This window comes from Electrophorus electricus, chromosome 14 (genome assembly GCF_041902795.1).
Source record: "Electrophorus electricus isolate QZ-2024a chromosome 14, ASM4190279v1, whole genome shotgun sequence".
NCBI lineage: Eukaryota > Metazoa > Chordata > Actinopteri > Gymnotiformes > Gymnotidae > Electrophorus > Electrophorus electricus.
The window spans coordinates 15,352,948-15,480,000 of record NC_137510.1 but is presented as its reverse complement, the minus strand read 5'-3'; the positions used below and the strand labels follow the sequence as shown (position 1 = coordinate 15,480,000).

The following is a 127,053-nucleotide window of genomic DNA, read 5'->3' as shown; positions in this document are numbered from 1 at the left end:
ACACTCGCACACACACAAACATGCACAGATAAACATATGCACACACACTCGCAGCTTACCACAGAGGGGCACTTTTCAAATTGTGAGTGTGTATCTGTCACATAAAAGGGAATGTGGGCCATCAGTGACATTTAAATGATGATTTTTTAGAGACATTTTGCAAACTGGTAGAGAGATGATATATTCACATTAAATTAAATACATTTGAGCACACTGTTTTCTTTTCAGTAAAGAAATGTATTTAGTGACTTTAAGAAACATACATGCAGGGGTATGCTGATGGTTATGAGCATTTAATGAGAAGTAATGCCAGCAATGTCTCTTACGGACTCCATCTTTACCATCTATACCTTGGTTATGGCTCTTCCTCAGTCACTGTGTAGTATGGCAGGCTGTCTGTAGTACCGAGTAAACCACAATAATGTTCCATGCCTGGAACCTGGCCTGGGCCATGATTCTGTGTCGTTCCTGGCTGTACTCCTGTAGTGGGCCAGACTGTAGCAAGGTCAGGGTATGGTGTCATCAGAGACAGCAGGCAGGGGTCCCCTCAGTTTCCAAGAAGAAAACCATCTGTTTTAATCACATGGGAGGGAACATGTGATTATAGTTAAGACAATGCTTTGGGCACATTTGTTTTAGCCTGCACTATAGCATCACATATACTGTTGTCATAAGGCTAATGATGACTATTATTATTATTATTATTATTATTATTATTATTATTATTGTTGTTGTTGTTGTTATTGTTGTTATTATTATTATTATTATTATTATTATTATTATTATTATTATTATTGATATTGGAGAAAAGCAAGTATATTGTGAAATAAAGTCTTGAATTGGAAGAAAAATGTGTCATTACCTGACCATTCATGAGAACTGTATTATAGCTGAAAAACCAGTAATAGTAATGCGGGTTTATGCAACTGGCCCTCCCGAACATGCCTGATTATGAGCGATAGAAACAGGGAGCGCATCTTGTAGTGTGACTTAATCAAAGTTAAATGTCAGAATGTCAAAAATGTGTTGCAGAAATCCGATTTTTGTGATTTCAGATGTTTGTGAATGATATAATACGATCTAATTTTCCTAAATGAGTCCCACGCCGGAAAATGCGCCTCTGCTCTGTTCATTATCTTGATCTCCTGTCCAGTTGTGCAACTTACTGAATTAAACCTGCGACACTCAGTGATCATCTTTAGGGATTTCACTAACCCTCCCACACTTGACAGGTTGTGGCGAAACGTACAAAATGTAAAAATTATTTTAAAATATAACGGAGTGAAAGTACATTTTGACTTCGCAAATGCACTCGAGTAAGAGTACAAAGCACCCTCTTTTAAAACAACTCTTAAAAGTACAATTTGTTTTTGATGTGCTTAAATAAATGTAACGGAGTAAATATAGCCATGTTTCTACCTACCTCTGCACATTCTTCCTCCTGAAACAAGGAACGGGTCCGCTTTGTTTTCCTTTTCAATTTTTTTTTTTTCACTTTTACTTTTCCGAGCACAAAAACTTCAACATCAGACATGGAGCCATGATCAACTATTTCCCGACCCTCCTCCCCGTCGACCTACAAACCATCGTGAAAGACAAAAAATATCATTTAGTTTGATTCTGGCATAGTTTGGCGGTAAATACAAATTCCGAGGCTTCTGTGAATTTAATAGTATAAATTAATACCGTTCTGATTGTTTTGGTGGTTTGCCAGTCAGGTAAGCAGTTTGTCATTGCCGGTCAACGTTGTTATAGCCTATAGAAAAAAAGGAATAAATAGGGGTTCATGTATGCGTGTCCATTTAGTCAGCCTCCATCAAAGTGAACGAACAATCCAACTCAGTTACTAGAGGTGACATATCTTGACATACGGTCTTAGCTAGCTTAACCTTTTGTTACGGGCTGTCATTACTTTGGGATTTCCTTGTTTTTTCAGTGTGTTCCATTTACTACCAGTGCAGCATGAACTACTTTGACATGTTAACTGCTAACTAAGTAATTAAGTTAGTTAAGTAATGAACTTACTTGTGACGAACTGTTAGCCTGTTGCCTGGCCCTGTCCCACAGTAACTTTATAGTTACTTTCATCTTTTCTGAGGATAGCCTGAAGCCACAGATCTCTTTGTTTACTGTCCTATGCTTTTTTGGGGAAGTAAATAAAATTGTAAACTTTTTTTTTTTTTTTAATGTTGAATGTACAAAATGTGATACAGCAACTCTTAGCCAACCTTTAGTGTTAATTTGGTACTTGTACTTTTACAATGTTTGCTTTCACTCCAAATAGGGGTGGTTGTTCTGATGTCAGGGAAATGACTTGTGCCTGTTCTCATGGGTGGTAAACTTTATAATGGTGTTTTTTTCTACAGGTGTGGAGCAGGCCTCTTCTAAAGAGCTAACAGCAACAAAATTCCATTGTCATGTACTACTGTGTGATAAGAAACATATCAGCTCTTGGTCCAAGCCCAGCCGTCACATATATGAGCTCACTAACCTTTTCCTTCATGAAATATTGGTGTTTGTCTGGTTTAGAAGTTTTGAGTATGCTCTTGCTCGGGAATTATCCGTTTTGCTCCCCAGAGAACACATCTTTTTCTCACGCTCAGTTCCATTCTCCTCTTGTAGTAGGGCTTAAACTGCGGGTCTATCTTCTGTGGCCACCCTCACAGAACAGTCATACATTTCCGTTAGCACCACATCATAAGACTTCCAGCCTCTAAGTTAGGACTTTGTCAGCTTCAGTCTTCCTGAACCCTTTCAGTCACTGGCAAATGCTTGAAGCATCTGCATTTGAATTTTGTTCACCTGGTCTTTTTAAACGATAATGTACTCATATGTATTCATCAGCACTGCTCTTGTCTTCTGTCTCTGTGATCTGATGTGTGCAGCTGGTTTGTTTTCATTAAAAAGGTAAATGAGCAGTTTACAGTTCGAGCAAATTGCAAAGTAACGACCATATCTATACTTGTGAGACCTCTGTATGCCAAAGATCACAGCCAAGCCTTCTTTATCCAGCTGCGAGTACCGTTTCTCCACTAGAGAGGATATGAGGCACATATTCTCTCATTCCATATGACAGCACCACACTCCCACCATAAGGGGAGGACTTCCTTATCCGCTGAATAGTACTGAATTGTACTATTAGTACTGAATAGTACACTTTTGCAGAGTGCACCAGTCTCTTGGAATTCTGAAAGGCCTCTTCCTGCACTTTTTGTCCATTCCCAGTGAGCATCTTTTTCAAGAGCTTATGTAGTGGAGCTAGGAAGATCAACATGTTTGGCAGGAATTTCCCATAATAGCTCAACAGACCTAAAAAGGCTTTTATGTCAGAAATACTGCAGGGGGCAACAGCTTACGCTAGGGCCTTTACTTTTGTTTCCATAGGATGTAGCCCTTGTGCATCTACTTTGTGGCCTAAATATTTCTTGTATGAATACACACTTGCTCCATTTTAAATACAACCCTGCATCTGCTAGCCTCCTCTAAACCTTCCAGGTTTCTAAGTTGATCTCTCTTTGGTAGGGAGGAGACGTTTGCCCAGTCAAACACTGGAGGCTGGTCTTAATCTTCAGTGTCAACCCCAAAGAATGTCATCTAAATACACTATCCTTAAAAATACCTGCAAAAGCCCTTTCCGTCTTTGAGATATTGCAGGTGCAGATGCGACCCTGAACAGAAGTCACTGATGGGTATACAGGCCTTTATAAGCATTTACAGTCCGATACTTTTGGAACTCCTCATCCACCAATACTGATGATACTCATGTCTTGTGTCCGGCTTTGAGAATTTCGCACCTCTGGCCAGCACACAGGTACTGTAGTCGTGGAATAAGGTAGTGTTCAAGGTAGCTGATCTGTTTATGGTGAGTTTAGAGTCACCACAGAGCCTCATGCAGCCATCTGGCTTGAGAATGTGGAGGACAGGATCTGCCCAGTCTTGAATACTTTAATGCTTTGATTATTGCCCTCCTTTGCCAGTCTCCTTATTCCCTCATCCACCTCTGCCCGCATGGCATATGGCACTGATCATGGGCGGAAAGTCTGGGCAATCTGAGAAAAATCTCACTTCTTTTGTTTCATGTACTCGATTTGCCAGGTTTATTTTGCCCCAGCCTGACTTTAGTTCCTCTTCCTAGTAGCTTAGGTCCTTGACACTTCACTGCAGTGACTTTCACATGAGCAATTATTACCCCTATTGCATGTATAAGTCTCAGTCTTAATTTCTGTGGTCTTTAAGACTGGGCTTTCCGTTTTCTTCCATGTCTTTTGCAATGTTCTTTTTAAATTTATAACTGCAATTTGACAGTGTCAATTTCAAAATTTCCCATTTGTCCAACGAAGCTGTATACACCTCCACTTCTGGTGGTTTTCCTCTTCATGCATTTGTGCTGTCTGAGTCCAGTGTGAACACTTCTTCTGATCCCTCACTGTTATTGTCTTTTTCATTTACCTAATGGGAGTGAAAGTTTGACCTTTGACCCATTTCAGATTTGTTTTTATATTTTTCCTTCCTACTTGTACACTGCTTTTTGCTTCTACTAGCTCTTGCTGTGTGTCTGATTTAGCCACACCCACAACACTTCTTGTTTTGTTTTTTTATCATCTCATGCTGTGTGTTTTGTTCCTCTGCATCTGTAACACTCTTTGTGATTTTTGCACTTTGTGACATAGCGCCGATGCACTTTTTTTTTTTTTTTTCCTGAACCTTGAACACTCATACTGGCTACTTCCATTGATAATGCAATTTTCAATGTTGCAGTTTTAAATGCATTTACAATGTTAAATTAATCTCCCACAGCAGCTGCCATTCTGTCATTGTTCATTCCACAGATGAGCATCTGCAGAAAGAGTTCCTGCCACATAGTCACTGTTTCTGTTGGCCTGTGAGAATATGAATCAAACATGTATCTTTGAACTATCTCAATAAGCTTTGGTCAAAGTAATTTTTCAGGAGGTCTACCAGCTACCTTTTATCTTTAGGATTCTCAGGGCCTCAGTGGTAACGCATCAGGCTGTACGTTGTTGGACCCACTGCACTGATCAGTACGCTATAGCTCTCTGTCCGTTTCCATCAGAAATAGCATTAACTTCAAAAAACTGCTTCAGGATTTCTGTCTACCCTTCCCATCTCTGATTTTTTTTCAAATGCTGAAAGTGCACCAATAGTCACCATTAATCAATGTTCTTTTCTTTTCGCTTAATACTGATCCTTTCTAGCCAGAGCTAATCCCCAACAGACTGGCTGTAGCCTCAAGCAACTCCCGACTACAATCAACACTTCCAACTTGACCTCGTCACCAAAAAATATGTCGTAACTGAGGAACACACAGACTTTGGTTATAATTGACTTTTTAATGACGTTTTTCAATGTGCAGAGAGCAAACCAGTTCCAGAAGACTAATAGCAACAAAATTCCATTCTCACATACATTCCACTGTGTGACTAACAGAAACTTCTGTTTTACTGCTGAGAGAACAGGGACCCCCTGCTGGTCAAAGGCTACAGCAATACCAAACCTATTTATCATATTACTAAACGAATACCACTGAACCAGGATACTACATTCATTTATCAATCAAATTACACATTTTAAAGGGTTGTAGCCTAAGCATGCTACATGTTAAACAAATATTAATTACATAACAAAATATATAAGGAAATAACAAAAAAGTAATAATGAATGAATGAATGTGCATGCTCTGGTACATGCAAAAGCTGACACAAACTTCACTTTGAATTCATATTTACTTTGTGTCTACTGAAGCAGTTGCACTTAATTTATACAAAGTCAAACATTACTAAACAGTTTTCATACTTTAAATGTAATTTTTGGCATTTTGTTCAGATAGAGATAGCAAGTGACGAGATAGCAAGAGACACAGAAGCAGCAGAACAATCACATAATCAGTGTCGTGTAAACCAAGCAAGGCCAAGTCAAACACCAACTTTATCCCTCTATTTCAGCTGCATTCTCAAGCTGTTCTGATGAAGAGCGGCGAAGAAACACAACACAACCTTCTGAATCGGGGCGGCTGATGTGCGGAATGCCAATGTGCCATTCTTATCCTGCTGCTACCAATTTATATTTTCCATACGAGTCCTTAAATTGCAAGAAGAAGTCATGATGTGCCCTCCCCTACTGAGCTGGCTCTCCCCTGGAGACGGGGCTGGTCAAAAGTCAAGGCAATTCTAATTCCTCTCCTCTCTGCCTCGCCAGCACTGCAGTGGTGCCCAGCCAGCCTCCAGTGTTTGACTGGGCAAACTTCTCCTCCCTACCAAAGAGAGATCCCTTAGTATTTTAAATGGTAATTACCATCGCTTTTTGGAATGTGTGAAGCTTGTCACAATGCAGGCAGAGAGAGAAAGCGAGAGAGAGAGAGAGAGAGAGAGAGAGAGCATAAAAATGAAAAAGTGGCAACTATGTAAATGAAATTTGAGTAAAGAGGGGATGAGTGTGTGCGTGTGTGTAAGTGGGTGGGTGGGTATGTGGTAGGGGTGTATAATATGGTGAGTTGACCTGCAGGTCGTGTGTTGGGGGATAAAGGCAGCGAATGGTGAGGTGAGAGAGGCTCAGTGTCAGCGCAGTGGTCATGATTATTTACGGGGAGGTCACTCTCCCAGAGAGAGCAGAGGTGAGGAGTGGAGTGATGTATAGGGTGGAGGGCAGAGAAGGGTGGAGAAAGGGTCTGAGGAGTGGGAACCGTATTGTTAATGATGTGTCTCTTTCACACACTATGAGCTATTTAAAAATAAATTGATAATAATTTGGGAAATCATTTCAATAATTTGAAGTATATAACTTCCCTCAAGATAAAGGAAACCTCGATGAATATGATGCAGTGTAAGATACAGACTCTACTAAAGTGGCAAACTTTTCAGAGGCTGTTCAGAACCTCTGCTGCTGTATGTAGGGTGCCTTTTAGTATTTAAAGTCTTTGGTTACTGAACAGTGATATGCTACAGCGGGCATGCGCAATAAAAGGTAAAGACAGAAACCGACACCATCTTCCTCAGATTCCTGACAGGATGAAGCTTGTCGCAACCCCTGAAACAGCGATTAGACAGCATTTCACCTAACAAAGGCCCTACTGCTCAATGGGAGTCATTTTCCCGTAAGAGGCGAGCAGGCGTCTTGGACCTCCACTCCTTTTACTGCCCAGCTTTCCCATTCTCCTCCAACAACGCGTCTCTTTTTTACCCCACCAACGGATTTATCACGGGCCCAACTATCCGCTCCACCCGCAACTCTTTCCACAGGCAAGCTAATTAGTTCTAAAGAGAGAACGCTGAGGAGGGGGCGTGGAGAGAGAGAGAGACGGAGAGAGAGAGGGAGAACGATCGTGTCCGTCTGTGGGCTTGTAATTGTGATTGTGTGTTTATCCTTTCCTTTTTGCCCCATTCTTCTCTTTTTCCACTGAAAGAAAGCCTTCAAAGGGGCGATTGTGCGGCGCTGGCCTGAAGTGGGCCGTTGGGAAGGAGTGAAAGCGGACAGCACAACACAACAAACATGGCTGCATCTAATCAGGGGCCTTGGTTAATGTAAACAATGTCATTTTTTGCCCTTAATGAGCCAATTTTCCCTGGATACGAGAGGCTAACAATTGGGGCAGCGCCTTTGATGTGCTTCATTTGAAGGTTTGTTTGTGATCGCTGGCACTTTTGTCGGAAGCCCCGTGCCGGGCCCCTTTCATCTCCCCGAAAAAGGAGAGCTACATCTCACTTGGCTGCAAAAAATGAGAAAAAAAAGAGAAAGATTTTAACATTTTTTTAAAATAAACAAGTTCTCATCAGCTGACCTGCAAACTCCCAACAACCCCCCCCCCCCCCCCGCTCCAGGTGTCTTGCTACTCCTCAGAACACAGACATAAGCAGGCGCATCCAGGAACGATACAAGGGCACAGGGCTGGTGTCTATGGCGTTCAAATGGCAGGCTCATTAAAAGGCACCCCAGAGTGTGTGTTTGTGTTTGTGTGTGTGTTTGTGTGTGTGTGTGTGTGTGTGTGAACATGTGTGTTGCTGACAGGGCTTAATTAACATGGGCTTGACAAAAGGTGACGCAGACCAAAGAGGCAGCCGGCAGCCAGGTGTGTGCACAGAGCTTTTCAACATCACGTAGACCCAGCTTCCGCACCAGTCATGTTCCGCCAGTGTGTATGTGTGTGCGCATGTGTGTGTATATGTGGTTACTGAGAGAGAATATAGGTTGGTAGAGACCTAGACAGATACCTAGATAACTATTGAGACTTTTAGAAGTTTTCAGAGAACTAAAATAACTAAAGAACTCAAGGCAACTGTATAGTGAGGGAAGGGAGACTGTGCTTTGTCGGAGAAGCGTGAAAGTCAAGTCAAACTCATGTGTCCAGAATGACATCAGTTAATTCAGTGGAGGTAAGGGGCCCCAGAGCATCTCTCTCCCTGGCCTTGACACAGCACCTGCTGGGCCCTGCGGAGGCCAGCTGTCAGCTCACATGTGCTCTCTCCTGCATGCCTGGGTGTGGGTCTGGCTGTCTATAACCATGTGTGTGTGTGTGTGTGTGTGTGTATTATCCTGAAAGCTTTTTGCTGGTGCTGTTGTTGCAGGAAATCTAGGCATGCAGTCCATCAGGCCTTTCCAACTCTAGCCCCCTAAACAGCCTCAGCTCCCCCAGCAGCATGGTGGCAGTGTGACAGGTGAGCCCAAAGCATGCTACTCACACCAGCCCTGAGAGAGCTCTTTATCCCCACGCTACCTCACCTCCAACTAACAGAGATAGCACGCTTCACTTCACACAATCTCCTCTTAACCATTGCTAAATTACAAGATAATAGTAAGTAGCAATTTCCTCATATCTAATTTGAAGAATAAATATAGCGATTATCATATACTGTACATGTACTATGTTCTCACAATTGAACAAATGATGAATTGTTCACTGGTTAATATTTATATAAAGAAAAATAAAGTACCTTACAATGGACAGGATGAGACTATGGACAGGTACTCTCAATATGTAACACCAAACAAAAGGGGGAAAGCAAAAAGTGGATACATCTCCTGCTGGAGGAGAAGGATAAGAACATAGAAAGAGACATAACAGTAGTCAAACAGGCTGTTTTGGAATCAATAATGTCTTTTGATATGATTCATTTCCCAGCAGCGCTCTGTCTACTGTGCAACCCTGTTTTCTACCCCTGAGGTCAAGAGTGTGTGTGTGTGTGTGTGTGTGTGTAAGCGTGTGTGTAAGCCTCTGAGACCCATGTCCGGGCTAAAGTTGTGCTGGAGGGTATTAGTGCAGCCCATGTCAAAGCAGACTGAAATGCATCTGGCATGGGAGGAAATCCACTGGGCTGTTCACCAAATATTCACTACCGTAATCCACTGGGCTGTTCGCCCAGTATTCACTACCGTAATCTACTGGTCTGTTCTCTCAGTGTTCACTGCCATAATCCACTGGTTTGTCCTCTTTGTGTCCACTACTGTAATATTCTGGGCTGTATAATGCCATATACACATTCACATAACTACAATTATTTCTTTTCCGTTTTGACAAAAACTGTTCTTTGACTTCTCCAAGCTTCTTGAAGACATTATTTTCATAGCATTATAAGAGGTCAGTCTAGTTAGATTAACACAAATGGACAACAGTATTTTACAATAAGAGATGAATAAGATCAAAAAAGAAAGAAAGACTTTATAAAACAGAAAGAAAGAAAGAAATCTGTAAAACATGGACCTATGAAGTGTGACTGAATGGTTTGAAGTGCATTATGGTGATCACTTGTTTCCACAGTAACTAGAATAACTGATCCTAAAACAATCATATTGTTTTTGTTTGAAATGTGATTGTAAATAATAACAATAAAAGTAAATAACAGTAAAAGGAATAAATGTTGGTATTTTCTAGAATGTTTTACCAGTATTGTAAAATTACTGAAATTATGTTTGCACATGAGAGTTTTTGTCCACATTAAATCCAGTAATGAAAATTAGAAGGAATTCAGGAGTAAGAGAAAGGCCGGTAATGTGGACAAAAACATCTATAAGTGAAGATCATAAAATTAGACGCCTGATGCATTTTCTCAGACTATTCAATTTCCCACTATGAAAATCAGCGAATCCTCCTTTTCTCTCCCTCCCTGGTGAGAGCATGTTTGCTTTGCATAATGGCTGTGTTGCGTTGGGCTGGGAGACGACCGAGGACAGGCTGGCGCAAAGGCACGGCTGCTTCCTCCACCCTGACCGGCCCCCCTTACCCCCCCGCCCTCCACCCCTTCCCCTGGCCTGCTCGCCAACCTTCCTCCTCCTCCTCCTCCTCCTCCTCTCTCCCTCTCTGCATCACCCCGCCACACTCACTGTCCCCATCTCTCCAGGAGGCAGTTGTCAATCACCGCCGTCTCCCAGAATCCCGCTGGAGCTCATTGTGCCCGCGGTCGCCGGCGGAGGCAAGCGCTCGGAGGCAACGGTGGGCCGCAGATGGAGAGCGCGCTGTCAATCATTGTCACTAATTATTAATTTCTGTCACTCAGCCCCCGTGGCAACCACGCTCTCTGGCTTCCCCCCGCCCCCCTCCACCCTACCTCTCTCTCTCCCTCTCTCTCTCTCCCTCTCTCTCTCTCCCTCTCTCTGACTCTGTGGCTGTGTCTTTTCCAGGGTGAGTTGATTTGGTATGCCACCTCGGCAAGAGAGAGTTCAACCTTTCATTATGTGTGTCGCACGCACATGCACCACTCTCCCAGGTCAGTGTCCTTGACTCACTCCTTGGTTTTAATTGTATTTTACCCTTCACCTACCCTAAACCCTTAGCCCCTCCCCACCCTCCTCATCCTCTGGTCTGGCACCCCACCTGTGTTTTAACTGACAACAGAAGATAAACTGTGCTTCATGTAACATTAGATCAGCTCTCAATAACTTGTGATCATTACAAAATCCTCTTAATTTGATGGGTGTTAATAATGGAACACAATCTGCTGTGTTTAACTTCATAGGCCAGTTACACTTCTTGCTATTTACTATCCTCTTCCCCTTGTCAACTTCTTAGAGGACTTGCTCCCTCTCCCATGGCCCCCAAACACACACAGACTAACCTCTGCTACCCCTGTAAGAGGAGAGCTGTTCCACAGTTAATCCGAGCCTGCACACACTCCTCCCCCAAGTTCGCTTTAATATTCGGCACAGGGCCTGACTCTGGCCCTAGCCTAATGAGGTGCACAGGCAAAGGCCAGCTGGACATCACAACTCCCTCCAGAACTCCCTCACCAGCCCCCTGTGGCCCCCACATCCGACTCTGCACTGCACGCATTATCATTCCACTACCCTCCAGCCCCCTTCACTCAGCCCTGCTCCATTGCCTGTCTGTCTGGCTGTAGGTCTGTCTGTCTGTCTGTCTGTCTGCCTGCCTGCCAGTCTGTCTGTCTGTCTGCGTGTCTGCATGCTTGTCTGTCTGTCTGTCTGTCTGTCTGTCAATCCTGCCTTGCCCTCTGCTAGTTTCCCCTTTCCCCTCTCGGTCCCGCACACCTGTTTCCCTTCCTCCCACGTTTCTCAGCCGATCTTCTCCTCCTTTCCTCTCACTCTTTTCAGTTTCTCCCTCGTGTGCGGTTCTCATCCCTCTATTCATGAGCTCCAACTCTCTCCTGCTCTCTCTTCACCAGACATGATTTACAGACAGATAAAATGCCCCTCCTGGATCATCCCTGCTGCCTCCTTTGAATTTGTGAGTAATGAACATGGGATCGTTTCTGGCACGGGCACACTTGCACACACGCAGATTTGACAGCTGGCCACCGAGGTCTTGTGCACATCAGTGGACAAATGGGACAGTCCTGCAAACCAAGCAACTTAGGATCAACTTCAGAAACGCAGTGAAATAGTTGCTTATATGATGATGTACAGTGGAGAGTGGCTGACATCACACAACTATGCTATTTTAGTTACCATCTTACAACAATTTCGGAAGGAGTTTCTTCGATGCAAATACAAGGGAACTGGCATCAGGCCAATCAGTGAGACGACGAGCAAAAAGGAGGGAAAGAGGCGGCACTCTTAGAAGTGCACGTATCACGTCTGCAGTCTGTTTAAAACGTCTCCTATTAAGCCTCCTTCTGTATGTCACCAATTTCTTTAGCTTTTTTCATTCCTTTTATAGGGGGGGTGGAACGGTGGTGTTCGAAACCATGAATGTATGAAGAGTTATGTGAATAAATGTAAGAGAGAAATAGAAATGCAAATAGCACGGCCAATTATACTTTCTCAAACGGGGAAAAAATCTAATCTGTAGTTTGGAGACTTCTCCATAGAGCAAGAACTCACTCATAAATCTTATGAGTAATTTGTACAAAATACAAGTCTCTCTCTGATCTGTGTCACTTGTGTCGGTTCAGTGATAAAATAATAGTATTTCTTTTATTGTTATTTGATTATTTTTAATGCTGAAAGATCTTTGAGGGTTGTTTGATTTTGTTAAAGAATTTATAATAACAAACAATGATAATTAAAACATGTCTGACAATTTCACACATGACAGGAAAAAGGGTTATTATTATGTGAGACAAAATCTTCCCCTCACCTTCTGCAAACTGTGTGTGTGCCAGTTGGTTTAATGAAGGTGGCATGACTGTTTCCCCAAATGTTCACAACAGTGTAATTATTTGATTAATGTTAATAGGTGATAATAAAGTGATACTTGCTCTCCCAGACAACAGTTATTACTGAGATGCTTTACGTTAAACAGGAAGTGGCAACGCTGGAGCACATGCTGAAACCTGTTCCTCATCCCAGCACTCACTAGACGTAGCTGTGTTCTTGTGAGGAATTGAAAAGCCAGCTGTAGCCAGCTGTAGCCAGGTATTTGAATGCACTTTCTATATAGTCTGACCCTAAAGCAAATATATTTAAGCTACTACAGGCCTATATTTGATTTTGACATTTGACCATAGTTTTTTTTTTTTTTTTTTTTTTTTACAAGTTATCAACAAGTACATGTCCTAAAAATTACAAATAATATATGATAGACAGTTTGATACAAAAAAAGTAGTAAAACAAGTCACACAAAAAAGTTTTAAAATAAGGTTTACACTGAAAAAGCACAGCTTGGCTGGCTGGCTCTAACACTTATACTGCAACAAATATAACATGAAAAAAAGAGTGATATTTGAAAAGCGTCCTTGAGTTTGAGAAAGGTGCTATATAAATGCAATTATTATTATTAATATTAATAATAATTATTATTATAATAATTATAATAATAATAATAACAAACATAAGGTGATGAGGTCATGAAGATTCAATTTTTGGTCCCTGAAAGCTCCATAGTTTAGAGCATATTTCATGTCCTGCTTTGAAGGCATTTAGTTCAATCTGAGAAGTTAACACCCTTCATTTATGGAACTTCTTTATATAAGATACTTCTTACTTAGCAAATGTAAAAAACTATTGATTTCTGACTGAGGAGCACATTTCTGTAATCGTGCCCAAAGACATTTTCCATCCTGGCCAAATTGTCTTTCCAAAACAGATTTATTTAGGTTTGAACTTACATTTTAGGTTCCTATTATACTCAACCTCACTGTGCACCATGTGTTTAAACACCATTCTGTGACTCCCAGGTCTATTGTGTCTACTTTTAAGATGTAGTCCCTGAAGAATTTGGTATTAAATTATGTTATAATCAGTGCTCTTATCTGGCAATCTCTCTGTAGCTCTTGCAGATCTTACATGTCATGACTCATGTAGAATGATTATGACAGGTGCTTAAATTTGTATATGAGTGTCACATCATCTCTGGTTAGCACACCGGCCTTATGTGTGCTCTTTGTCCTGTGTCTGAAATAGTGTGTGTGTGTGTGTGTGTGTGTGTGTGTGTGTGTGTGTGTGTTGCAACAACCTCCAGGCTGCAAGTCTTCACGGGATGACGAACGCAGAATGTGAGAAGGTGAGAAGTTGGGAGAGTGTCAGCTTGAGTCCTCCAGCTTTGTGGGAATATGCTCTCCCATGTGTTTGTGTGAGAGAGACAGAGAGAGAGAGAGAGAGAGAGAGAGAGAGAGAGAGAGAGAGAGAGAGAGAGAGAGAGAGAGTTAGGCCTAAAATTTGTGCTGGAAGAGAAGTGAAATGACAAGACGAGCTGTAACAGTTAACTGGGTGATATGAAAGAAAGAAAGAGAGGGAGAGAGAGAGAGAGAGAGAGAGAGAGAGAGAGAGAGAGAGAGAGAGAGAGAGAGAGAGGCATAGCAACAGACAGGCACAGAGTGAGCCGTAGGCAGGGGTTGAGGGCTTATAGCAGCTACACAGAGATGGAACAGGCTGTGTGCACAGTGGCTGCTGCAGCTATTATCCATAGCCCAAGCACCAAACATACTAGATCAGCCTAGCAGGCAATATTACCAAACAAATCATACTACTTGTCAAATCATACAGTACCACAGTTTCACAACTAGGTTTTGTTTTCTTTTCCCTTGAGTCATTTTCTTGCAGCTTCCTATCTGCTCTCTGCTTCATGTGCCCACACCCACTGGCAGCCACCCAAAAATGCATAGACAAAATATTGTAAAATCCAGCAGTTATTTAAATTCTGAATTCACGCCAGTAGTTTCCCGTTAAGCAGAATTCGAATTAAAATTTTAGCCTGTTTCCAAGAAGCATTAAAAAAAATTAACTCACTTTGGACATGGATAATAAAATCGAAACATTCTTAAAAGGTTTTAAGAACTGTTAACAAGTTGAGATCTTGTCTTCCTGGATTTCTGGTTTTTGAAGCCTGTGAGTTGGTCTTGTCAAAGGTGGTCAGAGAAGCTGACAAACACCTTTGGTGACTAAGGCACCTTTACAGCTGGAAAATAAGCTCAATGAACAAACAATCAGACAGGACAGATACACGGGGCTATCTCTTTTTGATCTTCCCTCTATCTGTTTCTAAAGCCACTAGTCCTTTAGTGTAAAATATCTATAATAAAGTCGGTCTTTAAACAGCAGTGGAAGATTTACTGTTAGAGGAAACATAGTTTAGCTCTTCTCCAGCTCAAAGTACACAGGTAACCTGCAGCAACAAGTAATACAGCCTAGCAAATATCTAATATTCATTACCTTGCTTGTAACTCTGTCAGAAAGCACTTTCAGCTGACTGGCATTCAAGTGATATTTTATTCATAGTTTAGTAAAAAAAAAGATAAAAAACTATGAGGTATTCACTGAGAATTATACCTTCATTCCTTCGTTAGATGTGTGCCTTGGCTTTTCTGGTCGGACTGAAAAAGATGCGGTTGCAGATTCCTACAAGCAATAAGCAATCTGTCTTCAATGCAATTTCTGGAAACTTTTAGAAACCCACTGCTCTCCAGTAGATCTTGCTAAGCTTTAAAGTGTGTTTTGTCTTGTGTGAAAGTGCATTCTGTAGCTGCATCTAGTGGTCAAAATGACTCATAACTCTAAACAACTTGCACAGGAAATAAAAGTTTTAAGCGTTGAACTGCAATGTGTCACTATATAAATGTAAAGCTTAATTTAATCTAAACATCACACCAAATGAAGGCCACTTGATACTTGAAAACCAGCATGGTTAGAACCTGTTGATTTGCAGACTCTCAGTCAGACATTAGTGCAGCCATTATGATCAACACAGACTAAAACATACTGGCTCTCTACAGTTACAGCAGTGCTAGCATTTTCTGTCCATTTCTTAACAAAAATGTTAATTCATATAGCTGCTTAGGCTCAGAACTAGTGGGAACATTACAAAACATATTTCTGAATATAAAACAATAAATATAATTCAACAGTCATTCAGAAATTCTACATTTTACATATAGCCTTGGCCTTCAGTTCAGCCAAAGGAAGGCCTAAGTGAGGATGTAAGGTCGACAGCTCTGTCCCTAAGAGAACTTCTTTTGGTGCCCCCCACATCCCAATTATCCACATACTTCTGAAACCAAATACACACACATCATCTTAACAGACTAGGAAAAATGTATTCTATATTGATTTTATAAATGAATTTATGCACTGACATTATATAAAATGCATTTCTTTTCTTGGGACTTCCCTGAAGGGCTATAGGATCATATGTCTGCCCACTGTTGGATTATTTAAAATATTTTCCATATATACAAGTGAAAACAGTGTGCCAAGTGTGAGAGATTTTGAAACTTTGTGTAAACAGGAAAGCTTTAAAATTGGACACTATTAATGAGGGCACTTTCTTTCATACCTGTCCTCTTCCATTCTGGAGAGTTGACTGTAAAGTGCACTGATAGGATTATGAATCTGTGGGTTTGATAGACAGTGGCTCAAAAACTGCACAAGCCATGGCTATACAAAGGTTTTTAACAACTCATTTACAAAAAACACACAAAAATACCAGATGCGTACATCGTACAGATAGACAAGTGTGCCTATTGCAAAATAGCATATACTGAAAAAAAAAAAGTATGAGAAACATGGCTTTCTGTGCCGTGTGTAATGTACGCGACACACTCACAAGCAGTCTCCTCCACCCCACCCCTTCTCCCCTCTGAGGGAGCTTCACGTCTGACTTGAGACTGGCAAATGACTTGAAGGGTGACAATCCACTGTCAACAGCCATCGCCGAAGTGCATATCACTGTCCCACATGGCTACACCACGTTGGACGCGCTCACATTCGTTACACCCGGAAAAAAAATGCTTCCTAACGACTCCCACTCCACCTAAGCCCTCTGCTCGCTAGCGCACAACCCCGGCGCCGCCATCGCACTCCTCCCAACGACCAGAACATCCCTAGTCAAGCGAGAACAACACATTTTCAAGACGGGCCTGATGAGAGCGGAGAGCATGCGATATGTTTTTCATGATCCCCGTGAATAGGCAATGAGCAATGGGGCGAGTGGCGCGATGGCCGCGCTCTCGCTCGGGCCGCCTCGCGAGCGGGGCTGCGTCGCGCGGACAGGTTCAGGCAAGGGGAACGGGACATCCTAGCGCTAGCCATTATCCAGTCCTTCTCCATCGTGTTCCATTAAGCTTAAACAAGCGCGCGCAGGGGCGGGGGAGGCGCGAGCACACCCAGGCGGCGTTCCCTGCGAGGCCCGGGCCCGCTGCGCCGGCCTGTGCGACTCGTCTGCGGGTGCTCGACATAATGGCATCTGTCGCTGCTCCTTTAGTCACAGGCACTGCTGTGCTGCCCATTAGCTGACTGCTGGCTGGGTGCCCCAACCTGACATGCTCTGATGGCACCCGGCAAAAATGCAGGAGACTGCTGCCCTCCCTCCCTCTGTTTATCCCTCACTTCCTACCTTCTGTCTTATTGTCACTCCGCTCTCACACATAGAAGGCGGCGTGATACTCTGCCCCAGCAGCCTACGCGTGGACTATTGACAGCGGGTACCGGATCGAGGTGGGGCTGCTGCCTGCCCAGCCAGAGCTGCAGGGAAGAGCATTGATGCTCTCCCTGAGAGGCAGGGGTCTCCTCAGGGTTAGAGGTGAATGGAAGTAGCTCCATCTCTTTATGGAATCATCTTCATTATAATATGAAAAAGTAATGCTAGATCTGAATGAATGCACATGATCCATATACACGTCAGGTCAGACTCTCCACAGACTCCCCCCAAAACACTCTGGAAAATTCATGAAGTTAAATTTCTTTACCAGTATTGAGCTTTGGATTAGTTTGCCTGGTTTTGCCATTTCACACAGATTGTCCTTTCGAAACACACATCAAGACAAAATTCAAACTCACACTGGCCATAGCTCAAACCCAATCAGTACAACAGCAGTCACAAAAACATACCTCCATATGGTATTCTTATGTTATTTTCTGTGCTATTTAAATTCAGGAAACAGAATGTTATCACAAAGTGATCACAGACTCTACCTTAACAGCCTCCTGACCTCATTTATAACACTATTGAAAATATTTATGTATATTATGTTATTAAAAAAAAAAAAATCTTGCTCAGACAAAGCTAAGAGGCAGGCAGCGGTGTGTATTTCCGTTTATTAGCCATTGGTCATTAATGTCTGTGAGTGGGGAGGCTGGGGACTCAGGCTGCAGTTTTGATAAAGCAAGGCAATTTCAAGGGCTGCTATTCTGCCAAATTACAGTTGTACATCATGCTGATCCCCCCATTGTACAACTGTGTGGTGTTAACATTTCATTTGCATGTCTGCCACCACAGAGACTGGGTAAATGAAGAACCCTGGCTTATAGATGGGCCCCAGAGTGCCAAACCACAAGCACTGGCTCCATCTAGTGAGTAGATAAATGCACTTCAGCTCGATGGTACCATGATAGTATCTTTCATTATTCATTTTGCTTGATAAAACTACATCTCTGTGTAACTCTTTATGCTCACCATGTTGCATATTCCTGTTGTCTCATTTGATAATGTTATTTCTTTGTTCTTAATGCTTGATGAATATTTAACATTCCATGTACTTAAATGTTTGTATTTATATTTAGAAATACACTGACTGCAATTAATTACTTTATATATTCAATGAAGTTATTATAAAAATCTGACAAAAAAATGCACTAAATTATACCCACCCTCTGAAATCAGCGATTTCAAAGGGAGTGTGTATCAGAAAGAACAAAAACAGCACAGCAGCCAGAGAATAGCAGAGAGTATGAAAAACCCACGTCGTATGTTTTAGTAGGACTGACGGCATTACTTACTGAGGGCATTGTGGGCTTCAGTGCTGGCTGCTGGCTGAGGCTTTGAGTCATAAATTACATTCATCAAACACACCTATTCTGCCTTACCATGTCAAGTGAAAACCACGTGAGTAAAGCCTCTTTAGTACATTAGTGGTATGCTTCCACAGTGGTATGCTTTCACAGACTTCCCCTGAGAAATCAGTTTGATTTACATGTTGAGAGGGTAATGAAGAATCACAAATTGAGACTTGATGAACCATATTAATGCAACCTGTAGACATTTCAGAATTAGGAAGTTTTATTAGAAAAGACGCCAACCATTTAAACCCAGGGAATGAACATTTAATTTGTGCAGGCCAGGATCCATGAATTTGACCAAGGACCTCACTTAAGATGTGATTTTAATAGACACAAGCTCTTTGAAAATGAACCATATGAAATAGTTCAGTAAACTTGTATAAAAACTCAGTTTTCAATTCTGCCAAGGAAACGTAAATAATACGTTTTCATGTTAGTAGTCCCACAACTATTTAACTGCTCTATGGTTAGTTCTTCATCTAAAGAAGACCAAATGTACTTAAATGTTTTTCTTTACTTTAAATGATAGTTGATTAAGCACAGCAACAAAGGTTTACAGTTAAAGTAGTAGTTACCAAGCAGCACTGCCAGGCTTTGGTAAGACAATAGTCATTCTAAACCAAACATCAATCTTGTAAGGCTAGACAATTATTGCCGAACCAGCATGCTACTCAAGGCCAGCAGGAAGCCATTTAGAGGACTATTGCAGAATATTTACCAGAAATTAGCTTAATGAAGTGGATACAGTTCTGTCATTGTGGATCTAAATTGTGCGGTAGTGTAATTTAACAGCTTTTCCTGCTTTTTATGAGTCATGAAAACATCTAGAAGGCTTTTTGGCATCCCTGACATCTTATGATCCAAATTCCACAATAAACGATGTAAACTATTGCCAGACAATACAGGATGTTCATATATGGCCTTTTAATTTTATCATTACTACTACAACAATAATTCACAAAGATTTTGTCCAATACCTGTTTCTTAAGTATTTTTTTTTTTGCATGCAGAATCCAATTACAGTGGTGTGAAAAAGTGTTTGCCCCCTTCCTGATATCTTTTTTTGCATGCTTGTCACAGATCATCAAACAAATTTAAATATTAAACAAAGATAACCCAAGTAAACACAAAATGCAGTTTTTAAATGAAGGTTTATTATTATTAAAGCGGGGGGGGGGGGGGGGGGGGGGTTGGGGGGGTAATCAAAACCTACATGGCCCTGTATGAAAAAGTGTCCCATAAACCTAATAACTGGTTGGACCACCCTTAACAGCAACAACTGCAATCAAGTGTTGGCGATAACTGGAAGTTTGGCCCACTCATCTTTGTAGAATTGTTGTAATTTAGCCACATTGGAGGGTTTTCTAGCATAAACTTCCTTTTTAAGGTCATGCCCCAGTATCTCAATCAGATTCAGGTCAGGACTTTGACTAGGCCACTCCAAAGTCTTAATTTTGTTTTTCTTAAGCCATTCAGAGGTGTACTTGCTGGTGTGTTTTGGATCATTGTCCTGCAGCAGAACCCATGTGTGCTTCGTCTTGAGGTCATGAACAGATGGCCAGACATTCTCCTTCAGGAATTTTTGGTAGACAGCAGAATTCATGGTTTCATTTACCACAGCAAGTCTTCTGGGTCCTGAAGCAGCAAAACATTCCCAGACCATCACACTACCACCACCATATTTTACTGTTGGTATGAAGTTCCTTTTCTGAAATGCTGTGTTACTTTTACACCAGATGTAATGGGACATACACCTTCCAAAAAGTTCAACTTTTGTCTCGTCAGTCCACAGAGTATTTTCCCAAAAGTTTTGGGGATCATCAAGATGTTTTCTGGCAAAACTTAGACAAGACTTTGTTCTTTTTGCTTAGCAGTGGTTTTTGTCTTGAAACTCTGCCATGCAGGCCATTTTTGCCCAGTCTCTTAATTATGGTGGAGTCATGAACTGTGACCTTAACTGAGGCAAGTGAGACCTGCAATTCTTTGGATGTTGTTGTGGGGTCTTTTGTGACCTCTTGGATGAGTTGTCGCTGCGCTCTTTTGGGGTAATTTTGGTCAGCCAACCACTCCTGGGAAGGTTCATCACTGTTCCATGTTTTCGCCATTTGTGGATAACGGCTCTCACTGTGGTTCGCTGGAGTCCCAAAGCTTTAGAAATGGCTCTATAACCTTTTCCAGACTGATAGATCTCAATTACTTTGTATCTCATTTGCACAATCACTTTTTAACACACAAGTAAACACATTTTGTGTTTACTTCTGTTATCTAATATTAGACTAATATTAGAATATTTAAATTTGTTTGATGATCTTAAGTGTGACAAACATGCAAAATAAATAAATAAATAAATATCAGGAAGATGGCAAACACTTTTTCACACCATTGTATGCTTTCAAATTCATTATCACCCATAGCTTTTTTGTTCCAGTATACTCACATTATCAAGTATGGAAAAGTGGTACCAATGAAAGTGGATCCACTCTATGTTGGTAGACTATTAATGGACACTGAAAAGATATGTTCCTGAGGCCAAATAAGTGAAAATTGTACAACCGTACATTTTAGATTTAAGTTTTTACATAGTTTATGTGTAATAACAGCTTTATCTAAAAAAAACCTGCTGTCATTTAACAACCATGCCTGATGGAAAACAGATTCAAATTTATCATAAAAGTACTATATGGACCACATATTTCAGTTTGTCAGACATAAAACTTAACATTTTGTTGCCCATTATTATTATTAGTAGTAGTAGGAGTAGGAGTAGTAGTAGTAGTAGTAGTAGTAGTAGTAGTAGTAGAAAACACAAATCAAAAGCAAGGTAATACTACCAAATAATGGAACTGCTTACTCTCTGCTTTGGCCTATGTTTCCAGCATCAGTGGGTTAACTAAAATGAAGTATCCTCAAGTCAGCAGGGCTGCGTCTTTTTTCCATCACATGACTGACAAAAGGCCAAGCTCTCTGGAGGAAGAACAGGCATCTCCCAGGTCGTCCTTTGCTGAGTCAATAAAGGAAGACATATCTCACTAAGGACGATTCCCGCTAGCTAAAGGGCACTAGTCCACGATCACCAGTAAAAGATCCTGCTACAACAAGGATGCCTAGTTCAAAGGTTTAATACATACTTCATACCCTCCTTAACATGAAGAATACGGTGTGGTACAGTATGGATTTGTTCTGACTTACATTTCTGAAGTGCAGAATCTATCTAAGGTTTACTCACAAGGAACTCATAGCAAAAAAGTCATTATTATTTCAGGTGTGTATGGTTTATTTCTTGTGAATGGCAGGAAATCTTTGGCAGAACATAAGACAGATGTAATTTTATAAGCAGTCCGCGAAGCAAGAAATCACAGGAAACCTAGACAATATAGTAGATGGTTAAGTTAGAAACTTGGTTATCTTTCTCTGATTTAATTTATATTTAGTTAGTGCATATTCCCCTAAAATTAAATACAAAATGTTATGCTGAATGCAAGACAAATTGGAAGGACTCTGTACACATGCCTGGAATGGGTAAAATATTGTGTATATGGAATACAGAACCCTATGTTTTGTGCAATTACTTTTTTATGGAAGGTTTTCTAAGCCAAGGCTAATATTGGTAATTCTGTGAAGAAAGTGAATATCAAAGTGATATAACATTTGGGCACCACATCACTGGAATGTAATTTTTCTAAAGGTAATTCTGTTTCAAACAGCCATGTGCCAAGGATGTGGTAACTAAGCATCTAAAATATATGATGCAATCACAGTGTCCTACAGTATAACCGTACAATGATTTCTTTTTGCAACACTTTTAGCACATTCTCAGTGTGAGAGTAAGGCTGCATAATTAATCAGATTCTATGGAAATTACTTCTGAAACTTGAAATTAACCTTTTTTAAAATTAAGGGGTGTGTCTGCTGTATCCCAAACACACATTTTTACTAGTAATCAATATGCTCCTAAAAAAATGTGGATTCTTTTTTTGAGTGCACTGACAATTCACAAATGTTCTCACTGAGTGTTCTGTGAACATTTTGACAAAACATACATTGTGGCAGCCTCCAAGAGTTTCTGTGGAGTGTACTACATCACTAATAACTTCACTTTTTTTCACTTCTCTGGAGTACACTGTAACACTAATAACTGTTCATTTCCATTAAGAATTCCATAATCACCATGAGGCAAAAACACTACAACTTAAATATTATTTGCTTTTGTTGGGCACTCAGGTAAGGTCACATCTTAATGAGTCCTAAACCCGAGCCAGTACTCACCTTAGTACACACACACACACACACACACACACACACACACACACACACACACACACACACACACACACACACACACACACACACACACACACACACACACACACACACAATAATTTCAGTCCTTTTCCTCCTCAGAAACCCTCAAAGCAACAACAGTTAGGGGAATAGGATTATGTGAATTTGTAAGCAGGTACTCGCATCAGTCTCATCTCCTCTACATAAGGCTTCACAAGTGTTGCAGTGTATACTTGGCCTGACTAGTCATCAAACGGGTGCACAGTACCTAGCAACCTCCCACAGTGTCTGCTACGACTGCTTGTTGAGGATTAAAGCAGGGGCCCCACTGTGTGACCAGCAGCAAAACGGTACAGTGTTTGCGCAGTTTGTGTTGTCCAGGTAAGTCTCAGAGTGAAGAGTTCCTGCAAAGAAGGCCAAGATGCTATTTCAAAGCTGCTGTTATTCCTCTCGGACAGTATTAATGCCTTTTATCGCACAAAGAGGGCAGTGATTCGTGCCTCTTTATGTGCCTCTTCCCTTCTGTCCTATTATAGCTTAGCGATGCCGCCCCCGTGAGGCCACAGCATCTGCCCCATCGCGGTGGGTTTGGTGGTCTTGGAGTCCCTTCGCTCCAATGGTATAAGGCTTTCGGGAGCAGGGAGAACAATCCGGCACAGCATGCCTCCCGCTTACTGTCTTTCCTGTGTTAGGCTGCCTCCTGCTTCCTTTCGATTCTTCACCCCCCCGCCGGGCCGTGTGGCGTCTACACTGTGCTCCTGGGTGTGCCGTTCAGGGCGAGTGCCTTCATCATGCACGGTGTTCCGGCTTGCTGCAACCCAGCCCGAGGCACCGAGACGCCCACCTCAAACACCTCGTGAATCGCTTTCCGGAAACAGTGAAAATTGTAGTCTATAAGGCCTGAAAGGCAGAAAGGAGAGTTATTTTCTTACATAATGAATAACATACATAATTTGGACCCTCGAGTAGAATTTTATAATCAAAAGAGGATAAAAAGTCTTGGAAAAAGTAGTGCATTGATCTAAATTATTAAATAAACATCCTTGATGCACTGGGGAAGTTAAATGGTATAAAGGAGTGTTAAGTGTAGTGCACCTTTGCGCTCAAAGCTCTCCTCTCGAAGAATGCAGACAAGAGCAAGGAACTTGGTGACTTCTTTCAGGTAGAGGACAGTGGTGTTGTTGAGTTTAATGATGGCCATCGACTCCTTATCATATGCACTGCCACTGCCATCTTCCTTTAATCTGTGTAGTCAAAATACTCCTGCTGTTAGAAAGCAGGAGTATAGACACCACACTCCAAAATATACAATGGACAGACTGTAATATCAGTCACACACAGATACAAAAGGTAGGATAAAGAAATATTGTATTACAAGTAAGAAAGAGTGTTAACATTTCTAGATACAAAACGCACACAGCACAGCTAGTGTTAGCATACAAACACATAAACTAATGTAAAATACAATAGTGAATAATGCATGAATCTGCATGCAGTATTCATGGAGATACAGGCCCTAACAGTGACTGTAGGCTTACCCATAGATACAGGACACGTCGATGACCACATCGATCATATCACAGCACAGCTCATAGGACTGCATGTCAACCGGTGAACTGTCTGTGGCTATATAGATCTTACTAACTACATCAAACAGAAAGGCCTTCTCAATCCCTGAATTCTGTCATGTGGAGACACAAAGAGAATAGAAGAGAATGAGGGGTGGATCACCCGGTTTGATGCAGGATAACTCAGCAAACCAAAAAAAATGAACAGACGCTCATGATTCAGAAAGGCGGGCAGGCCACCGTTTGCTTTTCCCTCTGAAACACAGGCTCCATTATTGTCCTTACAGCACAGACACTTTGCACATGCACAGTTCGATAAATATAAAAAATGAGGGTGGGGGGGACCTGAGGCAGTTATGTCAAAAGATAATAAGGCACATACAGAAATGAAGATGTTGAGCAGGTTCTCCAGGGTGGGCAGCTGGGGAATGAGTTTCTGAACCACTTTACTAAAGGCCTCGAATATAGAGTGATCATAGATACTCGTCAAATAGAAGCTGTAAAAGACAGAAAAAAACATTGTGACGAGCACAGGTAAACAGAGTGCAGCACTTTCAAACCATGAGATTGACGCAACTGACAGCAAGGTTCCTTATATCAGCACAGGGGAGCTCACAGCAATAAAAGTTAGACAGAGCATGGCGGAAGGACAGGGAGTCAGGCAGCAGAGTGCTGGCATGATGAGCACTTTACAGCACCAGACAACAGAGCAGCTCTGCAGACCACAGTGAGTCATACACTCACATATGCCCACACTAATGTGAACATGAATCTTGAGTTATGTTCATGAATAAACCACCGCCTAAAACGGACAGCGTGGCATGTGGAAATGAATGGGAGACCCGCCTTTCCATTAGAGGTGAAAACCCTGGTAAAACCACTTTGAGAACTTCGTTGGTAACACCCAGTACACAAAGCCGCAAATCGAGCATTTGGCTTAGCAAGGAAAGCAGTAGACTAATGCGCATTTCTGCTTAGCCAGGACTTCTACGGAGGGGCCTCATGGGGAATGTGGCAGTGCTAATTGGAGTATGCGGAACATGGGACGTCTGCCCCTCTCTTTCCACGAACCACACATTCTTTACTCCTTGTCATTTAGGCTGTTGAGCCCCTTTTACATGATGATGCCAAACCACAACAAGCTCTTTTTTATTCTTATGTGAGCTTAGTATGTGATAGATATTTTTACCTTTGTGTGAATTCTTCTTGGCAAGGCAGGATGCTAAAAACTAGCTATAGCATTATACTGCTTAACAGCTCAAGTTGCTACTTTTCAGGGAATTACACTAAAGTAAAAATCATAGATTTTTTTTTTAAATTTGTTTAATATGACATACTGTGCATCTCTGAAAAAGATGTCAATAAAAGAATAAAATATTTTCAGGACAGCGAATATAGAAGACACTTTAATTTTTCACCTTCAACAAAAAGCTTATAACACAAAGAAAACTCTAAAATCTATCATAACAGTGTCCATGCATAGGTGAATTAATTTATATATTAGGCTGCATCTTATAAAACAATCACAAGCTGGCAAGGCTGTGATGAAACAGTATAGTAGCCCTTTTATAGAAGGCCTTTGACTTGCTTAATATTTCACAAGTGTGCATTTGTCAGAAAGTACAGGAACACAACCGCAACACCAAACTCTGAACAATGAGCCACAAAGAGTGTGCCTCTCAGGCTCCCTGGAAGAAACCTCATTTTTGCACACCCAAGACAGAATGCAATAGTTTACCTAAGATGTAGTTTCTCCAAGCTGGCATCAGCTAGGTCATCATTGGCCCTCTGGTGAATGTCCCTCTGTGTCTCAATCTTGTGGTCATCAGACAGGCCGTCTACTTTATGGATGAACACTTCAAAGTTTATTTCAGGATTTACTCTGTACGCCCGAGATACTGTGAGATGGAGTCTGACAAGAGCCTCCACATAGTCATCCTAGAAGAGACCAAGCAGATATAGAGCAAAACCAAGTGAGCAACCATTTTTCCTGAATCAAACAGAATTAATTTTATTTGTGAGAACAAAAACAGAGACAGTGCGGAGTAGGGGAGATAGCACTAGACAACATTTCTGGCAGAGGTAAACTCTAAGGGTATAGAGGTTAGTATATTTCAGACAAAGCGGCAGCAATACAAAGCTATGAAGCTATGAACTTAAGAAGCAAAAATGCAGTCATGAAGAACGCAGTCATGAAGAATTTAGCCCATTGCCATACATTTTCAGGATAATGTAAAATTCCATAAGGCATCACTTCTGAATGGATACACATGAATATTACATATTTAAATATCATACATTAAATGATCATTTGTTATGTATATGTCTACTCTGGCCTACTGCATTCTTTGTCAACTGTGCTAAATAGCACCGTTATCACCTGAAGCTGAGAAGACATGAGATGTAAACCACTCTAATTTTTATAGAACATGAGTGGGATATCTGATGGCTTATTTGATGCATTTGTCAAGATTCACTGAATAATCAAATACTCTTTATGAAAGAGCTCAAAAAAAGAAAAATGGCACGGGAGCTATGTCACATGTCTCAGCTTTATGTATCCATGCTTGAAATGCCTCAGGCTTTGTTCGAGACAAAAACAGGTTCCTGAAGACTAGGAGAGTGAATGACTACATTTACTCAAAATCAGTCTGAGCCACAATTCAGCAATTTAAATCACAATGGTGAAGTAACCTGAAAAAGTGTCATCTTAAAAGGTGAATTGGAACTACAATATTTTTAAGATCAAGGAAAAACTGCATCACAAAAAAGTTTTAGGAGAAAGTCAAAACAACCTACACCTGAAATGGAGGGACAGTATCCTTTACTCTCTTCAGGGCTCTACAGAGTGAGCATTTTACTTGCATTTTGTGAGAAAATATGTTAATGATTTTCTCAGGCATCTGTGAACATGAACTGTTTGGTCTTGTATAAGGAAAATCAAAGCATGCCGTATTTAAGGTTTGCAGTTATATGATAGACAGCCAATATCTTTTAAAAGGAAAGAGGCAAAGGAGGCTTGTAACGTCGGAAATGACACTCCAAAGACAGTCATTGATGCAATAACAACTATTGCCAGGCCATTACCAGCCCAAGCCACAAAGTCTATCTATGGCTTAAACAGGCTTTAGCACGACACAAACAAACGTGTCTATGAGGTGGCAATTCTCACGTGGTGTTCTGAGACCTCAGCATTTCCTCATTAAGTGTCATGGATCATTTTCAAATGTTTCCAAAGTAAAATGGTGTTATGTACACATCTGAAATCTTGCAATCAGGTGCTAGCCTGGTTTGACAAACCTAATGAAGACTTGGTTGGGTCAAAATGTTGAAAAACTCTACTTTTGGAAAAGTTACAACTGTACACACACACACAAGCATCCCGTTTTCATATAGTGCAATTGGTATGTTAAAAAAAATCTATACACACCACCTTCTCTCGCAAACAAAATAAAATTGCACTTTTTTATCCATTTGTAGATGGTATATAGGCCTGAGCCTCATCTCTGATCAGATGATGAAGCTATATACCTGTAAAGTGACTGGTTTTGAGTGACTGGTTTTGCTTGCATTCCCTGTTTTACCTGTGCGTCAATAACAAATATCAAAGCTCCAGTTCCCCTGAAGATCATCTCATAATCAAAGGTTGGGTCAAAGAAGTCCACTTGACCAGGAAAATCCCAGATCTGGAAGTTCACGAAGGAGCTGCTGGAGATGTCATCTTTGTAGATTTTATTTGTGCTCTCCAGAAATAGGGTCTCATTGGGGGACATCTTATGAAACACCACCTGGTGGGAAATACAGCTCTGAAGTAACTTTCATTAGAGAGCAGTTTCATTTATGCCACTTCACCACGCTGCTTAACATGTTTTGGGCAGGTCTATGCAATATCCTATTTGTTTGATGGCTGCCCATCACTTAGTTGGGAACTCAAGCAAAAATATTCCAGTCAAATGTTTTTGGGGCATTCTTCGAGTAATATTTAAAATGAATAACAACAAATAGCTGCAGTCATGTAATTAAAAAACAATGCCACCCCAAATATTCAGTAATAATAATCATCATCATTCCAATTATAATAATCGGTATAATTGTTGTTGTTATTATTATTAACCTACAGAACATCACTTGATATCTGTGGCGAATAAATTAGCATTTGAAAGGGATGAAGGTATTCCAAGTGATATTTGTGTGTGTGCGTGTGTGTGTGACATTTCCTCTACTAAATTTGCTGTTTTCGCTTCATTCGTTAAAAACAGAAAATTAGCTAGTCTTAACTAGGGTTTTGAAAGTTGGTTCTTTAGCTACTTAGCCAGGTAGCTAACTCAATAGGTTGCTAGCTAGCTATGCTTGCAACCTTATCTAGCTAGGCTAGCTAAACCAACTTAGCAAGCTAGACTGTTATGGTGGCTCCGTCTGCAAAGGTGCAGCCAGTGAGCTTTAGAAGCTAGCCTACACTTATGAATCTAAACTCTGGTTTTCCTCCTACCTTCTGAATGGATGACTTGCCGCTCCTTCTCAGGCCCATCAGCAATATTCTTGGCTTGCTGTCAGAGGGTGCTTGAGTGTCCTCCATGTCGGCCTCCTCTTCTCCATATCCAAAATCTTTGGGGAACGAGTCCGCCACCCCATAGCTGTCTACCATCGGTTCCTCGTACTGAATCGACATCTTGACCTGATAACGCTTGCTTCAGCAAGTCCTCCCACCCCTCTACTTTATACTGACTTGATTTAACGAACAGTTATTATACATCCAGTGCACATCTATTTGAGCATGAATAAGCATAAAACGTCTATTAATAGTGGTGAGTAAAGTCGGACAGCAACACTCCCTTTTCCGTCACTAGTGTCTCCCCTGAAACGAAACCATTACTTTAGTCCCACCCGTACACGCTTATTGGAGGGGCAGCCAGTTACTCGTACAGTAATTGGGTCAAAGTGACGTCAATCATTCAGGCTACCCAGGATGCGGGGAGATTTGTTCAAGTCATGTGCTTGACAGTCACCTGACTACACTATTCTGTATGTGCACAAGGCATCTTGGCACCGTATTCGCGAGTTTCCGACTGAGAAAAGAGCGACTCCGGGAATAAACCTAAAGAGTAAAATTGTGTATAAGGTGAAAAATAGACAGAAAATAATTTCGACTTGAAAGGCAGATAATTTGAAAAGCGATTTGGAACTACAACAAAACAAATTCTAGTTAAATAACACTGTTAGAATGTGTTTTGTTTACCCAAAAGTTAGTAAACAAAAATAGTAAACATGGTTTATTTCCTTCTCTGACCAGCTTTCCCTCAAAATATAATGTGTCTTACTTTCCATATTTGCAAAAGATCTGTGCATGTCTGACCTAAGATTTTGTGGCATTTACCTATTCTCATTGTAAATCTACATATCTAGAACAAAACCTATTTCAGACTTAGTACTATGATCTCCCCTTAATCAAGAGTGCAGCCAATGGGCCTCGGGCAGACTGCAATTCTCCCTGAATCTGGGATGTCCTCATTGAAGACTCAGACAAACAGCATTCTCCAATGGATCAGTGATTCAATCTGGGTGCCCCAACATTGAGTGGAATTTCAGGCTAGTTAAATTTGAGCCTGGCTCAAGTTTAAGATGTCAAGATTTATATCTGTAAATGTGCTGGGACCCTCCTTTTTCTGAGTTTAGTTTTGTTAACTATTTTCAAAAGAAATGCAGTTGTATAGCTGCCTCTTACTGCCATACATACCGTGTCATTTAAGAATGAGCTTTGTAACTATTCTATTGGAAACAGTTATGGACTGAAATGTTTGCCCATTGGACTGACACATTCTTGCACTTTAACCCATCAGAATACAGTTAAAAATTAACTTTCAAGATTATTTTCTTTTTTCCCCTAATGTAATTACTTTTAACTCCTACAGGCCCAGAGACCAGTATGGCAATTCCTATAATCAAACAAGTCTGTTAATAAACTGGTAATTAACTGTTTAGTCAAGTGTGGCATTTTCCTAATTGTATAGCCAAGATTTTAACTTTTGTGTTATTCAAGAAGCAGCCAAAATAATTCTTGAAATCTTAAGGTGAAATAAATAATCCCTTACCCTCACCATCAGATAAGTGGATTTATGTAATTTACATATTAACCCATTATGAAATTATGAAATTGAAAGAAAACCTATAGCCAGAAAGCCATTCACCTACTTTAGCTAGCTCGTTACCTATGTGCTCCCACACACCGTTGGTATCTCTGCCTGAAGCAGGAATTAGTATAAAGAAATAAACCACAAACACAAGCCAAATTCATATCCCTAATATATTACATGAGAAACCCATGACTCTTAATTTAGATGCATTGTATGGTTTAGAATGTCAGAAGCCTTCTGTAAGTCTAACAGAACCACACTATACAAAATATCTGCATGTTTGCATCCTTATGTAATCTGGTATAAAATGTCTTGGAAGACAACTTTATAAACCCTGATTTAAACTCATAAATAAGATTAGGCTTGCAGTTCCCTTAGCATTTTAGCAAATGAATGTTTAATGAAAAATGGATCTGGATTTATTCCTTGAATAAAACATGGAAACTAATTTGTTGTACTGGCTAGGGTGCATTCTATGAGTAGATTACAAAACTATCTTGTAAATTACTCTGGAACAGTGTTGAATGGATAAATTGATTAAATGGATGAATAAAAATCTGTTTAAATGATTAGACTGTTCTGGGTGTTGAGATGGTCCAAGGTTTTAATAGTCTGAAGTCTTATCTTGTATTTGTTTCTTTGCATTTCTACTTGTAGAAAGATTATTTTAGACATGGAATAAATCTTAAAGAATTCATAGTAGCTATTTCTGCCCACAAGATGGTGCGATTTCCTTACATCATGGTCTGATGACGTGACATTTCAAATAAATGTCAATGATGAAAAGAACATGATTTTAAAATCCCCTCAACATATTGCAATTATTTGGTCTCAGATGAACTCACATAAAATTCTTAAAAGCATATCTAAGGCAAGTGCTAAATTAGTAGTTACTACTTTGCACAATTAGCTATATTTACAACCATCATGATTCTTTGCATAATACTTAAGCATTTAAATCACACCTGTGGGTATAATTAATATATTAATAATACAGTGCCCATCAGACAATATTGCTGATCTCACTGTTTATTGTGTTATGACTACAACCTGTTTTTCTTTACCTCGACTTTCTTGATTCTGTTTACTCTGTTGGCTAATAAACACATTTTATTCCTGTGTGGCTCACTGTATATGTTAGCATTCCTCTCAAGGTCTGAAATGTGTGAGATTCCAACAGCACATCTCACTGGTTTATCTAAGTAAAGTAGCGGGAGGACTTAGCAATTTAGATTTCAGCAAGAAATAAAATACAGTCAAAGCAATAAATAGACTATAGGCATGTTCAAAATAGTGTGTTAATACTCGTTTACTGGTTATTTACTTGTTATTGGGTGCCAATCAGTATGCCATATGCAGTATGCCCCCCACCCCACATCCCCCCAAAACTACGCCTATGAGTGCAACAGTCTCATAAGTAAAACTAAGTTGTGGCTGTAGACAGAAAAACAACACTTACTGTTCTCAAAGGTCCATGTCCCTAACTAAAAATTAAAATGAACCATGCAAAAGGAATGCATGTCACATGAGGACATAATAGAAGAGCACTACAAGGATCATAGTGAGTTACAGTGTGAAGGGCCCGAGCTTGGAGATGCCTGAATCTGCCTCAGTATGAGCAGCTCTATAATGATGTCACAGTTTTTGGATGAGTATTCTCCCACCTGATACTTTCCTCTGCATGCTAACTCAATAATCTTATCTGTGAATGCCTCCAGTGCCATTTCAAACTGAACTATAGTTGGGATCTTTACATTGCACCCTCCAAACGTTTACAGCAGGAGTCTGGGTTATTCCAACTCCCAGTGGGTCCAAGAGATGCCTTCCTACTACCTTCCTATTTAAGTTCCCCTCCAACACACATTCTTTGCGATGTATTGCCATTCTCATGTTGCATACAGAGCATTCCATGTACATGTTTGTCTTCCTGGTTTCCGAATCCCACCTGTGTTAGAGACCTTGTCTCCTACCTGACCCCTGGATGTCTTCTGGACTCTGCCGTGTTTTCGACCTCAGATTAACCTGACCACGGCCCGAGCGCCACAGGGCAAGGAGCAGTATGTACAGACTCCTTTGGCAAAGACAGACATTTATTGATTAACGCATGGAACAGTGGCACTCACACATAATGTAAACAGCGAACATGATCGATGTGACTGTGAACAAAGGCAACGTGAACAATGACTGACACCAATGCACACACCAACAGGGGTTTAAATACATAGACATAACGAGACTAAACCAGGTGCAGGTGTGTGTTGAACATAGGTGTGGCTGCAAACAAGACAAGTCACAGTCAACGAGAAACTCCCACTGCACGCGGTGGGTCATACCACGTGATCAGCAGGAAGGGGAGCGTTCCGTGATATCCAAAATTACCGGCATCCGCATAACTCCTCTTACCTAACCGGGAAAGCGCCAATCCCTGCTACCTCTCCCCATGGTTCCTACCTGCCCCATAAAAAAAACAACTTATTATTACCAGCGATACACCCAGTTATGCATCCAATCGACAGTTTTCTGTAGGTTAAACTGTATGTTCTAATTATAAATGAATTTTATTAGCGAACGTTTTCTATATATTTTCAAAAAATAATTTTCATTGTATCCTACATATAAAATTAAATTCTACTTTCAGTTTTCTAGTTTTCGTTTCGCGGTGCCTTATATACAGGAGCAATTTTGTGAAATCTCTAAAGATATAAATGTCTACAGCGAATTAACTCAAAAAAAATTATTATTATTATTATTATTATTATTACAAATTTATTACCAATTATTACCATTACCATTAGTAATAGTAGTAGTAGTCCTCGCTTGAATAAATAATTAGGTTATCAGGATAAAATAAAATAAAAAAAGTCACTATTAAGCATTATTAATTACATTGTTCCCCAGATGTTTCCCTCGGGAGATTCACACGCTTTCTTTATCATTATTTTATTATGAAAGACATGACCTACTATCAATCTTTCCACATAAAAACAATTATGTTAATAGGTATTGGAAATAGAATACTTGATGCAATTTCTGTTATTGTTTACTTCTGTGTCGGAATTGAACTGAGTAAGACGCGGATTTTGTGTTTGTTTGTTTTTACATTTGTGTGAACTTCCGTTGCTAGCGCAGTTTGCTGGCTATAGCTGCCGAAACGGAAAATGCATTGTTCTGATGAACCCTCACACTAGTAGGTGTTTGACCAAATGTGCTTAAACGAGTTCATTTGATGTCGGGATCTTAATTTAGCCGTTTTTGAATATACTAGAGCAATTACTGCGCAAAAGCATTACTTTAGGCCTACAGTATCAGTGCCCTTTGATGGACCGGAAAACGGTTAGTTCCCGCCTTGCGTCCTGTCATCTCGTGTTGACACATTCTACCAAGCGAAGGCGCGTTACTTTCTAGGCATGTAAATTTAAACCATGCACAAAAAGAAAGGTTATCACAACCACATCATAAACTAATACTGATATGAAGTCAAAGGCCATGTCAAGTGTGATGCACAATGCTTAGCGTAATAAAAAGTGAAGACTCAAGTGAGACCCCGTCTACACTTTTATCTTCCTGCCACCAACAGGAAAACAACAGTCAGTGCCTACAGTTGAAGAGGGAGACCTTGCAGCTAAAGCAAGGCCGCTAACAACGGGAGTCCCTGCTAACAAGGAGGAGAGTCTGCTGAAAGAAGGTATTTTAGCAGCAAGCACCTTAGGATCTTATTCAGTCGGCCAGCCAAATTGCTACACAGCCTTCCCATGTAAATCCATTAATTAAAAAACTTACGAAATGTATTTATTTGACGTATTTGTAAAGACTAAAAATTGTACAGAGGAAGTGAATGAATTACCTGAATATCAGCACCAATCTTCACTCAGGAACAAATGTCTTAGCAACATACTTGGTTTACAAAAATTACTTAAGAGTGAAATTGTTATTTAAAATGGAACGGTTTTGACGTTTTACCGGACTAAATCTTAGAACATACGTGGAATGTATTAGCGTGTGTTATGTGTTGGCATGAACTTTGAAAACTTACACCTACTGGATACTTTAAGCATTGCATAAGGTAACTTACAAATCCACAGACTCTCAAAATGTCACGTTAATGTTACTGGCAAAGTCGGAAATCTTATCTGGTACTTGTTCCTACTTCTTTCCTAGTATAAAGATTATTTTATACAAGGCATAACATGTTAAGGCAAAATGTTTGCAATTTCTGCCCAGTTGGTGCTATTTCCCTACAGCATGGTCTGATTACATACTATTTCAAATAAGTTTCAGTGACGAAAAGAGCATGATTTTAAAATCAAATACCCTGACATATTGCAGTGATTTGATCTAAGATGAACTCTGTTAAGGAATATCCAGAGCATGTTCGAATTTAATACAAAACTCAAGCCCACGGGCTATGCATGCATGTAAGCAGACAGAATGGTTTAAAAATGGACAGAAAGACATCCCTGTTGTAATTTTTCACCTAGGACTATATGAAAGTTCCCCAAAGATATCCAAAGCCAATAATATCACAGGAATGGAAGACTTTTTAATGTCAGTATGACATAACAAAGTGATGACAAACTTAAATAAGTCCCAAATGCTATACACACCACAATTAATCCCAGTGAGAGCACCAAAAATTTGAACAAATTAGTATCCATAGTTTTTCATTAGATTTGGGCCTTACACATTTTTAAACATTTGTAATACTGAGATTATGTTGCTTAGATACAACTACTGTAATCTATACTAAGTAGGTACTAGGGCTGGTGCACAGGTGGGGCAGTGAGGAATCAGGTACGGTTAAAGGATGTGGTATGGTTTTTGTCTGTAAATGAACTGCCTCTTTGTGAATTCCTAGAATTGACACTCCATCAGCTGTTTCTATCCTCAAGCTTTTTGAATAATTGCCCAAGGACCTTAAATTGGGAGAGATGGCAAAACACATTCCTCAAAATGCAAAATATTTGTGAAAAGTTTGCAATATAAGCTTATGGACATACTAGTAAGCTTGGAACTGGATGAAGTTAAATGCAAAATGACCATGACACAGCTGGGTTTTGTCACGGAACCCTCCCTTTGCCACTGGTCATGTGGTATGGCCTGCCACGTACAGTGGAATGAGACAAAGGTGAGCTGATGGTGTTGTACAAGTAGGTGTGCTGCCTGTAGGCAGGAGGAGCAGCAGTGTGAGTTGGTATTTGAAATTCATTCTGTGAAATGGGGTGACCATTTGTTAAGAAAATTATTCAAATTTCTGACAACGGAAACAGTTCAATAGTTTCAATTAAAGAGCACACAGAGTTTCGCTCATTGGTTAGAATTGGTATTTTCTGTGTAAATAGTTTCTACTAAATAGCACACTGAGTTTTGTTCATTGTATTTGCATTCTGTGTCTTTTATTTTCTGTGTAAAAGGCCTTGTGTTTTTTGTGTCGTATTCATTGAATGTTTTTGTTGTGTTAGTTTGTTGTGTTATTAAGGCTGTGAAGTAACTCAAAGTGTGTTGCGCATCTTTAGGTTGTATGTGTAAGGGATAGCATGCATACTTAAATTCATCATCTTCACACCATGAATATGTCAATAAGGGTTTATCATCGCAAACATGTAGGCAACAAGCACATGCAGCCCAGTGTTAACAATGTTCCACTTTCCAATGGCTAAAGCAGCAAAGAGCATTCCAGCTGTAGTGCTTATTGTTCCTGCCCATGAGGAGCACTGAACTGCTACAGCTGCAGCTGCCCCCAGAGACAAACCAGCTGCACCTACAGCCCCCAGTAATGCCCCTGTCACCCCACCAACCCCAAGAATCACAGATGAGGCCTCAACTATTGAAAGAATAGCTACCGTTGCCACACATCCTCCCACTATGGCTTTGTCCAAAACCTTCGGATTCAGTGGACCTCCAACAGTAGCCCCTAAGCCAACTTGACACACTTTTGACACAAAGAAGCCAGCTGCTATGGCCTCTAGCGATGATCTGTGGTCCATCTGAACCACGATGGTTTCATTACTCAGCATCTGTCCCACCTGCTGCATCCTTAAAGCCAACCCTGCAGCCTCCTGTCCCGCATGCACCGTCAGCACAGCAGTGGCAAACGTGGCAAACATTCCTACGCAGCCAGTGAACATCCAGAAGTGTAAATGCATTGACCTCATTAGCATGAAGGCCATGCAAAGCACCAGAGTTAACAGGATGACAAACACAAATCGGTACTCTCCATATCCAAAGATCCCAAAGCCAGCAGTCACAACTGCAGTCACCGTCATCGGAATCCCGGAGAAGGCCAAATATTCCACATATTTTGGCATAAGATTCGTCAGGCGCTGCTGGACCGTCCTCTGCTCGCCCGCCTCCTTCCGCAGCCTCTCCATTTCCTCTCTCTCCTGCCGGTGGGCCTCCCAGGCAGCTCTGTGCTCGGGCCCCTCCTCCCCATTCTTGGTCTCCAAAGCAATGATCCTCTGTTCGATCTCCACCGTCACTCTCTCTCTCTGCTCGGCCTCCATGGCTTCCAGTCTGCTCTGCTCCCACTCCTGGGCCCCGGTGCTGAGCTGCAGGAGACTGTGACTCTCCATCTCCCTGCATGTCAGCTGCACGGACACGTGAACCAGCATCTTCAGTATGGTGAATATCCCCAGAGCCCAGAGTAATGCCACTATTCCAGACTTGCGGGTGAGGTGCTCTATGGCGAACCCGAGTGCCGCTCCACAGGCTGTGGTGCTCAGGGCTGCAACCAGCCCAGCAGTGAGCCACTCAAACCCTCCTAGACCCGCCACCCCATTACTCTTTAACCTTATGAGCAGCAAAGCAGCTAAGGCAGCTCCACTCACACCTGCTATGGCTGTCGTCATTGCTGAAGTTATTGCAGTCGCTCCCAGTAGAGTCCCCAGCCCCAGAGGGCCCACAGTCTTCACACCATCTGTGATTGGCTTCAATAGTGACCCTGTAATGATCTCAGCCATGGCCTGGTCAGCTGGTGTCTCTGTAACTCCCAGTGCGCATCCCCCCACTGCTCCCAACATAAAGCCAACAACTCCTTCCCTCACTGGGCTCCTGGTATCTGAAAAGCAGAGAACAATATGTACTTGTCTTAAAATAAAAAATGAACAATAATAATAATTTAAAAAATAATGTAATTATATTTAAAGTCTCATTTAATAAAAGTATATTCTTTCTTTCTTTTCTGATGAAATTAGCAAGTAAAATCTATCTAGATTTGTATGAGTCACATAATAGCTTTTGCAATGTTACCCAGATATGAATCTTAATCATATACACAAAAACAAACTATCCAACAAAACATATACACAAAAAGCAAAACATAAACAATAAAACATAAACAACATTTGTTTAAAGACATTCAGGTCTTTGTGCAGTTATAAAAGGTGGTTTATAGTTGAAGTTTAAACACATTTGCAAGGGGCAAGGATATAAAGGAAGCCCTCATCTTGTTTAACCTGTCGCTGTGCAACACGCTGTGTCACGTTATTGCACACATGCAGGCAGTAATAAGGTTACTTGATATATGTTTCATTGTAAAGTGTGTTTTTAAAATCTTATTAATATATCAATTAATATGAATGGGTAATATGAGGCCCACTTCACAGTTCAGCATGTAAATGGCTGAGAATCATAGACTATATAATAAACATTACAGTCAATCAGTGAAGGTGAGGGTATAGAGTAATCACATTACATATACAGTAAGCCACAGCTGAAACTGAATTTTGTGGAACAAGCTGTCAGACTACAGTGTCCCAGGCCAATGTTTACAATATCCTGACAAAGTATTGGAAATACTTCAAACACATAAAATCATAGACTCAATCACAGTCACACGCATAACAGATATTCTCTTTAAAACCAAAATGCTCAAAAATGTGGCAACAGTTATGCCTTTAGCTAAGCTACCCTTTTTTTATAGGTCTGTAAAATATAGAAATGGTTATTGTGACTTACTCTGGTGCGATGCTGCCATGGTGATTTGGGAACTACAGCGTGTTCCAGTATGCCCTTCCACTCAAGTGTAAAACTCCTCAGTCCCTCAGAGCACATGTGTAGCTGACACAGCAACCTTCTCTTTGAGACATGGGTGAATGAGCTATCCTTGATATGAGAGCTGGTATGTACACACCTCATACCTGTTTTTCTACTCTCACCTAATGTTTGTTCTTTACCCACGACTAGGATGACTAGAGATCTATATAATTGCTCTTTCATTTGGTGTTTTTGTAGGTCTATTTGAAAATGCATGAACACAGTCTCTTAATTCACTAATGCAAGATGCTAGCAGACATGTGAACCCCACACTGGGAGGAATATCTGAGTGAGATCGCTCTATATATGTTTATAAATTCCCCACATGCCCACTCGCACCCTGGGCAAGTGGGAAATTTTATATATTATATATATATATATATATATATATATATATATATATATATATATATATATATATATAGTGTGTGTGTGTGTGTGTGTGTGTGTGTGTGTGTGTGTGTGTGTGTGTGTGTGTGGTGTTACATATTATATATGTTATGTTATATGTATTATATATTATATATTATACATATTATATGTTATATATGTTATTATATTATTATATCTTGCTGGATTGTCTCAGGGGCATCTTTGCACAGCCTGCATCTGGGGGTGTGGTAGATCCCAGCCTCTATTGATCTTGTATTCAGAGCTTGTTCCTGTGCTGCCATGATTAGTGCCTCCGTACTGTCTAGCCTTTTCCAAGTAGGATTTTTTTTAATATCATCCATTTCCACTATTTTTCAGTGGTACATACCATGCAGGGGTTTATCCTCCGATTATGGTTCCTGCTCCTCCTCATTCCCATCCTCCTTTTCTGCTGTTAAGGCATTCACTAAGCACTTCATCACTTGGGGCCATCTTCCTGCTGTAGTCCTGGATCTTGGTTATTCCATCCTGGATATTGGCTCTGACACTCACCAGTCCTCTGCCCCCCTCCTTCCGCTTAGTGTACAGTCTCTGAGTGCTGGATTTGGGTTGAAACCCTCTGTGCATTATGAGGAGTTCCCATGTCTTGACGTCAGTGGCTTCTATCTCCTCCTTTGGCCAGGTTATTATGCCAGCGAGGTATTGGATGACTGGTAGAGCATAAGTGTTAATAGCCTGGATCTTGTTCTTCCCGTTCAGCTGACTTCTCAGGATTGCCTCATTCTTTGTAGGTATTTGTAGCTGCTTTCTTTGTGACCTTCATGAGTCCCATTTGTCTGTGGGTATTTGTAGCTGCCTTCAGCATCAGTTGTGTTACGTTTGGGTAGTGTGATCCCCTCAGTTCCAGCTACCTTCCCTATCCTTGTAACCATCCCACCACACTTATCCAGTTCGAACGTAATCCAGTCCTATATAAAGAAGACTCAAGGTCAGTGACGTCAGTATAGAGATGTTCAGATATTCACGATTGTAGTGAAGTACACAAAGTTTCCAGAAGAACAGGACGTTTCGAACAGAAGTCCTTCATCAGCTCTGCAAGTAAAGTACTATTTGCAAAGAGACACGCTTACATCGACATCGCCATCGCCATCGACAAATTCGTAACCTGATATCTAACGTTAACGATTTGTCAGTAGCCTACAATGTTGCCCTGATTTTATATTGCTCTATATTGCCCCCTAGGGAAATAACAAAGACTAACGCCTTTTCCGTTTGTAATGCGTTATCGATCAATTGAATTACGGGCCACAATATAATTTTATATTTGAAACATATTTAATTCGGTTGGCGGATTTGGCTGGTCCGGCCTGTGGGTAATATGTATGACACCCCTTCCTTAAATGCATAAAATCTGAAGTGAACCAAATCATCTTTAAAATCACTTTAAATGTAACACCAAAAAAAGACGAATTTTAGTAAGTTTTAGCAAAATCTAAGTAATTTTAGCTTTGCATTATTCACTGAAACATTAAAATTTCCTTGTATTTCGGGGTGTAAAACAGGCACCGACCACCCGGAACTTTTTGCGCGAACAACTTTCCTTAGGACTATTTATCTGGTTACACCTAAGAGTCCACAAGCATGGCGTACGCAGTGGAAAAGCCACATGTTGTTGTTGAAACTGAAAGAGGTAATAATTTGCTACTTTTCTGTGCATTTAGTCAGTATCTCTATGATTAGCTTGCAATGGTTGTATGCTTTTACTTCGATGCATTGTTATGTACTCTGAAACGTTTAAGCAAACGCCATCCTTATCGTTTTGCTAGCTGCTGCAAGGCAAGTGTGGCAAAAGCCTTCTCTGAATAGCTTGTTAGCTAACTTTGGTTTGCTACCTATGCAGGTTTCGTTTGTGCCTACTCTAAACTGAATGAATACATTCTTACGTGTTGATTTTGATTCAAAGAGGACAAACTAAATAGGGGCCACACTGCGTCTTTTTGACATAGGAAAGCTAGCCAGTTAGCTAGCTACTATACCTAACTGGACGAAAGCTACCTAGGTTAGCTAACTAGCAAAGTGTCATTGGTTAAAACAAACAAACAAAAACGAAATTGACAGTAAGTGTTATACCTGTTATTGTTCCTGTCTGTCTGGATCATTGTGATGATATTTTTTCCCTTGCCTATAGTAGTTCTCAAACATAAACACCCTTTTCATCAGCTCTTGTTCATGTCCTGTAAATGCTATTTGCAAATGTTATGTATAATGGATATGTAGTTATATATTTCTATCAATATTTTTTTTGTACTGACTATTGTAAACATCTTTCAGTCCTTGAAAAGCACTATATAAATACATTTTTTTATTATTATTATTATTATTATTATTATTATTGGGCTACCTGTGCATGTAGCGTTTAAATAATTTTCAGTTGTGTATTCTTGCAAATGTTTGGTTTGCCCTCCAAAGACTCGGAGGAAAACATTACTGTGAACGAAGACCATGAAGAAGATGGATCAGACGATGACGGGAGTGAAGGACCAGAGGAGGGTCATGATGGGGAAGATGCAGAGGATGAGGAAGAGCAAAACGGAGACATGGAGGCGAACCCCAATGCCGGGTGGGCAGAAGCCATGGCGAAAATCTTGGGAAAGAAAACACCAGATAACAAGTCCTGTATCTTGCTGAAGAACAAACAGTTTGAAAAGCTCAGCGAGAAAGCAAGGAAAGAAAAGCTTGAGAGAAAGAAACAGGTAGAGATGAAAATGCAGAAGCTCAAGGTGGCACAGAAAAGTGTAGTGGGAATGAGACAGTTGTGTAGTTGTTTCTAATAAGACTTTGTCTGATCTTTTGCTACCCCATTGGTGCAGAACTCTAAAATGTTGTCATCATGCCCAACCCCAAATAACTGAGTAGTTTTCCCTAAACTTGTAAAAATAAGCTCTCGTCTGTTTTTTTACATTTAGATCAAAACAAATAAGGGACTTGGTAATGCTGGTCAGAATGTCTACCTGCATCAGTCACAAGTGTGGTGCATCTGTGTGTATCAACAGGCAGATAAAAAACGAGCATGGGAGATGATTTGTCGGGTAAAGCCGGATGTAGTACAGGACAAAGAGAAGGAGAGGACTTTGCAGAGAACTGCTACCCGGTAGGTGATGTTAACAGCTCACTGAAGTTTCCCGCACTGTCTACATATATGAAATATATTATGTTTTGTAAAGGAATTAACTTCTGTTCAATCAGGAACTGTACCCGGTTAGTTCTTAAATAAATAGTTTAAGTTGCTAAGGAGGGATGATGAAGGACATCTGTCCAAAATGTCCTGTTTCTATGGAAACCTTGTGTGCTTCACTGCAGTTTTGAACATCTTAGTACAGTGCACTCCAAATACTCCTCTGGAATCTTCTTTGGACTTGTGTTTAAGCTCAACACAAGTGAGATCATCTAGAAGCCTGACATGCTTCTTAACTAGATAGCTAGCAGACTAAAGTTACTGTTATTTGTGAGGTATAGATAGTCAGTTTTTCCTGTTAATGCTTGCAAGTCTCTGTGTGGGGTCGTTTAAATCCACACTTAACGGGGGGTTAATAAACTATCTGGTATATAGGCACCATGCAGACCAGGTCCTCAAGTGCCCTCTACAGAATTCTCAGAAGGTGGTATATTGGAGTGATGGAGAAAGATGAAACTGTTCTTAATCAAATCTTTTTCATATAAAATTTAATATGTATTTGACCTCCTACTCCTCTGATGTACTCAGAGGCGTAGTGCAGCTGTTTAATGCCGTGCGGACACACCAGAAGAAAATGAATGAGAAGATGAGGGAAGTTGGAGGCTCTGAGAGGAAGAAGGCAAAGGTCCTCTCCTCTGTGTCAAAGAAAGACTTCATTGATGTGCTGCGCGGTACAGCAGGTCGCCACTCGCCTGCCGTTAAGACGGAGAAATCCATAGTGAGTGAGATTTAATTGCATCATATTAATGATGCCAGGTTTCTTTGATTAATGGAGTTTTTGTATAGCAAAGACAACACACTTCTGATTAAACTGAGCATATTTATTCAGTGACCGGATAGTATAGGACTACAATGCTTCTATGAGATGTAGATATTTGGATCATAGATATTTATCCTTAATAGAAGTGGCTGAGAAATGTTTGAAGAGGTGATGCATAAAGCCCAGAACAAATCAGATCATTCGGAGGAAGCAGTGTTCCCTATGCATTGCTCTTTTCTCTTCATGATGATATGAGTGGGATAGAGTGATATTGGTTTAGGACATTCCGACCTATGGAAGCTAAGCACATCATAGTGTTTCCACTAAGTGTGTCGTGCGAAAGCACTCTGAAGCATGCTCAGTGCCATTAACCCCCTCTTCTGCTTGTACTATGCAGTCTATCGAGCCGAAAGAGGAGAAGCCAGCATGGAGCGTCCTGAGGGATGATTTCATGATGGGGGCATCCATGAAGGACTGGGATAAGGATAGCGATGCTGAACCAGAAGGGGAGGGGCCAGCGGACTCCACGGGGCACCTGAGCAGTGATTCTGACTGAGCATGCCATGCATCTGTGGGGGAACAACTCACATGCCCATCCAGCGTGCTGCATATGCGTGCTGTGTGTGTGTGTCGTGATGGCCCTATTGTCAAACAAGAGACTACATTGGCCAGAGGGCTCTGGGGCTCTGGGTTCAGCCCACGTACCTGAGGCTACATTGGGCTGGATTATGATGTGCTCTCCCTGGACACTGTGACTCTGACCTGTGTTACCCCTTTTCACCTTTTCCAACTCAAGTCCATAATACTGGACATAAACATCAGTGTGTTTAAGCACTGTATGGTAGTAATTTTTTTTCCCCATTCTATTTTTTTTTTTTACACCCCCATTCCAGAATGATTTAATCCTTATGGTCAGTGTCTTAAATGTTTTATCATATCAGTGGCTCAGGGATCAACTATGGCATCCGTAGAACTACGTTAACAGGTAAACGACTCTCAATTAGGCTACTTTATTGGGTACATCCCACATGTGGCCCTGACCTGTACTAACATTGTCATTCACATAGTTTGGCATCAGTGCTAGTACTCAGGTGGCATTAAACCAGCCATAACGTATTTAATATTTGTGGGGTTTTTTATTCTGCTGTGGTCATTTTGAAGAATATTCTGACCTCTAAAATGTTTAGATGTTGTATAGAAACAGCCATTTAGTGGCCAGTATTTGTTAATACCATTTAAATCACAACTACTCATAATCGTAGGCTTGGAGGTTTGACCACTGCTGATTTTCCACCTTTAAGAGGAGTAAGGTGTGCTGATAGAATGCATGAAGTTGCATTAAATGTTGTTTCCCGCTGATTAGAAAGACCAGCATGGCATCTGAAGTCCAGATTTGAATATCTCTGTGTTAAAGAACAGAGTCCAGAGATAACTAATGCAAGGATTGTGTCTGAGAAGTTTCTACATGTGCTGTTTAGACAGAGAATACTGATTTGACTCAGAAGTATAATTTTCTTCTCTCGTTGTATGATGTTACATTAAAGTTAGATGTGCGTGTGGTTTACCTTTCTGTTTCTAATATGCATGTTTATAATTTAAACATATTAAATAATTGAAATTTATAATTTTATAAAGTACTCATAACCGCATTCGAAACACCTTTTAGGTGTGCAGCTGAACACTATAGCCCATCTGCTGCTATACACAATTGGATAGCAGACCATCTTCAACCAGTTGGTGAAATTGGCATATAAAACTAGGAAACTTGGCTATATACCAATCAGCCATAATTTTAAAATCATAGCTTTAAAGTTAACATGTGATGTGAATAACATTGATTATCTCATTGAAGTGGCACCTGCCAAGGGCTAGGATATGATGGGCAGTAAATAAACAGTTCTTGGACTTGATGTGTAAGATGCAGAAAAATGGGCAAGTGTAAGGATCTGACCAACTTTGACGAGGGCCAAACTGATGGCTAGACAGTTGGGTCAGAGCATCTCTGAAACAGCTGGTCTTATGAGGTGTTCCCAGTATGTACTGAATAGTACCTGACAAATGTACAAGGAAGGACAACCGATGAACCAGCATCAGAGTAAAGAGTGCTCATTGATGTGAATGGGGAGTGAAGGTAGCCCATCTGGTTCAATCCCACAGAAGAGCTACTATAGCACAAATTGGTGAAAAAGTTCATGTTGATTCACAGAAAGGTCTTAGTACTCATAGTGCATCTCAGTCTGCTATGTATGTGACTGCAGATGGTTTAGAGTGCTCATCCTCCTGTCCACCACTGAAAGCACCTACAGTGGGCACATGAGCACCAGAACTGGATCATGGAGCAATGGGAGAAGATGACCTAGTCTAATAAATAGTTTTTGTTTACTTCATGTGGTTAGAGACAGGTACAGGTATGTTGCTTATCTGGTGAAGATATGACACACTTTGGGAAGAAAGCAATCTAGCTCTGGGCAGTCTTCTGATGGGAAACCCTGGGTTCTAGCGTTCATGTGGATGTTCCTATGATATATACGACCTAAACATTGTTGCAGACCAAGTACATCCATTCATGGCAACTGTATTCCCATACAACAGTGGCATCTTTCAGCATCATAGTGCACCCTGCCACACTGCACAAATTGTTCAGGAACGATTTCAGAAACATGACAAAGAATTCAAGGTGTTGACATGGCTTCCATATTTCTCATTCTAATCTAGAATCTGTGGTATGTGCTGGACAAACAAATCAGATCATACCTTGCAGGACTGAAAAGTACCTGCTGCTAATGTCTTGGTACCAGATGTCTCAGAAGTCTTGTTGAGTCCATGTCTCAGTGGATCAGAGCTGGTTTCGCAGCAGTGAGGGGGAACTACATAATATTAGCCACGTGGTTGTTCAGCCACTTTTAATGTTATGACTGATCAAAGAACATCTGTATGACTACTGAGGTGTTGCAGAATTAGTCCAGGTACTGAATTGTACTTAGTTTATACGTACAGAAGTGAACACAAGGTGGTGCTGTTGCCAAACTATTGCGATTTAATTTGGGTACGTATTACTAGATAGTTCACTCACTTTGAAACTTTATGACCTGTGGGAAAACCACATTTCAGTTAGTCTAAGCGCATTTAATAATCGGAAGCTCTCCAGGAATTTCAGGGTTGTGGACAGAGATATATATGGTGTTCTGTGAGTTGAGCCGAAGCCTGTGTGTGTGCATGCCTCGGTGGGACGGTTGCCGAGAAATTCATCTCTGTGTGTGCCCTTTTAGAGAGCAGCCGTGCAGGAATGGCCACTTCTTTTTCAGTCCTTTCCGCCTTTCTCATCTCCAGGCAGCCTCTGTTCACACACTGAATGGCAATATTTGCCCAGGGCCTTATCGTCCAGAGAGGGCACAGCGCTGCGTTCCGGCTGACCCGTCTCGCCACGTAAGATGGCCATCCGTCACGGCAATGGGGTTCCCTTTCACTTAGGAATGCCAGCCTTCCCCTGATCGTGTTGACATGCAGCCTCAGAATGCGTCCTCTCAGTCTTCCCAGGTTCTCTCTCCTTGGTCCTGAGCTGGTGTGTCTCCGCATTAGAGCGACTCACCCCTGTAGGTCAGCCTGGGTTCGTTTGAGATGGAGCAAGTGGCAGAGGCTCTGCAATTGTAAACCGCTTACTGGGCATCATGTTTAATATGGAAGCACCCCCCACTCCTCTAACATGCTCTGTTAAAGCCTTTCTCCTCCACACATCTGCCCATGTGGATACTGATTTAGGGACCACATCTGGTTCGCACCAGGGGACTGGGCGGTCAGTACACTTCTGACAGCCTGTCATAGCTGATGGATTGCTGTAGTCTTGGTGCTTTGGCAAATGATAAGATAAAAAAAATCAGGGCTTTGTGGAGTTTAAGTATAAATCAGACAAGGAACTGGAACATGGGACTCACTCTTTACACCTAGAGCCATGAGAGAGAAAGGCTCAGCTCCACTACCTAACACACCTGAAAGGCAACCAGAACAATTCTAAAGGTCTTTAACAGCTCATTTGCCTATACATGTCCCTCATGAGGGCCCCAATAATTATTGCAAACTTATTATAAATTATAATAATATGTAAATTATAAACCCTTTTGGCTGTGTTCATGCACTTTGTAGTTGTAAGGTTCGGCTGGGCGGCATTAGGACCCCGTAGCAGTGCGGTGAGAAGTAACCCTCTGCAATGTCTCGATGGGCACGCTGAAATATTTACAATAAATCGCTCTGTGGGTTGGAGTGGTCTCGCGTTCTAAACGTGACGGCCGCAGCCTCAATTTGAAAAAGTACGAGAGCACGTGGTGAGGCTCGCGCTTTATAAATCTCTCTCTCCGGCCGGTAGTTGGGAGATGTTGTGTACTGGCATTCGTCAGCGCAGAGGGACTGTGAATTTCGCGTTGGGTTTTTTTTCCACAAGAGGGGATGGAGACGCGCATCCACGGTCTTCCGTTGCCATAAAGGAAAATAACCGTCTCGCCTGATAACAGTTTTCGTCTCTTTCATTTAGACCGTCAGTTTTTCAGCTCAGAGCCGTTGCGTTTATTAGGTTTTATATCTCGTGGCACCTAACGTATGCCACCACGGGTGAACCCCAGCAGTCGGTGCTGTGCGCGTCGGGCAATGCACGTGTGAGAAGACCTCTCGAGGTTCAGAGTCAGATAGTGGGACGTGAAAGGCGTGCTTGCGCCGTCTGCGGAACGCTCGCGGCGCTCTGATGCGGTGGAGGTGTGCGCTAACCCGCAGGCTACACGTCTGTGCTGAACAACTGGAGATCGCGTCGCTAGTTGGCTGTGATTTGTTTTGCCCCTTTAGTTAAAGAACGTTTTCAAGACATTAGATGGCCACTTTGTTTATTGCACTGTACTCAGATTTATAACTTTTGCCGAAGATAAATGTGCACTTCGATTTGGTGCGTGGAATGAAGATAATATTTATACTGCCAGCAATTCTTTCTCTGCATAACGGATTTTTCATCATTTAACAACTTTCAAAGTTGTCACGCCGAATGGATTTACAGGTACAAAGTAAACATAGGTAATTCATGATAGGGAATGTTTAAACGTGCTTAAGCCACAAACGAACTTTAACCTTGATCGCGAAAATTTGACTATACAAAATGCATTTATCGTGTTATTTTTTCGAAATCGGTGTGTTTCGCTTAATTTAATCCAGATATCTACCGCAGCAATATTCTTTGAAAACTGTTAAGACCATTCTGGTAGCGATATATCTACCACAAAAATGAACTTCTTCATTTTAAGTCTTTTTCTGACCTTGGATTTAGTCACTGTGGCTCTCAGTTTATCTACATGTAGCACGCTGGACATGGATCAGTTTATGAAGAAGCGAATCGAGGCCATTCGTGGTCAGATTCTCAGTAAACTCAAACTGACAAATCCACCAGAGGAATACCCGGAGCCCGAAGAAGTGTCCCGGGACATCATCGCCATCTATAACAGTACACGGGACCTGTTGCAGGAAAAAGCCAACGAACGGGCGGCGACCTGCGAACGGCAGCGCAGCGAAGAGGAATATTATGCAAAGGAGGTGCACAAAATTGACATGCATCCCTTCTATCCTGCCGAAAGTAAGTTTTCATGAAGAGGTATTTGGTGCTTAGTTTGGATAGCTATTGTTTTTTGTTTGTTTGTTTTGTTTTGTTTTTAATAGTGTACAAGTCTGTGAAATTTGAGTTTTCTGAGTAGCCTTTTATCAGGCAGGTTATGAATACGCAGCATGCCTATAGCTTTGTTGCCTGATGCGAACTTCATATGAGAGGTGGAACCATTTCACCCACATGCACACGTTTTGAGAAGCTGTTGTTTGTTAGACGATGACCCATCGCAGACAGTGTGCTCAGCGCGTGTTTTCGCATTTGACATCCTCTCCTAAATGTTACTTTAAAGATGTACGTGCCCGTTCACGCATTAATCTTTTGCGAGGACAGGACATATTTATTGTGTTAACACGTTCTCTGATTGGGGCAAAGAAGAACATGCAGTTTCTAATATTTCTTTAATTCTGTATGAGCCTTTACACGAAGACTTTCTTAAGATGCTATGAACGGTGCATGGCACGCATTGTCTGATTTCTGTTAGTTCACAGAGATGGCACATAAGCTAGTTATTTTGGTTTGATAACAAAACCAAGAGTGATCTCCGCTATGACAGACCACGTTCCTGAGTTGGGTTGTCTAAACGTTTTTCATTCCCACAACATTGTTTTAGTCATACCTCTAGTATACCTGCTTATTTAAATGGACCCCCTTCCACACACACACACACACACACACACACACACACACATACACACACACACACACACACACACACACACACACAGATTGGAATAATAAGCCACTGTATACCTACACAGACCTGCTGTGGACATTAATGCATTCGTGTTTTTAAAGTCATGGCTGTGTAAGCAAAATGACACTGAATGCCCTTATTGTGCCATTAATTCTCAAATTGTTTTCCTCTCACAGATCAAATGTGGGTATATAGCATGAAGGAAAAATAAATATGTGATATTTTATATGCCCCCGCAAGGTATATTTCACATTAAATATTATCCTTGGCCCTGCCCATTGAATAAATACCCTAAACATGAATAGATTTGGCTCAGTGCCACCTTCAGGCTGGAAGGTATTTTTGGCGTATACATAATACTGTCAGCAGACGGAGAAAAGAATGAGATTATTTTAGAATTCATTCTTATTAATCCGTTTTTCTGACCTGAGTGGAAGAAGAGATGACTACGAAAGGGAGAACTGAGCTCACTTTCATGTATGGCTGTCACTTGTTCCCCCAGTCATGAACAAGTGCCTGTGTCTGGTCTTCTGTGTTAACCAGCTCCCTTACTCACTAGCTCTCTGATTCACTCACTCACTCACACAGGGTCACGGAAATGTAGAGGGTATGGGCCTTATTTGGTTGGGTGCCAGGGAGTAGTCACACACAGCACCGTGGGGCACGGCGCTGGAAGGAGTACAAAAACGCAGGGATAGAGAGAGTGAGAGAGAGAGAGAGAGAGCGAGAGAGAGAGAGAGAGAGAGAGAGAGAGAGAATAAGAGAGAGAGAGTATTGCAGAGGAATTCAGCTAAAGAGCTGTCAGGTCCACGTAACACCATTTCAACAGAAGTTCAGTGGAAGCTGTGCACATATACGCTGCACTGTGCTCCTCCACGCCACATGCGCCATGGAAAATTCCAGACAGAGAGTCACTGCTGCAGGGCTGTGGAGTGGTAGTCACCAAAGAGGCTTACCCCTTCCTCACACCCTTCTCCCTCTCCACACCTCTGCTCCCGCCCAGGCGCTACCTCCCTGCCCCGCACCAGCTCCCTGCACTCATGACACCTCCTTTCAGAAGAACATGCATTTTTATCTAGCACATACAGTCTTATCTGTATACGCGATGCAGAACAATTAGCTATATCATAAGATAATCGTTATAAAAACGGCTCTGTTTACAGCTTTAGTTTCTTTTAGGAACATTCAGCAATATCTGTTTAAGGGATTTTGAATAGGTGCCACATAAAGCACATTGTGCTACTCTGCTACAAATGCATTTCCCAACACACGGTGAAAGATGCATTATTATGCCATATATTTCAGAGGCAAAATGGGAAGTTCAGACATCCACAAAGACACCGTGGGATCCTGCAGGAGCAGCCGTTAAATGTAATGTGGCGTACACTCGGTCAGCTGTGTTTCTCCGGTGCATGTGCCGAGCTATTAAATGTCCACACATGCATAAATGCTAGCATACCATGACTCTGGCCACATGTTAGTAAATGCATGTGTCTTGTAGCCAAGTACAGAGTTCCCTTGTGGTAGCTCAATGTGCAGATGAACACAACGCTACCAGTGTGTATGCACATGCAGGACTTGCAAATGTTTTAGGTTGCAGTCATTTGATGGGGGTGGTGCAAGTCGAGTATGTTTCATTAGTATGTGCACTTGTGGAAAGCTGCTGAAGGTTGTTGCTAATATTTGAAAAGTCAGAAAGGTAGTCTGTTGGCATTATATAACATTACTTGCCTGTGATACAATTGCCCGAAAGAAGGAAGCATGAACAATCGAATGGAATGGTTTATTTTGCAGCTTAGTGTATTAAAGAGGCAAAAGTAGGCACTTAACAGCACTGACCTGTTAAGAGCACTTCCAAATGGATGATCAAATATCTGCAAAGCCATGTTGTGCTTGAACTCTTTCGAAAGCACAAAAGATGAACATATTTAAGGACATGCTACGTTGTACCCAGATTGCTCAAAACTGAGTCCTTACTAAAAGCAATGAGTCAAATTTTATAAGGCCAACAATTGCCATAATATATGTATAAACCTAAGGCTCTAAACAGATAAACACAAACAATATGGAGTAGACATTCATGAAAACAATATGGGGTAGATTTTATTCACTCAGATATAAATTTGATTCATTATTCTATTCTGAAATGCATTCCTCACTCTGCATGAAATCTAATTTCATTAAGTTATTTTCAGTGTTCACCCATCTAAATCTTTCTAAATATTGCAGGTGTTTATGGAACGCTAATAGGCAAAGTTTTATTGTAAATCTAAAAAAAAAAGGAATCAACTCAGTAATCAGCTCTTAAAATGAATGACTCATGGTAAATGGCTCTATTTATCTGCCTCCATTAATCAACATGTGGCGCCAAGCATGTACTATAACACGTCATGGTAAGACAGCATAATGGATCATTTATACAACCACAGCCATGAACATATTTCAGTATGTCAGATTAGATGAATAATATGATATCTCAGTGCCTATCTTGTAGTTGTATATCTTATTCAATGAGACCACACCAAATGTTACATTACAACCATGCAGAATTAGCAAATTTAAAAAAGTTTCATAGACACTGTTTATTGTGTTATTGTGGTCTATAAACACTGTGCGTGTGCATGGATGTAAATAAGTCGATCATGTGCATTGTGAGGTTGGTACATCACGTCGTACAGTGAGGTAGAACATGTGAGACGGGCTCCAAGCAAAAGGCTTTGTGGTAAAGGAGACATCAGCAGCTCCTCTGCAGAGTAGCGATGACCACGAGCAAGCAGGACAACTGACCTGCACTGTGGAACATGTCTGAAGCCAGAGCCATAACCTAACTGTCTGCTGATTCTCCATATTCTCCATATGACACGAGAGTATTTTCACTTGATGTTTAGTAATTTGTTAAATCTTTTGCCATGAGCCAAAGCATTTGTTATGCTTTTTTATGAATTCACACTGGTTAGTAATGCTGTCGTGGTACTATATTACAGGCATTTAGTGATATTTATACACACAGGAAAGCATAAAGACACAGCTCAGAGCTGTTTCCGTGTGTGCCTGCCTATGTGAGGCAGAGAGCTTGAAGTGTGTCCGTGTTTGTGCAGCTTAGCGAAGGCTGATGCGTGTGCATGACAGATTTGGCTTGGTGGCTGCGAGAGAACACTTGATCCCCTCTCGCCTCTCGCTGTGTAAATAAACACTGCGGTGCAGAGGGGCTTTCCCTGAAATGGCCCAGCCCGGGCCAGCCCGAGGGCCGAGGGGGTCGCGGGCCCGAGCATGGCCGCACGAGCCTGCATATGGAGTGAGCCTCCCCTGCCACGTGGGCCGCTAGCTTGACGCATCTGTGGGACATCAGTGCGTCGGTGGAAGCAAATAGAGTTTGATCTGCAGAAACCCATGAGGAAGGAAAGAGCATGTGATAACATTTTATTTACACAGGCCTGGGGAGTGTAATGGGGGACACACAGCCAACAACTGCATTTGATCTGCCACTCTGCGCTTGGGGAGCTGCTCTTCCTTGGGAGTGTTGGGTTGCGCATACTGAAATGTGCTGGCTCTGGTTCCAGTCATACAACCTCCAGTCTGCAGCTCCATGTCCATGGAGTGTGTGTGTGTGTGTGTGTGTGTGTGTGTGTTGCTGTTGTGAAGAATTATTTGTGCCAAATCTGAACAATACTCAAGTGCCAGTTTATCCTTTTGCATGCGGAAATACTGACTGCTTTATTAAGAACATCCTGGTCACAAAGCCCTGGGTTAAGTGCCGTTATTAAAATCAAAAACTACCATCTCTCTCTGTCTGTCTCTATCTCTTTGCATCTCTCTCTGTGTCTCTCTCTTTCCCTCTTTATTCCTCTCTGTAGAAGGTGAGGAAGCAGTTCATGGGCTTCAGGGGCGGTGTATGGTGGGGTTGTTGTTGAAAAGCGGGGCTCAGTAAACTTACGCAAGACCTGGACACACTGCAGTTTCTCCAATGTCCCAGCTCTGTTGCGTAACAGAGAGAGAGAGAGAGAGAGAGAGAGAGAGAGAGAGAGAGAGAGAGAGAGAGAGAGAGAGAGAGAGAGAGAGAGAGAGAGAGAGAGAGAGAGAAGAATAACAACTTTTCCTCCAACGCTTTTATTCTGTTTACAGCTTGAGCACAGGTCCCACGTAATATGATATTCTAACACAAGTGAAGCACAGTGTGGGAAACAGATCCCCAGCCCATCTCTCCCTGCAGGGTTGGAGCGGCGTGGCTGGACAGGACGGATGCTCCGGGGCCAGGACACTACGCAGGGCTCTGCCAAAGAGTCATGGAGTGGAACATAGAGGAAACTGCAGCGAGAAGGCCTTTTGAAAGAATCGGCGAATGACTAGCCTGCATTCTTGTTGACCTCTATGATGATTTCAAAGTTCTCTGTGTGAGAGCAGAGCACATTATAAGGCAGATAGCACAGAGGGACAGGGAGAGTTATCACTGTACGAATTTAAGTCCGTCTTTATCATTGTTTTTGTTACTTTACAGATTATAAGTAAGGCATGATAACCCTTGACTTTGAAATTTGACAAAGGTTTAAATCCTGTGTGTGTCAGAGTCCACTGGCTTTAACAGGGTCACTGAGAAAGTTATTCATCACGGTTCCTAGTTTTCTGGTTGCCATACAACAGTTGAAAGGAACCATGTGCAGAGTGCCAGCATGACAACAGTCTCTTCCACTTTTCCTGCTGCTCCTTCCTCCATTGCCATTGTGTTTGGGGTGTGCGTGTGTGTGTGTGTGTGTGTGTGTGTTAGACTGTTGCTGGGAAGGAATCGTGTGTAGACTGACAGGGCTTCATGGATGGCCCTTCAAAGTGTCATGTATTTTTAGTTCCTAGGGATTATGTGCGGAGTTGTTTTCAATTTGCCATTGGCAGGTGAGTGGTTAGACAGAGGCATCTGTGGGGACGCAGACGAGAGCCCTCTTCTGTCTCCCATTCAGCCTCTCTCTGTCTTCATCTGTCCCCTCTCTCCATGACCCTCTGTGCTCTCTCCAGTCCTTCCCTGCCACTGCTAGCTATCCGTCCCGACTCTCTTCCCTATTGCTCCCACTAATCCACTCGCATTCCTGCTCTCTTGGGCGGGCCTCGTTTCTTTTCCAGCTCCCTAGGCCCTGACCTTGACCCTTGGCCCTGACCTTGACCCTCCTACTCTCCACACTTGCTTCATAACTGACAGGAGAGGAGCAGGCCCCGAGGCCTACAGTGCCACACTACCTCAGCGTAGCTGCGCGCACTCCCACGCACTCCCCCGCACTCCCACGCACTCCCACGCACTCCCCCGCACTCCCACACACTCCCCCGCACTCCCACGCACTCCCACGCACTCCCCCGCACTCCCACACTTTCACCTTCTCCTCCCCCTCCGGCCCTTGCAAAAGTGTGAGGAGGCAGGAATGGAGCGTCCTTTAGTGGAGGATTCAGGGGAATCCAAGAGCGCATCTTACAGAAGTGAGAAATGTTGGAAAGTAGGTCAAATTCTTTCCCCCTACTCGTTGTCCTGGAGCTCCTAGCTTTGCACTCCCAATATTTGGTGTCAGTTTCAAGCAATAAAAATGCCTCTGAGGTAGCAAACAGTTACATCTGCTAATTTCTCCAAACCTGCAAAGGTTTCTTTTTTTTTTTATTTGTGCAAATTTTGGGATCTTTTTTTTCAGTGTTTTAATAGTCCTTTTGTCATATTTTCATTGAAGCCACATGCCATTCTCTATGTTTCTATAACTAACTAAAATGTATATCATCAAAATATTTTACACAGCAGGTTGAAATTGTGTGTTTGCCTGTATGTGTGTGTATGCATATATGCATTCATGTGTACACTTGTGAAGACCAGATGGCCCCAGAGGAGGGTGAAGGGTTCCAGACAAGTTTGAGGTCTAATTTATAGACCCAAAAACATGCTTGTGAAAAATTTTATTGTTAAAACAAATAATAATAATGTGTGTGTGTGTGTGTGTGTGTGTTTCTGTGTGTATACCTGTGTGCCTATGCACGTGCGAGTAATCTTATCTGAATGTCATCTCATCTCCCCATTAAACACCCTTGGAGCTGTGCATTTCAGGAAGACCTGCTGAGATGAAAGACCTGCTCAGCAACAGTGGTTATATATGCCTTGCCTGCTCACGGACAGACGGGCCTGTCACTGAGGAAAGCACGCCAGCCTTCCAACACACGTACTCGTGTTGAACAGGAAGCACTGGAATGAATCCATGGTACAGGAAACCAATCTGAGGTCAGGGAGGAGCAAAGGACACTGAGAGTGAACTTTTGGCACAGCTCCCTGATAAGTGAGAATCCGCACCAGCACAGATTAGGAGCTTGGCTCCAGAGGACTGGAGCAAAAGCTTGTTTAGCTTTTGTAATAACTTCAAGATATCCGGGTTAAACAGCTCTTCCATTAGGGCACATTTAACCTGCGGGAAGGCGAGAACTCAGTCAGGTCCTCGTGGACATTTGCATGCCTGCATTGGTATTTACATGTACATTTACATTTATGGCATTTAGCAGACGCTCTTATCCAGAGCGACTTACAAAAGTGCTTTGTCATTTACTCAGAATATATCCTAGTACAGTACAGTAGGTTAGAATTAAACATACCAATGAACTAGAATACTGTAGAATACAGGGATGAATGCTGATACCTAGAAGTGCAAAATACATAAGGTCTATCTTAAACAATGATAAGTGCTATAAACAATAAGTGCTAGAGTTTGTTAAATGACATAAACAATGCCCTACATATGAGCAGTGTAAAAGAGGTGTGGGCCATGTGGAGGGTGTATGGTGCGGAGAGGTGTTGGTGGAGCAGTGTGGAGTGTGGGATGAGTGATCTGGGTGTGGGTGGAGGAGCTGATGGAGTGTGGGCTGAATGATGTGTGTGCGGGTGGTTGATGGTGTGGAGAGGTGTTGGTGGAGCAGTGTGGAGTGTGGGATGAGTGATCTGGGTGTGGGTGGAGGAGCTGATGGAGTGTGGGCTGAATGATGTGTGTGCGGGTGGTTGATGGTGTGGAGAGGTGTTGGTGGAGGATCTGGTGGAGTCAGGTCCTCCACCACCACTGCCAGCTCCAAGCTCAGCAAGAAGAGGAAGGAAAGACATGTGATTCCTCTTTCTCTTCCAGGAAGGAAGTGACTGCTCAATGACTGAAAATGCAAGTCCCCCGGCCATTCATCATGAGAACTGTTCACTCAGGAAGCCATTCAGGAACAATTAGCCAAATGGTTATAATGTCCTGAGATTAAGCGGTTTACAAGGAGGAATGCTAACAGAGCTCATGTGCAAATGACAGAATGTCCTACATATGTCTGTTTGAAATAATTATTGTCACTGTTCTGACAACTTTGCAAATCTGTTTGATGGTGATTATGTTGTGTTATGGCTATACATGTCTGATATTTCCAGAGGAACATCTGGAAGGCCATGCCTTTGAGTTCTGCATGGCAGGGTCATTTTGTGTAACCTTATGAAAGGAGTGAATCGGATTTGGTGGTATTCACCATGAAGAATGATTTTTACTGCCTGTATAAACCTTTTGATCCACTAGATTCAAAAGGACTGGCTTGTATTTCCAGCATGCTCCAGATGCTAGATAGTGCTGCAAGTCTAGATGTGTTCTGAAAATTATAGGCTCACCCCTTCTATTGCAAAATCGAACAGTGGTGCAGTGGTTCGATTTTGGCAAGTTCCAGCTTCAGATTTACAAATGGAGCTACAAGGCAATGAAAACCAGTAAACCAGTGAGCCAACACTCTGTACTAGAATCTTTAAAAAAGTGTGCTAACCACTTAATCATAAAACCAGTGCTGTGAAATGCTAGGGGTTAATAAACTGGCAAGTCTAAGGACCGCAAAGGGTGCTAAATGATGAGTACTGAAAGAATCTGCTTTCTCGGCTTTCTTATAGTGCCTCTCCTCCCTGTCATATATTTTGTTTAATACCACAAGACAGTGTGAACCCCCCACCATAGTATGCGCACATCGCTTTATCTGACCTCACGGCAGCGCATCTGAATGCTACTCTAAGGAACGGCTAGCGTGTGTTCAGCGTGCATTCACACAGGCACGGCTAGAGTGTGTTCACTCTGAGGCACGGCCAGCGTGGGCTCAGACCACAGTGGTGCAACTCTTGGTGGATCATTTTCCTGTCACGTTCATATAAATCAGCAGCAGCGCGGTTTGACTCTCCCTCTTTGCTACTGAGCCTCAGTAAGTCAGCGGTTTGCTTACTGAATCAGCCCAAATTTCCCAGCGGATCGAAGTGTCACAGGAAAATCGTAATATATTAGGATTAAAGACTTCATCTTCTCAGCGCAGCAGCAGAGGCACACGTATGCGCATGTGTGATGTAATTTGTGTGTAAACAAAGAATGGCGTGTGTTCACTCTAGCGATGTGCTCAGCTCTCAGCTCAAAGCCTCCAGTGTGGAGTGGAGCACAGCAGAATCATTCATAGAGGCAGGATGCTGGAAAGAAGTTTATGGAAACTGAGCTCTTTAAGCAGGGCCACTGCAGGCTTGATGTGTGACTTTTTTTGCCTGTGATGGGAGAGAAGCTAGCGAGAGCTTCGCTAGTCTTGGCCCGTCTGTCCTCCCGGTCATACAGTGAAAAGTTAGTATTGGCTCTGTCACCATGATTGTCTGTATGAGGGAGAGAGGGGGAAGAAGAGATCAACTTGGGTTAGACTATAGTAGATCTTCAGTACTTTGCATCATGGTGGTTACATAGATTGAACTTCCATGTAATTAACAGAGTGACTAGATACCACTAAACCAGAAATCACGACCAAACTGTACACCTCAAAACACATTGTCCAACAGTCTTTGGCAGTTTGACAACCATAAGCCCCCACTGCCCCTACACACACACACACACACACACTTTGCTAAATGGTTTTCCTCAAAGGCCCTGATCATCCTCTCAGCCGTGCTGGCAGCAGGAGCTGCTGTTAAGTCCTTTTCCTCCCTGTCTCTCCTCTGGACGGATGTCCTGCTTGTGTAGGGTCTTTAAACAAACCAGCACAGCTCACTAATCCCTGGCTTCTGCTCACCCTAACTGCCATCAATTTGGGGCTCGGGGCCTGGTCCTGTAACTCTGAGCATATTCGCACTAACCCATGCCGCTGCACACGTGCCTGCTCTCTGCACTTGCACATGAGGCACACACACCGAGTGGGTTAAAGTGTGGCTAGAGGCATTCCAGGGTTCAGCCATCCTGGGAAATTGCCGTATGATCTCTCAGGCTGCTGGTGCTGCTTGCTACTTGTGCTTCCATTTTCCATAGCATTCACCATATGCCGAGGGCATGCAGTGTTGCTACACAGCGTACAGGGTCTTGTCAAAGCACGCCACACTCACACATGGTTTAGAGTAGTACGTGAGTGTTGCTGTACTACTGCACTCATACAGGCACCATATGGAGTGGGGCCCTAGCCCAGCTGCCTCTGATTTGTTTACTAAAGCATCCATTTCTCAGGGATTTATTTTTTGGGACACAGGATCATGACCTGTTCATTAGCCTCTGTCTGAGAAAAGTGCTTATCGCTATTGCTAATGTGTCATGTCAAAATATGTGTGCAACACCACATCTTGGTTCTTACTTTCGAATTCCTATGATTTATGCTCAGGTGTTATTAATCAGGCTCTCTAACATCAGGTCCAGCATCCTCCAACTAACCCTTGTTTACATATCTGATGAGATATGTACTACACGTGTAGCCCAGAAGTCTTGTGGAACACTGTGAGACATCCACCATATGGCTTTTCCTGTAACCCCAATCATTTGGCAGTAGCTTGCAATTACTAGTGAAAGCACTGCCAAGATCCTAAAAAATATGTGGTGATATTATTGGCATCTCTGCCCTGCATGCCCAGTAACGATGGCTTTGACCTGCCAGTGACAGAGTTGCCTATGCCCTGCAGATGTCATCTCTGCAACCCACTACAACCCCTACTTCCGGCGGCTCAGGTTTGACGTGAGCTCGTTGGAGAAGAACGCCTCCAACCTGGTGAAGGCCGAACTGAGGATCTTCAGACTGCAGAGTCCGAAGGCTCGTGTCTCTGAGCAGCGCATCGAGCTCTACCAGGTGAACTATCCGCATTAGGCCCACGCAGATCCCATCCTGCTCTCGGCTTCCCGGCCAGCCAGTGATGGTCCTGTACATAAACTGCACAGCTTCTTCCATCTGCAGCACCATCTGTACAGGACTAGCACCTCGCCGCCAAACCTTTCAGCCAAGACCAGACACACACACACACACACACACACACACACACACACACAAATATTCAACCAAAAATATCACCGCTCTGTCTCCCAACGTGTTTCCTGTTGGCTGTTTTATTTGCGTAGAGGGAGCAGCAGGCTGTGGCCATGAGCTGCCGCACCGCTCCGCTCTCGCTTTATGCTTGCAGAGAAACAAGAATGCATTAGAATGCGTTGTTGTGATTGAGAGGGCAGAGGGTCCGTGGCCGCCTGACGCCCTCTCGCGTCCTGCCCCTGTCCCGCACACTCCCCGCAGGACCAATTATGCCCAGCGGCAGCCGTGACAGGTGCCGTAAACCCCGGCTAAGCCTGGCTTCGCTCTCACTAACACACAGATTACAGTGATGTATGTACTACAAGAGAGCGTTTACATCAGATTTGAATTCGCTGACTGATGTTAGCCTGCACTGTGCTTATTCATCCCAAAGCCTATTTTTCTCACTATAGCACACACTTTAGGACATCTTTGCTCTGGAAAGCTTTAAGAAATAGATTAAAAAAAAGACAGTCTGTTTCAGATTAAACCAGAAGCGGTTTCCAGCTTCATAAAGAGGAATCTCCTTGGTGGGAGCTGGCAGGGTAAATCTATCTTGCATTTTGGCGCCATGATTCTTTATCCCTTCCTCCTTCGCTAGCTCATATCCGATACGAGTAGTTCTCTGCACAAATTTGTGAGGCTTTACATCTTCCCAGTGAGCTTTATGGTATCACAGCGTATGCAGTGTTCTAAGCACATTACACATCCCAAAGCACAGCTGTTCCATGGGTTTATGGGAAGGAGCTCCTCCTGGTTCCTCTTTCGGTGGCTTGTAGTGAGGCCGTGGACTCCTCCGGTCTCCAGTGAGCACGCTTTGGGCCACGGAGGCCAAACACGAGCCTCATGTCTCACGCTCACCGTGGAGATGAGGCCAGGCCAGGCGAGCCGAGTTGTGCGGCGTGTTGCAGGCCGAGCAGTGTTTTACACATTAAGGAGTGCATGGTCCAACGTAAACACACAGCCACGGAGGACAGAGCAATAACAGCGCGCTCCGGCCAGCATCTGTTTCCGCCAGTGCAGCTCCTCCAGGCTTTTTTTTTCTCTACAGACCTGGCTAATCGATCTGGGAGTCACTCACATGGGAGGGGGGAAGTGTGGGGGAGGAGTGGGGGGGAAGAGGATGTATATATACTGAGGCACAGGGAAGGTAGAATCGATCTTCAACAAAGCTGCATGGCTGAACTGTGCGTGACCAGCAAGAGCTTTAAGCGCTGGGCCTAAATTGTCCATGCACTGTGACAGTGGTAGCTCTGGGGTTACGGTACTAGTAATCGGAAGGTTGCCAGTTCAGTCCCCACAACTACTTAATTGCTACTGTGGGGCCACTGAGCAAGGCCCTTAACCCTCAATTCAGTCATAATTGTAAGTTGCTTTGGATAAAAGTGTCAGCTAAATGCCGTAAATGTAAATGTCACAGGGGTTGGAAGTGGTGAAGTGTCGGTGGTGAACTGCTGCCCATTCTTCCTGCTAGATCCTGGGCCATAAGGAGCTCACGTCCCCCACACAACGCTACATCGACAGCAAGGTTGTGCGCACGCGCACGGAAGGGGAATGGCTGTCCTTCGATGTAACTGAGGCGGTCAGCGAGTGGCTACTGCACAGAGGTAAGGGGAGAGAGAGAGAGAGAGAGAGAGAGAGAGAGAGAGAGAGAATGCATTAGATTATTTTCAAAGTAGAGAAATCAAGCGTATTTCAGGTGGTTTTGTTGAACAGTTACCCAGTACACTAATCAAATTAAAAAGCATTTGCCTGAAAATGAAAGCCCATGCAATATTCTGTGCATACACATTGCGTTTAGTAATAACAGAGGACTACCGTCAGGACTACCCAGTGCGAGAGAGAGAGCAGTGAGTGTAGATGGAGTTGGTCAGCACTATTCCCTTGGTTGTAATATGGGTGAGTTGAGGCTGGTGGCTGTGACCCAGGAAAGGAGTACACCCCGTACTCACCGTGCGGCAGCCTGCAACCAACTCACCCTGTACTCACTCCACGGCCTGCATAAACTCACCCCGAACTCAATCTGAACTCACCCCGTACTCACCCCGCGGCCTGCATAAACTCACCCCGAACTCAATCTGAACTCACCCCGTACTCACCCCGCGGCCTGCGCCAGCTCCAGACCGCGGCTCATCGATCTGCAGTAAACCAGGCAAGCTAAGCTCACTCTCTCTGCCCCCACCCCAGACAGAAACAATGGATTCAAGATCAGCCTGCACTGTCCCTGCTGCACATTTGTGCCGTCAAATAATTACATCATTCCGAACAAGAGCGAGGAACTGGAGGCCCGCTTTGCAGGTGGGTTGGGGTGTGGGAACACATGCATGGGTCAAAAGGAGGGGGCAGAGGGAAAATTGGCCATGTTTTTATGCAGAGTTCATTGGGTTTTTGCGCTGACTTTATCGGTTAGAGGTTTCCAACTCTGTAATAAGAAACTTCTGCAGATTTTCTGCATACTTGCTCATATGTCACCCCAGTGCACCTAATCTTTGAAACCTTATGATAAATCACATGACTGTTCCAATGTGCATATGTAACAACTCCGTGGCCCTGAGTTCAGTTTTGGGACCTTGGCTTCACTGACCAATTGGTCTGGGTGCCGCTCGGCAGGGATTGACGACAGCTTCATCCCCGGCGGAGAGGTGAAGATCAAAAGGCGCCGTCACAGTGGTCAGGCCCCCCATCTCCTGCTGATGCTGCTCCCCTCCTACCGCCTAGAGTCACAGCACAAGAGCCACAGACAGAAGCGTGCCCTGGACGCTGCCTTCTGCTCCAGGTGAGCCCCCCCCCACCGGCTGCCGCCACACATGCGTCCCGGACAATGTCGTAAATCAGCTCTTGCGTTCCACAGGAATGTCCAGGACAACTGCTGCCTGCGTTCACTCTACATCGACTTCAAGAAGGACCTGGGCTGGAGGTGGATCCACGAGCCAAAGGGCTACAATGCCAACTTCTGCGCAGGAGCGTGTCCCTATCTGTGGAGCGCCGACACCCAGCACAGCAAGGTGGGAAGTGCCACAGCTTCAGATCCTGACACCACTTTTTCATCCATTTATATATTTGGACAAAGCTGAGACCAAGCTCTCATTTTCAGTAGAGCCTTATAAAATAATACACAATAAAATAGTAAGTATATAGTAAGTATATGAAGTAAGTATAGTAAGTATATACTTACTTAATAGTAAGTAAGTATAATAGAAGTGGACAATGAAAGTAGAAAAATGAAAACCACATTGGCTGTAATGGACATAGTGGTAATAGCATCTCCTCTATTCTCTCCAAGGTCCTTGGGTTGTATAACACCATCAATCCTGAAGCATCTGCCTCTCCGTGCTGTGTATCTCAAGACCTGGAGCCTCTCACTATCCTTTACTTCATTGGCAAGACCCCCAAAATTGAGCAGCTTTCCAACATGATTGTCAAGTCCTGCAAATGCAGCTAGGAACTGGCTACAGCTGCAAACAAATGCACGCACACACACACATGCACATACATACACACACACACACACACACACACACGCACGCACAAAACACATACAGCACACATACAGCATACATATTGTCATTTAAGTACAATCGCAAACTCTTCTTGCTCACATAGGTAATGAATGTGCTGTGCAGGCAGGGTGTCATAGAATAGAAATACATGTTTCCTAAATCTAGCAAATACATTCAGAGTGAGCATACTCCAGCACAGATGCAGAGTTGGTGCCTTTGCACTTGTGTAAGTGTGTGTGTGTGTGTGTGTGTGTGTGTGTGTGTGTGCGCGCGCGCACGCGTGTGTGTGTGTGTGTGTGCGTGTGTGTGTGCTCATATGTATTTGCCTGTGTATGTTGTGTGTGCATGTGTGTGTGTGTGTGTGTGTGCGTGTGTGTGTGCATGCGTGTGTGCGCGCGTGTGCGTGCGTGTGTGTGCGTGTGCCCGCATGTGTGCGTGTGCCCGCGTGTGTGCGTGTGCGTGCGTGCGTGCGTGTGTGCGTGTGTGTGTGTGTGTGCGTGTGTGCGTGTGCGTGTGTGTGTGTGCGTGTGTGCGTGTGCGTGCGTGCGTGTGCGTGTGCGCGTGCGTGCGTGTGTGTGTGTGTGTGTGTGTGTGTGTGTGTGTGTGTGTGTGTGTGTGTGTGTATGTTCATGCATGTGTGTGCTGGGAAAAATGGCCCTGTCAGCACATCTCATCTCACACACTCATCACAGCAGGACATGAGTATGGCAAACACTGGAAGTTCATGATTAAGTGTCTACATGTGAAGTAGTAGAGGAGAGAATCCCATGTTTCAGTTAGCAGTTCCAGTAAACCCTGCTTTCCTTCTGTCATTTCTGTACCTATTCATCCCTCAAACCTGTACTAATGTCCTTGTTTTTGTTTTGTGTTTTGTTTTTTTTGTTCTGGGAGGTTGCCAATGAACTCACTCAGTAGGTGTTGTCAGTGGGCGGGGGAGGGGACCGGGTTCTCCCGATCAAAGAGAGGGAGGTGAAGCGATGGAAGTGAGATCTTTAAAGTGTGGAGAGACATGAAGGAACCCAGCATAGCTTATCTGAACAACGTGTCAGGGGCTGAATACGAGGCTGACCGGGCTGCTCCCACCCAGCGAGCATGCGCAGCACTCTGAGGAGCCAGCCATGTCTGTGAGGAGGGAATGCAGCAGGTGGGAGACCCGCCTCACCACGTGTCGAGTGTTTGGGATTATCCTAAAAAATGAGTTCTGGAAGTGACGGGAGCATAACAGTGATGACACTGTGAGTGACTGCTTAAATATACTTAAATACAACAGCTGCCTCTTGGTTTATGCAATTTTAATATGAATCAATCATGGATACACACTACAGAACTTACTGTATACACACCTGTCACAATTAGAAGACAGTCTCACACATGCACACACACACACACACACACACACACACACACACACACATACTAAAGGGCAAGGCTCTTTTAGTAGGGATATGAAGAGGTTGCAAGCACTTCAGCAGTTTTCCTTTGGCTGTTTTCTTTGGAGTTTTCATGAAATAACACACCGGTGTTCCAGAAAGCCCGATTGCACGGTGTGGTCAGGTACGGAGATGTCAACAATCGAATAGATGACAAAATGATGTTGATGTCATTAGAGTGGTACGGAGAGCGGGGTCACAAGTGCTGTCATTGAGAAGAGAGGGCTGGGTGTTACACGGCAATGGTCAGATTTAGGCAGGACGACAGGAGAGGGTTTTGGCTAAGTGTCTGGAGGCATGTGGAGCAGATGTCCAGCACGATGTCTGCAGCTCGCTGATGTGACCAGAGTAAGAAACTCATGCGTGCAGCTGTTCCTGGAGCAGCATTTGACATGGATGGATAGATAATCGTTACTGGAGCAGCCATGCAGGCCAGAGTGCCACTGGGCAACTTTGTGCCACACTCAAATGAAAAAATAAAGCCCTTCTTTGATTTGTGATGTTGTTTTACCTTCTGAGGAACATAAATCCTTTGATACAAAGAATTGCACTGACTGTATTTTATTTCTACCTTTTTATTTGCAACTTTTGTTGGTCCATTTGTTTTCCTTGTAGTTATTTCTACCCCGTGTGACCCTTGGGTTAATGATGTGAGTGGCGAATCAGGACTTGGCTCCCTTACATGTAACTGGGCCAGGAAACAGGAAGCAGCTGTAAGATTAGCGTCGATTTCCTCCAGTCCCATTTTTACCACCCTTTATGATGTATAGGTGACACTATCACACCCCACTCCCACCCCCCCTTCAGCAGGTGAACTTTCTTAAGACACAGGAAGTGGAAGAAGGCACCAACATTGTCACATTAGAGCAGTGGTTCTTAACCTTGTCCTCAAACTCCCCTCACCAATCTACATTTCTGCTCAATTCCAGTTGTAGTAAATCGAGTGTGGGCTGGCCAGGGGTCCTTAAGGACTAGATCAGTGACCTCTGTATTAGAGATGTTTATTGTTATTGTTGTTTATGATGATGATGATGATGATGATGATGATGATGATGATGATGATGATTATTATGATGATGATGTTCTTGACCCACTATGATGTATTGTAACACATTATTGTTGTGGTGCTCTAGTGGTAAATAAATTATTTAAGTTACGAGAAACGTGTCCACTTATTTTTTTCTTGCAACGTACATATTCCTATGTATAATAGATATTTCCATATAACCATTGTCACACATAACCCAATACATAAGGTAGAGAAATATGTGCGATTATTCCTGAGATCTAAAATGAAGAGGTAGTTGAGAAGGAGTGAGAGAGGAAGCGAGGGAGAGGAATCCACATCGGGCCAGAAGGGAATGAAGTTCACATTTATCAGTTTGCAGGATTTTTGGTATGATGCCTTCCTTGCTTCTCAGGAAGCCATTGAGTGGCCTGTGAAAGGGCTGGGTGGTGCGTCTCTGCTCAGGCATCTGCACAAATAAAGGCGGGGTGGTCCGCGCGCCGGGTCAGCCCCGAGACGCTTCAGAACCTAATATAGATTCTGGCTCTGCAACAGACCAACATCTCTGCCAAAACAAATTCTACACATTGCAAACCCATTCTTTATTTCAGCTTGGAAAAGGCAGCAGCACCGCTAATATGTAAACAGCAATTTCCAATATCACGCAGCCACCTGGGAAAGTGCAATTGATGGAGCAGCCAAAAATGCACTTCTGTTTACATACTCCTCTTTTGTTTCCCGCACACAAGCAGGCTTCTACATGCACGGCTGGTTTCTTGACCTTTGGCATATTTTGAGGGCTCCTTTGATACAGTATATTACCCAGTGCTGCCCTCCACCCTGGAGCTTGGCCAGCCTCGTTAGCTGGGAGGTTGTGCTTCTCTATTTAGGACCTCGTCTGGAGTATGCTCTGGAGACTGTCTCCCTGTTAGTGCATGCTCTTTGATTAAGCCTGAACTCTACATTCTGCAGATAAATTCACTGCAAAGCAGATGATGTCACAACTATGGGCTGTGAGAGACTTTTCTTTTTTTCTTCTTTTTTTTAATAAAGTTCCTGGAAGCACTGCCTCCATCCCATAATTTTCAGCAAAGTCATCAAGAGTTCCTCCTAATTAAACACAGCCAAGCTGCACAAGAAAATGTAAAGATGTTCTTAGTTTGTACAGTCTCTGTAAAAGATGGCATTTGAGAGAGGTAGATTTGGCTGCAATGGACAGCTCCATAACTTAATCCAACAGCAGAGCTGCTTCGATAAGAGGCTAGCATGCCATCAGCTTTGGCTTGGCTTTCACTTGGCACCCGCCTTCTGTGACTTCTTAGCAGCGTTCCCGAACACAGGCCCACACCAAAGGTCTGGGAAGATGAAGGCAAAGAGGGAGGTTTCGGGATGAGAGTTTGATGGCAGCCATTTGGGGGATTGGGTCATTCAGCTGCAGCTGCCTGAGCACAACAATCAGAAAGAGGCATTCTCAACTGTGATGTCATAATGCAACAACGCAGGGACCCCATTCGCAGCGCGAACATTTTAGAGACCAAATCTGTGAGCGTGTGTAGGGGTTTGTTTTTATGTGCGAGTATGCGTGTGTGTGCGTGTGTGTGTGTGTGTGTGTGTGTGTGTGTGTGTGTGTGTGTGTTTGAGAGTGAGAGAGAGAGTTTCTTTGAATACTTGTATGTGAATTTAACAAAATTCCTTTGATGACATTCGCGCCTAGCCAAACCTGCACTCTCTCATGTGTCTGCAGTAATTGCCCTGCAGACAGAGTCTTGTATTGCGTCTGTAATTACACAGGAAAGCCTGTTCTGTTGAGGTAAGGATTAGTAATTCTCTTTGAGAGAGCATAGAAATGAGACACAAAAGCAGGCTTGAAGTATCACAGTGCATTCAAGTACAACGTGCCCCCCCCCCCCCCCCCCCCAGTTCCCCCTTTCCTCTTGTCTTTGACAGACATTTTGGAGATATCACACGAGAGAAAGGCAGGAAGAGCTCTGGGATGTCTTAGTCATTCAATCCCTCCAGTCCAACTCTGCCTGCCTGCTCAGGGTCAGAGGCACATCAGCTACCTTGCCCCACATTTCACTTCTATGTTCCTTACTCTCTCTCTCTCTCTCTCTCTCTCTCTCTCACACACACACACACACACACACACACACTGACACACCACATACATCTCACATACACATCCTCACACCTCCCTGAGCCTCACGCATGTTTGATATACAGAACTCCCAAACACACGCACACACGCACACACATTCATCCACACATTTACTCATCCCCCAGCGTTTACACCTGGTAAACCTTCACACTAATCCTCACAAAGAAGTTCATGCAGACACATCATAGTCCTAATCCAAGCAACAGCCCCTTACTGTAGAGTTTACTGTAGACTTAACAATCTAGTCTTAGGCAATGAAACCTCAACTTGGCTACCAACCTAGCAGCAGGGCACTGGACTTCTACAGGTCGTCTAGGTCTTCTACATGGAGTAAGGTCCCAGTAGGGTTAAGGACATCACTCTGAGAGCAGTCCTGCTGTAGCTGTCTTGCTATTTTTTTATTGTACTTTGTACACACAGAGCTACATTAATGATTACTCCTTCACATTCTGACCCTTTCGAAAGCCAGTATTATATTTCCCATGCTAGTTCCCACACATATTCCTACACTGAAAACATAAACCTCCTAACTCTCCCACGTATAACCAATGTACTGAATAAACTAGGTCACCTGTGCCTTCATATTTGGTACTTGGTAAATACTCCATCTGGACAGCACTCATCTCATCTGTTTGCACAAACTATATATACATTTACCCTGCCTTGTCACAAAAATATTTACAGCCAACACACAAACGCACAATTTGACACATACATGTGTATACACACCGAGCACATAGAGCTTGAAGATGCCTGGTTGTACAGAATGTAGGAGAGTGTGAGAATAGTGTAAAAGTGTGTGAAAGCACAGACTGCCAACACAGTGGGGTTTCTATTGCACAGAAAAAAAACAGATTTCTCAATACTCTGCATAGTGCGGTTTGCAGTGCTGGAGAGTTTTCTCACATACACGCACACACACACACATCCACATACACGCACGCATACGCGTGCATGCGCGCGCACACACACACACACACACAGATGAAATGTCAGTTTTGTCTGACAATGGTCTGTCGCCCCCTTCCTCTGGTACTTGCTGCACAGGTAAAGAAGCCGTGCACAATGTGCTCTGGCCTTGTGGGAAACCCAGGCTCTCAGTTTGCACTCAGCTTTGAAGGGAAAATCTGCACCGTGTGATCCAGGCAACAGTGACCACTGCTCAGGACTGGAAGGTTTAGGATCCCTGTGGAACATTCCAGCTTCGCATATAAAAACACAACGCACCATACTAACAAATAACAATTTAAATTCAATGGCACTCTGAAAGTAAGCTGGCTTCCCATTGCAGGGTGTGAGCGGAGAAGTGTATGGGTGGGGCATGGGGGGGTGCTGGGCAACCTGGTATTGTCATTATGGGGAGATTGCCAAGGCGTACAGAGAAAGCTGTGTAAGGTTTAACTCTTACCTAGACTGAGACTGGCGCGCTGCGGGCAGGAGCTTGCTCTCACTGTACCCTTTGAGACATTCCTCATGATGGTGTGATTCACTCAGCTAGCGCAACATGTAAGCAGAGCAACTCCTCTGTGTGTGTGTGTGTGTGTGTGTCATGGAGAGTGGGCTTTGACTGTAAGTGACAGTTGGATGAAAAGAAAGAGTTGTGCTATAGGTCAGATTCTCTTATATGCTGTGCACACATGCGAGCTTAATCTTCCTCTAGTGAAGGGTCTTCCTAAATAACCAAGATCAGCTTGGGCAGCGGGAGGGATCCACCTGGTGCTTCAGCTTGGGAGAGAAAGTGCGGAAATGAGAGGGAGAGGGAGAGAGATGAAGAGAGAGAGAGGGTTATGGAAACTATGTGCTCTCCCGACTTTACCACAGCAGTTCCTGCAGCAACTTTTTGCCCTCCCCACTAATGCTTTCTCTCTCTCTCTCTCTCTCTCTCTCTCTCTCTCTCTCCCTCCTTTGCCGTCTCTCTCTCTCTCTCTCTCTCTCTCTCTCTCTCTCTCTCCCTCCTTTGCCGTCTCTCTCTCTCTCTCTCTCTCTCTCTCTCGCTTTTTCTTTTTCACTCTCTATTTCTCTCTCTCTTTCTCTCCACTTCTCTCTTTCCTTTCTTTTTTTAGGCAAACTACCTATCCAGCACTTTCAGCAAAACATGTGTTGAGACAGGAGCAGGAAGAGCCCAGCCTGGAGCAGACGGCATTGAGCTTTGACGAGAGACCCAGGACTCTGCTATGGCTCTCCAGGCAGGAGACAGGGGCTGGGGAATCCTGTGCCTTTCTGGAAGTCCTGTGTTTCCACGGGGTGCTCCAGTGTCTCGGGGGAGAAAATCTTGGGAGAGAGCCATTTTAGGGTTCTTCAGTACTATGGGGACTTTTTGGATAGAATTTTCCGACTTAACAACCATGCAGGAATAGTTGTGACTGGAAAAGCAGAGATCTCTGCAGCTGAACATAAAAGTGATTATTGCTAGCTACAACATTAAAATTGCTTTGTTGGCGATGTTCTTTAGACAGCAAAGAACTGCGTTCAATTTTCTGGTACAATTTTATAAGAACTGCTTTTCTGTTTAAGTTTAAGCCGAATCAACAATAATTTTATGAGTGCTGAATAGATGAAATTCACTGGAGAAAAAAACTGTCAGAGATGGTTGTGTTTTATTATCCCACATGCATATGTTTGCATAGCCAAGATATAGAAATATCTTTTACATCAATGCACATTTCCCACATCTTCATTCCAAAAAACTGCTGTCTCAGCTGAGGGAACGAAGCGTCGGAAGGTGACCCTCATGTCCCAGTATTTGAGACAGATTGTGTGTGGGGAGGTGAGGCTATGTCAGAAGAGGCAGCTAATGGTCGCTCTGCTAGCGCCGTGCTACCTCCACCAGGCAAGGAAGTGATTAAAATAGCACTCTGTCTTTTTTGTTGATGAATGTGGCTTTTTGGGGTGGTGGTGTGGGGCTGCAGCTGACCCCAGGACCTGCTCTGTCTTGTGGCTCCGAAGGCTGTGCAGGCCTGCTCCTAAAGATTAATGGCGCATAATGAGTCGCACCCAGTGAGCAGAGATTAATAGTGCATTATGCCTCGCGCCAGACCGGAAGATTAATGTCACGTAATGGTTTGTAATGCTGAGCATAATCGAGCTGTCATTGGCTGCTGTGAGCAACAGCAGGGCCAACGTCATTTTTCACATGTCCCTAAAAACTCGCTGACCTTCCTCCCGCTCCTCCTCCTCCTCCTCACGTTGGCATTCCAAGGCACAGCCATGTCTTCAGAGAGTGGCAGGTCTCCAGTGGAGCTCGGCTGGGTGCCCCTTGCAGAGCTGTCCCAGCAGTAAGGGCACATGCTCTGCAGCTAATGCCAACAAATCAGAGCACACACTACGCACCTAGCACCAGAGAGGGGCACACACTCTGCTGCTAGCTCCAGTGAGTCAGAGCACTCGCTGGAGTTTGGTGGGGGGACGTGTAAACCTTGCAAGAAGCCTGTGAACGTGCGTGTGTGTGTGTGTGTGTGTGTGTGTGTGTGTGTGTGTGTGTCTGTGAGCAGACATGTTGATCACTGTCTCTTTGTCTCTGTGTGGGGACACCAGTTCAAAGAACAATGCAGCCTGTTGGGTCTCATATCACTGATGCCCCAGGTTAGCACCTTCCTTTCTGCGTGAAGTGATGTAGTGTGTCTGAGTCTGTCTTGCACACTTCAGCGGAGCCGCTCACATTACTCCATGAAGCTGATAACATCGCAGTGAACACAAACCCTGGCCTATAAAAGCAAATGGAGGATGTCTTGCATTTTTTGCTATTTTGTGGAGTAGGAGGGGCATAAAATGACAGTTGTTTTCAGAAAGTTCCAGAGGACTAAAGGGTCCATGAGTCCACTCCTATCTGGCACACAGCTGCCTCGATTCTCGTTTTCTGTGGGGAGCAGAATCAGTTGGCTGACATGTTGTCACAGTGACATACGGCACTCGTGGGAGCTTCTGTTTGCGGTACATTTATAGGAATCAACTAAATGGCCTTCAGGAGTTCTCCCCATCCACGTTCCACCCTCCAGCAAACCCACAGACACACCCAAGCCCAGAGTGACACGTCCACTGTCATGAACACAACAATAGCTCCTAGGAACATCAGCTGTACGCACAGGCACAACCACATGGCGTGCACTCACATGCTGGGCCGTTCCAGCATGGCCCAGGTCGAGCGCATGAAGCAGCGCCGTACTGAAGGAAGCTCCCACGTGAGATGGGTCCTTCACTGAATAAAGAGCCTCTCAGGCAGAACGGCAGCCTGTGGCTATGGCCAGGAAAGCCAACTGTCCCTGTCCATCAGTGTGACGAGTCTAATCGAGGGTAAACTCACTGACCCGGCCAAGGACTGGGTGGGGGTGTGGGTGCGGGGGGGCAGTGTTTGTGTGGTGGTGGATGAAGTCTGCTGAAGCCTCAGTTGACTCGCATGCCTTCTGAACAGTGCATGCGGTGCCTCGAGCCAGGAAACAACTTAGACACGAAGCCCGCGCTGCTGGCTGTTTTGTACTAATGGCCTTCAAGGGGAGAAACTAACATGTGGACTGTAAGTATAACGCATACATACTCACACGTAAATGAAAACAAACACACTCATCCAGTAATATAATGTTTAGTTGCCAGTACCATTTACATATGTTGACTTGATCAGACACTGTAGCTGAACACATAGCAGGTCTTTAACAACTAAAAGCATACATACATTTTTACTTGGACACTTCTTGTCCTTTTGAAAAGGACATTTTTAGTGGGCTCAGGCATTCATCCACAAATACACATGCAAACTTATATACCCTTCCAGGGCTTTTATTACTTGCTGATTATTTTGCCTCTGGGAGGGAAGCTGTTCTTTAGCTCTCACCCCCCCCTTCCCACAGTACCTGTTCTGTGTTTCCTCCGAGGTCCTCCCTGCACCATAACTCACCCTCGCCGCGAGACTCTCTGACTCCGGCTGGGTCAGTTCCTGGGTGGTTTGCTCCAGGCGTCCTACCTGCTGGCCGCCCTCGGCTGCCTGGCCTGTCAGAGACCCTCCTGCTGGATGATGTACTGTACCTGCACTCCTCCTCCGTGGGTGGCTCAGCTGCCTCAATTCCTGCCCCTGAATCACCCCCCCCACACACACACACACACACACACACACACACACACACACACAAACGCGCACACTGGCTAGATGGCAGGCTGCTTGCGGAGTCCAGTGGCATGCAGAGATGAGGATAAAGACAGAGTAGGTGCATTTACGATAGAAGACAGGAAGAAAGAGAGAGAGAGAGAGAATCTGAGATAAAGCTTTCCCTCTGCAGCCAAGCCGAGCTAATCTGAAGATGATGACAGCTACTGTGGGGGATTTTTGTTTATCTTTGCTTGTTTGTGTGGTGGGAACATAATTGTCTGAAATGGTCAGTATCTTCTCATGATTTGGTCTCACACGGATCCGTGATTGGCCCCCGTAGTAAAGCAGGTGTGTCCTGTGTTCATCACATCACATCACAGCAGGGTCTAGCAGGTGAAGTCCCTCTCGCACCTATCTTAAACAAACACAGAGCAGAGTGTGTGTGTGTGTGTGTGTGTGTGTGTGTGTGTGTGTGTGTGTGCTCCACAGACAGCGTGGGAGTCAGGCAAGCAAGAAAGAGAGGTCATGTGATAGACCTTGTGTGTGTGGGCGTGTTTGCACAGCATTGCTGGTGTGTGTCTGCTATACTGTCAGTGAGGCCTTTCTCTTTCCTGTGTGAGGAGCCAAACAGTGCTCCCACTTCGGAATCGGTTCAAAAGTCAAGAATGGCATAAGAAATACGGAGGTGATGTGTCTGTCTCCTTTTGTCTTCCCATGTCTGTCTTGCACACACAAGTACCCTGGCACCTAGTGGTCTGCCCTGGCTGTCCATCTGCAGACAGGGCCCCTCCAGACACTTTCTTCCGGAGCTGTATTTGGCTTTGTGTGGGTTTTGGTGCGCTGATCGCCGGAAGCTGAGGATCAGAGGTTATCTGTCAACAGATGCTAGACAGAGACGCGACCTTAGTGTCGCCTGTCTCCCCACCCTTCCAGGCTTACCCTCCCCCAACTCCAAACTCTTTCCATGACCCGAGCACATTTCTTTTTTGCTTTAATGTGATGCCATTTTTCTCACGGCTGCCTGATCGCCTCTGGATGGCCTCGGCGTCTAGCCTGCACAGTGGAGTTCTACTCTTCGGTCATGACATGCCAAAGCCTTTTTTAGAATTAACGCAGCAGCCAAGTGCCATACACATAATAACCACCACACTGGATTTTTGGGGGTAATTTACAATCCGGAATAAGTGTTGCCCCATTGACAAACATACGATTGTAAGTATTTCTATGATGTGCTCATGCCCCAAGTTTAGACATTACAGCATTTCCATTTTTGGAAATGATGAGGTTCCATGCCTATTAAAGATGTGTTTCATCTTCTCATTACATCAAGAAGGAAGTAACACACTGTAAAAAGTCCAGCACTTCACCTCTCTCATTTCTTATCTGTGCATAGAAGGTTAATAGTATCATTACTTTCAGCCCCCCACACACTTGCACTCCCACACAGAGGAACGCCATCTTTCCACCACCCACTCTCTAAATCACCTTACTCTTTCCCTTACACGCACACACTCACATTCCCACATAAATTAATAGATCTCTTTGAGAGCAGACCTCCTCTGCTCTGACACACACATAAACACACATACTCACAGACACACACACACGCACACGCGCGCGCGCACACACACACACACACACACACACACACTCACACTCACTCACACACATACACACACACACACATTTTAAACTGAATACACTGAACCACTGGTGAACCCTGTAACTTCAGAGGCTGTTCCTGGCCCAGTCGAGCCAGTGGTTCCCGGATCACTTTTCCGGAGCCTTATGAAAACAGGGGGAAAGAATGTGAAAAATCCACAACGTTTCGGCAGTAGACAATAATCTCCCAGGTATGACGGGGGTGCGGGCAATGGGGAAGGCCATCCACGGTGGAAGAATCTGCACTATGCATTCACTTTAGTAGGTGCTGGTGTCATAACTCACCCAGCACACTGTCTTCGAGTTCGGAGACAGAGGGGGACTTGTTTTGATTTGAGACAATCCATGGCAATTGGCAACAACGGGAGCAAAAAGCAAGTGAAGTTCCCCTGGGCCAGGCTTACTCCAGACCGTGAGAGTGTGTGTGCGGTCCAGCTCTGAGTCATTTATGTTTCCCTCAAAACACCATTAGAGCCTAGATTCAGCTTTTACTCCGCTCTTCAGTAGATGTGAGAGTCTCCTGACAAGTTCTCAGTAGCTGCTCACTGAAGCTTCTCCAGGATGGCAAGTTCTTCTGTGTCAGGTTTGATCAGGTTTGAGTCTGGTAGGAATCCACCTGAAGGGCAAAGCTTTCCATGTTCTGCAGGACATATCGGAGAGTGGCTCTTTTTTCAGTTCCAACCTCAAAAAAATGGAAAGTGACATTATTAAATAACAAAGCTTTTTTTTCTTCTTCTTTTCAACATTATTATGTTTCCACACATGTATTAGTGAAGCAATCGAAATAAAATATCAAATTTATTTTGAATAGTTTAACTTCATTACAATGCAACAATAAAATGCGCTTGCTTAAGCATAATTTGAGCATCATAAAGTTGAGAACAGAAGTGGAGAAGTGTGCAGAGAGGTTAAATACTCTTTCAATTTTCATCAGATGTACTTATCTAGATCAATTCACATATTTATCAGAATGACAGCATGTGTGCTGCCCTTGATTCAAACCCATGACCCTGATGTTGTGAACACCTTGACCTTGACCTTGATGTTGTGAACACTGTGTTAGTACGGGCCTAGTCCTCTGGACAAGCACTTCATAGGGAGAAGCAGCTTCTAAGGCCTGATTCACAATGAGTGCAGAGGAGTTCGCGTTCCTACCACCTCTCCCCAGAGGAGACTTGTCGGAACTTTCCAAAGCTGGGCAAATGGGCAGTGCATCAAAAGAACAATGGCATGCCACTGATGTAAACTGGAGAGATTGGAGTCAGAAGTCCAGAATCCCTGAAAATCTGGTGCATGTCAGTACTGCTGTGTGTCAGAACTGATTCCATACATTGGGTAGTGACAAAACCCCAGCCACTTGGACCGGTCGGGAAGTTGTAAACAGTTTTTGAAGCTGTTCGCTTATGGAGTGTGTGGGGTCGCGGGTGAACCACTCATGCAGGCTGGTGCAGGGATGGCGGCGAACAACCGTCGGTCACTACAGTCCTCATACCCAGTATGAGTGTACGTCTGCAGGCAAAAGGTGCTCACCAGTAGTGCTACAAACAGGGTCCTAGGCTTCCTGCTGCCTCCCACCACCTCGAGATATATATATTTCGGTAGATATATCTCAGGGACATTACCTGTGCAAGCTTCTGCTGGCTTTTTAAAAAATCTATGCTGAGAAATGTACCAGTGGGGATGGGGTTTGTTTGAATGCTGCCAGCTCAGACACTGCTGGAGGTAAGACGCCTACCTTCTCAGTATTTCTTTGCAGAAGCTTCTATGTTGGTCAATATCTGCAGTAAATCCAACTTTTTCACCTTCCAGCTGAAAGATTCAACCGCTGAGGTTGAAACATAGCTTAACTCTATAAGAAATGCACAAAAAAACAATAAGGGGCTTTTTATTAACAGCAGTTTCCTGGTGCTACAGTTTCTGGGCATGAGAAGAACTGTGGAGCTTCATTCTTCCTGTTCTTTCTCAGTCAGGGTTTGGTAAGCAGTAATTAGGCCATTCCAGCCCTCTATTCACCTCCTGTATGATGATTAGAAACCTCAATACAGGTCTCAGATCAGCAGCAACAAATGCACGCACGCACACACACACAAACATGTGAGGGCACACACACACACACACACACAGTTGGATTAGTATTGCAGGCCTGGCACCAGTAGCCTCCACAGAAAATAGGGACTACAAAGGAGAGAAAGCTTAGAGAGAGGGGGGTCGCGAATTCTGTGTGACAGACGGGTCTGCTGAAAGAAGCCGGGGCCAGTGTAGCGTGTGAAGCCTATCTGTGCACCAGATCAGACGCTGTCTCCTCTTCTCAGTGCGCTGTCCGACGTGCGGGCACCTGTTGCGGTTCTACACAGCAACCCTAACAACCCTGACACACGCACACGCAGTACCCCCTTCGGGGCCCCAGGCACCACCCGATCCCCCGGCTCCTCATGGCGTCCTGCACAGAGTGTTCCCTATCTGCTACAGGGCCCACACTGTTTGCTGTTGTTCCCTCATTTTGCATGAAACATGGAGAAATGATCTCGTAAGCAGGTGTGGAAATATGTTTGGACATGCTGAGAGGTCTCAGAGAACTACACCAGTGAATAATAATATCTCCACAGATGTGTTTTTCATATTTTTAATGTCATGCACTTTGAGGGATAATTTCACCAAATTACTGGTGTTGTTTTGTAAGTGTTCATTTGAGCATTAATTTGGAGGCTTGCGTGTGAGCCTGTGTGTCTGTGTGTGTGTGCACATGCTTGAGTGGGTATCTTGATGACTCAGATATTTCTGACAGGCGGGTAACATTAACCGCTAATGCTCACAGTAGAGATTAAGAAGCTTGCAGAAGGACGAACGCTCCTCTTTACTCGTCTAGGCTATTTGATCTTATCACATTGCCTTTTCCTCCCTTTCTCTCTCTCTCTGCCTTCTTCTGGCTTTATTCTCTCTCTCAATTAAAGACAGCTGTCTCTGTCTCTCAAGATGTTGCTGTTGATCTCTGTCTATGTCTCTCTCTCTTTCTCTCTTTCTCTTGCTCTCTCTCTTTCTCTCACTCTCTCTTTCACACACACGCACACACACGCACGCACACGCACGTGCACACGCACACGCACGCGCACGCACACGCACACACACACACGCACACATGCATGCGCACGCACACACACACACACACACACGCACACACACACACGCACACATGCATGCGCACGCACACACACACACGCACGCACGCACACACGCACACACACACACACGCGCGCACACATGCACGCACACATGCACGCACACACACACACACACACACACACACATTCTCTCTCTACCTCTTTATACCTCTCTCTCCCCATAGCTGAAGCAGTGAGGTATTCCTCCTCCTTAGGCTCTCGCTCAGAAACACCCACACAGGACTCCCCCTTTCACTACCTGCTGTGGAAACTATGAGCACCTCACCCAGGATACGATCCACTCAAACAATTACTACATGTAACATTACAGACATATCCCCCCCCACCCCCCGCAACTTTTTTATTTGTCTGTGTCTGTGAGCTGGCGTTTTACCTGAGGTTCCCTCCACTGTGGAGATTCCCAGGCCAGACCAGAGACATTAGGCCACAGATCCAGTAAGCAGCAGCAGATGAATCATATCATAGGGAAACACTTGTCAGACATAAATTCTAATAAGGCTTTAAAAAACCACATCGAGCAAGCATTAGAGGCATGCAAGCTCGGAGTCACGGCTAAGGAGTGTGGACAGGTCTGGAGAAGAACAAGGGGTCAGTGGAAGCGTGCGAAGCCGTTCAATAGGGTTCACTGGAATAGCAGGAGCACAAAACAGAGAGGGAGTGAGAAAGAAGGAGGGAGTTGAGAGTTGAGAGAAGAGCGAGGGCAAAAGGGGGAGAGAGAGAGAGAGAGAGAGAGAGAGAGAGAGAGAGAGAGAGAGAGAGAGAGAGAGGGTGTAAGAGGGAGGAGTGAGAGGGAGAGCATGAGAAGAGAAACAAAAGATGAAGATGTTGGTTAGCATGTTTCCAAGACTCTCTAAAGGTGTTCGGACGATAGCAGGATGTTGGGCTTTCGTGCGGTCTGCACACAGCTGGGAACTGCTCAAAGCTGAGTCAGGGCGGCCCGAAACGGCACCACTGCTACTCCTATCCCACAGCCAGCAGACATTTTTACAGTCGGTCTGTAAGGCCAGACTGTACTCTCTCTCTCTCTCTCTCTCTCTCTCTCTCTCTCTCTCTCTCTCTCTCTCTCTCTCTCTCTCAGCACGACATGGCCCTCGCTCGGTCAAAACTGAGCTCAGTACATCTGAGGGAATGGAAAAAGTGACTGCGTGTCCTCTCGCTTTCGTTCTTTTTATTCGAACCATGATGAATTTAACATGCTGGCGATCGTTTAAATCTAACCAAACATGAAGCGCCTGGCCACACTGGCCACACTTTCCAACTGTCTTAACTCAGTTGAGTAACTCCTCTGGAGTGGCTTGAACGACGGCCACGCGTGAGAAGTGCCGGGCACTTCCTCCGTCATCAGAGGACCTTTCCTCCTTTCTGATGTTTCCAACTCACTGCCCACGGCCCACAATTCCAACCACCAATGGTAGAGAAAAGAGGAAAAAAACAAAAGAAAAAGTAGACAAGGCTCAGGGAGATTTTTTCCCACACGACACTGACTGCATCAGTACTTCAGTTTAAAGGCATAAATAAAACGCTGAGATTCCTCCTAGTGTAGTACTGAATGTCAGTGTAAGCAGTTCGAGGGGGGAAAAGCAAGTTGAACTCTCTGACACCACCCACAGCTTTTATTGGTTTTGGTTTTTATGCAATAGCGATTCAAACAAATTACACAGCAGAGTTATGGAATTTGGTGTGTATGCTGGGGGGAAGTTATTAGAAATTCTGCCTTTCAGAGAACATTTGGTCTGCAGTAACAGAGCTGTAAGCATGTGTGTGTGTGTGTGTGTGTGTGTACACTTGTGTGTCTTGTGGCTCAAGCGTGTCCTCTCTTCAGTATGTGTCTGTCACATTCAGCACCTGGTGCTACCCCACGCCCATCAGACATTATCAGGGCAGTGTTCAAGTTCTTAGAGGGGGGCCGATTTGTTCACTCTGTATGAACAGTTCACATTATATGTCCTGTTTTCTTTATATGCCCTGTAAACTCTAGTCACACTGTAAGCATTGTTCACGTTATATGCCCTGTTCACACAGCCCTGTGAGCCCTGTTCACACTATATGCCCAGTTCACCCTGAGCCCTGTTCACACTATATGCCCAGTTCACCCTGTGAGCCCTGTTCACACTATATGCCCAGTTCACCCTGTGAGCCCTGTTCACACTATATGCCCAGTTCACCCTGTGAGCCCTGTTCACACTATATGCCCAGTTCACCCTGAGCCCTGTTCACACTATATGCCCAGTTCACCCTGTGAGCCCTGTTCACACTATATGCCCAGTTCACCCTGAGCCCTGTTCACACTATATGCCCAGTTCACCCTGTGAGCCCTGTTCACACTATATGCCCAGTTCACCCTGTGAGCCCTGTTCACACTATATGCCCAGTTCACCCTGTGAGCCCTGTTCACACTATATGCCCAGTTCACCCTGTGAGCCCTGTTCACACTATATGCCCAGTTCACCCTGTGAGCCCTGTTCACACAGCGTGCCCAGTTCACCCTGTGAGCCCTGTTCACGCTATATGCCCAGTTCACCCTGAGCCCTGTTCACACTATATGCCCAGTTCACCCTGAGCCCTGTTCACACTATATGCCCAGTTCACCCTGTGAGCCCTGTTCACACTATATGCCCAGTTCACCCTGAGCCCTGTTCACACTATATGCCCAGTTCACCCTGTGAGCCCTGTTCACACTATATGCCCAGTTCACCCTGTGAGCCCTGTTCACACTATATGCCCAGTTCACCCTGTGAGCCCTGTTCACACTATATGCCCAGTTCACCCTGTGAGCCCTGTTCACACAGCGTGCCCAGTTCACCCTGTGAGCCCTGTTCACACTATATGCCCAGTTCACCCTGTGAGCCCTGTTCACGCTATTTGCCCAGTTCACCCTGTGAGCCCTGTTCACACTATATGCCCAGTTCACCCTGTGAACCCTGTTCACACTATATGCCCAGTTCACCCTGTGAGCCCTGTTCACACTATATGCCCAGTTCACCCTGTGAGCCCTGTTCACGCTATATGCCCAGTTCACCCTGTGAGCCCTGTTCACACTATATGCCCAGTTCACCCTGTGAGCCCTGTTCACACTATATGCCCAGTTCACCCTGTGAGCCCTGTTCACACTATATGCCCAGTTCACCCTGTGAGCCCTGTTCACACTATATGCCCAGTTCACCCTGTGAGCCCTGTTCACACAGCGTGCCCAGGAAGCTGTGCAACGTGAACACCACCTGAGGGGCCACTGCTACTGCTTCCATCCCTCACAGCCCATCAGCACCCGACACCAGATTCAGTTCTTCCTCTGGAGCAAAGGGCAGGGAAAGATGCGAAAGCAAAAGCTTTGTTTATATTTATATGCCTGTTATCCGCATGAGGCATGATATGAAGAGATGCATGAGAGAGTTCCAGAGAGCGTGCAGGTGAAGGTGGGGGCAGGAGGAAGAGAAGAGGAGAAGGGGAGGAAGAGCTGGTGTTATCTCCAGCAGGAGTGTGTGTGTGTGTGTGTGTGTGTGTGTGTGTGTGTGTGTGTGTGTGTGTGTGTGTGTGTGTGTGTGTGTGAGTGTGTGTGTGTGTGTGTGTGTGTGTGTGTGAGTGTGTGTGTGTGATTGTGTGTGTGTGTGAGTGTGAGTGTGAGTGTGTGTGTCTGTGTGTGTGAGTGTGTGTGTGTGAGTGTGTGTGTGTGTGAGTGTGTGTGTGTGATTGTGTGTGTGTGTGTGTGAGTGTGTGTGTGTGATTGTGTGTGTGTGTGAGTGTGAGTGTGAGTGTGTGTGTCTGTGTGTGTGAGTGTGTGTGTGTGTGTGTGTGTGTGTGTGTGTGAGTGTGTGTGTGTGTGTGTGTGTGTGTGTGTGTGAGTGTGTGTGTGTGATTGTGTGTGTGTGTGAGTGTGAGTGTGAGTGTGTGTGTCTGTGTGTGTGAGTGTGTGTGTGTGAGTGTGTGTGTGTGTGTGTGAGTGTGTGTGTGTGATTGTGTGTGTGTGTGAGTGAGTGTGAGTGTGTGTGTCTGTGTGTGTGAGTGTGTGTGTGTGAGTGTGTGTGTGTGTGAGTGTGTGTGTGTGTTTGTGTGTGTGTGTGTGTGTGTAAGGTGGGGGGTGAAGAAGGGATGTGTGTTTTCGGAGTGAGCTATGCATGCCTTCATAAAACAGCTTATGTTTACACTGTGTGTGGTGATGAAAGGGAGAGACGGAGGGAGAGATTATTTAAGTAATCATGCTGGGACGTGAAAATGCACTTTATATAGATCAACAGATAGATCTGCGCTGTTTTGCCTCTGTGCTACGCCCGGTCCCTGCCCGGGTGGTCGCCTTTACGCTCATTTCATGTCTCACGGTATATGTCTTCATCCTGGCCAAGGAAGACACATTAAAATGTTTTTAGCATTGTGGAAATATACGACCTCAGTGCCAGGCTGCATTGGATACTGTGGTGATGTCATCATTAATGTGAATGACTCACAATAGAATTTAGGGCGATTTAGAACTTCATCACTGATTGATGACGAAATACTGTCACTTTCACACAAAACACTCGGCTTTCTCATTTATTCAGTTCTAAGCCATGGCAGGAACATATGCTTTTGGGTAACATCTTCAGTGATTGGTCAGATATAAGTCATTTTTCAGCTGTCACATCATTTTTTACTAAACTGGTTTTATGTCTGTTTCATCAAACTAGTATGTGTATTCTGTGATTGGTGGTGAGAATGCAGTTCTGTGTAGCACTAAGGTAAAACAGTCCAGGCCCTGCTGTGTGTTATTGAACTGTTGTACTGTTTGTTTTCTTGTTGCTTTTCAGTGCTTCATTCTTCTCTCTCTTAACTAAAACAACATGTGGATATCGTGGATCGTCTTGTCACTGTGTCATCAGCTGCACTTTCAATTTACATGTGACCGCTCCTCTTCTGTTCAGGAGAACATACCACAGGTGCTTCCACTATGTTTAGCTATAATCGTGCCACATCGAACTTCAGACAAAACCATGGCTGGATGGCTCTCCAATCTCCCCTGAGAGATGACATCATTGGCCATGTCACGCAAGGCTCCCCAGAGGCTTGTGCAGGGGGCCCGGGGAAAACAGGAATTATCAGGGCCTCCAGCAGTACACATGAAACACTGGGGCCATGAAGTCTCTCTCTCCTGCTGTGTATCATTCTGCAAACAACACACACACACACACACACACTCCTTCTTCTCTGCTGTTTCTTTTACTTGCTCACGCTCTTCCTCATTTAGATATTTATGCATGATTATTGTATTAATACGCTGGAAAACAGTAATTCACCCTATCCTTTCCCCTTCTTCGTACCTCAAAATACACACAATGCTTGCACACACTCACACACATTGCATCATAGAGGCCTTTTTCCTTTCCTCCAGATCCTCCAGAAAAGGGGGGTATCAGGCAATGATGTAAAGATATCGCGGCACCCTCATTCCTCCCAGAACACATCAGATCAGATGAGGTTGAAGCAATCGTCTTGGAAAGGAGAGAGGGTAGAAAGAGAAACCATTAGTGAGTCTGCTCCTGAAAGCCATAAATCACTAAACCAATCATTAGTGTGAAGGGAACTCTTTAATAACCACTAATTAAGTGGCTTTGAAAATAACATGTTTGTTATTGTTGTTAGCTCTGAGGCCAGTTTACCAGGGAAGTGCAGATTTCGTGATTTAAGGGACATTTCTGTTCCATATGAAGTGAGGGGAATTCTACAGCTCAGAAAAAATTGATGTTGATGGTATGGCCATGTAACATTAAATTAGAGAAATGAAAAGTTGCTTTACATTCATTTTCCACATTGTTAACAAGGCATTAATTGCACTGTTTGCATTTACATAAGTCATATGTTCTACATTATCCAGTTAAGCTAAAGTACCTCTGTTCCTCTAGCACGGACCATTAGCGATAGTCCAGCTGTGTTAAAAATGGTGCGAAAATCTATAATTAAAAAAAAAAAAATTTGATTCCCTTAAATTTTGTATCTCCACTGTAGGCAAGCACATTCATAAATATTTATCATTTTTCATTATAGGCTTAGCATATAAAAGAAAAATAACAAAGAATAAGCAAGAAGGAAATCCCCAACCATTCAAAAATATAAACAACAAAAGTAACATAATGACTAATAAGACCGTATTCATCATAAGGCTGCAACATCAGAGCACAGCCCTTTCCTTTGTGTGTGGAGCACGAGTGTTCTCTGCTCTCCTGTACTGTACTATCATCAATAATAATTCCCTAAGCTGCAATAAAGCAGCTTTACTGGTGACAGTAATTTTGCCATTTGGAAACCGGGATCATGAGCTGGCTGACCTCCCCTGAGCACAGGGCCCCCTGCGAGGACGCCCAAAGCCCTTTATGAGGGTGATTTGTCTCAGCGCTGCACTGTGAGCTGGCCGTTCTGCTAGCAGGAAGGACAGCAGAGCCCGGCACTGCGGGGCGGGGGGTGCTGAGTGCGCAGCGCGCCTTCCCCATGCTGCTGCGCCTCTGTGCGTGTGCCAGAACGTTTACAGCACGCTCCCTTACGGAGCACCCCTTCGCAGATTCAAACCTCAGGGTCCATGTGGGGAGGTAGAAGTGTAGGCCAAATTCACCCCCTGGTTTGGTTCCACCAGTGTTGCAACATCGAGTGTCAAGTCAGTGCTCCAGCAAAGCATTCTGGATATACAAGCTTTGCCTGCTTTCCTTTGCTCTCTCTGCGGGGAATGAGACAGTTCTTTTCTCTCACCATTTAAGGAGGAAACAAGATTGAGATAATGAAATGAGTCATCACCATCTGAGCGTAACCCAGGAGAAATACGAACCTCATTTACTGATAAAGACAGGAGCTACGGGGACTCTTGCACTGGGCACATCTGTGTGTCAGACATGTTTAAAATCATGCTTTTCATTTTCACACCAAGCTGCCATATAAATCACTTAACGGAAAATGGAAGGGAAAATCATCATAAATCATTTTAGATCAATATAACCCTATCAGGTTTCTGTGCCAGAGTGGAAACACAGTCAAATGCAACAGCCCTAAACCATGTCTGTGGAAACTCGAACGTGCTGCTGTATTGCGTCTATTGCTCTGTTCAACACGCTGCTTTTGAAATGAGCTCAGTTCTGCCTTTCAGTGCTTCATTAAAGGCATCCAACATTCCTGCGATAGCTGGGACCACAACGGGCCTGCTCTCCACGGCAGATCTGGAGCGGCGCGCGAGCGATGACATAAGAACGCCGGGAAAGCCTTTCGGGAACCCTGTCCAGGGTGAGAGGTCGGCATCGCACCACGTGCTGCTCTCGCCCCTTCCTGGGCTCGTGCAGCTCTGAAGGCATGGACCGACGCGCGCAACACACTGTGCGCTGCACGCTGCATGATGCACCTGCCTAGTGGGGGAAGATCAGGGCGGTGAGATTGCGCCTTGATCGAGCAAACTGAGGGCGGACGAGGAGAAGCAAAGGAAATCGAGCAAATCACACCCGCAGAGGCCACGACTCTCAGGTCACGGTCGAGAAGGGAGAAGCAGTGGGAGACTGTGGACTGCGGAAGACACAAGGACCACGTTTTCTACTCCAAGCTATTACAGCAAGACAGTTCCCTTGACTGGTTTGGACCGATAAAGGAAGCCATTTGGAATGCAAATGCAGAATGGAAACGCCGAGAATAATGCTGTGGACCTAATCACAGTGAGCGTACAGGAGCCAGGAAACAGCAACCAGGGTGCTACGCAAGTCCACACAGTTCCTGTGACTCATTCGGGTCTTCAAGGACTCTGCACATATGTTCACGGAGGAATGTCCTACAGTGGTGCACAGCTGCCGTGGACACACATGGTATACAAATTATGGGAGAGCATGTCCACATGAATTCAGTCTCCTGCAAATAGCTTTGTTTTTTTCCTCAAAATCATATCACAGTGTCCCAGTGGGTGTGTGAAAAGGGAAGAAAAAGCAAGAATACAATACCAGACTAGACTGCAATCTTACACTGACAAGAAACAGGTGATACAGCACAAGACTAAAATTATATAGACATTGTTATATAGACAATGAAGGTATTTTTATGTTGACAAGGATATGCAGAAGATTAAAGAAGCCTTGCTAACTTTTAGAATGCTACAGACGTGTCTCAGAAGGCAAATGAAAACACTGGTCAGTCAACAGCACAGATATTTTCAGGTCCTAAAACCATACTCAAGCAATTGTTATTTAAATAAAATTATGATTCAAGTAGGAGTAAAAGTTTTCTTGAGCATATGCAATTGAATAAATGTAGCCACACCCTACCGCTGCTATTTTTAAGTGTTGAGTGATTTGTAACCATGCTGTATTACATTAACATGAAGAAGTTCCCAAGTCATCATTCACTAGTCTAGTATATAGAAACATCAGGCCCTTATACTGCACACATGGGTGGCCATTATAAAAGCCTGCCCACCTGTGGAACTTTATGGTCCATTCCCACTGTACTAGTCCTCTGTGAACATGCGGGTCACTGAACAGACCTTCTGAACTGAACAGACCTTCAGTGATGTTTCACAATAACAGCGTTTTTAAAGCACCTGGCTGTACAGGTGAGGTACATTGAATAGAAGCCTATCATGAGAGCCCAGGAGGACTACTAGTTCCCACAAATGTAGATATCACCACAGTCAGCAAATGCTCAGGGCTGATGGAAACCAGGGTAGATATACATACAGCTAGGGTACAGCATACACACACGCGCATACACACACACACACACACACACACAAACATGCACGCATGCACTTACACACATAATATAAACCGATGCGTACAAGTGCCCACATACATGTGTACACACACACAAACACACATACACACACAGAATCAGACCCACCCCCAGGCAAGTCCCTTCATCCAGGATCATGTTCTATATGACTCTGGAACAATACCAATGTCTGTTTCTTGACTTAACACACACATTTTCCACACCGACAAGATGGCTTTTACACATTTACTGATTCTTCACAAGATGGAAAATAATGAACCTGAAATTCAAGTCAGTGCCTTGTTCACACAGGAATATTCATTCCTACCAAAAACGTTTTTCTGCCTTTGCCAAATCATGTTTCTCTCATATATAAAGTAAAAGCATATGCTGTTGTTGGTCTGGAGGTAGCACCATTCATCTTACTTCAGTAACTATCACTTCCTCCAGTCCATCCAGGCATAGACTAATTTAGTCAAGATTTGCATTTTCTGTGCATTCTTTCTCATCATACAGCAAATCTACGTTATTGCCAAGAGCAGGAGCATTGGGTCCATTTCGCAAAAGCATGACTATCTTACAAATGATTGTTACATGTTGCATTTATTCACTAAACAGAAAACACACATTCGGCACTTTCCCTTAAGAACACATACAATAATCAAGGACACTCACCTGGAATTGATATTCACAACTTTATACTGTTACCAATGACAGCAACTAATGTGCTAACCTTGAAACCATCCGTATTCATGCAAGTACTGCCAAAATATTTCTTGATACATTTACTCCTGAGTACACATTTCCTCCCTTATAAACCTTACCCCAGTGCTTGCTGGAGATACTCCTGTTCCAAAACAGCTCACTAAAAGCTATGAACTCTGTCATAGTTGCCATAATAAAGTACCATACATGAAGGGCCCAGACAACTTTATTTGTTGCTTTGGTAAAATATTGATGGATATCAAGGGTAAATGGTGTATGAAATCTTTCAGTGGCCCACCACTGAAAGTGTCATATATATATATAAAACATATTACTTCATGTTTTATATTTAGTTTTTTGTTGAACAGATTGGATTTGTGAGGCTTTTGGTTGTTTTGAACTGTGACGTGAGCATAATAAAATTAATTATCATTAATCATTTATTTTTCACTCTATCACTATTTTTCCCCATAGGAAGATCATGTAATGGGAATAACGTAAACTATTATAAGAGTAGTATACTGTCTACACTTGTAGACTGTGTTATTATCTACTTTAGGTGTTTTTCTCACCTTCTGGTGAGCCCTTTGACCTCTTCACGCTGTGATTCATTTAAATTTGAGTGTGCACAGTTGGGTGAAAAGCTCCTCAGGGACTGTATATGTCCTTGACGCCCCATGATAGCAGAGATTTATCACCTCTCCTACCACCACATGGATGGTGGAGATTTATTACCTGATTCAACTTTACCCTGCACACACACATTCTCTGTATAAGACCCTTGTTCCTTTATCTAAATCCTAATCTCAACCTGCAAGAAATCACTAAAGTGGCCCTGAGCAGAGCTAAAGGGAAGTGATGTGTTGCAAATACCACCCAAACTCCACATACACAATCCTTGGTTTCAGAACCAATCCTTGGTTTCAGTTAAGGTTTCAGCTTTGATTCTGTTTCATATCAGTTAAATATTTTTCTCACACCACAGAGAGTCTGTTCCATTTAATAGTGGCTTAATTCATTTTCCTGTTTCAGAGCACTAGTGCTTTTCAAAAGAGCTGGCCATGTAATTCTAGACACATTGTTCAAAGTTGATGAATTCTCAAAGCACAAAAGAGATGCCATTTGAACAACAACAACAACAAAAAACCCTTCGCACACTTTCTTATCCAGCCATTCAGCTCAGTTCAGCACTCTGTCCCCTTTCTCTCTGGGATATTTTCAGGCACTCTGTTTATGTAAGATGTGTCCTTTTCGTACTGTGTCAGCTTCCCAGACTCGCTTAGCAGCATCCATTTTGGCATAACAACGAGAACAGCAGCTCCAAGCTGTCAGCACATCCCAGTGTGTTGCAGTGTCATTCCAGAAATCTCCACCAGCAGCTGCTCTGTTCTCACTGATGGAAGTGATCGTGAGAGTCTCCCGTCTTGGCCTTCTCTGCCCATGCGCTTCACTTGATGCATAAAGACCAAAGGGCATCAAGGATATCACGCAATTAAAACTACAACGGAGGAGTTCACTTAGCATTAACATCACAGACATTGTAATTTACTTCTAATGTACTGAAGAAATCTCTTCTTTGTCATCTAGTATACAAGTAACTGCTGTTACCTTTTTGGCATCAAAGAGGACCCATTCATGGCGACCTTGTACTAATACAAACCTACTCAATGCCCGCAAGGACAACTGCAGATTTTCTATTTTGCTGTCAGGTATAATGACACATTGGTCAAGCAGGTGAGTTAATTGCTCAGTAATTGCCTAAACCTGGCCTGGGTTTGGGTTCAAGTCTTGTATTGAGTATCACTTGAGGTACTAAAGCTTTCACCAAACTATCACCCAAAGATGAAAACTCTCAATGGCTCTGTAACTTTAAGGCAACTTCCTGCTGCTCCTCTACCACTGCTGATTTGACTACTTCCAGAGCACCTCCTTGGAATCAGTGTTCATATTTTTATGGGAATAACCGAGTCTGTCCTTTTTCAGCGGTTTGAATTTGCATAAATCCAAATAAACATTTGATCTCTGTGCGTCCAGTAGCACAGAGCTAAGTTACACATCACAGGGGAGAAATAATATATGAGAGTTTTATTAACTTCAATAACTCTATCCAACAAAACCCCCTTTATCTTTTTGCTCTCTATCCCTCTCTTTAATCCAGAGAAGAATGAGTGGGGAGGAGAGAGAACAGTCAATAACATCATCACTGTGGTGTCTAGTTTCAAAGCGAGGAGAAGGTGAGGACTAAGATGTGACGAAGGAAGGAGAGCTGGACCCCTGGGTAGAGGCATCAAAACGGAATGATCTGGGAACAAAATGTGAAGATGGGTGGAGTGGAAAGGGGCTTGCAAATTAGATCAGGAGCCACCCAGCCTCTTCTCTCCTGGAGACTATAGCGTTTCAGCTAGCACAAGTCCTCATGCATGTATCTCCATATCAGCAGCGCATACTTCATATGAAACCTGGAGACAAAAAGGAAGACAAATCATCTCCATTTCTGAACATGAAAATAAAGCAGCTTTTATTAAAAAAAATATGGGGCAGCAGGTCTTGTTCACACCACACCTCTCTTTAATGGAATACAAAGTTGAACTTTTGAAGGTAAATCTCAACAATGAGTCACTGACTTGATCGTGTCTCTTATTTGGCTTTGAAACTGCATATTGCATTTTTACAATTACCATAAATTGCATTAGCATGGCATTGTGGTATTTTACTGGTTATGTATTGCATCATTTTTTAAAATTCTTTTCTGATCTCTTTGTTCTCACATTCTTGCTTCTTTCTTGCTTTCCTTTCATTCCACATGGCAGGTCCATCAAAACAAAGTGTGAAGATTGGTTCCAGAGTGCTCCTGCAGTCCAAAGTCAACCTCGAAGTCAGAGTGTGTCGTGCAAATGTCCCAGCAACGCTTTCTTTTGGCCCTCCATTTTCCAAAAATAGTGGAATTGGCAGAGGTGAGAGAGCAGAGGCTCGGAGGACAGGAAACACTGGTTCCCCCTCCCAGTGTAATGGAAACCTGTCTCAAGGAAAGAAAGAGAGAGAGAAAGAGAGCTAGAGAGAGGCAGAGGGAGAAAGGGAGAAAGAGACCGTGTTATTGTTAATAAGAGTGAAAGCAGGTGAAAGCAGGTGCTTTTGCCGACTGCAAAGCTCCACTCAGGCTAGCTGCTAGGCGGATGACAGGGAGGACAGAGAATGAGGTCGTACAGGTGGTGGAGGAATACGGCGGATAGACGGATGAAGGCATGCAGGCCCTCACTGCCAGTGTTTAGGCAAACATGACATAGATCAGACTGCTGTGCACCAAAGATTACAGGAACAGTTGCAATATTTTACCAGAATATCCTACCACAATAGACATGATTCATTAGTAATTATAAAATGGTTTTTAAATCAGATGAGCCACATTTAAAGCCTTTGTGAAATATTCAATATATGGATGCACATATAAAATTGTACATTAATGCAAACAGTATCTATATATGTAGTAAATTGATATTACCTTTATTCATTTTGGTTATACAGTAGACCCTGAATCTAACTGAGCTGCAGTATCAATGTCATATTTCACACTGAGCTTCAAACAGAGTATGGATTTTTATTTACTGAACTGTCAAGCACAGTGAGGTAATGAGAGTTGATTAAAGAGGTCTGTGTAACTTTGCCCACTTAATTAACCATTGCCGGTTAATGCTTTGAGTAAACCTTCCCATTAAAATCTAATTTCGTTGTAACAGTTCGTTTTGCCCTTGACCTTTGTGCTGACATGTATGCTTCTAATTTTCCGCAGCAAAAGAAAGAACAGAGAATGCGCTGATCCACATCAAAGTCTACCCAAAGAAATAAAATCACATCGCCAAAAAATTCCTTGGCCCCACTGCGCACATTCCTAAAAACCTAATACCACTTCAGTGCTGTAGGTGTATGAAATTACGGGCCGGTTGTATACGGAAAATACACTTAAACCTATTAAGCCGAAACAAACAGCTGACAGCTGCTTCCGTGGTCCAACTGAGCGTGAATAGCCGTGCTAAAGCTGTGGCGTTGTCCCTTACTTATTAAGCTCGTTATGCTTCAGTATGTTTGTTTTAGGCTTTCGCGAAATTTACGACAGGCCATACTTTCATGTTGGCTGAGTTATGCGGGCTTCTCTGGCAGCGCTACAGCTGGGGGCTTTGAAGTGGAGCCATAAACGGCGCGAGTGCGTGGCCAAGAGCGCGCGCTCCTGCGGAGGTGGATGCGGGACACGGGCCTGAGCAGCAAGCTCCCATCAAGGCAGCCAGCTCCACGCTGGTGCAGACCACATGAGAGATTAAATCTTAGCCTGCATTTTAAAGGAAGCCAGGAGGCTGGTCCGAAAGTGTGCCATGCAAGAAATGGCGGGGCAAGAACAAAAGGCAGGTGATGTAGTCCACATTTAAAGTTTCTCTTGCTGGAGTGTGAATAAGTGACTGCCTGCACTACTGAAGTTTAGGAACCACTGTCTGTTGTTAATGGTGCAAGGTTTTGTATTGCACTTTCTTAGCCATCAAGAGATTTCTGGACTAGGTACCATTTTGCTGTGGTATTAAACAGCACAGGTTTGGTTGATTGTGTGCATCATGCATTACCAATCAAGAAGAAGGTATAACATATAGAATTACATCCTGACTAATCAAGTGTTGATACTTATTTGAAATTTCTATTTGATTTGCTCCTGCATTCCCAACATGCCTATATGCAATTAGTATTAAAGCATGCAGAAAGAGAGAGAGAGCAAATGTTGGGAGACTCTCCCTTGATTTGAATAAGCAGGTTGACCCATAAGTACCCCCTTCACAATAAGTGAACCATGAGAACTCATCTAGAGGCCAACTTCCCTCTGTAAATAAAGAATTTAAATCACCTAGAAGTGGCCTGACTCAGAATGCTTCGTTGTTTTAGTCATTGCTATTCTCAGTGCGAATGTGGCAAGTCTTTCATCAGCACTGACTGATGAGTGCTAACTGGTGTGCCATGAGAGTCTCCCTGGGACTAACCAGTGAGATCATTTTTTTAAAAAGGCAACATGAAAAGAAAGTCAAAGGAAAGCAGTGCCTTGAAAAATAATGGCCATCACAGTGGTCTTCCTCCCCTCACAAAATTTCCAACATCATAGAAGCAGAAGCAGGTATTAACAGAAGCAACCGTTGTTCTCTCTTACTGAGCATTTTTTTCTTTCCCCCAGTGAAAAGAAAAGCAAACCAAGCTGGTGAGTGTTGCTTTAGGTCGTGGGCGATTTTGACCCCTAAATGGAGACAGATTGGGTCTTTGGTGCCCCCATGACACACCGGGTGTATATATTAGTCATCAGAGTAGAGTAGTGAACATGAACGTGTGTGTGTGTGTGTGTGTGCGTCTACACGTGTGCACACGTGCGTGTGTGTGTGTGATATATAATATTATATCTATATATATATATACATGTATGTGTGTGTATATGTATGTATATATATATGTATGTGTGTGTATATGTATGTATATATGTATGTATGTGTGTGTATATGTATATATATATATGTATGTGTGTGTATATGTATGTATATATGTATGTATGTGTGTGTATATGTATATATATATATATGTATGTGTGTGTATATGTATGTATATATGTATGTATGTGTGTGTATATGTATGTATATATGTATGTATGTGTGTGTGTCCAAAATTAAAGATAATGCAAAGATGTTGAGAAAGTAATGGGAACCTGTGGCTGTGCTGGAGACATAAAGTCTTATAAAATCTTATAAAGTCCTATAAAGTCTTATAGAAAGCAGTTGTGGTGAAAAACAAATCAACTTGTGACTCCATCAGCAGACGAGAATGAAGCACATTAAAGGTGGCTATATACACTGCATAAAATCACAGGCACACACTCCCACCCTCCAGAGATAAACACAGTGAATGCTTCAATAAAGCATAGTGCTGTCTGCTCAGTATCCTGGAGTTAAGACACTTTTGGCTCTAGTTTTATGTTACTAACCTGTGTAATTCCCCAGCCTATAAATACTTCAGCACTTTATTCAAAACTACCATCTAATGGCGTTGCATTAAAAAGAAAGCGATGCCTTTCCTGCTTGGCAAGTTTAATTTTGTCAAGGATACAGTTTAGCATACAGGAGTTTACTGGAGAAATTTGTACATTGATTTTGTGGTCACGGTGATCTAGGTTTTAAAATAATCAAGCTGATATTGGCTACCTGTGTTTGGTAATGCAGTCAGGTTAGAAGAATGCTTTGAAAGTACACTTTGTACTGTTGTATGTAATGAAGAGTTGTGTTCTTAAATAAATATACATTCATTTTAAATTTACATACAGGTTTAAATCCACTAGTGTGCCAGTTCATTTGAAAACTTACAAAATACATCTGAAAACAATAGATTATGCCTATACAAATGTATTATTTTAGTAGACTGACACACATCAAGTGGCACATTACACAATACTACCCACACAGACATGTGCACACACACACACACACACAGAGAGAGAGAGAGAGAGAGAGAGAGAGCGAGATCGAGACAGTATTGTATTAGGATTATCATGCCATAGAATATTACTAGACATGTTTATTGTATTTCAAATTGTACAAGACAAATCACATTTTTCTGAAGCATCAATAACCCATAATATTCCTAGAAATATAAATCAGTGCATCACTGCTTAGCCCTCAAAACCACAAAGGTTAATTCTGTTAGTTCTGCCAGTATTGTGTGGAAACACAAGTTTAAGAATGTGGCTCTGCCAATTACCACAAACTTTAAAAGCTCTCTGGCAAATTGAAAATGTTTGCATTGCACAATTTCTTCCAGAGAAAGGGATTAAACAAACATAAGGAGAATTATTTTTGCTAATGGGGAGAAGGGGAGCCAGGTAATTTGTCTGTGTGGCCACACTCATGCTGTCAAACACGTACATGCACGCAGAGATACACAAACTCACACACTTGCATTTTGACCCATCTTACAATGACAGTATTTTGGAGAATTAGGCTTAGGACACATAATGTGTGGTCTGGGTGAGCATAGCAACTGAAATATACCAGAAACAAAGTAGAACAGGTCTATGTTTATTAAAGATAAGACTCCAGAATGTGTTTAAACTGAACTACAGATCCAGACATTCCACTAAACCTTTACTCTTGATAGGACTCACTGAAGCACAGAACTGGATAAGTCTTTATCAGAGACACCCTTTATAGAGTGATGCAGTTCATTTTTTCTCAGCTCACCAGGGTCCCAAATAGCACCAAAAATAAACGATAAGCTCTTACACGTCATGAATGACAGAACAAAGTAAAAAACACTCCAGAATATACTGTGAACATGGCTAAGAATTATAGTAAGATTGCTACATTTGTTTAAAAATAATCGTGGTAACATTTTTGAATGATTTTCCAGTGGCACATAATTTAGAAAAATAAAATGAACAGTTTAATGTAAAACGTCTAGGCTATAATAAATATTTGCGAATGTCATTTTCTAAAGAACGTCACTACATAAAGAATTTTAACATTGTTGCATTTATTAATAGGCTATTGATATTTGTGCTTATATAATAGCCTGTTTCAGATTGTGCAGAAAATATTCGAAATATATACTGGCCACATTTACGAGGAAAAATATTTAAAGATATGAGAAAAAAAATTGAGTTTTGCCACCGAGTCTCGCGAGATAGCGAACAATCGGAATGGCCGCCGTGCAGAAATTAAAGAGATGTGTTGTACCTCAAACTGGAAAGCATACTGCATCTGTCATCTTTCTTCATGGCTCAGGTGCTACGTATGTTTTTTTGGAATTTAAGAGCTGTAAAACATTTTATTCTGAATGCGTATTTTTGCGTCCCTGAATCATTGAGCGGAATACCTTACAGCAATCTCTAACAACCTACGGTTAGTTAGCTATTGTTACTAACCTAGTTAGCTAACAACAACAGCAATGTTAATGTTATTAATTTTAATGATTTTACAGACTCGAAATCATTTTGGTCTGCTACCTCACATGTTTAGCTAGCTAACCTAGTTAAATATGTAGGAAAACTCCTTGCGTGTTTTTTAATCACCGTAAAGCCGATTTATTGATAGTTATCGATACGTTAGCGGTTAGGTAACTAGCTAGCGTTAGTTCGCCATGTTAGTTTTACTTGGAATGTGAAGTAGTCCGGAAACATAGTTACTTAGATAATGTCTGGAAATCCTTCCTGTAGGATGTGTAACCTAGCTGATTCTTAGCTGAAATAGGAGGTTATTAGCTATATAATAATTCTTGAAAACAACTATAGCGTTAGCTAATTATGTGCTGTTTAGCACATGTAAAATTACACGCACATTATCTACAAAACAAAATCTTAAATAAAACTCGAAAAATGTGATGCCTATTTATTATGTATTTCCATTTCTGATATATCTATTCACTCATCTGTTCCTTTATAGTCAACTTTGTAACTGTACACTTGGCGTACATAACCAGCCAATTTGTTGCACAATTGCTAGATACTCTTCAGGAATGATCAGATTCCTGCTGACTAAACAACTTTGTGTGGCAGACAAATCTCAGCGCAGCAGTGACAAGACTGTGTAAAAACACCAGCACTGCTGTGCCTGATGGATTCGTACCAGTACATTTGCTGCCATGACAATACGGTGTTAATTACTGTGCTGTTAGGAATGGTGTGTTGCTCAGATATCTCATCAGTGGTGGTCATAAACTGGCCAGTGTTGAATAAAGTATGGTGTGGCTGACAAATTGTGCATGAACAACAGCCCATTTGAAAAAGGTGAATAGGTCATGAATATTGAAAAATAACCTTTAAAAAGATGTAATACTCCCATTTCCTGCACCATTGAATTTTGCTGTTAGATTAATTTTACAGGTTTGAATATTATATGCATCTGTTTGTGCTTGACACCTTGACTAAGCATAATACTTGTTTTGATTGCTCTCTGTTGCTACAACAGACCAGATAGTAAAGTAAAGCCATTGCATTTGTTTAATATGTAAGGAGACACAGGGCAGGGATTACGAGCATGGGTCCATGATGTGCTTGCACAGGACATGGCTTTTGAACATATCAGAGTGATCTACCCCACGGCACCTGCAAGGTATATAATCATATTTAATTTTTATCATAAGTATTGCTATAATTACGTATCTTAGAATTTGATTGATCCTGTGCTATAGGTCAAAAAGCATTTTGTCCACTGTATGGTCTAAAAAGATGCCAATGTTGGTAGCTGTCTATTTTCATGCGAAAGAGCTTACAGCTAGTATTACATTATCGCATTTGTCCAAGACACAGGCACACTGTTCATTTTAATTGCTGACCTTTGACATCTGTGTCTTCTCAGGCCATACACTCCAATGCATGGGGCTTTATCTCATGTGTGGTTTGACCGTTACAAAATCTCTCGTAACTGCCCAGAGCATTTGGAATCTATTGAAGAAATGTGCAGTAATCTAGGAGCCGTAATCCATGATGAGATCCGAGCTGGTGTACCTGAGCACAGGATGGTTATCGGTATGGCTCCTGTTATATCAGCCCTTATGCTGTTCTCTCTCCCTTTCCCTCTCCCTTGTTCCTTTACTCATACTCACACACATCACTTGTTCCAAATTAAAAGTAGAGTTTCATGCGGCTGCACTTGCGTCTCTCCCTTGTTATATAAAGTGAAGTATGAATCTTATCAAATTTCTTACTCCTTTCATGTGTTGCCAGTAAGAGGCTTGAAAAGAATTTCTGGAAGATTCTCAGGTTTCTGCACAGCTTTATCTCAAAATATTTGAGTTATCAGGTTCACACATAAATCACTACAAAATAAAAGTGGCAGGAAATAGTGCAGTAAGAGAGAATCATAGCCCAGTCCAGGTGAAGTTCCCTCAGGAAACGTGCAGGGGGTCAAAAGGAGGAAAAGTCACACAGAGGTTATGCATGTAAGTTTTGCCAGAGAGGTAAAATGAATGACAACAGTTGGGGAATGGTTAACTGTCAAGGCAGTAAACATATAAATATGAAATAGTTGAGCAAAATGTGAAAAGGGAGGTAAAAACAAAGCTTTGTGTGAAAGGCCCTGTGTGGAAGGACAGAAAAGCCCCTGAACTCAGTTCCAGAGAAACTGATTCAAAAAACACATGTTCCTGTGAGACTGTTGAAATATTATCTTCCTAAATCATAACATTTTGTCATTAACTATAAATACTCATTGGAGTCACTCCGCGCGCTGGAGAAACGAAGTGGTCTGTACCCTGAGTCCACTTCCCGGGCTGACGGACTGACAAGCGCCAGAACTTTCCATGGAAAACGTTTTTCAAGAGGGCGGCCGTAGGCTATTGTGTATGTTTTTCAATCTTTTAGGTGTACTGATCCATGGGAAAAGCCCTGGAGAAATGAGGTATCAAACACACATGCAAGAGAACTCTAGCCAAACAAATAAGAGGTAGAAACCATGTGGAGGAGAACTAATGCTCAACACTAGAAATGGAGGTTAAGGCACTTGCATTGGAAAAGAAATGGAGCTGTCTTATTTAAGATGTAGTTAATTAAGGCAGAGTTCCTGAGACACAAATGATCACAAATGCCCATGTCATCTGTGTCTCATGGTTAAAGAACATGTAGACTCCATCTATCCTCTCTTAAACACAGCTCCACCTACCTATTCTGACAGAGTGATGGGTACTTTTGCACTTTCCCAGATGTGCACTCATGTGCCCAAATTTGTCCAGATGTGTGAGATTAAGGACAGGCTCATGAAAGGGTTCCAGAGAAATTGAGGTTTGATGATGTGGAACTAAGGACTAGCTTTCATTTTCCTTGTTTTTTTTTCTGTTTTAGTCAGTTTGGAATGTCAAGGCATCTTAAGCTACTGTAGTTCACATAGGATTAGAGTTATTTTATATATTGCTTGCATAATAGCACAAATATGCATTGGCTTCCATATCAGTATGATTTTTTTACCTTAATTCCAAGTCTTATTTTCATCACCTTCAGCAAATTAATTGTAATTGGTCTGGGTTCCTGTGCACAATATTTTTTTGTGTGTATTTTTGGGACACAGAAAGTTGGGAAGTTTGCCAAATCCACAGTCATCACAGCTACACATCACAAATAAATATTGTTTAAGATGATGATTTACTGCCATAGGTTAAAAAATGTTTGCACTTTTCAAGGTGGGTTCTCTATGGGTGGAGCCATGGCATTACACCTGGCATGCAGGTATCACCAGGATGTGGCTGGAGTCTTTTCACTGTCCAGCTTCCTCAACAGGGACTCAGTTGTATATCAGGCAAGTGCAATATTTCATAGTAATTTATATGATTCTTGAAGTGTTGTATTTAAAAGAAAAACAGTTACTGAATGTTGCTTAACTAAATTCCACTTTGATTAGCCTGTTTATGTCCCCTGCTTGGTCTTTTGCTTTATTTTTATTACATAATGAATCACCAAATATATCTTGAGAATATAGTATATCTTGAGCAGCTTGGTCAAGCTTCGATTAATTATTTGGCATGGCTTTGCACAAAGATGAGGTTTACTCAAAATGACTCCCAACACAAAATCTTCTGTATGCATCTAATGACATGCATTCAATGACAATGACAACATTCCTCATTCGAGCACCTTCCCCCAATCCAGGTCGTTGAAGGTGCAGCTGGACAACCTCTGCCAGAGCTCCTCCAGTGTCATGGGACAGCTGATGAGCTAGTGTCTCATGCCTGGGGAGAGGAGACCAGTTGTCTGCTGAAGAAAGCAGGCATGACTGCCTCCTTCCACTCCTTCCCAGGCATCAACCACCAGCTCTGCCGGCCAGAGATAGAGCTAGTTCGCTCCTGGATCCTGAAGAAACTCCCTTCTGGGAGCTGCAGGGGTGGCGGACTCTGAGCCCAGCAAACCACACTGTTTTCAATGTGTAGCTACTAGATTTATAATAAATTATTATCTTTATTATATCGTGTTCAATTTGGTTTTCAGTCTATAAAGTTTGTCTTGCCTCTTAAACTGTAGAAAGTACATTGCACCTGCTAGTGCTAATTTGTTTACTATACAACACTGGCAGTTTTTGCAAATGTGCTTGCATATAAGTGTGGGTTACTATAGCTGTAAAACTTTTCTGTGGTGATTCGGCTCTGCCCACATGTGTTGGCTCCTCAAAAAAATGCTCTTATTGTGCACATTTCACAGCTGGCAGCACTAACCACATTAAAGCCCTGGCTGAAGCCAGCATGGCCGTTCAGGGATGTGGCTGTTTCGCCGAGCCTGCTTTGACTCATTATAGCTGTGGTCAGGATTAGAGTGGCAGGTAGAGCTATCGCACTGGAGAGCAGGAATGCCGCTCAGCTCTGCGGTCTAGAGCTGGATTCTGACCCATTTGACACCCTTTCTGTTTCCTTCGTTCTCACTCGCAAGACCCCCCCCCCCCCATCTCCATCCTCAACACCATTACCATTCTTTCTTTTAAAATCTGCAGAACATGGGCTAGGAGGTCAGGATTGGTTGCTCGGTAGGCTCAAGTTGTAACACAGATTGCTTCATTAATGGTTATTGAGAGAAGTGGTAAGTTCACTGGGCTTTGCTTTAGGTTGCATGGACATTTTAATGGGATTATGCAGTGGGGCTAGAGGCCAAGGTCAACACACCCACCCACTGCTTACGCAGCACCCCCAGATACACTTAAAGGCCCAGAAAGACACTGGAAATGCATGTTTAAGTGAACATGAGCAGGGCGATCTGCTACATCAGGGTTTGGTCTTGACAGGCAAGCAGTGTTTGGGGACAGTTTATACCTTAAGCAGAGGTCGAAGGTCGTCAGAGGAGCACACTGGTTCAAGCCAAGTTGATTCTCTAGCATCATGTATTGGTAGTAGAGTACTATATATCATTATTTACTGTATTAGAAAGTTTCAGTTTTACAGAGGAGATCAGATGGTTGAGAAGGTTGATGACTGTCACCCTCCAGAATGTGACATATAAAGTCTGATATTTATAGCTGGTAATCATATAGCAGTTAGCTCTACTGATTCCAGTGACTCATAAGTTAAACAATGGAAACAGTTATGAATTTTACTATGCATTTCATATTGGTGTACATTTCTTAATTCAAGTTGATTAAAGTATGAGCCAACAGCAGTGTGAGTAACAGTAATTCCCAGTAAAGTATTACCCAAATTGTTTCTCAATTTATTTGTATTTAATATTTTTATTTCATTTGTTTTATATATATATATATATATATAAAATATTTCATATTTCATTACATGGTATGAACTAAATAACCAAAACAGTCTGCTGATGGAAATGTTATATTTTAGAACACCTGTAATAGCTCTTAAAATGAATTAAGTTTTGAAACTTGCATAACACCCTGTCCTTTGCGCTACTTTTTAAATAGCTGTGTATGAAAGAAAGTAGACCAGGAAGTAAGGACTCTCTCCTCATGTGTCTTAAAGCCTCCCACACTCTTCCATGTCTCCTGGCTCCACCCCATGCTCCACCCCCCCCACACACCACCACACCTCCTACACTCCCTTCATTCCTACTGTTGGGGAGCTGGGGCCAGTTTGGACCTTGGACATTTTTATGATTTAATGGCATAGATAGATGGGAGTAATGAAGAAGGCTCCTCACCGTCTCTCCTCCTTATGAGGTGAAATCAGGTGAGGAAATGAACAAATGTCAGTGTCCCTAAAAGCTGCTATCCATAATAAGTTAATTACCTTTACAACAGAGAACCAGTGAAGTTACTGGATCAGAGTAATTTCATAGACATATTGCCAGAGTGATATCAGAATCTTTATTATTTTCCATTATTCAGAACTAGTATCCTCATGCAAACTATGACTGTATTGTTTAAATCCAGCAAACTTCTCCTGACTGCTTTTTCCAAATGACATTTCCTTATATTTTCTCACCTTAAACTCTTTACCTCATGATGTCATAAGAAACCTACCCTTTTCTTTGAGGAACTCACCTTTCTCTAAATTGTGTTGCGTCCACTTAGATGATAATCTGCTTCACAACGTGTGTGTCAGATGGAAAGAATGCTAATCTGGAAGAGGTGCAGAGCTTTTGGTCTTTTTGGCAGCCAGTTTCCTCTGCACACTACTTTCCATGTGGTGCTGCTCCAAAGGCCTGGAGAAGCCTGTTTGGGGAACAAAGGTGTTGACAGAGTCCAGATTGCTCCTCTGACCACACCCCCATTTGAATGTGACCACAGCACTGGACAATTGACCCTCGACCCCTGACAGCGGTTCTCTGTCAAATCATGAGTGGAAATGACACACTACATCTAGAAGACATTAGCTTGTCAGTTCAAAATCCAAGAGTGCATTAAGCAAACTGTAGATCATATGAATGAGTAAGACACTTGCACAGTATGATCTCCATCACCAGGCTTTCACCCGTGAGTTGGGGTTTGTAACCTAAACAAACGTTTAAGTCATCTGTCAGATTGTGCATACTGAAGTTGTTCCTGCTTGGACTGCTCTGTTTTGCTGAATTTTCTGAGTGCCCTTTCCTATTTTCTTCACACTGGAAGAAAATGGGACACGTGACTTCATCATCCACATTCTTTAGGAAGTAGTGAGCTAGAGCGGTACTAAACTGACCTCTCTTTGGGAACCCTGGATGACATTTCTAACAAAACTACAACATATTATAACATATTACTCCTTCACTTGTGAAATGCAATAAATCCTGGCCTAGACGACGCATGATCTCATGATCTCTAGAGTCAGAAGATCTTGAAGTCCTAATAGAATCTACCTAATTCGAGTTGCCTAATTTGTTTGATTCTGTCTGACATAGATCAGACTTATGCCTTTTTGTTCTTTATCTTAATACAATATCAAGAATGCATGTTAGTGCAACAGTTATTTGCTTTTTTAAAGCTGGATCGTCAATAAAACTTTTCCATGCTGGTCTCATATGACACAGTCTGAAATAAAGTTTGGCCTACCTGGTTCTCAGAACCCCTGGGGGGGATCCATGATCAGTGCTGTGACTGTGATTGCTGTGGGTCTTCACCACTCCTGTAAGTGTGTCTTTGAGCGTATACCATACCTCAGCTCACCCATGACTTACTGCCAATCATTATTTTTTGTCACCTCTTTTTCTTTCTCCCTTCGTTCCTCATCCTGACTGCCGAGAAAGCAGCACAAGAGACTATTTGGCCACCCATGAGGTCTGTGGTTTTCATTTTCAACTTCTGCTTGATAATTCTCAGAGGTGCTGTGGTGTCTGTTAGAGTGTACATAGGCATGATGCAAACTTATTATGCCCTGGTGCCAGCGAGGTTGTGGGAACCACCATCAATGGACCTCCATGCTGGCTGATCTCAATAGTTACATCCCATGCATTCCATCTACCCTGCAGGCAGTTGTGCTGCAGGAGACTGTTAAGAGGAAACTTTAGCTTAGCTCATCAGCGACTTTATTTAAATGGATCTTTTCCTGTTTCTTATGGATTGGCTTTATGATTGTTAACACTGAGAAGCTGTTAAAAACTGCTTGCTGCATTGTGCATTAAGTAGTAACCACACAAACAAGCTAGCTTTATTGTTTGGCAGTGTGCCTCGCTGTATCAAGAACAATACAGCTCTAAATGCTGATTTCAGGAAGAAGACAGAAAAATAGAAGGACTATATGTTTAGTCACCCACTTGCCACACCAGTTGCACAGTAGTTTTCTTTTTCTATAAAGAGGATGATTGATCTGTTTAAAGAGTCATGTGCTGGGGTGAATGCAGAGTTTGCTTTACATGATGATCTCACTCAAATCCACTCATGTCTACTTTCAGCCAATTCTAACGTACTAGTCATACTGCATATATTTCATATGTGGTAATGTCATTGCACTATGACTCATTTTGTCTGTCTGTCTTTCTTTCTCTTTCTCTCTCTCTCTTTCACACACACACACACACACACACACACACACACACACACACACACTCAATTTTTGTGTGTTTATGTGAGTTTTATCTGGAAAGCATTACTACTTGCCAAAAGAACACTCATCTTTCTTTGAGACAGTCAACACGTGGTATAAAATTTTGGAATTAAGATGTTGAATACCTTGCAGATCAGACTCTAGTCTCACGATGATGATGTCACTATGGCACCGGTGTCTAAAAAGATTAGTCATGCTGTCTTTTAGACACAGTGACTTCACTGTTTTGTGGATCACTGATTGTGTCTGCAGTATATGTTAATTGGATAGAAAGATACTATTTTACATGAAACTGTAAATATTTATAGCTGTTTGTGTTATCATGGGATTGTCTGAGAGTAAATCTAAGCTCTTAAACACAATTGTGTGCATGTGTGTAGTCGGCTTGTTCACCTACACACCCACGCAGTCTCACAGTGCTCCTGATACATTTTCCTGTGATTAGAAAAGCAGTCGCAGGCGTCCGCCAGCGGAAGGAGGTGGTGTTGACTCAGGGCCCCGTAGGGACACTCGTGTTTTTATGCTGTGCTCAGGGGCTGGGCAGCTGGAGTGACAGAAACTCACTTAATTTTTTTTTTCCCCTTTTGGGGGGCTGGTGGGGGACTTTATTTGGGTTGTATGGGGTCATCACTGCCAGAGCAAACCTCTCAGTGCAGTGAGCAAGGCCCAGCTCAAGGATAAACACTTCTTTCTCCAATCACAATATACGTTGCCTGGCACTGCTTATTTTGCAGTGGGATCACATTCAAATTTCACCCTATTAACATTTCAAAGTGTGATCAAATCATTGTATACATTAGTGTTTTTTTCTTAACCCTAGCTTCAAGATGGCATCTTTCACTTCTAAATGCTTCTACATCTAATAGGAGGAAATCTAATTTGTTATACGTTTTCATTAACAGCCTCCCTCTTGTCCATTTCAGTGATTCGATTAAAGGTTTAAAAGCTCTTTGACATCAGAGTAAGACAGTAACAGTACCCAGGTTTAAACAAATGCCTTGACTTGGTTCCATCTTTAATAGTGGGCCCACATCCAATCCACATATTATTCTAACATCCATACTGCCATGACATACTGCCTGTACTGTATTCAGAGATGCCATCCGTGACTCTCCCCGTGTAAGACCTGTGGTATGCTATAAAGCTCAGTAGTTACGCACCACACGAGTATCTGGCACACGTTTGTGGACAAAGGCCCTCTGAATGATCTTTTGAAGTACTACGAACACCGACTCTACCTGCTCTTGTTTTCTCTTTCCCTCTCCTGTTCGTTGTTTACCTGGCAATGTGTTTGCTATTTCCACCTCTGTCGCATATTTATGCCATGAATGTTCAGTTGAAAAATTTAGCACACCTCACTTCTCAGTACAAATATTTATTTGATCTCTGGGTCAACACAAAGTCAGGACAGTGGGTTGTGCTTATAGAAACAGACTAGAGTTACAGAATAGAAGCTATGCAAATTGTGCACATACTCATTTAATCTACCTCTGAGTTTCCTCGTAACGTCTTCATCTCCTGTAAAATATGAAAAATGAAAAAAAAAAAAAAGCAGCCATTCCAAACTGCTACACACACTAAAACATTCCCTTGAGTAATGCTATAAGGAAATTATGAAATGATCCAGTGGCTGACAGGAAAAAAAATGCTAAAATGTCTAAAGCCAATCATATAAGGTGTCTGACTAATAGTATGAAGTATCTGGCCAATAGTAGTAGACATTCTGGAGCAGTCTGAATCCATCCAGTGGTTGATGCACAGCATCACATTACAGGCTGTTCTTGTATTTGACATGCATTTTGGTAGCCATCTGTTGCCAGTTCTCCGAGCTGTGACATTTTGTGCCAGATTCACAGGGCGTTCAAGGGTGTGTTGTTTATGAGACCACTGATTGTTTTACTCAAACATTTTCCTTTTTATTTGACTTTATTTATAGAAGTGCCATAAAATCTGACCTCTTATTTAACATTCTTAAAAGTGAGCAGTTGTTTAAGTCTTTCTAAGTCTAAAGAAGTGAAAAGCCATGTATTGTATTTCACATGTTGAGAGATGTTTACTGATATCTTTAATAATTTAATGTGGGTTTGGAGAGGCCAGCTGTATTCATACTCCCCTTCTAATATCAATGTCCATCCATCTCTAAGTGTATTTTGATCACTGAATACTGTGCTGCAAAGCTCATTGTGATTTTTGCTTATGCTATGCTACCATATACATATGCACTGCATATGCATACTAGTCTAAAAGAGAAAGTTCAAATAGCCATATTCAGGGTTCTCTCATTATGTGATACTGTGGTTGTCAACATTCATAATAAAGAGTTGGGTTAGTGAGAAGACCCATACTTAGCTCCTGTCTGCTAGATCAGAGCTGTGGGTCAACCTAAATGCACTGCATGTTTTCTATAGTATGGTCATGGTTTGGGAAGTAAAATGACTAGTGGTAACACATTGTTTCTTTGTATTTAGTTGGATGTAACTGAATATTACAGGTGCTAATTCAGCACTGATGGTTTTAATGTCTGGGAGGAAGAGTAATAGAATTTCACTTTCATTTGATAATGTATCACTGAATAGTTACTGTATTTCAAAACAAAGAATTCACATGAAATGGGCTTTATAAAAGTAGTCTTTTGTTATATTTGGTAGTGCATTGGGACAAGATGATTGAAGTAGCTTGTTGGTAATTGCATGTATATGATCCCTATGCAATAACAGTATGGAGACTTGTATGAGCATATTCACAGTCATTCCACATCAAAGCTTTCTGTACAGCTTTTCTTTGGTTTTAGTTTTTGCTGAAACATTTCTGACTTTTGATACTTTCCTTGTCAGCAAGTAAAATCCACATGTCATTAGGTGTAAACAGGGAGATTGGCTTGGGCAGTCTAAACAGGTCACTTTTGCTTTAGGTAAAGTTTTTATTTGCCTTGTTTTAAAGGATTGTTTTGCTGCATAGACCAAACATGCTTAACCCATGATATCCCATGTACCATGTTTTACTGATGGGTTTTCTCCCACTCTTATCCATTTTATTACAAATCTATCTAGAACTCAAAGGCCACATTCAGTACATTTGTAGCTTTAACTCGCTTTCTTTAATGTATCTCCATCTTTTCGCCTCTCTTTCATTAATGTATCTCTGCACTCTGGTTGCCAGGACCTCTGTCAGCCTGTGTTTACCAGACTCCCAAGCCTCTGTTAAGGATATGCCGTTGTATATCTTTAGTCAACGTCACCCTGTCATAATCATTACAGCCTTCTGAATTTCAGACAGTTTGTAAACTTCTTGTGTTAATTTTGATTTTTGGTCTGTGTCCATGATGCGCCATTCATATAGACAAGCCTAATTCTTGATGGCACCTTTCCACCAAATCTAGGTAGGTTAGTGCAGTAGCAGATTAGGTGTCACCCCCAGGGCTCTTTGAGACATGTTTAACAATTCTATGGCCAAACCTTTGGAAAGTCTTTTTTGAGCTTCAACAACTTTTCTTCTCTAAATCTCATTTTCTGGAACATGTTGCACTTGAACAGAACTCTCTTGTAAAAAGCAGCTAACACTTTTAACCCACAACTGAACTGAAAGGAGTTCAATTACACTCTTTCAAGAGGTCATTGTCCTTGATATTCACATTATTCCATCAATAACTTAAACTGCATAAACCATTTGTTTATTACACATATGGCAATGTAAGCTGTTTGCTGGTCATTATTTATTATAGGCAAAAATGAAATGACATTTAAGAGCCATTTTTGCAGAAAACCAGCCAAATCAAAAGATCCACAGACTTTTTCTCACAACTGTATAAAACCAAACCTAACGTGTGGAGCCGGGCTGCACAGCTGTGGAGCTCATCACAGGCTGGAGATTGGTAATGTTTTACTGTAATTCACCTCGTGATAATGAAGCTGCCCACATGTGAGTGAGAGAACAGCAGCCACCATCTGGGACTGTGTTACACAGGGATGAAGCAGTTGAACAGGGCCCCTGATTTATTTCACCTCATTCCACTTAAAATGGCCCCTGTCCGTGTTTTCTCAACCAACCATTCGGTGGTATGAAGGCTGGAGTGCCCCACCCACCCCCTCCAAAACACACACATGCACATATACCCGCCATAACAGTTTTGTTTCACATTTAGCCATCCTCCCTCACACATGTAGCACATGCACATTAAATCCTCCTGGTGGGGCAAAACACCATGCGGCACTGAATCAGACTATGTTTGCTCTGAGGGGCAGACATATAATTTTATTGAGGCATTTGCGTGTGCATGTCTGTGCGACTGGGCTGGGGATAGAGTAATGCCGTCAGCAAGAGAGTAGACCCCGACACTGTGACTACAGCGCAGTGTGTGATGCCCCCCGCCCTCAACAAACCCCCCTCACCGCTGGGAGCATTAGAGACCAGACTGCCTGTCGCTGGGTGTTTCTGTGACTGGTACTATCTCAACCACCATCTTACCATACACACCCTTTATTTAAGCTTTCTTTCTGACTCACATCATACTTTTGCAAAGTTGTCTTTGGAGCTCACAATTTTCAAGAAAACAAAGACACAATAAATAATACTTTGAATAATGAAATAATAATTTTTTTTAATTGACAAATTGTTATATTGCCACCTGAGATCAATCTGGACAACATCAGTGGAAGAGCACTTATTGAATCTTGTGTTTATTCTTGCGAAAATTGATGTGGCATGTTCACCGTCATCTTATAAAATCAATTTTATAACCAGCCGGCCTCAGCTAAGGTTTACAGCTTTTCTGAATTTTTGAGAGGAAGAATGGAGTGAGGTGAGAAATGGAGAGAGACCAAAGTCAGACAGTGGCTCACACTTGCTCCAGTCACCCCTGTCATTTTGGTCTCTTTAACCTTTTGTCAAAAACCTGAACCTTGCACAAAACGAATGGGTTTTCTTTTTTCCCTTTATGTTTGTGTTTAAAATGGGTATTACTAGCCAAATTCCATGTGGGCCCATCTTTCATGTAATTTAGTGATTTAATCTTTGGCACTATATCACAAGGGTGGCCATAGTGACGTTTCACTATTTTATGGGGGGTTTTTTTTGTTTGTTTTGTGATTCTGACTTGTTAGCAGAAATAGAAGTTGATGTAGACAAATTGTGGGGTGTGAGTCTCCAGAACGCCCTCTTAGCCCACGGGCGCAGTGCTGGTGGGGAGACAAAGGGGCGTCCTGAGGCCAAGTAGCCAGACAGCCCCAGAGAGAGACGCAGCACGGAGACGCACTCAGAGCTGCTGGACACTACTCACCACTTTGTTGTGGCCAAACTGCTTCTGCCGTCACAGACCAGATCGGAAACAACATCATGTCAGCGAGGGAAATTACATGTACGCAGCTTTCAGCTACCGCCTTTGACAATCCCACATCTGTCACAGCAAACACACAATGTCCCTGCAGTTAAAGCCAAATGGTATAAAATGTTTAATTAATTCCTTTGGTCTGTTTTTATATTGGTCATATAAACTTGGTGCAGTGTGTTTAGAAAAAACAAGTAATCTTTATTTCTTTAACAAAGCACGTTATTTAGCCTTTTCAAATAAAACTGCTTACACAGTGATTGACATTATCATCACTTTATAAAGCATCCCACTGTTCACTGAGAAGTGAACAGTGGAACGTTACTGTATTTTTGGTAAGCCTGTTTGTGCAGCCTGCCGTGTTTATGCGCCGCCTGAAGACATGCGTAGCTGCTTTCCGCGTGGGCCGCGGCGACCCACAGACTGACGTCAGAGCGGAGGGGTCGCAGCAGACGCTCGTGGTGGGAATGGGACTTGTGGGGGATCCTCTCCCTGGAACACCCAGCTCATTCACCACTCGCTTGCCCACCTCTCGGAGTGCTGAATCACGGCCAGCTCGCCTAGCCTTCACTACCCTGCCGCAGTGCGTGGTGTCTCGGAGCAGCCAGGTAGCGCCGTGGCCAGGGCAGTCAGGATGGCCTGCGGCAATCCCACACTCTGCCAAACGAGAACAATCAGAGCTTAGGCAGGGCTGAGTCACTGTCTGCCTCACAGACGTGGGCTTGAATCATTTTAGATTAGGGGCCCTGCAATTAAACTCCCTGACCCACATTTTTGCTATTTTCTTCCATCCCATCCCCACAGTCCTCTGTCAAAAACAAGCTCTTCACTCTTTTTCCCCCCATCGGGTTTTTGCCCACCACTAAATTAAGCTGTGTGGATCACGTTTAACTGTACATGCGACCACCAACAATCTTGTTAGCAGTATTTTTCTGTTTATCTTGAGTTTCCATGTGCACAGCAGGGCAACACTCATTCAAGCACACATAGACAAACACACTCACACACACACACACACACACACACACACACACACACACACACACACACACACACACACAGACACACACAGAGACATACAGACTAGATGGACTTGAGCACAAATAAACGTGGAGTTTTTATCTTTGGAATTTAAGCCTAACCCCTAACCCTTCCAATGCAAAGTGGCTGCGATAGGAGCTGGTGGGAGTGAAATAATGTGTGAGTTAAAACATGCTGAAGCAATAATACTCTCTAATGTGTTCCATCTCCTCTGAAATGCTGTACCTGGTGCCACACTGGCTACCCCTCCACCTTATACAATCACACAGCCACCTCTACCCCACCCCACCCCCACACACTCAGACATGCTCCCTAAAACCCCAAAACTGTATACACGACTGTATTTGAATTTATATAAGTTTACAACTTCAGGCATATACAATTGCTTGAAACTTCCAAACACACTGACTGAAGATGAAATCAGTGTGAATATGATCACAAAGTCTATATGACCATGTGATCTATTTAAAGATTTCTTTTGAACTCCACATTTTAAACAATCTCACATATACATTGTATGCAGGATGAGCAAAGTCTGCCATTTGTGTGTTTTTTGTCAGCTCCTGGACAGGGAAGGTTGGGCTCTTCAAGGTTTCAAATATTATTCATCTAAACCTTTCACTTTGGTAGAAAGAGCTGTAGCATGCATTTATAATGAATGCAAACTTTGTGAGCTGGTCTGGGGATGAGCAGCAAGTGAGAATCTGAGAGATAGTCAGGAGGATTGACTCAACTGCAGATTTGTTGTGTATTAAGATAAACAGCAGTGAATGTGAAGGCTCAGGCTTGGCAAGTGAAGTGTGTGAGAAAGGTGGGGCTGAGAAAGGCCTACATGACTGAGGATACAGCTTGTGACCTGTGCTAACTTTTGCTCTAGTGGATACAAGCTTGCTGTGGAAAGGCATCCTAAAGCACTTACTAACTTTCCTACACACACACACACACACATGCACACACACACACACACACACACACACACACACACACACACACACACACACACACACACACGCGCACACACGCGCACACACACACACACACGCACACACGCGCACACACACACGCACACACGCACACCCGCACACACACACACACACACACACAATCACCCCTAGCTTTCAAACATAATCCTACCCCTTCTACCATCCTTAGACATTTTGTTCATGACAAACACTGATAAACATATGTATTTTTTATTTCAGTCTTAAGGAAAATACTTTTCAACAAACATTTTAAATGTATTATTTTTAACTGCTGCACAAATAATATTGACCAGCTCACAAAGTCTGAAAGGTAAGTACGTCAGTGTCCAATAGGATGGCCTTTAGATTTGCATAATGCCCTCTGTGTACTTTTTCCATTTTTAAACCGAGCTGGCGAGGATATGACGAGGGAGAGAGAGGAGTGCAATGTTAGGAGTAAAGATGAAAGCAAGGTTAAGGGGCCACGATGCTTCTCTCTGATATCCCAGTTGTTTTTGGTGCTGACATAGGCAGAAGCAGGGAATGCTTGCAGTGCCTTGCCTGTTTTACATTACCTTTCATGGTTACTTCACTGCTCTACATTTAAGAGGAGATTTTATGTGAAATTGACCCCAGGAAACCTTTTTCATCTGGCAGAACAGATTTTTTGTCTTTCCCTAATTTGAAATGCTTGATCTTGTGAGCTTGTGCTTGAGCATGTAAATCTGCAGCATAAGACACTCTTATTTATACTGGAAATGTGAATTATTATTATTATTTTATCATACCTTCAAAATTCAGTCACAAAATGCTGCTGAATCAACTTATAACTCTCTCCAAGCAAGAGAATTTATGAAGCCTTTTCTTTTACAGGCATGAAAAGCAGATACTGACCAGCGGCTCCTTTTGATAAGGTTGTCCAGGATGTCCTTCATTAGCTGTGATGAGCTGACTGACTAAAAACCTGTAGTTTACTCTGTACCTGCAGTGCAAAGCATTTATCATTGAGAGTCTGAAACAAAAGTAGCCACTATTAAAAAATTCTCATCTTAATTTCACAGCCCAGTTATGTATTAAGATGTAGTCCAGTCTATCACCCTCAGCCTAATGAAAATGACAAATAGACATGTTTCAAAACTGAATTACTATACATCTGAATCCTCACAGGTCCACTTTGTCTGGAAGTGAGTGGCTCACCAACTTATTTAAGTAAAAACTGAAGTCCACTTTACAGGATGGACTGACCTTAAGAGGATGTGTGAAGCTGAGGGAGTGTGGAAGGGACAGTATTTGTTTCTTCTGGAGTCTGAGGCATTGCTCTGTCTGTGGTGTTGATTTCCTGCTGGGCTCCACTATAGGTGAGAGGTGGGTGTTTCTTTTGCTGCCCACGGCCCAAGGCCGGCTGATGTAGTAGGGTGGGGGTGTGTTTAGAAAGCATCTGAATCTGCATCATGGTTTGGTCAGAAGAATGACATCTCAAATGGTCTGCACAATGACCTTTTTACACACTCATCACTGGCTCATCCTTTCTCACACACTAACTCACTACAATTCAAACAGGGCAGACAGCAATGTGGATGTTTCACAGAGAGACCCTGCATTAGTGAGCTGACTTTGGACACCACACCAGAAACCATGTACCTCAAGTTTTAAGGGACCATTTTCTGTGATGAACGTGTGTGTGCGTTGAGGCTTGCCTCTATATGCGACTATGAGTTCAGTAATACAGCTTTCACCACACAACAGCCATTGGCCTTGTACACAGTGCCATCTGTTGGCTCAGCCTTCTGTGAGTTTGTGTGTAAGTATGCTAGATCAGCTTTCAACTTAGTCTTCATTATCATACCCCTACCTTTAAGTGTGGTTGCAACTTCTGTGAACAGTATGACTTTGTATATAGCTTTTTTCTTCCTGACCTCCAATGTTGCCATAGCCCACAATAAGGTATTAGACTACTGGACTGCAACTCCCTCCTTGATAGTTTACCTTAATACTCCACTACTCCCATTCAAAGCATCCTCGGTGCTGGCACTCGCCTGCTTCCCAACCTGCCAGAATTCTCTTGGGTGTCTCCTTTTGGCAACATCTCTTCACTGGCTCCTAGCTACAGCAGGAATCCCATTTGAAGCTGTAGACCTCACAAATTCAGGCAATAAGCACTGTTTCTCACAAAACCTTTCAGTCAAGCGCTTGCTTATAGAGTGAGGTCTAGTGAGATTTAGTATCTTGTTGCCCCAGTGCTGTGATGAAGCCCTTCCATCAAGCTTCATTATTCTTGTACATTCTATAAGCAGCAAGTATCTGTTTGACAGTTTGGTAATTTAAAATGTTTAATTCCTTGCATGTTTGTGTCTTATATATACTGCTTTTAATGACTTACTTTTTAAATTTAAAGTCATATATATTGTATGGCCACAGACTTGGTAAAGCTCAACTGTAACTTGCTTCTATCAAATTATCTGTGTACTTGCATCAGTGTGCCCTCTGCTGTCAGCAGTGTGTGTGTTTGCTTCCTGCATAACAGCATATTTACTATTTTTAAAAGCCAGCTTGATTTAATTTGTGTTGTGCCTGTTCATAATGCACTTACAATAGCAGATGCAGGGGAGAAAAATGAAGAGGAACTGCAGATGACCAAAATAAACAACCTGTTACTTGGATGCATCTCAAGTTCTGTTAAAGAGCATGGGCAAAAGAACTTCAGTCCATTCACTTCAAAGCCGTTAAGCACCAATAAAACCCAAGCAAAGTGCTTAACTGAATGGAACAAATTAAGATTTGTAATGTTAACAGTGTTTAGCTTAATGCTGTAAAGCACATCAAGCACTTTCTACAGCATAGACGGTTTAAACACCATACTGTAAATGGTGGTTTATTCATCTTGCTGAATTGGGTTGGCTCCCTATACCTAGTTCCCACAAAGAAGACACAAACTACCAAATGAGTCGTTTTTGTCCTTATCTGTTCAGCTGTGGAAAGAATGCGCTCAACTTTCAGCTACTTTGTATACTTAGAGCCACGGATGACGAGCATCAACAGTACTATTGAACCTAGAAAACCGAATGCCAAACTGACAATGGCAAAGATGGTTTGTATGTAAGATGGAGCACTGTGAGCTTTTGTAATGTTATCTGCAGTGTTTGGGGTTATTTTGGAAATGTTTAGGACATTGAAATTAAATCAGTCAACCTAACTTATGGACAATGTTCTCTTTATCTGCCCTGTGTGTAAGCATGGTGAATACTCTCCACTCGTGTGGACAGACATTATTAGCATTTCTTGCTGGGTCAAAAGTGAATCCACTGCCTTTCAGTGAAACAGCTCATCATTATTCATCAGCTCTACAGTCCTGACATGTCAAAAGACAAAGAGTAATTGGAATCAAATCTAAATAAAGTTCCTGAGGTGTACTTCCACCACTGTCTTTTGCCACGTCCATACATATTGTTTGGAAATGGAAATTAAAGAAATGTTTCACTTTTTTATGGTACTGCATAGCTTATCGCCTCTTCATTGTGGCTTTTGAGTAAGGTTTTACTGTCCTCTAGTGGAAAAGCACAGCAAAGAAATAGACAGAGAACAAAATAGATGGATCAAAATGTGACTGTTCTCTCAGAAGCTGACTTAATTTCTGATACAGTTCACTGAAGAAGAAATCACTGATCCATTTGTTAAAAATGTACAAAGACTAAGTGGAATTTTTTTAACAATTTTTTTTTTGTTTTGCTTATAATGCATGTAATTCACATTTATTTTTCATTAGCTCAGTTTTATGTCAATTATGACAAACAAATATGGAAAGATGTTTTTAAAAAGGGATTAAACCAATTCAGTTAAAATGCATTGTTGGGACTGTGAGAGGGAACAAAACATCACTTGTGTTCTGCCATAAATAAGTTACATTTAAGTTAAATTTATATTGTGTAGTTGTATTATATTCCTTTATAAACCGCATTTGATTCCTTGTTCTAGCTGTACATGGTAAACAGAGGATGCTTTTTCATCTGTTGGGTCAGAGCATTATAGTGATCAAGTCACCTGAGACACATTGAGAGAAAAATGTTTTTATAAGTTAAATACATTATTTTTAGTGGGGGAAAATGTATTTTGTCCTTCCGTGTCATTACATGTCCTGATGGCTCAACATTAGGGGCGTTACATCGTGTCTGCTGGATGAACAGACACCCATAAGACCATCGAAAGCAGAGGGGGCGTTCTCCTTTCCTCTTGGTTCAGTCTGTCAAATATGCATCATCAAGATGATCCAAATGTAAACAGCTCCACTTCCAAGTAAAAGCCCAGTTCTTCATCCATGAATATTTAGAGCACAAACGTATGTTCCAGAGATGATTATTCGTGTGATAAACATTGCTACTGCAATTTTCAGTGTCAGAATTGTCCTCATTAGTGGAACTATTCCATATCCCAGTAGTTTGTGTTCTAGTCATTTTGGTATACACTGTGAACTTGGAGCTGCTGCTGAAGATTAGATTGGTGGTGAGAGAGGGTGGGCTGCTTCCCACCCACCCCCTCCCTGACTGAGTTCAGCATTAAATGAACCCTGGGAAGAGATGCTGCAAGAGCAGCACGACACCCAACAGCAGCAAGCCGCAGAGACACAGCACCAGCCACAGTGGAACAGATCCTTGGCGCAGCAGAGGAAAAAAAACACACGCAACCCTCAGTTGGACTGCAGTGATTACAAGACTGGTAAATGTGTTGTTTTGAAAAACACACTGTTGTTATAAAACAGAATAACATTAACCACATTAAATAACTGTGCGCACAGTTTTAACAACTGCAATTCAATCAGTTTGGCTAAAATATTTAGATAATTCTTACTTTATTAGAAAGATCTTAGCCTTATTTATTAGATGCCTATATGGTCTGAACTGACAGAAATAAGATTTGGATAATGGGGCATGTTTCAAATACAAGTGATACACACATGGTTCATAGTACCAATGGACAAAATCCAGATATGACTGCGGAAACTGTGGTCACCATTTGAAACAAGACTAGTTTATATAAAACACCAAAGTAGCTTTGGCATTGTTCGAAGCATATTTGTTGTGAAGTCAGTAAAATCTAAATATCTTATACATTCAAATACTTTCTAAACCACATATTTACATTTAAATGTATGGCATTTAGCTGATGCTTTTATGACAGAGTACAACTTGGGCAAACTGAGGGTTAAGGGACTTGCTCAGGGGCCCAACAATGGCAACTTGGCAGTGGTGGGGCTTGAACCAGCAACCTTCCAAATACAAGTGTATATATGTGTATATATATATATATATATATATATATATAAATATATATATATATATATAAAAACTATACTCACTCCGGGTGCGCACTGAATGCAACTGACAGCGACTGTCGACAGCAACACTCAACATTGCCACTTCATTATTTCCTTTTGCGGGTTTGCTTTTAGGGTCATCAGGCAGGAAGGCCAAGTCTGTCACCACAATGCCATGAGATTCCTGTACATAGTACAGCCTCTACAGGACCCAGGAGAAAAGGGAAGAATGGAATGCATTACTTTCAGTATAGATTCATAGATTAAAGGAAAATATTATTAATGCCTACTAACAGAGTGTGCATTCATATGAATTTACCTGCAAAGAGAAAGCAATGTAAATGGCTACTGATCCCGTGATCGTGCCAAGGCCAAGAAATGTACCAGAGTCACTACGTAAAATGCATAAAAATGAGAAGTCACAACAAATAACACCACAGAACAACCAAAGCGATCAACAAGCATAAGGAATAATTCAGAACTCACCTCACATTCATACAGGATATGACTTCATTGCCACATGGTTTAGTGAGCAGGGGCAGGAAGCTCCTTCCATCCCATTTGGTGAGGTAGCACGGCAGCGGCTTACGCTCTCGCTTGTGGGGAATCTGGACCGTATACAGCCTCAGCGCATCTTTTTGATCCTCAACCTTAGCAAACCTAGAAATGAATTCCAAACCCACCTATGTTTGTGTGGCAGCAATAAATAACCATAAGCCCTTTTATTACCTCCCTGTATACATTTGTTGTTTGGGATGAAGAGGGGGAAAATTCCTTACCGACATGACTGGGAGCGATACATCTTCTGAGTGATATGGGGCATGTTTTCATGCCAGCATAAACCCAGTGCCAGTTGATCGCCACTCCACAGATTACATGCAAAATCTCGGCCTACTGTCACAATATGCTGAACAAAACAGACACACACAGTTGGATTCTGGACTCTTCCATTGTTATTCATGAAACCCATTCTGTCTGCATAGATGATATCTAACAAATCAATACCTTGTTGTCAGGGCTGATGTGTAAATCTTCTACTTCATCCTTATGAGCTTTGAATTTCAAATTCTCCTTCAAGGAAGGAAACTGAAAGGAGAGTAAGCAACTGATGATAATTTGCACCTGTGAGACACCAATCTGCCGGGGTGACCCAGGAGCTGAGCTAAAGTGTTCTCACCTCCCACACTCTGATAAAGCCGTCAGCCCCTCCTGTCAGTAGCAGCTTCAGGTCAGAGCTGAAGCACACACACTTCTGCACTGGGTCCTGAGGGCTAAGGTCGGACTGCACCGTCCCGATGTCCTCCACCAACACCTGAAGGGAATCGTCCTTCGTCCGTGACACATCACCACCCTTGTTGCCATTCTGGCCCTTCCCCCCTCGCCTCCTGGTACCACCCTGCTCCCCCGCTCCTGTTAAGTCAGCATAAAGAGGCACGCCCACTGAAAGCAGTGCTTCCTTCATTGGCTAACGAAACAGAGCCTTCCAGAAAATAAACAATGAAACATGAAAGCAATCAGAGATCTGGCCTGCCATCTTGTGGAGAAAGGTATGCTCTACTAACCGTCCTTTGTGACAGTTGGTCGGGCTTCTTTGCGTGCGCGCTGTCTGAACTGCATCAAGCTGCAGTTGCCATCCTGTCCTGCAGCGATCACGTCTCCTCCCAGCGCCATGTTCATAGTGGCACATATCCCTGTGTCGTGGGAGTGCAGCAGAGTGGCGCTGTGCTGACTGCCAACCAGCTCAAAACTCAGGAAGTGCTGTAGCCAATAATCGAGAGCACATTGTATCACACAACAAAGACTGAGTAAACAAGCAATACTAGCTGAGACATTATTTTTAAATTATGTTTCAAATCAGTGAATCAGTGAGGTAACCACTGTGCATTTGTTACAGAAAAATAAGATTAATCCAGACACTTACCACACCATTCTTAATTCCTGTCTTAGATGCCCCACCTCCTCCAGCAGTAATGATAAGTCCAGTTTTGGGATCAATTTTAACCGTGTAGAGAGGGAAGGGGGCACGGTATAATTCTGGAGCTTTTCGTTTGCCCATGATGTCCTGTGCTTACTGGACAATTCAAGTAAATTTCTGCTTCAAAAACAATTTCAAATTCAATCCAAATGTATTCTTATTACACAAATAGGCCTATATATATATATATATATATATATATATATATATATATATATACACACACATACATACATACATACACACACACATATACATATACATATACAAACATACACACACACACACACACACACACACACACACACACACACACACACACATTATGGCAATATGCATTTTTTATGTTTGGCTAACCCAAGTGTAGTATGAGAAGCATAAGAGTATGTGTATTAAAAATAAATAAATAATACTATAGGCACAACGAGAAGAAAATGCAAGGGAGTGGATGTGCAACACAGCATTGTCGATAGCTATGACAGAATGAAGCAGCCTTTCATATGTGACAGTTGACAGTTTGCAGTATGTGTCAAGAGTTCAGAGTTATTAGATCAGGTTGTATGTTACTGTAAATACTGTAGCTAGCTAACCTTTCCATGTTGTTCGTTTCTAAAGACAGAACTGTTGTGGCATTTACTGCAAACTGTAACTAGCTACCTTCAGTTTAAGTTATAGAAGCAGCTTCGTTAGCTAGCTAGCTTAGCTATCGTTACATAGCTAGACTGCTAGCTAGCTAGTTGCCGGGAGGTTCCTATAAATGTCAATGCCGGCAATTAAGAAATTTTACCGTAAATTATTTGGTTAGGTCCAAAAATTACCATTTTACAAATTATATCACCGACTCGTTCATGCACCAGTGATGCTCACGGAATCATCTTGCCTATTTAACTAACCTAGTCAGCTAACCGAGCTAACCCGAGGTTAGCTAACTAGCGAATTTAAGCAAGTTGCTGGCTGATTAAAAGCCCATGCCTTGCGTTTCTGAGTGTACTTCAAAATTACACACTGCTGTGTAACAGAATTTATTACAAAATAAAGTGGATATCCCATTACAGACTGAATACAACAAAGAAATAACAGCGATGATTACCTACTTCCTTACCTACACGTCAGCAGCGAATGTCCCCCGCATGTAGATAGGTTAACTAGCTACGTCTGCTTGTTCCTCCCCCCGCTCCAACGTCAACCGTAATTTATGTATTAAACGCACAGCAGAACCTGCTCCAAATACACAGGTCTGCATTAGGAGGACTGTGATTTTGTGATTTGATATTTTTATCAGTGAATCGGGTTTCATTTTGTGGTGGAAAAATGAGAGCACATCAAACACAGACAGCCTTATGCATTGAGTAGTAAAAAGTTTATTGAGTTCTGTCCCCTGTATAACAGAGAAAGAGACCTGCTTCGCAGTACAAGTCCCCCTCCCCTTATACACAGAGCAGAAAAGAAAGAAAAAAGAAAAAACAGCTCCTACAAGGTATCTGAACTTTATGTTTTGGTTAGCCTGAGCGCAGGTGGCGTCTTCTATCTCTACGGTTAGAACAGTCTTCTTCTGTCTCTATGGGTAGAACAGCACGTGAGCCGCTGATGTCCTTGGCTCTCACGCCTATCTACGTACTGTTATGCTGTGACTATAGAAACACAAAGCAAAGTAAAGTGAAGCAAAGTAAATTTCCACAACATTTCCCCCTTTGATTCTATATCACACACTATCACACATTTCTTCAGTGAAAAGCACTACGATGTCCTCGAGCAGGCCACCAACACCGCAGATGTGGGGTCGGTCAGCAGCAAGGTCGCTGAGAGCCGGCATGGTGAAGACACTAGAGAGACGTCTAAGGAGACGGCAAACACAAAAGAAGGAAAAGAATGGGTAGGAGAACGGGCAGCACCACAGCCACGAGGTGTGCTGCCCAGTTACTGAACCAGGCCGTCAGCCGATCTCACCATCCACCTTGCGTCGCAGGAGGCGGAGTGATGGCGGATCGCATATGATTCATATAATCAGTAACGTTAGCGCTGAGATCTGAAATGCAAAAACTGCAGGAAGTGTTAATCATTTTACACACCCCTCCTTCCTTCATGGTTAGGAGGTCTAATACCATTCTATGTTGAAGCACTGCTGCCCTTATCACTTGTTGTTCCAACATCAAGGCACCTATAGCTGCTGTGGTGTCATTAACTACTTGCAGCAACTGATAAGCTAAGCCATTAATCTTTTGTAGGGCTACTACTGTGCCACTGCCCAGGAAAAGGGACCAGCCAATGGTTTTACCCGGAGTGGTCCATGGGTCCCTCAGGAGTCTACCACGATAGGCTGTGTTGGTTATGTCTCTCTTCGCCCTGTGCTGCTCGGCATGGGGAAGTGTATACACCTGCATCCTTGGGCGCACTACAGCTGGATAACAACAACCAGTCCAATTATGTGGTAATTCACCCTAGACTACCAAACCACAGACCCACATCACATTCCAATGTCCCTGCAGGGTTGTCATGGAGCAATTCCACAGGGAGCTGCCGTTGGAGTTACTGCAAGTGCCATTGCTGTGCACCTGCACATAGTCGATGCACCTAGATCTGCTGCTTCATCTGACATGCACATATCTCACCCTTTCCAGCTGCCACATGCAGCATCATTTTTGGTGGTGCAGGGTCAGTGGGGCTGGAACAGTGTGAGGTCTGGTTAATCATCTGGCACATAAAGAGTGTCATGTTCACTGCTCCTACGTCTGCCTTTTTCAAAGGAATTACAGTCCATGGGACGCTGGTGTGCTGGCACACCAGACAATCTAGCTCAATATGCTGGGCATGTACAATGGCTGACATACATGCTGTATTATGTTGGCATTTAGCTGCTAAGCATTCTGCCTCAGTGGTGTTGGGGCCCTGGAAAGGTAACAATGCTCCCAACAAGTCGTGAGACTCATTGTCCATATCAACATGCAGTCTACGTGTTAGCTGAATGTGATCTACTCTACGTGGCAGTGCTATGAGTGTCAGTGGCGCACAAATGTCGGCACCAACCCTTTCTATACAGCACAGATAGTTATCGTTGGGGTTAGTCATATTCCAGTTTCCTTGTAACATTATCGGAATAGCATTGCCATCCCCAGGCGCGTTGGCAATGGTTAGATTGGCTGATTGCTTAACTTCGCTATCAGTTCTGATGTCCCATACATATTTTCTATTTGCAGAATAATCATAAGAATCTGATGGAACCCTGATAACGTGACACTGCTTTTTCGTGTCCTCTCTCAGGTGACCTGTAATTGTCTGCTGCACTGGCTTATTGAAGGCTTGATACCAAGGAATTCATTCCTTGTTAGTGGTACTAAAATAGCTGTTACTTAGCCTGGTCCAATAACCGGAGGACAAGGTGTCCCAGGTTATACGTTCGGATGTACTCAAGTGGATACTATGCCAGACCCCAAGTATCACAAGCACCGACACACCCATCTTATAGGTTTCTTGATGGTTCTGAGTGTCAAAAGGGTAGACTTTGCCTTCAACACCCTACTCAACACAGTTCCGACCTAGTCCGTTGGGGTGCTGCTTGGAGTTGGGGCTGGTGTCAGAGCCTTCTTATAGTGTGTGTGGTGTACCCAGGTTCCTCGTCCTATGCTTCCATATGGCTCCAAAATCTTGAACAACCCCCCAAGCATATCTGGAATCAGTGTAAATATTAACAGTTTTGTCTGCAGCTAGTTTGCATGCTTCCGTTAGTGCTGCTAGTTCTGCAGCTTGCGCTGAAAAGGAATATGGTAACACTTCTGTTTTGAGCATTTCATGATCTGTTACTACAGAGTATGCTGCCCTATTGACCCCGGTGTTGTCCCTGCTTGCTGACCCATCCACATAGTGGCATAGGTCTGGGTTACTTATGGCTTCTTCAAAAAGATCAACCCGTGGCGTACATACCACAGCTAAGACTGCTTTGTAGTCATGTGGGTCTCCATCCTCCTCCGTAGGAAGGAGTGTAGCTGGGTTCAGTGTTGTACACCTTTTAACAGTCATGTTAGGCATGTCTAAGAGGGTGATGTGGTATTGCAGCCATCGCTGGGCTGATAAGTGTGACACTCTCTGGTCCTGCAGTATTCGGTGTACTGTGTGTGGGACTAAGAGGGGAGTATGCCACTATATCTCTTGAGGCTAGTATGGCCTTCTCGGCAGCTGCTATTGCTTTGAGGCAAGCTGGGAGTCCTTGTGCCACTGTGTCTAATTTTGCCGAGAAGTAAGCTACTGGTCTTTGATGTGTTCTATGTTTCTGGCATAGAACCAACGTCATATAACCACCTTTCTGATCTACCATCTGAGTGAAAGGTTTGTTGGGATCAGGTAAACCTAGGGCAGGCAGGCTTTATAGTGCTTGTTTCAATCCTACAAACGCCTTTTCCGCCTCTGGGGTCCAGGCCAACTGCACCGCATTCCCGGCTTTGGTGGGAATGATGGCCTGTAGTGGTCCCTCCAGTTCTGCATAGGATGGAATAAACATGCAACAGTAGGAACACATGCCTAAAAAAGATAACACCTGTTTCTTTGTGGTCGGTTTAGGTAGCAAAATTATAGCTTGTGCTAAATTTTGTGTCAGCCTGTGTGTATTCCCCTTAATGATATGCCCCAGGAATGTTACTTCCTCCTTACAGTTCTGTAATTTTGCTCTACTAGCCTTATGCCCTTTTGCAGCTAAATGTTTCAACAGGCGTAAGGTGGCTTGCATGCACAACTCCTCTGTCGGCGCTGTTAGTAATAAATCATCTACATATTGCAGCAGAGTTGTGCCTGCGGGAAGGGTAAGACCTTCTAGACTTTTTCTGCAGCATTATAAATGGTTGGCGATTCACAATAGCCCTGGCAGAGGCGCGTAAACGTGTAGGGTTTTCCTTCAAAGGAAAAAGCAAACCAAAGCTTGCTATCTGGATGTACCGGTACACTAAAAAAAGCATTCGCCAGGTGAACCATCCACAATGGTGAACCATCGACTGTCATGTGGTATTTGTGATAATATGGTGTGTGGATTTGGCATTTCAGGCGCCCTTGCTTGTACTGCTGCATTTACTGCTTGTAAGTCTTGTACAAATCTCCACTCATCACGCCCTGGTTTATTCACAGGAAATATGGGGGTACGGACAGGCGAGGACGGACATGGTATTATCATGCCAGCATCTTGAAGGGATCGGAATACTGGCCTAATACCTTCTATAGCCTCCTTTTTCAACGGGTATTGGGGTTGTTTCAGTCCGTATGCGCCCTTTGGCGTAATCTGCACTGGCTCACAACTTTTGATTAATCCCACATCATTTTTTCCTTTAGCCCATAAGATATCCGATACCTCGCTCAAATAATTATCATGCTTGGATTCCGATGCTACAAAGTTAGTCAAGGGTACACTCTCATGAGGTGAGGTAAGCTCTACAGTTCTGTTAGCCGTAATTACATACGGCAGATTCATTCGGAATGCATCTACTCCTGCATTATAGTGAATAGTGGGTTGTTCAGTGGGTTCCCTTCTGTGGAGATGACTCATTCGTCTTATCCACGGTCCCACCTTCTGCCATTGTCTAAAAGGATTATTTCTGCCTAGTGAGACATGGGGGATGGAGTACTCAACATCATACCACCGTTTCTGTTCATCAGACAGTTCAACTTGCACAGCTACAAAATCATCATCCCAATACAAATATTTAGTTCTAATGGTGTCTAGGTTTTCATGACGGAAAAAGGCTTCTGCATACTGCTTATCTGGACCATCGGAAACATATGCAGTCCCATGCAAACATTCCGCATCCATATAAGTAAATTTACCCTTAGTTGCCCTTCTGGCGGTTTCGACCATGTGTTCGGTTATTCTCCCTGACCCACCTTGCAACCCCCACTCGTAGATATATCCCGGCTCCCCTTCTCCCAGCTGCACCATCTGTGCACTGGCTTCGCCTTCCGCAAAGGTAACACTGAGTCCCTTTGGGGAGCTTACTAAAGTACAACTCAATTTGCACATCAAATCTCGAGCCAGCAGGTTGATTGAGCACACAGAGGAAATAAGGAACCCATGACGAAACTTTCGTTCCCCCACCTGACATTGGAGAGGCGCAGACATGCACCTTTGCGTCTCTCATGCACCACCGTTCCACTCGCACCCATTATAGCCACCGTTCTATTAGTAATTCCCTTTGCTTGAATTACTGAGTGCATCTACTAAAAACTTGATTTGTTTGCCGTTAACGGTTAAAATTACTTGAGGTACTGCTAGGGGTCCCTTACTTAATTGCTGAGAATACATAGAGTAAAAATCTGGCACTTCCCTTTTGTCTGATGGGGTTGCTGGTCCCTCACAGACGTCCCAGCTCTCCCCCGCCCGTCAGTCATCAGCTGGCAGTGGGAAACTAGGTTCCGTTGCTGAGTCACCCTGTCCAGGGCAATCGCTATAGAAATGTCCTTCTTTTCCACAATTATAGCATCGGTTTCTCCAAGCCATATCCTTCCCTCCTGGAGCATCATGCTCCCTTCCTCGTTCTCTCCCCCTGGGAGCCACTTGTTGCATCATAGTGAACATGGCTTGATCCATGTTGTCTGCTCTGTTCTTTGAATTTGAGCTTCATGACGTCTGGCATAGTCTTGAGCCAGTCTGCTAAGTCCAAACGAGATGTCAGCATCCATTTCCTAGTTAACCGTTTTGAGGGTGATGCCTTTGCTCTATGGCATGGGCTTTATCTAACAGATCAGTGTGTGGTCCTGCTTGAGGCAGTCCATAGGCGGGTGGATGTTCTGCTGCCACTGGATCAGGCACCACGGCTGTTGGTTTCTCTTGCGGTGGAGCGGATTCGAGATCGGGATCAGCTCTGGAGGACACACACTGATAAATGGAGTTAGGTTCATCCCCCCTTCCCAGTCCCCTTAGTTTGTTTGTTTTTTTTTCCCTGTTATCCACATTTTAAGACTTGCTATAATATTCCCATGGTGTCTATCCCATACCTTACGCTGACCAGAATCCCTTGGTCAGTTTTCCATACGTCTAAGTATATTATTAAGCAGTTTCATACTCAAGCTCCCATTCTGAGGGAACCCATAACAATCTACCCATATGGGCAACCACTTTAAGGCACTCTCCCCATAGTCCCTTCGCATGTCATTATGTAAGGGCTGGTTCCACTCGGACGGGTCATATTGCATTATTTTAGTATTTTGGGATCCCATTTTATTACTCTCTCAATGCATGCGCTGCTGTAATTTTAGTCCCATTAACGTATCTTATGCTCCATTCGCTCGTGGACTGATTCTCCTCCCAGGTCCGGACCTATTACGTCTCCTAGACATCCCTAATCTCACGTCTGAGCAATAGGGGCCACACTATCAGCAGGCTACTGATTCACTTTATTTTGCACCATCGTAACAAAGCTATTTCAAGTACATCTGAAATATTCTTATGCTAGAGGAGAACTCCCGAACGGCCGCACAGAGGGAAATAAATATCTGTGTACTTACACAATCACTGCTCTCTCCCACTCACGGTTCTTTTTGAAGATGAGGCAGGCACCGCAAGATGAGGGAAAATACCTTCACTCTGGCAGTACTTTTCCCCGAATGGGTGTTCCCTCCCAGCTCAGCCTTGCCAAGGAGCGTCCTCAGTGAAGTGTTGATTTTCGCTCTTCAGAGGTGGAGCTGCTCATCCTGCCGACAACGCCAAATTGTGGTAGAAAAATGAGAGCACATCAAACACAGACAGCCTTATGCATTGAGTAGTAAAATGTTTATTGAGTTCTGTCCCCTGTATAACAGAGAAAGAGACCTGCCTCACAGTACAAGTCCCCCTCCCCTTATACACAGAGAAGAAAAGAAAGAAAAAAGAAACAACAGCTCCTACAAGGTATCTGAACTTTATGTTTTGGTTAGCCTGAGCGCAGGTGGCGTCTTCTATCTCTACGGTTAGAAAAGTCTTCTTCTGTCTCTATGGGTAGAAAAGCACGTGAGCCGCTGATGTCCTTGGCTCTCACGCCTATCTACATACTGTTATGCTGTAACTATAGAAACACAAAGCAAAGTAAAGCGAAGCAAAGTAAATTTCCACAACACATTTCAACTTTAGGAGAGTAGGGCACGGCTCATACCACCCAGCCTAACACATCATATAGGTAATGTGGAGCAAGAGTTATTGGGGAGCCCCCCACACCCCCCAAACCCTGAAAACTATGCCTATGATTTGTATCAAGCATGCAGTTCAATAGTGTAAAATATTTTTTTCCATATGATGACATATGAGTCTCTAGCATATTTAAACTATAGGCCTCAATCTTATTGTTAATGGTTTAAATTAATGTGTTCAAAGCTTAAATTAAAGCTAATGAAAGTTTGACTGCATCATGCTGTCATCTCTCTGTCATCTTTCTAAACAATATTGCTTATATTGAAAAATGATTGATTATAATCATGATATATCAAGTAGGGATTTTTATACCATTAGACTGTTTGTCTGTAAGATGTTCTAAAAATACCCAATTGTATGCTTGGACACTAAGTCAGACAGCTCTACAGAATGCTTAATATAAAATGAAATTTAGCCTAAATGTAGCATAATCAAATTTGAAAACAGTGAATTTAATTTCATGTCTTCTTTTTGTTTAAATGAAATACTTTCTACTGTAATCCATTACAGCAGGAAGTGAACGATATGTTGTACTGTTAGAGCAGTAAGGTAGATACAGTTGGAAGAAACCATGTAAAAATGTTGCCAGTTGTCCCTTATGGTACTTTTAAGATCATGTTCTTCCAGAACTGGATATCATCTAAAACTTTCTAGTTAGGGCTACCTTTGCAGTGCCACCCCATGTCACAATATCAAATTCACTGAGAAAATCAGTAGAACACATATCAGTTAGCAGAGTCAAAGGGAAGACCTCCAGGAATATTTATCAGTGGTAAGAGATGTTCAGTAGTCAGGTAGTCAGTATTAGGTTGTGATGTCATGTTCACGGCTGGATAAGGGCAATGTGAGGCTCAGAATAGCAGAGGAAGAATGACACAACGTTAATGTGTTGGTTTATGAAAGCCAGCAGTCCAGTTATTGATTACTATGTCATTACTGGTCTTCGATGGAATAATCAATACCAGCCACAGGTGGTGTCAATGGAAGCATCCAGTGTTCATACATGTATGTGTGCATGTGTACATGTGTGTGTACATGTGTGTGTGTGTGTGTGTGTGTGTGTGTATTAATCAGAAATGATATGTATTAAATACACAAATAAATTGAATATGGCAAGTGAAATTACTAACAATCTTTAACCTGTGACAAGCCATTTGGTCCACTCATAGTAATAAAGTACATTTAGTGCAGTCCCTGATGTTGGTGGGTTTTCCTTCTCTTCCCTAGCCCTCTTCCTCTTCAGGAATACTGCATTATACTA

The 127,053-nt window shown here is 42.9% G+C and overlaps 6 protein-coding genes across 16 annotated transcripts; 3 read left to right on the top strand and 3 right to left on the bottom strand.

Moving 5' to 3' along the window:
- Nucleotides 1-22,967: 22,967 nt before the first annotated feature.
- rragca (Ras-related GTP binding Ca) lies at nucleotides 22,968-29,384 on the bottom strand. The gene is made up of 7 exons (XM_027001612.3): nucleotides 29,014-29,384; nucleotides 28,109-28,312; nucleotides 26,263-26,462; nucleotides 24,907-25,021; nucleotides 24,495-24,637; nucleotides 24,052-24,200; nucleotides 22,968-23,856 (listed from the first exon to the last, which is right to left on the bottom strand). The coding sequence occupies exons 1-7, from the start codon at nucleotides 29,191-29,193 to the stop codon at nucleotides 23,702-23,704; spliced, it is 1,146 nt and encodes a 381-aa protein (XP_026857413.1). The 5' UTR covers nucleotides 29,194-29,384; the 3' UTR covers nucleotides 22,968-23,701.
- Nucleotides 29,385-34,926: 5,542 nt separating this feature from the next.
- LOC113572190 (uncharacterized) lies at nucleotides 34,927-40,476 on the bottom strand. Of its 2 annotated transcripts, none has more exons than XM_081696067.1 (2): nucleotides 39,447-40,476; nucleotides 34,927-37,709 (listed from the first exon to the last, which is right to left on the bottom strand). In XM_081696067.1, exon 2 carries the CDS (start codon nucleotides 37,669-37,671, stop codon nucleotides 36,229-36,231), a length of 1,443 nt encoding a protein of 480 aa, XP_081552193.1. In that variant the 5' UTR covers nucleotides 37,672-37,709; nucleotides 39,447-40,476; the 3' UTR covers nucleotides 34,927-36,228. The 2 variants fall into 2 exon arrangements, with proteins under 2 accessions (XP_081552193.1, XP_026857359.2); XM_027001558.3 differs by lacking the exon at nucleotides 39,447-40,476 and adding an exon at nucleotides 38,609-38,735.
- On the top strand, nucleotides 38,747-44,617 carry rrp15 (ribosomal RNA processing 15 homolog). 2 transcript variants are annotated; one of them, XM_081696070.1, is made up of 5 exons: nucleotides 38,747-38,771; nucleotides 41,528-41,811; nucleotides 42,112-42,209; nucleotides 42,822-43,011; nucleotides 43,451-44,617. In XM_081696070.1, exons 1-5 carry the CDS (start codon nucleotides 38,762-38,764, stop codon nucleotides 43,607-43,609), a joined length of 741 nt encoding a protein of 246 aa, XP_081552196.1. In that variant the 5' UTR covers nucleotides 38,747-38,761; the 3' UTR covers nucleotides 43,610-44,617. The 2 variants fall into 2 exon arrangements, with proteins under 2 accessions (XP_081552196.1, XP_026857361.1); XM_027001560.3 differs by lacking the exon at nucleotides 38,747-38,771 and adding an exon at nucleotides 40,605-40,748.
- A 2,692-nt stretch (nucleotides 44,618-47,309) lies between these two features.
- Nucleotides 47,310-65,771, top strand: tgfb2 (transforming growth factor, beta 2). Of its 2 annotated transcripts, XM_027001559.3 has the most exons (7): nucleotides 47,312-48,658; nucleotides 59,302-59,465; nucleotides 61,153-61,285; nucleotides 61,866-61,976; nucleotides 62,289-62,454; nucleotides 62,530-62,683; nucleotides 62,962-65,771. In XM_027001559.3, exons 1-7 carry the CDS (start codon nucleotides 48,313-48,315, stop codon nucleotides 63,118-63,120), a joined length of 1,233 nt encoding a protein of 410 aa, XP_026857360.1. In that variant the 5' UTR covers nucleotides 47,312-48,312; the 3' UTR covers nucleotides 63,121-65,771. The 2 variants fall into 2 exon arrangements, with proteins under 2 accessions (XP_081552195.1, XP_026857360.1); XM_081696069.1 differs by lacking the exon at nucleotides 61,866-61,976 and having other exon boundaries at nucleotides 47,310-48,658.
- A 28,998-nt stretch (nucleotides 65,772-94,769) lies between these two features.
- On the top strand, nucleotides 94,770-99,048 carry lyplal1 (lysophospholipase like 1). 3 transcript variants are annotated; one of them, XM_027001621.3, is made up of 5 exons: nucleotides 94,770-94,882; nucleotides 96,109-96,208; nucleotides 96,455-96,624; nucleotides 98,271-98,386; nucleotides 98,737-99,048. In XM_027001621.3, the coding sequence occupies exons 1-5, from the start codon at nucleotides 94,798-94,800 to the stop codon at nucleotides 98,980-98,982; spliced, it is 717 nt and encodes a 238-aa protein (XP_026857422.3). In that variant the 5' UTR covers nucleotides 94,770-94,797; the 3' UTR covers nucleotides 98,983-99,048. The 3 variants fall into 3 exon arrangements, with proteins under 3 accessions (XP_026857422.3, XP_081552907.1, XP_026857423.3); XM_081696781.1 differs by having other exon boundaries at nucleotides 94,793-94,889; XM_027001622.3 differs by having other exon boundaries at nucleotides 94,861-94,999.
- A 14,988-nt stretch (nucleotides 99,049-114,036) lies between these two features.
- On the bottom strand, nucleotides 114,037-118,828 carry preb (prolactin regulatory element binding). Of its 6 annotated transcripts, none has more exons than XM_081696829.1 (10): nucleotides 118,758-118,820; nucleotides 117,602-117,751; nucleotides 117,243-117,438; nucleotides 116,858-117,090; nucleotides 116,686-116,766; nucleotides 116,460-116,587; nucleotides 116,167-116,340; nucleotides 116,000-116,072; nucleotides 115,723-115,882; nucleotides 114,037-115,062 (listed from the first exon to the last, which is right to left on the bottom strand). In XM_081696829.1, the coding sequence occupies exons 2-10, from the start codon at nucleotides 117,734-117,736 to the stop codon at nucleotides 114,923-114,925; spliced, it is 1,320 nt and encodes a 439-aa protein (XP_081552955.1). In that variant the 5' UTR covers nucleotides 117,737-117,751; nucleotides 118,758-118,820; the 3' UTR covers nucleotides 114,037-114,922. The 6 variants fall into 6 exon arrangements, with proteins under 6 accessions (XP_081552955.1, XP_081552957.1, XP_081552956.1 ...); XM_081696831.1 differs by having other exon boundaries at nucleotides 118,750-118,767; XM_081696830.1 differs by having other exon boundaries at nucleotides 118,746-118,763.
- Nucleotides 118,829-127,053: the final 8,225 nt, after the last annotated feature.

Bases quoted from the DNA above. Each gene is read 5' to 3' on its own strand.
- rragca (XM_027001612.3), bottom strand. From the start codon at position 29,193: ATGTCGATTCAGTACGAGGAACCGATGGTAGACAGCTATGGGGTGGCG. The intron at 28,313-29,013 runs GTAGGAGGAAAA...ATTTCCCACCAG, and splicing joins GCAAGTCATCCATTCAGAAG to GTGGTGTTTCATAAGATGTC. The intron at 25,022-26,262 runs GTAAACTATTGC...TGTCTTTTACAG, and splicing joins TTGGAGAAACTACATCTTAG to CTTCTATTTGACGAGTATCT.
- rrp15 (XM_027001560.3), top strand. From the start codon at position 40,700: ATGGCGTACGCAGTGGAAAAGCCACATGTTGTTGTTGAAACTGAAAGA. The intron at 40,749-41,527 runs GTAATAATTTGC...TGCCCTCCAAAG, and splicing joins TGTTGTTGAAACTGAAAGAG to ACTCGGAGGAAAACATTACT. The intron at 42,210-42,821 runs GTAGGTGATGTT...TGATGTACTCAG, and splicing joins TTGCAGAGAACTGCTACCCG to AGGCGTAGTGCAGCTGTTTA.
- tgfb2 (XM_027001559.3), top strand. From the start codon at position 48,313: ATGAACTTCTTCATTTTAAGTCTTTTTCTGACCTTGGATTTAGTCACT. The intron at 59,466-61,152 runs GTGAACTATCCG...TCTTCCTGCTAG, and splicing joins AGCGCATCGAGCTCTACCAG to ATCCTGGGCCATAAGGAGCT. The intron at 62,455-62,529 runs GTGAGCCCCCCC...TGCGTTCCACAG, and splicing joins GACGCTGCCTTCTGCTCCAG to GAATGTCCAGGACAACTGCT.
- lyplal1 (XM_027001621.3), top strand. From the start codon at position 94,798: ATGGCCGCCGTGCAGAAATTAAAGAGATGTGTTGTACCTCAAACTGGA. The intron at 96,209-96,454 runs GTATATAATCAT...GTGTCTTCTCAG, and splicing joins TACCCCACGGCACCTGCAAG to GCCATACACTCCAATGCATG. The intron at 98,387-98,736 runs GCAAGTGCAATA...CCCCCAATCCAG, and splicing joins GGGACTCAGTTGTATATCAG to GTCGTTGAAGGTGCAGCTGG.
- preb (XM_081696828.1), bottom strand. From the start codon at position 117,736: ATGGGCAAACGAAAAGCTCCAGAATTATACCGTGCCCCCTTCCCTCTC. The intron at 116,767-116,857 runs GTGAGAACACTT...CTCTCCTTTCAG, and splicing joins GCTTTATCAGAGTGTGGGAG to TTTCCTTCCTTGAAGGAGAA. The intron at 115,063-115,722 runs GTGAGTATAGTT...TAATCACTGCAG, and splicing joins GCATTCAGTGCGCACCCGGA to TCCAACTGAGGGTTGCGTGT.